The following is a 144,179-nucleotide window of genomic DNA, read 5'->3' on the forward strand; positions in this document are numbered from 1 at the left end:
TATTTACTTAAAACAACAGGAAACATGAATGAAAATGAATGAATAAAACCATCACAATAAATGAAAACGTATAGAAGTGAATCCCATACGGAAAAAAAACTTTATTCAAATGTATTTTTCTAACAAACCATCACATATTTACTGTCATCTCAACACAGCTGTGACAATTGTACAGCTTTATTTTGATGAATCAGCTTAGCACTTTGTGGTATATCCTGGGTCTGTCTGGGTGCTGAGGAACAGTCCTGTGTAACGTATCGAAATCACCCGATTGGCTGGTCTCCGGTCGATTGCTTTGCTTTCCCGTGGCATCATGGGAAAGCTGGGATTGAAGTGTCCATCCGATGCACGCTTCAGAATCTGGGCGGACTCAGTAGAGCAGAGGTCCCCAACCACCGGGTCGCGACCCAGTACTGGGTCGTGGACAAGTTGCCACCGGGTCGCAAGAACGTCCCGAAAAAATGTGTATAATAGCCACGTAATAGCTTAATCGGGTATTTTGTACTGTAAGAGCCGACGTCAAATAACATCAATCATTTCCACTTTTGAACAGCTCTCTCTCTTTTTCTCCGCCCTCTCTCTCTCTACCAGCGCATCAGCGATCACATTGCTGTCATTAGAGTTTGAGCATACAGTACTTCTAAAACACAATCAATCAAAGAATTGCGGAGGTATGACTTTATGAATCATTTGCAAATGTACGTCGCAATGATGTACATATGTGGAGATGTTCAAATGTGTGAAAGCGCAAATGACTGAAAAGTTATTATTTTATTCTTCTTTAAAACAACTTCAGAATTATCCATCGATCGTAGCACCATGATCAAAATAAACTATTAGGCTAATTATATTTTAACGGCTACACTTTTAACATAGGTTTGAAAGGAACCTATAAACTTGTCAATCATCATTAATCATGGTAAACGTGAGTCTCCGTGCCTCTGCGCCCAGCCGCAGATCTTCTGGCATCTCTCCTCCTTCACTGCATTTTTCTTCTCTTCTGTTACTTGGAATTGGGTCTCGAGTCTGACCAAGATTCGAGCTGCCTTCGAGAACAGCAAGCCAAGTTCGTGTAGGTTCCATTAATTATTAAGACTAAATGGGCAGCCAAACTAGTAAAAACAATGAAAGTAAAAAACAATCCGCCAAAATATGGTTTTACACGTCTTATACTATAGCCTAAATAAAGCAATTATACATTTTCCTAATGCATGGTGTTATCATTACTTCCGTTTGAAACGTAAATTTTCGAAAAGGAGGATTTTCAGCACGTTTGAACAGCAACTCTTTCTCGCCTACTGATTTTATGGATACTGAGGATTCGGACGTACTACTCTGTTCACGTGCTGTTTCCCCTACTACACTTTCAGTAAGTAGGCGGTTTCGGACGATACTTAAGTACACGTGCCTCTGAATCTCGCGAGAAATAGTCCAAAATCCCGCTAATTCTCGCCTACCCTTTTACGTATACTGAGGTTTCGGACATACTATTCGTTCGCCTACTGCTTTTTGCCTACTATATAGTACGGCAGTATGCGGTTTCGGATTCAGCCCAATAGTTCATCTTATCAATGCTTTATATATAGCTTCCCAATTATGCCCAGTGACCATTCTCATAAGGCTAATTACCTTTTTACACTTTGTTTCAATATATTCAGTATGTTATTTCCATGTTAGTCTGGCATCCAACCATATTCCTAGATACTTACATTTTTCACTTCTTTCAAGTTGCTGATTATAAAGCATAATAAAGTTTCAGGGACTTTTTTCCTAGTAAAATACACTACCTGAGACTTCCCAATCTATTCCCCACTGTTCAAGTACATGAATGTCTTTTTGAATCCCATTATTAACATACGAAATGTTACGTCCTCTTCTCCAAATGACAGCATCATCTGCATATAAAGTCCTTCTTTACTATTTCCCAGTTTTTCATATATGCCATTAAACATTATGTTAAACAAGATAGACTGATAACATTCCCCTGCGGAATTCCATTTTCAACAATAAACTCATCAGACACTGCATCACCCACTTTGACCCTAATGGAACATTGAGTGAGAAAGTCAAGTATGTTATCATACATTTTCCCATTAATTCCCAATTTTCCTAATTTAATCAACAGACTGTCATGAATAATGATGAGAGGAAGCAAAAGCAAGTTAGGATGTTTATTGAAAACACAGAAGGTTTTGAAATGATGACAGCTTGGTGGGTGACACAGGAAACTGAGGCGGCCAGCGTGAAGAAGTGATGAATCCGATGATGATAATATCCACGAGTAATCCAGAATACACGAACACGAGAGCAGGAACACACCAGACTGGAAACACACAGCACGAGACACCACCAAGTCCACAACGATCTGACAAAGGACACGGGAAACTGAGTGAGCATATATAGCCGAGTGAATGAGCTGCAGCTGGAGCGAGTAATGACAATCAGGTGCGCTGGAGGTAAGTGCCAAACACGCCCATACACCCACACACACAACACAGCCATGTGAATCAGGAAGGAAACAATGCATTTAAATACCGTGACAGTACCCCTCCCCCTAGGAACGCCGCCTGCCGTTCCCAGACTCCTTTACCTGTCGATTGAATTCGCCTAGAGTCCAGGATACGATTTACCGAATACGTGGTCACCCCATCTACGAGACGAGGCGGGGGGAACCGGGGCAGGCGGATTAAGGCGTGAAAAAAACACGGGTTTGATTTTAGAAACATGAAAGGCGGGATGTACTCTCCTGTACGCAGGAGGAAGACTAAGGCGGACGGTCACTGGGTTAATGATTTAAGTGACCTTGAACGGGCCAATGAATTTGGGGGCTAACTTATTAGATACGGATCGGAGAGGAATATTCTTAGTTGAAAGCCACACTCTTTGACCAACGACGTATTTCGGAGGCCTAGACTGGTGGCGATCGGCTTTGGCCTTGGTGCGCGCCCCCACCTGGAGTAAAGCCTCACGGGCTCTAGTCCAGGTGCGGTGACACCTCTGGACAAATGCGTGAGCAGAGGGGACCGTGACTTCGGACTCCAGACTGGAAAAAACAGGTGGTTGGTAACCTAAACTACACTGAAAAGGAGACAGGCCCGTAGCTGATACCGGTAAAGTATTGTGTGCGTACTCCACCATAGAGAGTTGTTGACTCCAGGAGGAAGGATTCTTGGAAACCAGACATCGCAACACTCTCTCCAGATCTTGGTTGGCTCTCTCGGTTTGACCATTGGTCTGGGGATGAAACCCAGAGGAAAGACTAACAGTCGCCCCTAGCAGTTTACAAAATTCTCGCCAAAATTTGGACACAAACTGGGACCCTCTGTCGGAAACCATGTCTGTCGGGAGGCCATGTAAGGGAAAGACGTGGTCTACGACAATCAACGCTGTCTCCTTGGCTGAAGGCAATTTGGGCAAGGGAATGAAATGCGTCGCCTTCGAGAATCGGTCCACCACGGTTAAAACTACCGTGTTGCCCTGGGAGGGCGGGAGGGCGGTAACAAAATCTAGAGCGATATGGGACCAGGGTCTCGAAGGGACAGGCAGCGGTTACCCCTTCTAGAGCCATCTTGACTCTCGATTCGACCTCCCATACGAGTGTGGAGACGACTAGACTCTCCAGTAAAATGCACTCGGGAGTAGACAGGCGTTCGGAACGATCAAAAATGCATACAAAGAATCGGGTTCGATGTTTTTGGAACCCAGACGATACGAGAGGGAAAAATCAAAACGACTGAAAAAAGTCCCCACCGAGCCTGCCTGGAGTTCAGTATTTTAGCAGTTCTAATATATTCTAAGTTCTTATGATCGGTCCAAACGATAAAAGGTACCCCGGACCCCTCTAACCAGTGGCCCCATTCTTCCAATGCTAATTTGACTGCCAGCAACTCTCTATTACCAATATCATAATTGCGTTCCGCGGGAGATAAACGATGAGACAAAAACGCGCAGGGGTGCATCTTGTCATCTGAGGTGGAGCGTTGGGATAGCACCGCACCTACCCCCACCTCTGACACATCAACCTCGACCACGAACTGACGTGAAGCATCAGGGGCAACAAGAATGGGGGCTGAAACGAAGCAACCTTTTAGTTTGGCAAACGCAGCCTCGGCTGCGTCTGACCAACTGAACGTGGTTCGTGGGGAGGTCAAGGCAGTCAGAGGTGCGGCTAGTTGGCTGAAATAGCGAATAAAACGCCTGTAAAAATTGGCGAACCCCAGAAACCTCTGCAGGGCCTTACGGGAATCTGGACGTGGCCAATTTACCACAGCCTTAACTCTTTCAGGATCCATACGGACCCCCTCAGTAGAGATGATGTACCCCAGAAATGGTATGGACTGTGCATGAAACGCGCATTTCTCCGCCTTGACAAAAAGCCCATTCTCTAGCAACCTCTGAAGCACTCGTCTGACGTGCTGCACATGTTCCTGGAGAGATGAAGAAAAAATCAATATGTCGTCCAGGTAGACATATATGAACTGGTCAACCATATCTCGCAGCACATCATTGACGAGTGCCTGGAAAACTGCTGGCGAATTGGATAGCCCGAAAGGCATCACCAAATATTCAAAATGGCCTCTAAGGGTGTTAAAAGCAGTTTTCCATTCATCCCCCTCCCTTATGCGGACCAAATGATAAGCATTACGTAAATCCAATTTTGTGAAAACCGATGCTCCCTGCAACCTCTTGAAAGCTGAAGACATCAACGGTAAAGGATATGTATTCTTAACCGTGATGTTGTTCAACCCTCGGTAATCAATACAAGATCGCAGAGTTCCATCCTTTTCCTCACAAAAAAGAACCCCGCCCCCGCTGGAGAAGAGGAAGGGCGGATGAACCCGTTTGCTAGAGAATCAGAAATGTATTTCTCCATAGCCTCCCTTTCGGGAATCGAAAGCGAATATACCTTGCCTTTAGGCGGAGACTTACCTGACATTAACTCTATAGCACAGTCATAGGGACGATGCAGAGGGAGAGAAGCAGCGCGAGACTTACTGAACACTTCCTTCAGGTCGTGGTACTCTTCGGGCACGTTAGATAAATCCACTGCCTCCTCCTGAAACACAGACAACGGCACAGACGAACAGGCAGAAACAAGACAAGACTCATGACACTTAACACTCCAACCACACACTGAGTTCATTTGCCAGTCCACTTTGGGGTTGTGTAGTTTTAGCCAGGGATGTCCAAGTACAACAGGTGCCAGGGGTGAGTTCAGGATGTAAAATGAGATGGTTTCAGTGTGGTTGCCAGACGTGATGAGTGTGATGTTGTCAGTGACAGAAACAATGGTGGGAAGATCTTGTCCGTTAAGTGCTTGAACTGAAATCTGATGTGAGAGGGGTTTGAGTGGAATCTTGTGTCTGACTGCAAATGAATAGTCCATAAAATTACCTTCCGCACCCGAATCCACCAGTGCCTGACAATCATGATGATGTACTGACCACCTCAGTCTCACCGGGAGGATCGTAGATGAGACCCCGCCCGATAGTAGCCTCAAACTTACTACCGGGCTGGGCCTTTTACTGGACAGTTGTATGCAAAAGGGCCGGACCCGCAACAATACAAACAAAGGCCCTGGGATCTCCGCCGTTCCTTCTCCTCCCGGGAGAGTCGGGCTCGACCCACCTGCAACCCATGCAGAAACATGTCGCACTGTGCCTCCTCATTCCACTGACACTCGGCTGCTAAAGTCCTGAACTCGATCGAATAGTCCGAGATCGACCTTTCTCCCTGCTTCAACTCCGCTAACAATTGAGCTGCCTCTCTGCCAGCGAGCGCTCGGTCGAAGACTCTTCATTTCAGCTGCGAGTGTCTGGAATGAGGCGCAGCATGGATCTTGATTCTCCCACACCGCCGTTCCCCAGAGCGCCGCCTTCCCCGTCAGGAGAGTTAGCACAAATGCTACCTTGGTCTGTTCACTGTGGAAGGTTCTAGGTTGTAAAGCAAAATGCATTGAGCAACGGGTTAGAAACGCTCTACAAAAATTCGGCTCACCCGAGTATGATTCCAGAACTGGGAGGCGGGGCTCCGAGTGAGTGACGTTTTCCGGTGGTGTGGGTTGAACGGGCGGTGTGGCGGCGCAGTGGGAACTCGTAGTTGTTGGAATTGTTGGGTGAGCTCCGACACCTGTGCCACCAACGCCAGAACAGCATGACCCGTCTCGCAGAGATTACGTTCCTGGGATTCGAGACGCCGGTTGCTGCTATTGAAAAACTCCGCCATGGATGTAATGGTCGAACTCGCTGCTTCCATGTTGCGGTCAGATCGTTCTGTCATGAAAAATGATGAGAGGAAGCAAAAGCAAGTTAGGATGTTTATTGAAAACACAGAAGGTTTTGAAATGATGACAGCTCGGCGGGTGACACAGGAAACTGAGGCGGCCAGCGTGAAGAAGTGATGAATCCGATGATGATAATATCCACGAGTAATCCAGAATACATTAACACGAGAGCAGGAACACACCAGACTGGAAACACACAGCACGAGACACCACCAAGTCCACAACGATCTGAAAAGGACACGGGAAATTGAGTGAGCATATATAGCCGAGTAAATGAGCTGCAGCTGGAGCGAGTAATGACAATCAGGTGCGCTGGAGGTAAGTGCCAAACACGCCCATACACCCACACACACACACACACACACACACACACACACAACACAGCCATGTGAATCAGGAAGGAAACAATGCATTCAAATACCGTGACACAGACCTTCTCTCCACATAGTATCATAGGCTTTCTCAATATCCAGGAAAACTGCCACCATTACTAATTTTATCATTAAAAACTTTTCAATATACTTTAACCAAAGCATCAGTTGTTGATTTGCACCTCCTGAATCCAGTTTGATACCCTTTAATTGGATTTATGTATTCTAGAAAATAATTCAAACGCCAGACCCTAATTATTCCATAGATTTTACAAATGTGAAGTGAGTGCAATTGGCCTATAGTTTCCTGGGTCACTAGTATCTTTACCTGGTTTAGAAATGGCAAGATCCTTGCCCATTTCCATATGCTTGGTAATAGGCCCTTTTCACAACTACGTCACTTAACTTCCGCTTTTCAGCGCAGCCGGGTAATGTAACTTCCGTGTTAGACGACATTGGGGGAGAGTCTACTAACAGCTCGAAATATCGACAATAAATGTAAGTTTATTCATGCTTATGTATTTATTATCGTGTTCTTGTGGTAACTGTATAAGTTATTTTGTAAGTTATCAATACATAACTACGTTTAACAGTTGGAAAAGTAGGTAAATGGGTAACGTTTGCAATAACAAGCAACACGGAAAAGTTATATGAATGCATCGTAACGTCTTAACATTACTTAACTCGTTGCCTTTTATATTGAAATGTGATTACTTTCTTTTTAAAATAATGTTGTTTATAATAGCTTGATAGATTCAGTCACTTAAAGTGCTACAACAATTCTAAGTTATATATTGATGCTATTGCCCTTACCTTTCTGTGTCCATCTGTAAACAGCAGCCCATCCTACAGTACACACGCATGTCCTAGTCATTAAGATGCTGTTGTAGTGTTCCTTAGATGCTATGTTCATTGTGTAAATGTTATGTCTTTATATTAAAAGATTAAAATAAGGTAAAATTTGAATTTGACAGAAGTTAAAATTACCTGGGTTGCATGCTAAAGGAAAAGGCGGAAAACATGTTAACTATGAACGCGAAATCGTAAAGTTTAAAATAATAATATTTACGTATTTACAGGTTAAATTGATTCTTTTAATAATGTTAATGACCATTTCAGCCGATGTGATTCATCATTACTTTCTTCCTGTCTCCATCTTTCAACAGTATCATAACACGCATGGCACAGTCATCATGTAAATGTTATTGTAGTGTTCCCTGTTGTTCAAACAACAAAAAGAAGTTTCCTTATCTGAGTTTCCACGACTTTCCAGTGGACGAAGAAATACGTTCCCGTTGGGTTAGGGCGATAAGAAGAGATGAGGGACTTGGTTTTAAAATACTTCGAGGGAGCACCTATGTATGTAGCCAACACTTTGCCCCAGAGGATACATACACAACACCCAGCAGTGGACAAACCAGGATAAAAAAGGGAGCAGTGCCATCTAGATTTCCCTGGAATGACTGGGGTAAAGGTATGACAGTATTAAGTTTGGTAGTACATTAACAAAAAATCATAAGTTATTACAATGTAAAATTGCCATGCTTTACAGTTAATTATGCTTGTATAAATAAAATACATGATAATAGTACTGAACCTGTTTTACAGCTTATTAGTCCATATAAAAAGAAATAATACATCATCCTGTTGCCATTCACATTGCAAATTATTATTGCATTTGTGGTGGTATTATACATTTTGTTTACTCTTTGAGGTTCTGATAATTGATTACCATATATTTAGAATTTTTTCATTTCATCTATTTATTTTTTTCAAGCAAATAGTATAACAATGGAATAATACTCAATAATAATAATAACTAGCACTTATGCTTGAAATGGAGTGGGGAGAAGTAAAACTTATTGAACCCCACCCCAGTCTATTAAAGAATTTATACAAACTATGAATGACATTCATGTGTGTCTATCTTTCACATCTTCAGGAAAAGGGTCACAAGCTCGGCAGTCAGTTTACCAGAGAGCAAGGAAACGTTTAAGGCCTGCTGTCCTTGATGAATCTCAGGAGATGCTTGTTCCAGGAGACATCACAGAGGAGGCCCTGCCTGTGGGTGGAGTGACAAAAGATCATGACTATGCCTACCATCCTTCTCCTGGTTAGTACTACAAAAAAACAGAGTAACAGGTTTTTCTTTGTGGCAATAATTTTTTTAACTATAGGGTTTGTAGGATTCAGAGCAGCTGTGCTTAATGTTAAAAGTTTTGATGCTTATTTATGAAAACCTCAAGTATTACTGGAAGCTCAATTACTCTGAACAGAACCCCAATATATGATGATGATTGAGAACAACTACAGATATTACATTGTAAACTTTTGCTTTCTTTTAAGGTAAACTGGATGGCGCTGCACAGAGAATCCAAGAGTTGGAGCTTCAGGTTTTGTCACTAGAGCTTGAAATCCAGCAGCTGACCTTTAAGAAGCAGCAGCCTCTGATTTTCAAGTTCTGCGTCACAGATGAGGACTTTCGTTACTACACTAGGTTCAGCTCAAAGGAGGTTTTCACTGTGTTTTGGGAGTCAGTTTACCCCTCTGCTTCACGCCTTTTGTACTGGTCCAAGGCACAACGAACAGCACAAGAGACACCTAGCCCTTAGCGAAAACTTCAGCTCATTGATGAACTGTTCATGTTTCTCTGTCGTGTTGCAGCCGGGCTTCAGGAGAAAACCTTGTCGTCCATCTTCGAGGTCACCTTGTCTACAGTTAGCCGCATCATCTTAACATGGACAAGCTACCTCTACCAGGTTCTTGGCTCGCTACCATTGTGGATGACAAGAGAGCAAGTGCAGGCCACAATGCCTGACAAGTTCAAGCTCTACTGCCCTCAGGTGAGAGTGATAATCGATTGCACCGAGATTCGTTGTGAAACAGCATCTTCTCTTTTGCTACAGTCAGAAACTTTTTCCAACTACAAAAATCACACCACCTTTAAAGGTCTAATTGGCATTGCACCATGTGGGGTTATCACATTTATATCAAAATTGTACACAGGCTCCATCTCGGATATTGAAATAACTCGGCAGTCACAGATCTTACAGTTACTTCAACCAGGAGATGGAGTAATGGCTGACAAGGGGTTCCAAATTGAGAAGATGCTGTCAGAGGTGGGGGCAACACTAATCATCCCTCCACTGAAGAAATCTAACCAGCTCAGCATGGAGGATACCCAGAAGACCCAGGCTATTGCCCGTCTTAGAATTTTAGTTGAGAGGGCCATACGTAGGGTGAAGGAGTATCATATTTGGGATGGACATGTTCCTCTTTCTATGGTAGGCTCAGTCAATCAGCTGTGGGCCATCTGTTGCATGTTGTGCAACTATCAGGGACCTCTTGATATCAAAGGGGACAAACCCATCTGAAAAGGTTCCTTTTCTAAAGGGATAGTTCACCCAGAATTGGCCAGAAATTAAAATTTTGTCATTTACTCACTCTCATGTTGTTACAAACCTGTATACATTTCTTTGTTCTGATGAACAAAAAGGGAGATATTTTAGAGAAATGTTTGTAGCCAAACTATTTGTGGACCCCATTTTTTTCCATAGCATTCTTTTTCCTACTATGGAAGTAAATGGGGTCTACAAACGGTTTGATTACAAACATTTCTGAAAATATCTTTGTCTCAGAACAAAGAATAGAGGTTTGCAACAACATGAGAGTGAGTAAATGACAGAACTATCGCTTTAAAGCAGTGTTCTTCACATCCAACCCTGGGGAGCTGTTGCCCTGCAGAGTTTAGCTTGATTAAGGTTGGAGCTAAACTTTGCAGAGCACCAGCTCTCCAGGGTTAGATGTGAAGAACACTGCTTTAAAGAGTTAGTATTTCACACTGTGCAGATGAACTGTATATACAAGGCCTGTGTATAATATTTTTACATTTGTTAATTTTGTATTACGTTAATCCTCAGAATATTTGTTGAATGTTTCAGTGTTTTCTAATAAACAATGTTGTGAGACATTATGTAAAAAGTTTATCCTGAGTAAAATGCTTTTCCCCTTACACATTAAAAGATCAAGAATATTTTTGAAACTTGACTTTAATTTAGACATTTGGTAATAGTCTATAAGTGAGGTAAAGAAACAAATCAAAAGCTTACACAGCAGCTAATATACAAACACAATATACAAACAACAACAGTAGTTACAGGTTACAGTAGTTTTATGCAACCATGGACCATAAGAGAAGCATATAGGCTTTTTTGTCAGTGGTCCCTATTTATATTTACCTAAAACGAAAAATTGTAAATTGAAAAAGTATTTACAACAGGAATCACAGATGTTTACATCTATTTACATTATTTACACACACTATTTACATATTTTTTACAAACTACTTACTTTTTAAAATTATGCCTCAACGTAATAATACATCCATGTAGATGCTGTAATAAAAATAATCCAGTTTATTTCGCAATGAGTTTATAACCTCCTCATCTCTAAAGATTCTTTCAACTGTAAAATCAGTGTTGGTATCTGTTATGAAATCACACCACATTAGTCCACTTAATGCCAGCTGGCCTTGAACCTGATAGTAGTACTTATGGTTTTTCTTAAGGCAGGCCTGGCCGTGAACTTTGAAGAGGTGTTTTACTTGAGAAACATTGTCAACATCGCAACTCTTTACCTCTGCCAATCCAAATGGCATTGTTTCTCTTGGGTCGAAGACTTTAGCATCAGGGCTAGCTGCAAGGTGAGGTGCATCTGGGTGGATGATTATTCCACACTGCATCACAGAGATATTACAATAATCTGAGTATTGCCTCAGTATTTCAGGTTCCAAGTCCAGCCCTCTTTTCATAGCAGCTGTTTGGGGACTTCCTCTAAGAATGCGAGCAGCTAAGGCTTTGGCAGTAGACTCCCCATGGACATGGTAGATTTCACCGAATCTACTGGCTGTCAGTCGGGGTTTCCGGACCTTGGTCCACAACTGGCATTCAGACTGCTTTCGGGTTTCTGCCTCAATAGCAGCAGAGATTTCCCTCGACACCTTAAGGCTTTCTAAGTGGCATTGTTGCTTATAGTTGGACTGAAAATTGTAATGAAATTTAAAATTGTAACCTTCAACAGGCAGTTGAGGAAATTCAGGGGCAAGAGCATGTTTTATAATGTCTCTACTGATTTCAACTTCCTCTCACTGTCACCTCATCAACAACTACATTTGAAACTATTCCAATGCAATGTTATTTAAAAGAGCAAAACATTAACCAGGAGCAAGTTACTGACGTTTACTTAACAATTAACAATCTTTAACTAACATCAGTGTAATGTAAACACGAGAGCAACAATAGTTTACGGGACGTACAAATAATAAGACAAAGCTAACGTTAGCCTCCGCAAACGTAAGCCAGGATGGACAATACAAAAATGCTTACCTATATAATCAAACAGGTACTGCTCAATAAAGAATTTGTATCCTTTATCAAGTTTAGAACGTGTCGTAAGTGAAAATATGTCTGCAAGTCGCTGCACATCATCCAAACGTATTTTTGGCAGGTGTAAAAGGGACTGAGTAAACTTCATCATAGTGTTCCACTGTACAGGCGGGCTGCTGGCGGAAGTAGAAATACCCTGCTTTGATTCAAGATGGCGGGTGAGTGACGTCATGTGAAAAGGAACTATTTACCATCATTCCATTTCACACACAGTTCTCTCCCTCTCCTCCATACATACGTACTCTGTTGAATAACAGGTGCATAGCGCCACTAACTGGGCAGGAGGTGTATTGCACTATACCACAGTTGCACTATAACAACATTGCTTAATATGTTGTATTTAAAAAAAATGGCCCTAGGCGAGACCTATTTTCATGGTCTCACCTAGGGCCTCGTAAACTCAAGGGCCGGCCCTGATTTTTGTCAGGACTTAGAGAGGGAGACTGAGACAGGAACCGACGCCCTAACAATTTTAACTAGATTTTTCACTGGTGACATAAACCAAATGTCCCCCCTGTTACAGGACATTCTCAGCTGTTTTAATAAGTGTTTAGAATAAATAGTTACTTTAATATTTAAATTTCCTAAGGGCTAACATGTCACTCAGTTTACCCTGCAAATGTATTTTTAAAAAGTATTAGTAAACAACAATTATCTTAAAGAACTAGCTAATTAAATTTTTGTCGCATTTGATTAAGTTTAAAAATGGTACTTAAATGCAGTTAAGTCCCATTTTTAAGTGACTTCATTTTGTCAATTAATTCCTTGCAAGTAACCACAAATACATGCATAATATTTGTATTAAATATTAAATTAATATAAAAAACTGCACATAGTAACAACAGGGTGGACATCACACCAGTGAACAACAAAACATTTCATTAAAGAAAGGCAACTCCTTTCCTCCACCCTCACTCCACCTGCAATAATAAACTGTACTGAAACCATGAAAATTGTTAAACTAATCTGCTTTGAATATATAAAATAAAAAATAAATAAATATCAATACAGTGTATACAGTACAATCATTACTACGTAAAACATTAACAGGGTGGACGATAACAGGAGTGACATTTTATGCTAAACTCAATTACTACTCATGTGGTAAACAACATGTTTATTAACAATATTTTTCAAAATTACAAAAAATTGTTTCCTCTAAAAATAAGCATAACAGTGTCACGACTGGGTTGGAGAGACAGGACGCAAATGCAAGGTTCCAAAATAAATAACATTTAATGATAAAACACGAGGGATAACACAGTGAACACAGGAACATCCAATACAGGGAACAGACGGGGTAGCAATGACAATGATCCGGCAATGAGTGTGACACAAACACTGGTATAAATACACAAAGACTAATGACACACAGGTGGAATGAATGATGTGATAATTAACAAGTGTCCAGGTGATGACAATATAGAAAAGACACAAAACATGACACGGATCACCGTGACATAACCCCTCCCTCTACGAGTGGCTACCAGACACTCACATAAACAAAAAAAACAAAAACAAAGTCTGGTAGCGAGAGTCCAAGGGAGGGGTGGAGGGCTTGGGGACCCTGGCGAAGCCGGCAGCCGCCGGGATGAGACCAACAGGAACGGTTGGCCGGACTGCGCCAGGAGAACCGGAGCGATCGCTTCGAGAACCGAGGCAGACGAATTACCCCCCTCCTGGGAATCGTCGACGATCAGCTGCCCCCGGAAGTCATCTCCCATCCCCTCGCAGAAACAGAGACCCTCTCTCGGTAGCCACCCCTGGGAAATGATCGGGCGTGGTCTGTTCCGGATCCCCCTGCGAGCAGGATGGTGGTCCTCCGAGGGACCGTCGACGACGACTCAACCGTTGGGGGACCGCCTGGGCCGATCCTCCTCCCGCATGCTCGCAGGAGCGAGCGATCGCTCACGGTGGTCCCCAAGAGACATCGGGGCTGATGGGGAATAACCCCGATGTCACTACTCCCCCTCGACGAAACTCCTGGGGGAGCCGCCCTCCGTGAACCTGCTGCGTCCAGTTTGGCCAGTTCATTCTGTCACGACTGGGTTGGAGAGACAGGACGCAAATGCAAGGTTCCAAAATAAATAACATTTAATGATCAAACACGAGGGATAACACAGTGAACACAGGAACATCCAATACAGGGAACAGACGGGGTAGCAATGACAATGATCCGGCAATGAGTGTGACACAAACACTGGTATAAATACACAAAGACTAATGACACACAGGTGGAATGAATGATGTGATAATTAACAAGTGTCCAGGTGATGACAATATAGAACAGACACAAAACATGACACGGATCACCGTGACATATGACAAACAGGGGGTGTGTGTTGAGCTTTACCACATCAGTAAACTATTCTAAATTGTTAAATAAAAAATAAAAGTTTAAAGTTAAAGCTGTAGTCTACGATGTTGAAAATCGGTCGAGAAAGCCTGAGACGGTTGGGAAGTTTTAAAAAACTCATCCCGCCCCTCCACACACACACACCCCTCCTCTCTGAGCTACCTGATCTGAAACGACCTGAACAACGACACTCAGTCAAGCTGTGATCACCGGTAGTAAACATCAGAACAAAGATTTACCGAGCAGTAAACACATAAAGCCTTGAAGGAATGAACACTTACAATTATGACTGATTGACGTAATTTACTTTCACAACAACATTTGGCATACGTTTCCCCTCCTGAGCCTCGTTTACCCTGGTCAAAAGTGCTACCTAGCGCACATTAATTGCACAATAATTATTAGTTAGTATTGCTAAGGTTTTGAGTAATTGTTATAGCAGCACACATCGCATCTTGTTCAAATTCCGATCGGCTCGAACAGAAACCCGCTAGGCCTATTGAAATATATTCAAGCAATTCAAGAAATATAATTACTTTGAGCTGTGATAGGCGATGCTAAACGGCTAACATTCCAATGCCGACCTGCAGCATAAGTATATTGTCAGACTGATAAAAAGATATTTATGTAACACCTCACACCATAAAAGTATAAATAAATTCTAACCTGCTCAACAAAAAGTCAGCCTTGTCAGCGTCGGTTTTCAGTCCCATTTCTCCCTGAAGCTTCCCCCAACATTCAATGGTGGACCCTATATTAATTAGACTTTGAGTCCAGCGTTTGAGTCTCCATTTTTATCTCTGCTCTTTCCTCTACAGACTTTCTCTTTAATTCAATTCAATTTTATTTATATAGCGCTTTTCACAATTTGGTAATTGTATCAAAGCAGCTTTACATAATAGATGTAGTGAAAAGCACAGAAAATCGACAGATAGCATAACATAATACACGATAGCACAAGCAGCTAAATTTGCTGCGGCTATAAATCAACATTATAAGCAAACGTATTACTAATGTAACGTATAGAAGTTAAGCCCAAAAAGGCTGCCTCCCCGGGTTGAAAAACCCCCTAGGAGAAAACCCCCCCGGAATTTTAGCCGGGGAAGTAAAAAAAGTCCTAGGAGGAAAAAACCCTTGGGATATATATATATATATATATATATACACATTGAAACGGAAGGAGATTAAGCGGAGATTAAGCGGGTTCTGCCGGTGGTCTTTGGTTAGGCATCAGCTGGACATCACGTTGAAGAACAGCCAGTAGATCAGAGGTGTGCCGACTTTCACATTTACCGGAACTGGATCTGGATCTGTTTGTCTTATTGTCCTCGGGATTGAGGACGAGACAGGGAGAGAGAAACAAAATCTTATTAGCGTAGGGGCCGTTCACATAAAAAGCAAGTGTCACACAGTAATGTGGTTTTAGTCAGCTCGGTTCCGGGCAGGCTAACTATTGCTGCTTAAGTGTATTACATATAGTTGATGATTTTAGAAACAGAAACAGAACTCGTTTGACTAAGGCCAGAGGCCCCACTGCTGTCGTTAATACTAACGTACAGTGGCAAACGGTTCTGTATGACATACTATTTTTAAGGCCATGGGAAAAATGCCAAAATTGCAAACGACCATATTTGGCAATTAAGACTCAATCGACAACCAATTCAAAGTTTCAGCATATTACTAAAGAGTATTAATGACATTTACCATGCTTTGGAGTGTTGACGAAAAAAAGGTTTTAATTTATTCATTAATTTATTTATTTATTAGGTTGTACAAGCTAGCTATTGGGAGATAAGTTCTATTGCTAAAACAAACTATGGGAATGCCTTGTTAAAGAGAAAAGTTTTAAGTCTAGATTTAAAGTTATCTACTGTCTCTGATTTTTGGACGTCGGTTGGTAAATCATTCCATAGCTTAGGGGCTAAGTAGGAAAAGGTTCTGCCACCTTTAGGCACTTTTGATATTTTAGGGATTATTAAGAGGCCAGAATTTTGTGACCGCAATGCACGTGATGGATTGTATTCTGATAATAATTCTCTAAGATATGAGGGTGCTAGGCCATTTAAGGCTTTGTAGGTGATTAGTAATATTTTAAATTGTATACGATATTTAACTGGTAGCCAGTGTAAAGATGCCAGAATTGGGCTTATGCGGTCATACTTCTTAGATCGGGTAAGAACTCTCGCAGAAGCGTTTTGAACTAGCTGAAGCTTGTTTACCTGATTTGCATGGCATCCTCCGAGTAACGAGTTACAATAGTCTATTCTAGAGGTCATAAAAGCATGGATAAGCTTCTCTGCATCTGATGCAGACAACATATGGCGTATTTTTGAGATATTTCTAAGGTGGAAGAATGCTGTGCGGCAGACATTGGAGATATGGTTGGAACTTTTCATATGTACTATTATTTGCTAAGAAATTTTTATGCATAAATCTTTATGCAGCTTGCTGCTGTCGGTTTGTTTTTTCTTCATTTGTGAGCTGTTGCTACTTTGCTAGCTACCATACACTGTTAGAAATTTCATGTCGCAGGAGGGGGGTGGGGTGCGATGGGGTGGAGACACGAGCGCCAGGTGGAGTTTCAAGTGGAGCAGGGGATTGGATGAGAGCAGTTGACCAATGTAAGCTGTCCGGCCGGACAGCTTAAATTGGTCAACTTCTCTGCAGCTGTACACCCAATAGAGTGAATGGATTTTTTTCATTCTTTTTTCTCTTCATATTGTTAGGATTTTACCGTAGAACCATAACCAGCATCTAAACGAGGTTATGAATAATGAACAATCTTTGAAATTGTAGACCATAGCTTTAAGAGCGATATCAACCTTGTTTCTAGATGATTTTCCTCTAAAATAGTAAGCTTCTTCCTGAAAGTCATGTGACTAGAGACGCAACCAGGGCTGCGTTCACAACGACAAAACGTTGCACTTTTATTAAACAGAAACAGTGATGCGTTGAACACCTTGTTGTGATGACGCAAGAGATGCAACTACCGCAGCTGAGAGGTCATGCTTTGTGTTATTTATCAAATGTTTATGGAGCCTGATGAAATTGTTATAAATATGTGTTTAATACTGTAAAATGCGCCCAATGTTACAGTCACTGCACTTGCCGTCCAGAATGAGAGAGAACATTCCAACTTACCCATTGTGTGAGCTGTTATTTACATGTTGCTGCTGATTGGACTGCAGTTCTGACAAACCAACCGAACAAGAGAAAACGTATCTCAAACCCTGTTGCACATCTGTGCACACCGTTTCCAGGAAACATGACTTTCAACCCGAAAACCGTAGCAAAACGTTGCCCACCTTTTTGTACTTGAACATGCCCCAGGGGTTGTGTTCAGGGGGATTTCCATAATAATAGCAGGGGGGACATTCATCTTAGATACACCACTTTATTTAACCTCCTAAGACCTGGATGTGCACATATGTGGACATCACATTTTTTTGTTGTTTGGACCTTAATTCTCTGTAACTGGAACCTGTTGTACACAAACATGGATAAATACGCTGCTTCATATTCTAAGAAAAATATTTGGTTATTATATTTATTACTGGTTCTTCCTAACCAGTGGCGGATGGTGACTTCTTCTTTTGAGGGCGCTCGATGCGAAGTTCGTCACAACATGTACACTCCCTGACAAAAGTCTTGTCACTTATCTATTTTGAAGAAACACCTGCTATTAACCTGACTTTTAATAAATCAATTGGTGTTAGAAATAGCTCATATGAAAAACTTAAACTCTCCCAAATGATGTTTAATGCACTGAAATAAATTAGTTTCACTGAAAAAAGATTTATCATTTAATCAAGAAAGATCAAATTTTGGCAAGACAAAAGTTTTCTGACCTATACAGAAAATGAGCAAATTTACTGCAAATACAAAAATATGTCAGCAAATTAAGAAGGGGTGGTGTGAGGTCCAAATTTAATATCTTGTATGACTTCAATGAGCTTGAATGACTGCATCCATGCAGTTTGGCAAGGATTTATACAATGTATTGATAAAGTCATCAGGAATATCAAAGAAAGCAGTCTTGCATGCCTCCCAGAGTTCATCAATATTCTTGGTTTTGGTTTAGTCTTGTTTCCTCTTTCATCCTACCCCACATATGCTCAATGATGTTCATGTCTGGTGACTGGGCTGGCCAATCCTGGAGCATCTTGATCTTCTTCACCTTGAGGAACTTTGATGTGGAGATGAAAGTATGCGACTGAGCACCATCCTGCTGCAGAATTTGGCCTCTTTTATGGTTGGGAATATAAGAGGAAGCTAAGATTTCTTGGTATTTTAGACTATTGATGTTACATTCCACCCTGCAGATCTCTCGCACAACCCCATACTGAATGTAACCAGAACATGATTTTTCCGCCACCAAACTTCACTGTTTTCTGGGTGAATCTCGGATCCATGTGGGCTCCAGTAGGTCTCCTGCAATATTTGAGGCGACTGTGGTGTAATTCAACAGAAGATTCATCTGAAAAATCTACTTCTGCTTTTCCAGCGTCCATCCTTTTAGCAGGCTGTGGCACATATATTTTAGCAGCACTTCAGGTCAATTTGTACACAAGCGACAAGACTTTTGTCAGGGAGTGTATGTGATGTGTGTTGTTTCTTTTTTTTTTAACTGTGTGTTCTGCACCTCGAGATCCTGTGTGCATCACGTGTTTTGTTAAAATAAGTGCCTGCTGCAGACGCATCTAAAGGGTTTATGATAAAAGAGACACTCACATTTGCCAGATACTTGCATAATCTCATGCAAAGTTTACTGTTAAGGGAGTGTCTTGCTTGTATTTTGTGAACGTGAGCGTCTTTTTTATCATAAACGGTTTTGACATGTGTGCAGCAGGCACTTATTTTGACAAAACACGTGATGCAAACAGGATCTCTCGACGCACAGAACACATATTTTGAAAAAAGGAACCACACACATGACACTCCAAACACTTATTTTGAGCAATCACGAGCCGCCACTGTTCCTTACCCCAAAATAGCTGGTAGAAATTTAAAAAAGAGACAAACCAAAACTCGGGTCTTAGGAGGTTAAAGATTTTAATAACTAAAAATACATTATGAATGTCAAAAAATTCCAATGGTGAGGAATATTATAAATATGGCTATACAACAAGAAATTATATTTGTAACAAAAATTAATTATACATGACTGGGGACATGGATGGCAGCCTACTTGCCCTAAATAATGAGTAATTATTTTAAATTTCATTTAATTCTAGGTACATGTCATTGTGTTCTATGGTGGAGGGGAGTTTATCATATAAGACAGGCTTTAAATTAAAAAGTAGGGGTCTGGCAGTTGCTTATAGCCTATATAGATGTACGGTCGGTATATATTAAAATAAAGAAAAACTAAAATTACTATAAAGTTTTACCAAGGAACTTGCCATCTTATACTGTATTTAATGATATGTTTATATCATTATTATAATTCTAATTTTCAATATGTCATTTTTTAATATGATTAATGTTACCAATTTTCCTTCGTTTTGACTCCCTGAGTTTTTGTTCCTCTTACAATGTTTGTGTCTTTTATTGCGCAGTATATGTTTGCTTGGTTAAAGTTTGACTAACGGAAGCTGGAAAGTTGTGTTTTGTTTTGTTTTAGGCAAAGGAAGCGGCAGTTTTTCACTTTCTTCTCTTGTTCCGGGTTTCCCGTGTTTGTTTTTTTTTCTGGGAAATAAAACATTCTACAACGCTGAAGGCTTCACTCATGAATATTAATTACATAAGCATGGTAATATTCCATCAACGTCAGTCACGTAACCTAATTAATATTTAAAAGATGAACGTTAACTGGAGCAGGATTCGTTTGTTCGTTAGATCACTTACGCCCACTTACTGATGTTAGCCAATCAGATAATGGCATAGAGCGAATGTCCCGTTATATGATAAATATTTATCAGTATGTGCCTTCGCTATAGTAGGAATTGTGAATCCGCTACTGAGGAGCTGGAGATGGGCAGACATACTGTTGTTTAAACCATGATCAGTTAGTAAACCATGTAACTTAAGTTATCGAGCTCATTAAAATGGCTAGAGACTTTACAACAACAAGTTTAAGCAATATTGATCTCGCCTCCTTACGAGTAAGTATTGTGTTTTTGTTCTTAACTGAAGTTTGTTTACGTTACATGTTTTCATCGTCAGCGATTGTTCGAGGATTCACACAAGTTACTTCCAAGAAATAATGTGTCTGTAACGATAACGTAAAAAAACTTTACATTTATAATAATTTTATCGCAGGATCAGTCTTTAAACACAACTGTCAAAGATTATTTAGTAACTTACCCGTTATTTTCAGCTTTTTGTTTGTTTTTTATTTTACTTTACTGTGTTTTTCTTTGCTTATTTACATTATCTTACATGATTATAAGAATCGAAATGTACACCGTTACAACTAATTACGTGTTTTATATGACTTGGGCTGCGTTTCACATTTTTGGAAATATTATGCATAACATGATGCATTTTTTGGGCGTGATATATGGATTATATTCAAAAGTGGTGTCAAATAAGTTGTGAGACACAGGCATGATGTTGCTTTTATCATACTATGTCATTTTGCCAAAGTTTGTACATCATGAATGACACGCGCGCGCGCGCACACACACACACAAAACCCACTATTGGCTCAGAGATGTTTTACAGTATTTCTATGTTATTTATTGTAGGATCCTGCAGGAATATTTGAGCTCATTGAGGTGGTTGGCAATGGGACGTATGGGCAAGTGTATAAGGTTTGTACTGGCGTCTCTCTTCATTCTATTTGACCGTGCATGGAACTGCAGCAAGCATAATGCAACAATTATTGTAAATGTGGCTCAAGCGATTGTGTCATTTGATTTTTTTGCTATTCCTGTGTTTCTAGTAGAACTTACATGTGTGGTTTTGCTCTTTGACACCCTTTGGGTGGAGCTCACTTCCTCATGAAGTTCAGGACATGTTTCACATCAACTCGAATGTTTTTGAAGAAGTGTGAATTAGGCCTCACTTAAACATACTGTGTGCTGTGTAATATGTTGACACATTCTCTGAGGTATTCAGACATATGTCTTTCATTCAGATCAGGGTGGATCTGTTGCATGTAGTTCAACAGAAGTCACTCGCACTGAATCAGCAATTCAAAACAATATTCCCATTGTGGATCATCTTGTGCAATACAAATCTGTGTGACTGTTTCTCACTGTTTTATTGCCCTTTCCAGCATTCCTCTGAAACCCACGTGCACTAATAGCAGCACATCGTGATAATATTTTTTACATTGTGCAAATGTCTTAAGGCATAGAAGATGCTTCAAAAAGAGTTTGTAAGATCGGATGTTTGTTAATTTTGTTTTGCCTTAGTGTGTCAGGAGGAAATATCAGATCACTGTGTGAGATCATACTGTCTGAAGTAAAGCTCATCTAATATGCCCTTTGCACAGTAATGTTTAATACACTTACAGGACACTTTATTAGGTACACCTGTTTAATTGCTTGGTAATATAAATTTCTTGAATTTTGCAACTCAATGCATCTATACGTGGTGAAGACGAGTTGCTGGAGTTCAAACTGAGCAAAGGAATGGGATTTAAGTGACTTTAAATGTGGCGTGGAGGTTGTTGTTGCCAGACAGGCTGTTCTGAGTATTTTAAAAACTACTGATCTACTGGGATTTTCATGCTCAACCATCTCTAGGGTTTACAGAGAATGGTCCGAATAAGATCATATCGCCTTTACTACCTTATCAATACGAGCCCGAATCTAATAAAGAAATGTAGATTAGCAAGGTGATCGATCGCCAGCGCGACTTGAGCAGAACGTAACAGATTGGTAAGGTAAGGATTACTTAAACATTAAAACCATGTCTGCATGATCGTAGAAACGACAAACAACAAGCACTACTCTGCATTGCACAATACTTGTGTTTGATTCTTGTGGCCAGTTGCTTAAACATACCCGTGACATTAAAGGGATAGTTCACCCAAAAATGAAAATTCTGTTATCATTTACTCACTCTCATGTTGTTACAAACCCGCATAAATTTCTTTGTTCTGATGAACACAAAGGAAGATATTTTGAGAAATGTTTGTAACTGAACCATTCGTGGACCCCATTCACTTTCATAGTAGGAAAAAATAATACTATGGAAGTAAATGGGGTCCACAAACGGTTTGGTTACAAACATTTCTCAAAATATCTCCCTTTGTGTTTATCAGAACAAAAAAATGTATGCGGGTTTGTTACAATTTGAGAGTGAGTAAATGATGACAGAATTTTCATTTTTGGGTGAACTATCCCTTTAAGACTGCGTCTTAAGAATGATTCTTACTAACAGAAATTAGTTAGGGCTAATCAGTCTTATTATTTGGATTTAAATTAGACCAATCTACCTTTCTATGTAACATACTTAAACAGTTATGATCGGTCTTGAAGAAAAAAATTCATGACTTAAGGCTGGGTCAGACGGTACGAATTTAAAATCGTCGGCCGATTTTCCAACCCTGAGAGACCCCACACACGGCGATAAAACATCGCGGGTCTAACAGTTTTGGTCGTACAGTTAGTGGTGCGCTCCCACATGGCAAAATCAACACATCACACACGAACCGATTTGGCTCCCGAGCAGTCCCAGGTCAGACGGGAAATCTCGCAAAATCTCTCGAGATCAAACGTGATTTTAGAGTAAACAATCATGGCGGACGAAGAGGATGCAGTGGCGATAGTTTGCAGTTTGTTTTTAACCGACAAAAAAACGTTCTCAAAAGAAGAGGCGATGGTCAAAGAAGCGGAGACAAGACAACGGGAGCATGGACTATACTTGCTACATCATGATATGGATGTGAGTTGTTGTGACCCGTAATTTTGTTTACATGACACCGGTACATCCTCGCTTCCTCGTCACCTCGCTTTCTGATTGGCTACACGTCACAGTCCACAGGCTGCATGCTCGTTTGTCCCCGGGAGACACCACACACGAGAAGAAATCTGGCCAAAAAAATCTAACATGTTGGATATCCCCGATTTGAGATCGGAGCGGTCACGAGGTGCTTCCGAGTAGACGAGAGCAGTCTAAACACACCACACACGGCAAGAATATCTTATCAGTTTATTTTACGATTATCGGAGCATCCTTAAGATTGTCGGAAGGGATGAATTGGGGCTAAAATTGGCCTAATTATCCTGCCGTGTGAACCAGCCATTACTTTTAAGACTAGTTCTTAAGTTTTATGCAACCGGCCACTGGTTTAGTCAGTAGTAAAGTCTTTAAATATGAAAACATAGAAGCGGGCAGGATTAGGATAATGTCTGTCTTGTCCACGTCAACAGGCCCAGGATTAAACTGTTGCATGCAATCTGTGTAGTCATGTGCAGTGTTTCCTCTAGGATTTTTTCCAGCTGTGGCGGCAGGGGGCGCCCATGATGATTATAAATGTACATTATTTTTTTTATGTAGAATATAGGCTACAGTAAACTAACATGTATTTTTTTTATCATTTTCATGCTGTCATTTACTTTTCCTTATATTTATAGCATATTGCTTTTCTATGTTTGATCTAAACTGTATTTTCTTAAAAAATATGTTTTATAGCTTCATACGGATCTTTCATTGTAGTTTTAATGTAGTGTGCAAGTTCGTGCTCATGTTTAGCGTTACAGAGCTGTTGCAAAGTCACGCACAGTCCTGTTTGATAATCCGCACCGCTGTGATTGACATAACACCTGACCCGACATCAGCAGCAATTTATTCCAGCATTTCACACCCGGCCTGTTTGACATAAAGAGCCCGACCCGGTCACACCGCAAAATGCGCAGCTATAAACCTTTAACGTTCTTCAGACAGATCTTAAACACAAATAAGCACAGGGCCATTTAAAAACTGCTACCTATCGGAATCGAGTCGAATTTTGGTCTTGGATGTTAGACCTGCAGTTTAGCCTACTCTTGCTTATTGAGTCCCGACCTGCATCTACAACGCAAATGACACGTTAATATTATTACACCCGTTACATCAAATATTATGCGGTTCACCCGTGGGTACCCTGATCCCGCTGTCTGAAAACAGATGAAAGAGTCTGTAATAAAAAAGTTTTTATTACCAACGTCCGTCTCTTCCACGGGAATAATGTAAGTTTCCTTCCAAACAGATTCGACTATTAATGTCTTGCAGTCGCATTTAAGTAGTATTCAGTATTTAGCCTTTTGTTTTTAGACAAATATCTTATAATTTAATGTGAAACTTTGTGAGTGTCGATCTAAAGCACAGACGACTGACTGACAGCTGAGCGGTCAGCAGCGCGCTGCGTTTATAGCCTATATTCTGAATAACTAATGGCCTGATAAGTTGATAATATGAGTACAGTGATTCCAAATGAATGTCCAAAAAACTTGTAATATGTTAAATCGAAAGTTTCATCATGTATTTTCTCGCAGCCCAGCGCTGCGTCCGTGTATATGCGCATGTGAAAAGCATACGCGTGATGACCTTGCAACTTAAATTACCCTTAATTTATTGCCATACAGATAAAAGTAAAATAACATTCGAAACTAAAAATTGTTTTTTTTGTGTGTGTAAACTCACAATAAGGAAAAAACCTTGTGCTTATTTAAAATCATTAAAAACATGACGTGCTTTCTGCTGCTTTGGTTTAACAGCGCGTCACAAAAAAAGAACAGCAACTCAAATACTTTTTTAATTGTCAATCTGATAATTATAACATATTTCGTGTAGGCTTATTTATTTTATTATTATTTCTCAAAACAGAGACGTAGCCTAATCATCATCTGTTGATTTAAATCTATTTGTGCATGAAACTAAACCCATGGGGGAAATGATGATATTTTAGGAGATTTATTTATTATAAATGAGTGAACAACGCGAATCCAGAAAGGAATTTATTTATTTAAAACAGCCAGTCTGGCAGGGCGGACAGCTTTTTATTTTGCGAGCTGCCGCCGTGGTTTTTGTCTAGAAGGGATACAGAAAATGCCGAAAAGTTTAGAATTAGATTTGGAGGTAGGATTTTTAGGATGAAAACAGCGGCTCTGGCTAAATGAGATACAAATACATCCTACAATCCTGTGAAATTTTGTGTTTAGAGTTGGGTTTGGTTGAAGGATTAGGATAAAACAGTGCTCATCCAGCGAGATTTTGGTTGCTGTATCCCTTCTATCCACAACCGCAGGCGTGGCGGGGATGTTTTAGGCGTGGCGGCCCGCCACGGTTGAATGTATAGACCAATTTCGTGTTTGCAAACAGAGATGACGTTTTTTGTGGGCGGAGCCAAACTGGTTGCAGAAAGTGACTGCTCCGCAGTAGGGTTGTGAAGTGTTTTAGCATTAAACCGTGATTTTTATGGATCCGGTGTTCTGTCGAAGTCTGATTCCTTTATGTTTCCCTTTAGTGCAATGTTTCTTATAGCGTTTTAATCACATTACGTTTATTTTTTTAGATAGATAAAAAGTTTAAATGGCTTGGCTTCTGATATGCATGTATGTAATGTATATGTATTGTTCTTTTTTGCTAAATCAAATATTTTTACAGTCTGAATCGCTAAAGTACATGTAAAAGCAATACTATCATGTATTATATATAATACCGTTTATTAAATATTTCATAATTTTCCTGTTTTTTATTATTTCTTCCTTAATAAATTATAATTGTAACATGATAAAAGCGCTATAAGAAACACATGGAGGGAACAGACTTCGACAGAACACCGGACATCTTCTCTACTTATTTTCTATTCTAATTATTAAAATATTTCCAGATGATTTCCTTGCTCCATTCTGTCCGTTTAAGGGCTTATTGTAATCATAAACACCTACGTTTATCTTCAAATGATGTCTTTGACGATGGTATTCTATAAAAATGAAAGCCATCTTTTTTGGCATTCTTATTCTGACACTTAACAGCACAACCGGACATTTTCCAGTGAGTTATCTTGCTCTTTTCACTCGTGTCTAATTCATTTCCACTGTTTTTCTGCAACCGCATTGCGCGCGCAGCTTGCAGTGACGTAACTGTGACGTCTACTCTAAATTGGTCTATATAGCGGAAACACTGATGTGTGTGCTGTAGTCCAAGAGAAGAGATTATATTGGAGGTGATAACTCACATCATTGTAGACTTTGGGATTTGTAACTTTGCAAATCGTAAGCATGTAATACACACTTACACACCAAAGGAAATGAAAAATCATGAAATGAAAATAGAGGCTCTTTAACAAATGAAATAAGACTAAATAAAAAAAAAAACATTTACAGTATGTTTTAGTTATTTAGCAGTTTTTTTATCCAAAAAGCTTACAAATGAGGAACATCACAAGCTAACTAATGCATGCCGTACTGCAATTGCAAGTCATATTATGCATCAGACAGTTTAATGACAGATTTAGAAACATGCAAGGATGTCTTAAAATAAGTTTAAATAAAAAACTTGACTTCCTCTTTTGTGGGTTCCTCAAACTTTGTCCCTGAAATCAAGTGAACATTCGGTTCAGCGTTTTATACAATTTATTTAAGCGTAGATTTGTGATTTGTTTTCAGCTGTCATTTCTTCTGCAGTTTTCTTTTAGCAGCACTTCCTGTTTATGGTCTAGCGTCTAATACAATGTGGCGCTTCACAGGCATCCTGGAGATCATGAGGAAATCCCCTTAGACAGAAATATCATCTGAAACTCAGTTTATATCTTTACCTCAAATAATGTTTTTTTTCCTCCATTTAATCTGTACTTTGCTTAGCTTTGTACTTGAAATTTTTAAGTTGACACACATTGTATACATTACCTGTGTACATTACTAATTTCTGAGCCTCTTGCAGTTTGAAAAGATTATTGTTTTCAGTAGGATTTTCAGAACACTCCAAACATAAAGTCATGCTATTGGCTGAACCAGTGTTGTTGTATCTGGCTGGTTGGGTCACACGGCAAAAAGAGCCACCATAGCTATGTTTACACGTAACCAAATAATCTAAGTAATAAGTGTCATGGCTTTATCGATCTGATTGAGGTCAACTGGATTGTTCAATTCAATTCAATTTTATTTATATAGCGCTTTTCACAATTGTTAATTGTTGCAAAGCAGCTTTACATGAGTAGATGTAGAGGAGAACACTGAAAATCAATAGATAGGATAAGAAGTAGAATATAGCGGCTAAGGATAAACCGTGTAAGCGAGCGTATTAATAATGTAACGTATACAGTAAAGTGCTAAGTTAAGCCAAAGTTGGCTGACTAAAAAACCCCCTTAGGAGAAAACCCGGTGGGAAAAACTTCTAGAAGGACAAAAAACCCTAGGGAGAAATTAATATATATTTATATATATATAGACACGGTAGGGATAGGAAGCGGGTAAGCGGATTAAACTGCATTGGCTGGGCATCACGTTGAAGGACAGCCAGTAGATCAGTGGTGCGATGACCTTCACAGCTACAGGAACTGGGTCTGTTTGTCTCATTGTCCTCGGGGTCGAGGACGAGACAGGGAGACAAAAACAGAATTCTATAAGCGTAGGGGCCGTTCGTATGTAATGCAAGTGTCATACTGGATTACATTGTAATCGGTCAAACTGGATTAAAAATCGTGGTGTAGACCAATCTGTGATCTAATCATCAAGAGAAAAATGTAAATACATAAATCGCATTTTGTATCAGTCAGATCCAAAAATAACTTGTGCAAATGCACAGTGAAATTGTGCCCATGTTCACATCATATATTTACTTCTTTTTTACGTATTTATGATACTCATAGTCATCGCAAAAACATGTAATGGCAAGCAGGGTTTTTTTCTGGTTTAAAATGAGGTGAATGTGGTGCTATCCTAATGCACACATGAATGTGTACCGTGGCTCATCAACACACTTTACAAACAACTTATTTGTAGTGTTTTAATAATTAAATGATTAAAGAAAATAAGAAAAAATTATGAAAAACTTTTTTATTTTATAAAACATGAAATTAATTACATACAACATAGCAAAGTATTTACAGTTAAACAGCAAAGTAAAATCAAATTAAATATATCATAAGCTTTTTATTTACAGTTCATTGTGTTTTTTTGTTGTTGCAGAAAGTGCCACAACAGTGAAAGTGTGAGGGAAACATACTTACCTGTGCAGTAATATTAAAAATTGAGGATTAAGATATTGGATTGAATCAAATTATTGACATAATAATCATAATTGAATCGAATTGTGAGACCAGTGACGTTTCATGCTACTATCATTGCTTTTATATGAATGCATCACCTCATGCCAGTCAAAAGTGAATGATGTTGTGGATAATTACCTAAGATTAACTTGTAATATGTTGAAAAGTTTGTCAATAATTTGTATTATTTGTGCTAAGTCTTATTAAATGCGGAGAAATGCTACTTCACATCCTTCATAATGCGTTTCACTTACTAACGGATTGTGTGCAACAGTTTACTTCCTGGGCCTGTTGACGTGGACACGACGGTTACTATCATAATTCTGCCTGTTTCTATGTTTTCAGATTTAAAGAATTTACTACTGATTAAACCAGGACTCAAACAGGAGTTTTGTGCAGTGCAGAGTAGCGCTTGTTGTTTGTTGTTTCTACAAACAAGTTTAGTAGCCTTACCTTTCCAATCTGTTACATTCTACTCAAGCTGCGCTGGTAAACTTGATTGATCATCTTGGTCATCTGCATTTTCTGGATCAGATTTGGCTCTCATTGATAAGGTAGTAAAGATGATATCAACTCCTGTCAACATCGCATTAGGAGCTGATCTTCCAAACATGGTAAGAAGCGTCATATTTTCGGCTGATCTCCGAGGTATTCAGGCCAATCACACAGTGCAGGTTAGCTGGCCAATCAGAGGACACTGCACTTTTCAGAACGATGAGCTTTGTAAAAAATCAACACATTTGATGATATTAATCAGCCTAGATACACAACATAAATATATATTAGACAACGTGAATCTACACAAAATGCAAGGCCTAAACTATGTACTGGACAGAAAGTTTAACTCTAGTTATGGATGCGCACCATGACCATAACAGCATCTTAAAGTCTTTTAAATTAATTTTCACGATTATCTGTCTCGTGTCATCCTCTTATCTTTTCTCAGTCAAGATGTTATGTTCGTATGGCTCTCTGGTATCTCTTGACATTTGATGTTTAAATATGTGATGATATTGCATTAAACTTGTGACGGCGCTGTACATTTTGCACGTCTTGGCAGTTGTCAAACTTATATGCAGGAAAAGCCCAGCTAATAGAGAAAAGTTCTAAGAATGTTCCCAGAAAGTTCCCAACGTTTCCAAAAACGTTCTGCCAACATAAAAAGTGTCCAGTTTTCTTGATTTCCTAAGAATATTTCTTGGTTGTCTTAACGTTAGAGGAATGTTACATTCTACTTTTTTTCAAACGTTATGACGACTGTCATGTTTTAATGTTTAATTAATGGGAAGACATTGGCAACACCCATCATTACGGAAATGGAGGAACACGCTGCACATTTTGCATTGATCCTTTGCTCTTATATAACTATTTAAACCGAAAACAATAATTGATCAGGACAATGTGCAGTTGATTTTTTAACTAATAAATAATACTAAGCATTCAACAGCAAACAGATTTTGTGTAAAGCTTTAAAGAGGAAAAAAATAATTTGTGCATTTTTACATAAAAATTAAAGATCACTATATTGCTAAAGATGTATTGTTATGACTGTGGGAAAAATGTGGTAATTGTTGAGACAAACACTAGGACCACATCAAACACAAAGTGCAAAAAAATCTGTTCAAACAGTGACATTTGACAGTGAGAAGACATAGAGCTATGGAGAAGAAATGTGTGATGTGGTGTGAGCTTGTGTGACATATATAAAGCATTTCTATAAAAAGATAAATCGCTGTTCACTTGTATCTCTGTAGGACTAGGGCTGTAACAATTGATTTATTTGTATCAATTGAGGTTTTATTTAAATGTTTTCATTGGTGTTGCTCATTTATAAATAATGATAATGGGGAAATAATAATAGTGGCGTAGCGCAGTGCTGTGTTCTCACCCTTTAAAGAAATCATGCCCGCTACCCTCCAGTTTACCCTTAAGTCATGCTTTTTTAACACATGGTCATCATAATTTGTACCGAAAACCCTTATCGTCAGGAGATCAAATAGAATTTTAGCCTATTCACCTTATTCCGCCACGCCCCTTTTCAATTCTTCGCTTTTCCGCATTTTGTCAACCGACTTCCGCTGCTAATATGGCACAGTGTATTCGGTAGCTAGTTTGGTGGCTAGACGATTGTTTGTAGTTTACTATAACTTTAGCGAAACGACAAATATCGCAACTGCTGTAAATGTTTTAAATTAGGAGCACGGAGAAAACTTCATACGACGCTCGGATAGTCTTATAATGTCCCATCAATCGTCTCGTGGTTAGACGATATGAAGCAGCCGCTATTTAATTACCTCGTCCTGTCAGAAGGAGCAGCATTGAAAATGATTAAAGTACTTAGCCTACTAATATTTACACAGTGATTTCGTCTTTTTTAAAGCAAATGTGCAGCTTAGCCAGTCCAATAACTATTTCGTTTTAATGTGGTAATGTACCATGATAGAATTCATTTTCAAACTTGCCAACACTTATTCCTTCAAATCAGGAGACTTAAATCCTTTTAAGTGGAATCTACAAAGCTTACATATGGTTTAAGAAATTCCTTACAGATAATAACTGATCACACTGTAAAGGTTTATATAACTGCATGACAGGTAACATCTGATCACATTGTAAAGATTTAATATAACTGCACAATATCTGATCACATTGTAAATGTTTAATATAACTGCATGACAGGTAACATCTGATCACATTGTAAAGATTTAATATCACTGCACAATATCTGATCACATTGTAAATGTTTAATATAACTGCACAATATCTGATCACATTGTAAATGTTTAATATAACTGCATGACAGGTAATATCTGATCACATTGTAAATGTTTAATATAACTGCACAACATCTGATCACATATGAATGTTTAATGTAACTTTACAACAGGTAAAATCAGGTCACATTGTAAAGGTTTATAAAAATAACTATGGGCTAAGAAACAACTAACTGTTCAGCAAGACCACCCTGCAATGAATTAAGACGCAGCTTTATCAGAGTCATCAGGAGCTGATCCCAAGCGTTTATCTGGAAGCTGTTGGTGTATTTACTGGTGACGTGCTTAGCAACTGTGTAATGCATGCAATATCAACCCTGTGTAAAGCTGACAAAGATGGTTGTTTCTCAGCAGAGATATGTACATTTGTGCCAGCTCAACACATTGAAGCAGTTTCTCGGACAGGGTTTACAGGACCAGGCCTTAATTATATTAGGACATTTTAGTTTTTACAAACAAACCACATCTTGTGACAATGGCACTCATATGTGTTGAGGTATGTCAGTAACAAGGTGTTTTTAAATTATCGTAGCTCAAAAAAGCATTTTAGCCTGGGACCAGCATAAGCCCTGTCCGGGAAACCGCAAGGTTGTTTTCCCATATCAGATGTAGGTTGCCTCAGGTTGAGTTGTGATTTTAAAGTGTAGTTGTGTTCAGAGACGGATTGATCCTCCCATTGTGTTTCTGCATCACAGTTTAGGAACATGTTGATTGTATATCATCCTCACAGTTGTCCGCTGCATCACTAAACATCAATGCATCTGTGAAAATAATATCACCATAAACATTTTATGTAAGTATTTAAAAGAAACTTGCGTCATGAGAATTAATTTATAAATGACTTAAACAGAACAGTGTGTGAGAGAGAGATGCATTAAAAAGAGACAGTAACATTATACACACAACCTCTAACTTCAGTGTTAAATAATATGTCGTTTAATAGGTCATTATCATCAACATCTGAATGAGAAATAAACTGAACTCCTAGCATCTGAAATCTCGGTAACTTGTATGAATCACGTGAGCTACAGTACTGTAAGAATGTAATGTACTATAATATATTGTTGTCTTGTCTTAAATATAAAAATATAGGTGGGCAATGAAAATCATTCAAAATAATTGCATTTTACTGATCTTAAGTTTATTCGTAGAACGGGCATCACAAATCTAACGTTAGGCGAAAGAGCACATTTAGCTGAGATAGCTTACCTGAAACTGACCACCTTTTCAACACCCAGCATGGCTTCAAGTTACCGGAACATCGTAGTCAAACCATTACTTGGGATTAGGGTGTTCCTCAGTCGGCTTCCCGTCCGTTAAAATTGGTAAGAAACAAACATAAAGGCGCTTGAGTGAGCTTTTTAAGTTTAACGCGTCGCCTTCAGCCACTGCCTCAGCTGCTCATCATATGCAGCCGGAAGTACGTTGACAAAATGAGCGCAATGGCGCCGCCCTTGTTGTCGTGGAAAATAAGGTGAATATGAGCAGTTTTATTTCTTAGGGCAAAAATGGGTTGCATGACAAAAAAAAAGGAAGAATATGTTTCTTCCTCCATGACATAAACTTTTCGTTAAAAAGTGTCCAGTAACTGGAAAATGATCAGTGCAACACCACACACGCAGTTTACTGAAACTGGCAGTGTTATTTCTCAATGAATGTGACTGTGCTTGAGAAACTGGAGTGTGAACACAAGTCATGTGTCAGATAAACAAGTATGAGTTTGAAATATGAGTCATAGCTATTGTGCCTTCCAGTCATGCTACCAAAATGTATCTCATTCTCAGTTCTGCCTGTCGGGCTGTCTTGCGAAGGAAAAATATTTGAATGCTTTGCATTCTCTCACAGATTTGGTGTAATCGGGCTTCGGTTATTGAAATTGCGCTTGAATGCGTGCTTGCTTTTTACTCACAGAATGTGTAAGTACTGATTTGTACTGCAATGTCGCCTTGTCAGTCATTACTATCCACACGTAACAAGTGAAATGTCCTTACTATATAGCTGAGGGTAACTCAAATATTATTGTCAAGGATTGCTATGACAAAATACAGCTCCAGCATTACAAGTATGGATTGAGCATTTCTGTACTCACAAGCTGTGTACAGAAGAACACTCTGAAGCTTGCATACAAAGAGTTGCATTTCCGACAATGCACACACAAAATTCTGTTCTCTCTTGTATCTTTATCTGACACATACATGTATTCTTGTAAAAACAATTATTTATATCTTGAAGTAAACATACTTTTGATCGATCTTGTTTTGTTTTTGATCTATTAAAGGTGCGATGAATAGTCAATTTTGATTGTTTTATACTGTTTCTACTGTGTCTACTTATGACATTCGCATGGTTTTAACATTAAAAAACATCAAAAGAAATAAGTAATATAGGCTATTACTTATGTTCTTCATTCTACACTAATGCTTAGGCTGAGGAGAATGCACTCCACTCGGTGGTTATCCGGTTAGAACAGACGGATCTTAATTTGGATCTGAAGAATATCTGACAGAAAATCTAATGTTTTACAAATAACGTTAACTGACTTGATACTTTATTGCTGACAGTGCAAAGTTACAATCTTATTTAACAACACTTCACAAAGACAGAGCTATTCCCTTCTGTTTGCTGGTAAGCAGCCATCTGCAGATACCGTATCAGGATCATTCTCCACAGAGCACAGCATATAATAAATGTTCTCCTTTTTGATTCGTTCTCTGTGTCTGTCTCGTTTAGCTCTGTCTGTATTTACAAAATAAAGTAGGCTATATATCAGGAAGCTAACAAAGCTCTTATGATGCAGTGATGCAGAGCATGTCTAAATAGCATGTGAGCCGGGGACAAAAACAAACAGCTCGGCGTTAAAACTCAAAGGGGTGGTTTCCCGGACAGGGATTATCTTAAGCCTGGACTAGAACTTAGTTTCATAAGGAAATATAACTAGTTTTAACAAACATGCCTTACTAAAACCATTACTTGTGTGCATTTTGAGGCAAAACAAAGGGCACTAATGTATTTTAAGAAAGGTCAGTGCAAGTTGTTTTCAGTTTGGACAGCTCTTACATTTATTTTTGTCTACGACTAGTCTAATCCCTGTCCGGGACACCGCCCCTGAATATCTAAATTAGTCTGTGATCTAAATTGCCAAAACAATCGGAAATACATACAAATAAATTTTCATGCATATTTTACCTGAACATTTGGAGTACAGGTGAAGTGAAAAAGCATTAAATAAGCAGAAGCCTTAAACCTTTGGTGGCACATTAAAAAACAAACATCCACATAGCATTTTTTATAAACAGGGTAAGGGGCTTCAAATTTCTGTTATGCACTTGAGTTATTCAGCCATTGCCAATCATAACGCACTGGATAGCTGGTCAATGGGAGCAATAAAAACTTGATTTTCACCACAGGGTGTCTTTAAGAAATGCAATAGTCTGTTTTAAGCAGACAAATAAACTGGATCAGTTTTATGCATGGTTTCAATACTACAGTATGTTTTATAGTATCAGGCTCTTTAATCTGACATGTTCACAAGTGGAATTTCTCATTGATGGCCTTGTGTTTGACAGGGTCGGCATGTGAAAACAGGACAGCTGGCAGCAATCAAGGTCATGGACGTGACAGAGGTAAATCATTTTTCTTTAGCCCTAAGAAACCAGTCTATGTGATACATAGCATATGATCTACACCGCACGCAGTAGATGTGAAGAAGTCAGGTGTGAACACAATGAGTCTTCATTTAAAGTTAGTGCTTTCAGGAGTCCACTGATTCACAGTCACCCAGAGGTGGGAGTAAGTCACACATGTGCAAGTCACAAGTAAGTCTCAAGTCTTAATTTTCAAGTCTCAAGCAAGTCCGAGTCATTTTTTGTGAGAGTCGAGTCAAGTCAAGTCACTGCTTTATGTCAAGCAATTCAAGTCAAGTCGTAGCTTGAGTGCGCACCTGCAACGACTGTATAATGGCTGAATATTCTAAAATAAGCAATAAAAACCTTTATTAAATAAATGTGTGAATTTATCAGAAAACATTTTTTTCTTGTCACTGTTTTAGTATTATAAGTTATGTTTTATGTTAATATTATTCTGTTTATGTTGCGTATATTTCTAAGGTTGATTAATTTGATATACTGTTGAATAGTTAAATCTACATCAAAGTGTCATATATTTTTTTAAATACATTTATATTTTTCTGATTCCATATTTATTTTAATAAGTCAGAAACGTCTCCACTGTGTCCTGCTGACAGGCGCGGTGGGCGCGTGCAGCAGGTGACGCCAATTATGGGTCCTCCGAAGGTTAGACAGTCTCATTTCAGTTATCTCTTCGCGAACTTCTGAGGCTGCCACCTTGAAAGACATAGTGCTCACCTTTCAAGGTCGTATGCGTAGAAGGTCGCAGCCCTTGAATTGGGACACAGCTACTGTTACACATGTGTTTCTCTTTTAGTGGTTTACTTTCTCTTAAGACCTAAATGGCCATATTTATGAGGATACTTGCAAAGGTGGGAATTTTGATGCATATGTGTATATAGGGCCAATAAGCGGCAAACAATACTCACAAGCTTAATGAGCAGCGGATGCGCGACTTGCACGCTCCTCTTACACAGAAACAGCATGCGGTGCTTAAATGTGTGAACAAATGTTAGGTTTTCGTGACCATGCATGCGCACAGCAAGTGACGTAAGCGCTTAACCTCGACAGAGACTATAGTCCAAAATCTCTGCTGGTTGACACATTTCTACCAGTTTATCATACCTACCGGTAGAATACATGAATTTTTTTCTCAATAACATTTGAGTGCCTTGGATTATTGGATTATTTTTATCAACTTTGTAACGAGTGGAGTAGTGCTACACCTTTAAGAACGATGTGGCCCCTTTAAGAGCAATGTGCCTTTGCTTTGTTGTTGTGTATGTGAAGTAAATGTGCGCATGCGGTAAGGGTGAACGCTTCAGTTTTATAACACATGTATGTGGAAGTCTGATGCTACGACAGTTGTTCCTTTTACTTTTATTTTTGCTCATGCCAAATGAGTGTTTTGTTTAGTAACCTGTCTTATGGAGGTTTTACCTGTGTACGGAGAAATAAACCGGTTTCTTTGAGTGACGCGTTTGTGAGTTCTCCGTCATTGTTGCGGGCATAATATCGAACAGCTATCCTTAATCTCCATAAACATGTTACAACTTCTAACATGGCTAAGACGTTAGCTGAAAACAATGGAACAGACTTTGTTACTTACAGTGTTTTGTGTGATTTGTAGTGTCGAAGAAATTCGACGTGGTGCTGGTTGTATCGGATATATTGCACGCTCTCCCTCTGCTTGCCTGCTGCGTCACGTGGTTAGATAACGCTCTTGCGTGCATTCAAAAACAGATTTTTGTTTTGTAAAAAAACAAGTTATTTCGAGTCATGTAACTCAAGTCCGAGTCAAGTCTCGAGTCATAAATGTCAAGTCAAAGTCAAGTCGAGTCTTTTTTTAATATTTGTCAAGCAAGTCTCAAATTTGCGACTTAAGTCTGACTCGAGTCAAGTCATATGACTCGAGTCCCCCATCTCTGCAGTCACCTATGTGTGATCATATTGGGTTAAATGAATAAATACTTTGTCTAGGGCTGCACAATTAATCTTATTTTTATCATGATAACGATATGTGCGGCCCACGATTAGTTAAAGACAATCGTCGCGATTAATGTGTAAAGACCAAGCACAAAGCAGATGGTCTAGAATCAAGCAACGTGTTTGCTTGATTTGGGCGAGTCAGAGTATACGGAGTGGATATTTGCAAGCGCGGTCTGTGTTATGATAGAATTAAGTTGGCATCACGAGATTTACAGTCATTCACCTTGAACGAACATAATGGCAGAGCAAGAAGAAAGTGCAGAAATAGCCTAGGTACGTTAGTTCCCGAAAAGGGTCTTATACTCCATTGTTTGGATATTTCGGATTTAAGGAAAGTGATGTTGATTAGGTAAGTTATGAGTCTTTTGTTTCCTCCAAACGTGAAATATCAAGTTTTTTAAAACCTGAAGACACAAGCTGCAACCATAAAAAACCCAATCATCCACGACATATAGCAGCATATATATATATTTATAGTAGGGATGTCCCGATCAGGTTTTTTTGCTCTCGAGTCCGAGTCATTTGATTTTGAGTATCTGCCGATACCGAGTCCCGATCCGATACTTCTATAATACATAAAAAAAAGAATAAAGAAGAGCGAAAAAACAGATCCAGGATGTCCCTTATGTCATGCTGCACACGTTGCTGTTTCTGTGTAGAGTCAAAAGGGTCTAACACTGTGCCAGTGCATAACTATAGATGTGTTAAAAAAAATTGAATATAGTATATATGTTCAGGGGTTAAATTGGGATTTGTTTTGTGGGGATGCTCTGTTAGGAGGGAAGGTTCGAGGGGTAACATGTTTTATCCTGATGACAGCAAAGCCACTGGTGTGTTTCAATGACATTTTGGACCTCTGATATGATTTTATAACTTTCAGCTTTAAAGCTGTGCCACAGGTTGACCCAGACTTTAAAACCTGAACTTTAAATTATGTTAAATCTATGAGTCTATATACATTTGTTGCAAATGTCATTATGCACTATTGATCAAACTTTGAAGGAAGTTATAAGACTCAACCTCCTTGACTAATTCTAGGCATAAGATAGACTACCTAAAAAGACTCAATTAACAAGAAAAACAACATACTGATTCAGCAATAGGGTATGTCTAATAAATTAGCCATAGAGTTTCCCTAAGCTGGTCAGCTGTTAGTTAAACAATCAGTTAGGTCGTAATTGATTTGTATAATCAAAATACATAATTTGATTAAACTATGCAGTAAGCTGTATCCAGTTATCTAGTTAACATATTGTAATAAGATGATTGACATAGCTATACATACTTTAATACTTTGTTTCTAGACCTCTATTATGTTTTTTCGACATGTTCACCATTCTTACCTCTCTCTCTCTGCGTACTGATGTAGATTAACTGAGCACATAGTGACAAAAACGATCGACGCGCCGTTTAAATGAGCGGGAAAAACACAGTTTTGTCGTAGATGCACCGCATGCACGAGTGTTTGAAGCCTATGAATGGAAACACGTCATTATTCGCGTCAGTTCACACGCACCAGCGCAGCGCGTACACTGGCGCGGAGCAGAGCGAGACCTTCAGTCTGTTCGGACGGCCCTGGCCCAATTTAAACCCTGCATATGTATCCGAGTCCTGATTGGAAGGTAACGTCCGATTCCGATCGAGTCTGAAACCAAGTGATCGGGGCCGATTTCCGATCACGTGATCGGATCGGGACATCCCTAATTTATAGAGCCCTGCATTTCAGCCATTTTACGCCCCTCTGGCTTTTTTAGGCTTCATCTTATTATATTTTTCAATTTAATTAAAAGAAACGTTGAGCCATTAATGATTGTAAAAGAAAGACGTTTAACCTATCGCATGAGTCCGCTACGCGCACACACATACATTCACCTGTTGCAAAGGTGTTTAGCGTCTCCGCCCGCAGCACCGGGGGAAAATATATAAATAGAGGACTGGATTAAAACCTTAAATACTGCGCATAATCTATGCACACAGCATCCAAGACACAATCTATAAAAGACTTCTTCCTGTAGTCATGTAAGAATGCTGTGTCATTTTTTTCTTGTTTGAGATTAGACTTTTTTTAGTTTAACTGTTTGATACACGAATAGCCATGTTCTGTGTTAAAGCATTACATTTTAATTAATGCATAGCGTATGTGTAAGGTAATGCAACCTGCATGTTTATTTCTTTTCATGTTTATTTCGTTTTATTTTGATTGTATAGCCCTTTTCGTTATTTTTCTGCACTCCGTCGCGACAGCGAGCAGCAGAGCAACCTGCCTCCGCTTTTTAAAAATAGTGTGTGTTGATAATAAACATTTAAACAAACATTGTTATATGCTGAAAATATATATTTTATATAAATGTTATTTTAGGCAAGTGAAGTGTTAATTTGAGAGGCTCAATTGATCAAATATGTCATTAACTTGCAGTCGGCTGCTAACCCCTTGCCTCAATTTAACAAACACAAAATGCTCTAAAATGTATACGAAATAAAAGATATTTAATTATTTTGACAGTTAAAACAAAACTGAACTGCTTTAATTGCTGTGAGAGTATCAGCTAAAATTGAATCTGTGTAAGGAGTTATTTTTGCTATTTCTTCGGATTTCTTTTGCAAAATCTATGCAGAATTTTGTGGAATGATTTAAAATGTTTTAAAAAGAGAATGGGAGCTGTAAATATTACAAAACAATAAAATATTTTATAATATATAGAATATATATATAGCCTAATATTATATACATGGCTGTAAAGTGTAATAAAAATACTGAAGTGAATAGAAGTTCCTCACTTAGAGAATGATCGTGATTTCTAATCGTGATCAAAAGTTTGAGCAAAACAATCGTGAGTGATCATCATTTTTCCTGGAATCGTGCAGCCCTAAGTCTTTGTCATTATTATTCAACCTTGTGTGGTTTGAACCCCCAATGTCTTTCTTTGTTTTTTAGAATCCAAACACAGATTTTGTGATATTTTGGGTTTTCATGTTAATATGGTAATGGATGGCGACTACATTTTCAAAACTTCAAAAGGGCCCAAAAGTGTTAAACAAATAACTCTACTTAACTGGTGTCACATATTTTAAGTGTCTTCAAGGCATACAAAAGCTTTGGTAAAAGACAATTTAAAATATAATCCATTATTTGAGGAAAGTCTTGACCTGAGTCTGTCTTTCATTGCACAGTCTGAACTTATTTAACACTTTTGGGTTCTTTTGAAGCTTCGAAGAGTTATCTGGTTACTATGGGAGTGAATGGTAACTGGACAATGGCCATTGTAACTGTAACCAGAAAACCCAGAGCAACACTTTTAAAAAAATCTGCAGTTGGGTTCTAAAAAACATAGAAAGATTTTGGAGTTCAAACAACATGGGTGAGCAAATGGTGTATTCATACCTATCTTGTTTTGCTCGACTGAATTGAACTTGAGTTCATTTCCCCCGTTGGTGTGGATCTTTTGGGCAGGTGTGAAATACAGCAATCGCACTTGAGTGCGGACCAAACAACCATACCAAGACCCAGCTGAAGAGGTGGTCTCGATTCGGTTCCAAACAAACTCTGGTATGTTTCGTTGAAGGTGTGAACATAACCCAACTTCGATCTGACCCAATTATAGAAAGCACTGCATCTTTTTGAGGTAAACGGCCTCAGGTGCATAGGCACCAATTTCTGTTTCTACTGGTGGGGGTGCTCTGCACAACTTCACGCAGCGCTTAGGTTGCTAAAAAAATTACACCACAAAAAATGTTCATGATTACCATATTTTTGCATAATCCATTGAATGGATGACCTTAGCACACTTGTGGTTTTTGTTTACAAATTTTGGTTCACTTGCAAATAGCTCAGTGTGAAAGCCACTACACAAATTTGATTTTGTTCTATCAGCTACTAAAGCAATATGTATAAACATATGTGCATCATATGATTTAATGTCATCTAAAACATTTTGTAATTAGGATTTTGCAAAGATGAAGATGTGCTGGAAGACGATTCTTCAGAGCTTAAGGTCAAACCACGTCTCATTTTGCAATGGTTAGAAAATGTTGCAAACATAACTCTTTCCCATAAAAGCACATTTCCCCTAGAAAGCCGCAGTGCTTTTTGCAGTTGAGTTGTATAGAGGTTGGGCCATGTTCACACCTTAAACGAAGCATACCAGAGTTTGTTTGGTCCGCACCTGAGTGCGATTGCTGTATTCACATCTGCCCAAAAGATCCGCACCAACGGTGGAAACAAACTTGAGTTTGATTCAATCGAACCCATCAAGACAGGTATGAATACTAGGGATGCACCGAATCCAGATTGTTTGGGTTCGAAACCGAATACCGAATCCTACTCGCATCCTTAATCCATTAAAGCGACACTGTGTACTTTTTTGAGTTAATTCTTAGCAAAACCCAATGTTTTCTTTCAAAAGTATGTGCTCATTCATGTGTAATTACTTCCACCCACTTATCAAAGTATTCTCGTATGTGTAGAATCTGCTATTTAAATTACATACGTTCGAGTCGCTCGACTGGCTGAATCCATGTTGTGCCTCCATCTTTGAAATACATTTGCCGACGAGGGACATTCCTGAAATTCAAGCTCCGCCTTTCGCGCTTTCAGACTACACTCACGCTTGTCGCTAGCTGAAGCCTCCCGAGGTTGCATGTGTAGGCGGTATACGTCCCATTTATGTAATCTGAGGTACTGAGATAAATGTTTTACATTTTTTCTGACCTCTAGCACAATCACACGGTGACAGCCCTATTTTTAGCCTTTCGTTGATAAAACTAACGCAGCTGATCTACGCGTCTTTCATTTCATTTTACAAGGATGTGAAAGTTGAGCGATCTTATTTCACCAATATCAGAGAAAGCTCTTACATATACACAGACATGTAACATGTTTACTTAAAACATAAGCACTGGACTCTGACATAATATTAGTTTGTGTCCATTTAAACCCATCATTACTCCCGCTCACAATTAAATGACAGGAGAGGGACTCGTCCACAGACTATCCCCTCAGTAATCTGGAGAGAAGCGGTCAAAAATGGACAAAAAGAGACGGATTTAAACACCAAGTGTAAAAGTGATGTGTCTCTCTCGTCCACTTGTGATCCGATTGACGAAAACATCTTAACATCTTAATACCAAGTGTAACAGCCCCTGGAATATTTTTCCTCGCGTCAATATAAAAGGAGTGTCTAAGCTACGTTGATGGTTGCTTTTTGTATGTGATTTTAAGCGGACATATCATGAAAATCAGACTTTTTCCATGTTTAAAGCAACACTATGCAGTTTCCATGTAAAAATGACTTACAGCTCCCCATGTGGTTGAAAAGCGCAACAGTGCCTGGTATCAGACACTCTTCTGCAGGCAGGGGGAGGGGTGGGGCTGTGTTTCCTTCCCTCCACCGCCACTTTCAGAGTGTGCTTGTAGCAGCTAGGAGGCTGCTCAGGTTGCAGCAACAGTACAATTTGTCCAGTTAAAAGTTGTTCTATCACTGAAATAATTGTATTATTTAAAGACATTATTTAAAAGTAAAAAAACTTCATAGTGTTGCTTTAACATAAATCTGTGTGCTTTGACGGATCACAGGCAAAGGACATTGCAAATTTTTTATTTGCTTTGTAGCTACTGGAAGCCATGTTAACCTTGGCATGGCACGGTCACGGTGCGAGTTAAAACGCGTTCCGAATGGAGGGGGCTAGAAAGTAATATTCAGTTGGTTGTCATTAGGGCTGGGCGATATGACCCAAAAAATTATCGAGAATTTTTTTCCATATCAGTCGATATCGATAATTATCATGATAAATAACAAATCTTTACTCCTGTCAAATTTAAAGGCAGATTTTTGCTCCTGGATGAAAATGATAAAAACCAGACAGTTAATAATGGTTTTAAACTACTTTTTATTCAGAACATGACAAATACAAATACTAAAATCTTGTATTAAATGTAAATCTATTTGTTATGAAATCAACACTTCTGACACAAAAGCAGCAGACTACTGTCACTTTAAGACCCAAGATAGACTGCTTTAAGTTTCAATATACTGAGTAACAGCTGTTTATGTTCACTTAAACAAGAAAGAAAACTTAGTTCAGTGATCACGCGTGTGTTATACACATACGAGCTATACACGCTGATAAATGGATGTCAAGAGTGTCACGTTGCTGTGGGAGCGCACATACGCAAACACTATATTCACTGCAGTGGTGGATCTGCTGCTTTTCCTCAGTTTCCTGAATTTGTGAATGTCCTGTAAATATACTTTTAAAGCTGTGCGTGCGCAAGGCGGACGCTGAATGTACAGTATACTGCACCTATTGTGTCTGCTGTGTTTGACGATCCCTGTTTGCGCGTCCAACATTACACACAAGAAAATGTTTCCGCGCATTTGGATTCCGTGATTCCGTCCGCGTTATCCGCATCGCGAAAATCATAGGTCTCTACTAATAAATGAATAACTTGCCTCATCTTCCACTCCTTCAGGTCAAACTGACACTGTGATTGTAAACCAAGAGCGCGTGCCGCATCCGGACGTGCTCGCGCAACATTACGCACAGTGCGTAAACATTATCGATCACTTATCGAACTGTCCTTATCGTTTTATCGAAAAAGTTTATATCGGTAAAATTATCGTTATCGAATTATCGCCCAGCACTAGTTGTCATATAGAATTTCACTGCTAGATGGGAGTAGACCCTACACTGTAAAACACATTAATGATGTAAACAACGTCCACAGCGGTGTATTTTTCATTCTATTTGTTTTTAACTGTAAAAAAGGGATAGGCAACATTATGCCAGGATGACAAGTGGGAAAAACTTTTTTGACAATTACCATAAGCCTATGCATAATGAAAGCGATGCGGTGTGATGCGCTAGTTTTTTCCAGGTGCGTCCACGAAATGTGAACCGCCCCTAAGGCTCACCGAAAAAAATGGCACCCGATGTGTGTAATCAACGGCCGTGTGACGTCGACCAGCTTAGCGCAAGCCTAGGGTTCGGTTCAGTGGAAAAAAATCTAAGATTCCTGGATTTGGTGCATTCCTCAAATACACCTTAAATCATTCTCTGTGTGGATTCTGAATTTGACCTCCAAATACACGTTAGTCAGTTTATCTAAAGCTTTTCCGGGTACGGCACGGGACCCAGGTTTTTTGGTAGGCCGTGAAAGGAACAGTGGCAAGCTCCTTCCCTCCGTAGTGCTAGGGTTTTCTCCTTGGGCAAGAGAGAACAACCCTTTAGCCACCCTTACTAGGGTTACAGTTATTTTTAATTACAATTATATTCATATATTTTCGTGTGCAACTATTACATCATCACCCTGAAAGAATTTGGAAATAAACACATCATAAATATCCCAAATGGGACAACTCGTTTGCCGTGAGTTGCGACCCGTGTCGGTTGAGGAAGAGATCCTGGTCCCTGAGAAATGTGGTTTACTGAGGTTTCCATTATTTCAACACGGTACTTTGGCTCCTACTTCACCTAGACGGGAGGTTGGAATGGCTCGATCCAATCAATCGGCTGGTCAAGACATGCCCTGGGAAATACATTTTTTTACAAAATATATCCCCAGAAGGCGTTGGCTTAGGGTCAATCAAGCGATTTGACCAAATGATAGCTTACTTTGCTTGAGTATACCATTTTTATATCCCTGATGCATAATCTGCTGGAGATCCGCGGCAATGTGCATCCCTTTTTTTGGGCTCTGAGGTGGGTGGGGAGTAGAGATGATGAAACTTAAAAATTTAAATATGGCTACAAAACACAACTTAAAAAAACTTTTTTTGGAACCTGATACGGATGCAGCAGACAGAGGTTTTACTCTGTCGAGTAATGATGATTGGCCAAAGTTTATTACTACTGAATCTGTCTCTTCAGATCTCCCAATCACCAAGCTATCACCTTTTGCCATACAAAAGGGTATTGCAGGAATAGCAGGAACTGTTAAAGAAGTGAAAAAATTACGTCCGGGACAAATTTTTGTTGAATGCTGTAAAAAGGCAAATGCTGAAAACCTGTTACATGCTAATATGCTGGCAGGAGTTCAGATAAAGGCATCACCTCACCCAACTTTGAACTATAGTAAAGGGATAATTCGTACTAGAGAACTGGATAAAGTAGATGAAGAAGAAATAACAGATGAACTCAAAACTCAAGGAGTAACAAATCTGAAACAAATAATAATCAAAAGAGAAGAAAGAATAATTAAAACTAATACATACATCATCACTTTTATTAAACCACTTCTTCCAGAAAGAATTCAGATTGAGTATCTAAGTGTTCCCGTAGACCTATATATGCACCTAATCCTCTGAGATGTTTCAATTGTCAAAAGTATGGACATGGATTTAATAGTTGCAAAAACAGACATATCTGTTGTAACTGTGGAGAAGAAGGTCATGACAAGGGGAGTTGTGAGAAACCAACAAAATGTTGCAACTGCTCAGGTGATCATTCGGCTGCATCAAAACAGTGCCCCATGTGGATCAAAGAAAAGGAAATGCAAAAAATCAGATGTACAAAGAAGATCAGTTATATCAAAGCAAAGAAACAAGTGACTACGATACCTATTTTTACTCTGAATAAAACCTTTGCTTCTGCTACAAGTAAATCTGTGAGGTCAGTAGATTGCCAGACAGACATCACTTGGATGTACAAAGATAAACCTCATGACACGCACCTCAGTCAAATTTCAGAAACTGGAAATCAGAGGACAAGTAAATGCAACAAGAAATCAAACTCTCAATCTAAAGCATCTCAAGAAGAAACATCAAAGACAAGACAAATAAAAGATGTGGAAACGAAAGAGAGTAAACATTATAGTAGAAGCCCATCTCCAAAAGGAAGAGTTAAGACAAATGTTCCTGTTCTTCCTAACAGGTAATGAAAGAATCTGTTATCCAATGGAATTGTCGTGGTATCAGGGCAAATTTCACAGAATTACAGCGTTTAACTACAACTTTTGACTCCCTTGCAATATGCCTTCAGAAAATACAACTCTCAACTGATTGTAAATTTTCTTTAAAAAAATTTACAATATTTGCCACCTTTGGTCCCAGTGACAAACGAGCTTCTGGTGGTACAGCAATATTAGTAAGAAATAACGTAATCCATAGTCCCATCAGTATTAATAGTAGATTACAAGTGACAGCAGTACGACTAACTCTGCAGAAAACCATTACAATATGCTCCATTTATATTCATCCAGACTTAAATTTGACACACACAGACCTAGATGATCTTGTAAATCAACTTCCATCTACTTTTATTCTCATGGGAGATTTTAATAGTCATAACATACTGTGGGGCAGTGATCATTGTAATACAAAAGGAAAGAAGATTAAAGACTTCATTAATAATAATACCTTATGTTTTTCATATAATGGGTCAAATACTTATTTACATCCAGGGCATGGAACTTATTCTGCTATCGATCTAACAATATGCCAACCAGAAGTTTTTTTAGATTTATCATGGAAAGTATTGGATGACCTTTGCGGAAGTGACCATTTTCCAATAATAGTTACTATTAAAGGAAAAGAAGAAGAAGCAAAAACACAAAGATGGAAAATGAAAAAGCTAACTGGTATCAATTTCAAACTCTTATGTTATGGGAGATTTGCAAATTTTGTGGAGGACAGCTCAGACGCCTTGGAAAATTTTACAGAAATGCTAATGTCTATTGCAAATTATACAGTCCCAAAAACATCATTAAACAAAAAATCTAAACAACTCCCATGGTTTAATGATAAATGTAAAGAGGTTATCAAAGAAAGGAAAAAGGTTGAAAGATTTTTCTATAAACATCAATCAACTGAAAATCTTATTAAACTCAAGATTGCTAGAGCAAAAGCAAGAAGAACCGTCAATGAAGTTAAGAAGGAAAGCTGGAGAAGTTTTGTTGCCAGTATATCACCTAGTACTCCATCAACCAAAATCTGGAATCTGATACGGAAAATGAAGGGTGAAACCATTGGTTCGCAAATACAACACATCAAGCAACATGATTTACTCTTGACTTCAAAACAAGATATTGCAAATATTCTAGCAAGAACATTTGAGAAGAATTCATCTTTTGAGAACTGTTCTCATGCTTTTAGAACATTCCAAATACAAGAAGAGAAAGAGAAAATAAATTTTAGTTCAAATAATTTAGAGCCATACAATCAGGATTTTTCACTGGAAGAACTACAACGAGCAATTAGGAAATCCCATGATCCAGCGGATGGACCAGATAAAGTTCATTACTAATTTATAAAGAACTCTCCTCACCTCTTTATGAAGAAGTTTCTGGGAACTTTTAACTCTATTTGGATATCAGGAAATATCCCATCTTCTTGGCTTGAAGCTAAAATTATTCCTTTCCCAATACCAGGAAAAGACCATAGTGATCCTTTAAATTATGGACCTATACTGCCCTACAAAGCCAAAGCGCAGTAACCACACATTTGGTCAAAAATGAGTCAAGGGTTGAAATGGGCTTTGCGAGATCTGTTGTGTCTTGTGAGAAAGTCTCCTAGTTCAATTTTGTCGCATTTCAGAGAAACGTGTGTGCCAAAATTACAGTAACATGTTTGACTGGCTGGTGTAAAAAACTTTAAGGGCATTTTTCTCGGTTTCATTGTTTGTAATGCACTTAGCCTTTGTAGGGCAGTATAGCTGTAACCAGTTGTTTATGTAAAACTATGGAGAGGATGGTAAATGATCGTCTAGTCTGGTTTCTGGAATCCAAACAACTTATAAGTAAGGCTCATTGTGGTTTTAGGCAAGGTCGAAGCACAACAGATCACCTTGTCAGTCTTGAAAGCTGTATGCGTGATGCTTTTATTAAAAAAAGAACATGCTGTAGCTGTTTTTGTACTTGGATAAAGCCTATGATACCACCTGGAAGCATGGAATCTTAAAAGATCTGTATCGACTTAATTTTAGAATCTTTATTGGAAGATTTCTCTCGAATCGAATTTTTAGAGTTAAGGTAGACAATATTGTGTCCGACCCGCATAAACAAGAACTTGGAGTACCTCAAGGTAGTAACTCTATCAGTAACACTCTTTAGTATTAAAATTGACAGTATTGCTCAAGTTATTAGTTCTGATGTTCTTTGTAGTTTATATGGAGATGATATCTGCATTTGTTATAAGAGCAAGCATATTAACATTATTGAATGGAAAATCCAACTAAAAATAAATAAAATGCTCTCATGGTCAGTACGAAATGGCTTTAAATTTTTACAAACAAAAACTGTCTGTATGCATTTTTGTCAACTTCGTTCATTACACAATGAACCAGAATTATTTTTGGATGGAACTCCCATTAAAGTTGAAAAGGAGACTAAATTCCTTGGCATAGTTTTTGACAATAAGCTGTCCTTTATTCCACATATTAAAATGCTTAAAAAGAAGTGTTCCAAAGACATGAACATTTTAAAGGTTTTGTCCAAAACTAAATGTGGAGCAGATATGACATCACTTATGAACTTGTATAGAACACTGATCTGATCAAAGTTGGACTATGGAAGTATTGTTTATGGATCTGCCAGGAAACCATACATACAATCCTTGGATACTATACATAATCAAGGCATACGACTAGCTTTGGGAGCTTATAGAACATCACCAATTCAAAGTCTATATGTAGAAGCTAATGAACCTTCCTTGGGAAACAGACGATTAAAGTTGGCCTTACAATATGCAATTAAATTAAAAACAAATAAAGGAAACCCAGCACATCCAGCAGTTTTTTCAACCCAGTATTCAGTAATGTATGAAAGAAAACCAAATCATATCCGTCCATTTGGTCTAGGAATAAAACCTCAACTGGAAAATCTCAAATTAGATTTAAACATCCTGGAACAAACCCACTTTTGCAAAATTCCTCCTTGGGATATCAAAAAACCCTTTATTTTGTGGGATTTATCAAAGAATCAAAAATCTGAAACCCACCCAAATTATTATCAGCTACAATTTTTAGAAATAAGAGCTATTTATCCCCAGTATACTCCAATATACACAGATGGATCCAAATCTGGAAACCAGGTAGCGACAGCTTTGGCTATGAATGAAGTACATAAAGGAATACGTATTCCAGATCAAAGTTCAATCTTCACAGCAGAAGCAAATGCTTTATTGTTGGCATTAAACTTTTTTGAAACATCTTCACAGAAGAAATTCTTAATAGTGACTGACTCAAAATCATGCCTGGATTCACTGTAAAATATGAAAACTGATCATCCAACAATAGTCAAGATCTTTATTAAATTATCAATGCTGAAATCAAAGGCTTTTAACATCTACTTTTGCTGGGTACCTGGACACTCAGGAAATGCTGGAAATGAGAAAGCGGACAATGCAGCAAAAGAAGCACTATCCACAGAATCAATAAAGTGTTCTATAGCTTTTACAGACTTAAAACAAACAATAAATGAATGCATCAGAAATAAATGGCAATCAGAATGGGATCAATGTCTAAATAATAAGTTGCATGAAATAAATTCTGATGTGAGGAAAAAACATAATTCCTGTTTTGATGAACGATGGAATCAAGTTATATATACAAGATGTAGAATAGGACATTCAAAAATGACACACCAATTTTTACTCTCAGGAGAAAACCATCCAAAATGTTCATCTTGTCAAAATCCATTGTCCATTAAACATATCCTTGTAGACCAGGGGTCTCAAACTCAAATTGGCTTGGGGCCATTTCTGAGATTGACATTTTATCGGAGGGCCGCAGAGCTATTTTAAGGTTAAAAAGTACAATATTTCTGTAAATAGACAGTTAAAATTCTATTATTTAATGTATACTAAAAGCAGTGGTTTTATCTTTTAAATATACATTATGTAAATCATTTCTTAACCTTCTCTTTAATAACTAAGGCCTATTAAAACCTTGCACTAAACTAACAAATAACATTTCTGTATACATTTATAAACTAATATAAAAAATTACCATCAGTAAGTGTTTGTGTTTTGATTTATTTTGGATTGTTTACAGTCATAGTATTGACTTTATTATGCTCCATCTTTGTTATTCCACAGTTTTAATGAATTTGCTATTATATGTGGAAAAATATGAATAAGTGAAAGTGATCCTTAAACTTCTGAATGGGTAGAAGTCAATGTTACATAAGCTAGTTAAACAGAAAAACATTATAATACTGCTAGGTGTAATTGCATAGCAAGCTACATAATAATATATTATACCTCATTATATATAGCAGTATACATACTTTTATCCTCTGTATGTTTCTCCTCATCTTTCCTCTTTTAACCTGGGCACTTTGATGGCAATTTTCCTTATCTGTAGTTTATGTGTTGCATTACATCTACGGCTCTCCCTCATATTATGCGGTGTCTCCATTAGAAGCTGTGACTTGTTGATGAGAGTCCCACCGCAGCTTTTCTCTGAGTAACAGCTGATATTCACCCGGAAGTAACAAATCTTCTCTGGACAAACACTACAAGGTCCTGACCAGATTAACTGATCGCCTGGTGACAATGATATGATTGACGCGAGGTCCAGATGAGGAATTAAAGTCCGATCACGCATTCCGTTATCCTCGCAATCACAGAGCGCGCGCGGCTCATGGCTGCGTAGCAACGCGTGACGTCACGCCACGGAGCGCAACTTCCGCTCCCGAGCACTTTAGAAAGTAAGAAATGCTTTGACTCGTTTTAACGCGCATTGTTAGACGCGAAATGTGAACGAACACTTAAACGTTTAAATTAAAAATGTGAATAAAAATCTTTCTGCGGGCCAGATTGTGTTATATTGTTGAAAGGTGCCGCGGGCCGTAGAAGGGGGGAGGGTGGGCCGCAAATGGCCCGCGGGCCGGGAGTTTGAGACCACTGTTTTAGACTGTATTACATTTACCCCTGTGATAAACCGTTTTTACTCTGTTGATAGTTTTGAAATGGTTTTTAATCAGGTGAGCCCAAGCATGGTTTTAAGATTTCTAGAGGATATAAATTTGAAACATCTTTTTTAATCTTCCTTTGTTTTAATTATACTTTATTCTCGCCATGAATATAGCCTTTGAAGCTGGTATGGCGTTAAAAAAGAAAGAAAGAAAGAATCTAAAGCTTTTAGAAAAAAGGCTTACAGTATCAGTGAAATGGTTTATAAATTCATTTCCGATATTTAGGAAAACAGAATGCCTGATTGGATTTAAATTTGTACCTTGCGTCAAATCATAGCATTGTCACCATGCGATCAATTAATCTGGTTGGGACTTTGGAGTGTTTGCCCAGAAAAGAACTGTCACCACTGATCTATATAAATGACTGGATTGCGCATGATGTCACAATTTTGAAAGCACTGCACTGCCATATTGTTATGACCCAAACATTCTATTAAATTAATAGGACGTATCAGATTTTAATGATTACACAGTACCTTACCAGTCTCCGTTTTAATATCTGAAGTCTCCCTGTGCATTATTATAACGCAAATGTCCTATACATGGTTATGTTTTGAAAGTTGTACATTTTACTTTGTAAACATTTATCTTCATTACAGTATCAGATCAGCAGACAGAATGCAGCATATTTATTAAGAATCACAAACGTGTTCATTTTGAAATCTAAATAAATAATTATGCTTTAAGTATTGTATGTGCATGCAATACTTTGCTGTTTTTGTAATTATTATGTTATACAGAATTGTTTTTGTTCGTATAGTAAAATACGTAAAATGTTAATGGCATGTATTTTGAAACTGTTAAGATACGTTTTAAACTGGTTAAACTAACATTTGATTCAGCAATATAAAAACAACATCCAATGTCGATGCCGCTGTGCTTATAAAAAACATAGAACTTAAGTTTTCGTTACTTTACAGCTTAAACTAATTCAGAGAAATAACGCTGACTGTGTATTCTCTTAATGTCATAAAACTTTATTTACACATGTGTCATTACAACATAATGCAGCAGACACACAACTTTTTCTATTAAATCTCTTATCCTGCCCGATTAAAACAATTAAAGTAACAATTCATTTACTTACACATATCTTAAAAATTAATCTGATACACTGTAAACCGGGTGAATTTAGATCATGATTTTGTAAGTAAGTCAATGATGCCAAGATGACGGCTCAAACTCTGCCGGTGGCTTCACCTCACGCTGTTACGTTAAGCGTTCTATGCACAATCCAGTCATTTATCAGTGACTGTCACTCAGAAGTACGAGAAGGAGGTGCGGGGTTAGTTTGCATCAATTCACAGCTTCCAATGGTGACACCATATAGGAAGAAAGGATTTCATTAAGGAAATTTTTAACTTCAAAACTGCATTTAGAGTCAGGCGACACTACTTCTGTCATCAGTTTCACTTTGCAAGCTCAAGCCTTTTCACACATTCACTGTATGATATAACAAAATAAACAGGCTAGTTTTTTTTTTACATTTTAAATAATTTACGAAAAATACAAGATCTCAACATTTGTTGTCATTGACAATTTATTTAGCCTTTATTATAAATGTATGAAGTTTAAAGGAGAAAGGGCAACACTTCATGAATTAAAACGTGAAACAGCACGGTCTGCGTTTGGCTTGTCAGTAAAAGAGGAAGGACAACGCTTAATGATTTAAAACGTGAACAGCACGGTCTGCGTTTGGCTTGTCAGTAGACAATTTATTTAGTCTTTATTATACATGTATTGTTGTTTTCTTTGCTTCTATTAATGTAAAGCTGCTTTGAAACAATCACCAATTGTGAAAAGCGCTATATAAATAAAATTGAATTGAAAAATTGAATTGAATTGTATGAAGTTTAAAGGATGAAGGACAACGCTTCTTTTTTTTTTTTTTTTTTTTTTTTTTTTTTCTTTCTTTTTATTGAGCGAACAGAAAGGGAAAAAGTAAACAACATCTCCATTCACAAATACAATGTATCCCTTTACCACTCCCCTCCTCTTATTTTTAACTTTTAAACATATATGCATATGTACATGGACACATATACATAGAAAAAAAAAAACACTGATAAGAAAGTCGGCAAAAATATTTGAATATAAACAAAGTATCGTGTATTAAACAAAGAACAACCCCCCACCCAATCCCTGGCTCAGCTCACCTCGACCAACACACATATTACTGGTAATTAATGCAATACAAACAGTAAAAGAATAACAGGCACACATTTAATTGGGTAGTGACACTAAATTAGTGAAATAGGAAATAAAAGATTGCCATTTATGGAAAAATTTGACTGTACATCCTCTCATCGTGTATTTAATTTTCTCAAGTTTTAAAAAATACATGACGTCTCTGAGCCAACGGGAGATAGAAGGATATTTAACAGATTTCCAATGTAATAATAATAAGCGTCTTGCTAGTAAGGATGTGAAAGCTATGATGTCCTTTTGTTTAGGATTAAGTACAAGTGAGGGGTCAGGAATCCCAAATATAGCAATCAGAGGGCAAGGCTGAAGATTTACCCCAAGAACAGAGGACATAATATTAAAATAACCCACCCAGAAATCCTTCAAGTCAGGACAAAAAAAAAACATGTGGCTAAGATGACAAGGAGAACCATGACATTTATCACATTTATCTTCCACTTCCGGATATATTTCAGACAGTCTAAGCTTAGAAAAATGTACCCTATGTAAGACCTTAAATTGAATAAGTCCAAGACGAGCACAAGAGGTGGTAGAATGTATCCTTTCTATGGCCTGCTCCCAGGACTCATCATATATTTGTATTCCCAATTCCCTTTCCCAAGTACACTTAAGTTTGTCATTTGAGTAATCGCTAAGAGCTAAGATAATGTCATACAACTTTGAAATGATTCCTCTGTGATGAGGGACAAATGAAAGCATGGCTTCCCACTGATGTTTTAGAGGCAAAGAGGGGAAATTAGGGAAACACTTAGCCACAAAGCTACGAGTTTGGAAGTAGCGGAACATATGAGTAATAGGTAGTTCGTAGCGAGATGACAAATTGGTAAAACTATCAAATACACCATCTACATATAAATCTCTAAATTGTGTAATACCCTTGTCATACCACTGTGAAAAAGTTGAGTCCAAAAGTGAAGGAGGAAATAAATGGTTCTTATACACAGGGCCCAATGAAGATGCATTTACAAATTTAAAGTGTCGTCTAAATTGATACCAGATTTTGATTGTGTTAAGAACTACTTGATTATCAGTATATAGAGAAGGTTTAGGTATAGGTAAAGAGGAATAGAGTAGAGCAGGTATAGAAGATCCCCTACAAGATGATATTTCCAATTTACACCAAGAGGATCCAGGGGATTTTAACCAGTAGCAAAGTTTGTGGATGTGAGCCGCCCAATAGTAGGTTAAAAAATTAGGTAATGCAAGTCCTCCACTAAATCTGCATCTCTGCAGTAGAGTTTTACGAACTCTAGGTGTTTTCCCACCCCAAATAAAAGAACAAATTATCTTATCAAGCGAGTCGAAAAAACTTTTTGGTAGAAATAGAGGAATTGACTGAAATAAAAAAAGAAATTTTGGTAAAATATTCATTTTAACAACATTGATCTTCCCAATTAATGAAAGAGGGAGGTTACCCCACCTTTGAATATCGGATGTAATCTTTGAGATAAGGGGAGTAAAATTTGCAGATGCAAGACTGGATAAAGAACGAGTCACGTTAACACCTAGGTATGTGAACCCTGATGGACTCAAACGAAATGGGAAATCTGATTGTTGCATAAGACATGCTGCAGTATTAATGGGAAAACACTCACTTTTCCCCAAATTTAATTTATAACCTGAAAAAGAACTGAAGTTCTCCAGAATACTTAAAACAGCAGGGATAGAAATTATAGGATCAGTTACATACAATAACAAATCATCGGCGTACAAAGATAATTTATATTCAGTTCCATTACGGGTGATTCCTTTGAAAAAAGGGGAAGATCTTAAAGTAATAGACAGAGGCTCAATAGCAATAGCAAAGAGCAAAGGTGATAAAGGGCAACCTTGGCGAGTTCCCCGTCCAAGGGCAAAATAATCAGAATAAACATCATTCGTATGAACACTGGCCTTAGGGGAAGAATAAAGGAGGCGAATCCAAGAAATAAATTTTTCACCAAATCCAAATTTTTTTAAAACTGCAAATAAGTACTCCCACTCTACCCTATCAAACGCCTTTTCTGCATCTAAAGAGATCACAAGCTCGGGAAGTTTAGCTGAGTGTTTTGAGTAAATTATATTTAGAAGTGTACGGGTATTAAAAAACAATTGACGTCCCTTTATAAAACCATTTTGCTCTTCAGATATAATATGAGGAAGCACATTCTCTAAACGGGACGCAATTACTTTAGCCAATACCTTAACGTCGACATTAAGCAAAGACAATGGTCTGTAAGACCCACAGGAGGTCGAATCTTTGTCCTTTTTAAGAAGGAGAGCGATAGTGGCTTGTGTCAAGGTTGGTGGTAATGCACCACTTTCCAGGGATTCATTGAAGACAGATAAAAGTAACGGTGCCAGTTTGGCAATAAATTTTTTAAAAAATTCTATCGGAAACCCATCGGGACCTGGGGCTTTTTTAGATTGCATAGCATTAATTGCATTTAATATTTCTTCAAGAGAGAGTGGAGAGTCCATTTGCGTGGCAGTATTAGTATCAATGACAGGATTCGAAAGATTCTGAAGAAATGTATTCATTTTAGTATTATCTGTAGGAAATTCAGATTTATATAATAAAGAGTAAAATGATTTAAAAGTAGCATTAATTTCCAAGGGATCTGTAGTAATAGGATCATTAGTGTTTTTAATAGCAGGTATCAGACGGGAAGTAGCCTGTCGACGTAACTGATGTGCCAGTAAACGACTAGCCTTGTCGCCATGTTCGTAGTATGAGCCACGGCTACATAGTAGCAAGCGCTCTGCCTCTTTAGTTGAAATGAGATCGAATTCTGCTTGCAAATCAAGGCGCTGCTTAAGTAGTTCCGGAGAAGGGTTCAGTGCATATCTTTGATCAAGGTTACTAATTAAAGATGTAAGTGCATTAAGCCTGGCATTAATCTTTTTATTGGTAAGAGCAGAGTAAGAAATAATTTGACCTCTCAGGTAACATTTAAGTGTCTCCCATAACAATGAATATGAAGAAGAGTCATTGTGATTGAAAAATAAGAACTCCTCAATAGAATTTGAAATGAATTCACAGAATTCATTGTCTGCCAGAAGGAGAGAGTTAAATCTCCAAAGGGGTGGGCTACGCTTATAGGTAGAAAGTTGAATATCTAATAATAAAGGTGAATGGTCGGATATAACAATACCTAAATAGTCTGAAAAATTAACGCATGGATTAAGTGTACTGTCAATAAAAAAGTAATCAATCCTAGAATATGAATGGTGTACCTGGGAAAAGAAAGAAAATTTTTTAACAGAGGGGTTACGAGATCTCCATGGATCAATAAGACCATTCTGTTTCATAAAATCCAAGAATATTTTAGACATAGCAGATTGAGTCAGATTTCGAGGATTAGACCGGTCTAAGATTGGGTCAAGAACACAATTTAGATCCCCACCGAGGATCAGCAGATGTGTATTCAAGAAGGGGATGTTACTCAGCAATCTATTAGCGAATTCAACATCATCGAAGTTTGGGGCATATACATTTACCAACAGAACCTTTTTTTGCATCAGGGTACCAGCAACCATGAGATATCTGCCATTCCTATCAGCAATAACATCGGTAGATGAAAACTGAACTCTTTTGTTTATTAAAATGGCGACTCCCCTAGCTTTAGAATTAAAGTTTGAATGGAATACTTGACCAACCCAAGGGCAATGTAACCTACAATGATCTTTGACACGGAGGTGAGTCTCCTGCAAAAATACTAAATCAGAGTTTAAACGTTTCAAGTGAGTAAAAACCTTAGATCTCTTAACAGGATTACCCATACCTCTGATATTCCAACTGATGAATCTGAGTGGTGTGCCTGACCCAGCAATGCTGGGATCTATATTGCCATTAACCATTTGAATAAAACACTTTTTTTTTTTTGAAAATGGTCAAATAGAGCCGAGGTGGGACACCCTCCCCTCCCAACAAACCCCTTAACATAAATACACCCAAAGTCCCCATATAACCAAAGAACAAAGGAGACAGCAGTGTTTCCCACATAAACAAAAAGTTGTTCAAAATAGCTTTGAACAACCCGGAGACCATGCAGAACAAACACAAGAAGGAAAAAGAGAAAGGAAAAAAAAACTCTTGCCGATCTGGACACTAAGCATATGCGCGTGAATACAATAAAACACATGAAAATAAAGATGTAACAATTAACAATAGGCACTCAGACCTGTGCAAATAGATGCAGAAAACATAAAATGAGGTAGTCCGGATTAGACCTGCTATAACCAAGCAATGGTGAAACCTATTAAGCCTGAAGCAAAAGGAAAAAAAAGTGCAGCAGGCCAGAAAACCGCTTAATACTGAACAAATAAAGAACTAAGTGAATTTACAACCTCTATAATAAAAGACAGATCCGAAAAGCTATCGAGGCTCAACCAGGAACCAAAGTTTTAACAAAATCACTGGCTTCCTCCGCAGAAACGAAGTCCTTCTCAACCCCGTTGTAAGTGATGCGAAGTCGCGCTGGATAAAACAGACCGTATCGAACACCGTCAATGCTCCGGAGTTGGCGTCTGACCTCGTTAAACGCAGCCCGAGCCCGAGCTATCTTGGCAGTGAGGTCAGGGAACAGTGAGATGTTCATACCTCTGACTTTAATCTGTCGGAGCTCTCTAGCGCGGCGCAAAATGTCAACACAGTCACTGTGATAATGAAATCTGCACACAATGACTCGTGGACGATCACCGGGCTTGGGTTTGGGTTGGAGGGTCCGGTGGGACCGGTCCAAAAGCGGCTCCTTTTCCAGAGTGAACGCTTCCTTCAGTAAGGCGGCTACAGCAGCAGTAGTACAGGTGTCAGGACCCTCGGGTACTCCCACTATCCTAATGTTATTACGCCGTGATCTGGACTCCAAGTCTTCACATTTATTTTCCAACCTGGCTACGTTAGCTGTGAGGCGCTCGATAGTAGTTTTCATCCCGGCGATGTCATCGGAGCATTCGGTGAGTGCGTGCTCCATCTCACCGACCGTACCTTTTAGCTTGGACATGGTAGCATCGGTAGCTGCTTTATCATTCGCCAGCTGAGATTTCACCGCTTGCAGGTCGTGCTTAATAGTAGGCAAAACATCGCCGAGTGTATCCTGAAGCTCCTTTTTAAAAATATCGGCAATATCTTTCCTCACCGAGGCCAACAACTCAAGCTTGAGTGCAGCGATATCCAGGTTAGCGTGCGTCGGGGCGGCCTCGACCTCAGAGGCAACAGATGACCCACTTGAGGGTGTGGTCGCAATTTGAGTACTGGGCCGCAGTTGTGTCTGAATAGTTTTACGAGTTTTAGAGTTCTTTCCAGCCATCTTACGCAGTTGGAGTTAGACTTCTAAGCAAAGAAAAAAAATACTGCGGAGTAAGATTATACAAAATATGTCGCAAAAGCGCAAATAATTACGATATTAACCGAAATCGGCAAGAGCTTCCAAACTCACGTCCTACTCCATTAAAGCTCCGCAGCGCCCCCCAGGACAACGCTTCTTAACGTTATTAAAACATGTTATTGTTAAATTAAAATGTGAACAGCACGGTCTGTGTTCTGCTTGTCAGTAGCGCTGTAGTACGGGATTGCGGTTACCAGAGCAGTGTTTGGGGCCTACCATGGGCCCCAAACACTGCTTTGCATTGAGGGAGTTTCAAGCCTTTGAACATCTAATATGTTGATGATGAATTTTATGTTATTCAAAGGTTCAAGGTTCAGTGATAAAATGTTTTTGTTCTAATAGACATTATTCAAGATAAAAAAATACCACTAAGAAATGAGAGACCAACAGATCTAAGGGTGTATAGTCCACGTTTAATGCCCTTATGGTTTTCTAGAATGTATTCTTTTTTGTGTTACTTAAAAAATATATCCCACGATACAATTATATTAATGTGCAAATAGCATTGAATGTTTGCTTTATGTTAAATGTCTAGTGCTTCTTTAAGAGAGACCTTTATTTAAAATTCTTTCTTTTTTTTCAATGTGTTTCATAGGAGGAAGAAGATGAAATCAAACTGGAGATAAATATGTTAAAAACTCATTCCCATCACAGGAACATCGCTACATATTATGGTGCTTTTGTTAAGAAGAGTCCTGCGGGTCAGGATGACCAGCTTTGGGTGAGTACCACTAAACCCAAATAAACATCAGTGTGACTTCCTGTGGAAACACACACACTACACTACACTGAATCTAGTTTGTTTATTTGTGAGGTCTTAAAATATCCAGACATTAAACATTTGACTAATTTTGTGGAATCACACAAGAGAATTTCATGTTCTAACATTTTGTGGCTAGATGAGATCTTAACATAACATAGTATAAAATAATATCATTCTCCAGTATTTGTTGCTTGTGTAAAACTTGGTGTCGCTTTAACTTGTAAACTGTGTTATGGAAATAAACCATCAATTTACAAATACCCATAGGGCACTTGCTCATTACAGAAGATTTCAATGAAGTTTGATGTGAGCATGTTGCTAAACTAATAAATGTAAATGTAATAAATGTATGAAGCTACTCAGAGAAATGATGACATGTCTACAATATATGGACCACAAGTTAATAAATAAATACTTCATATATGTTTGGCATGCCCTTTGTACGAGATGACATGTAAGTTTGTAATGACCCATCAGCTGGTAATGGAGTACTGTGGTGCGGGTTCAGTCACGGATCTGCTGAAGAAGACCAAAGGAAACTGTCTAAAAGAGGACTGGATTGCTTACATATGCCGGGAGGTGCTCAGGGTGAGTTATACCCTATGCACCACCATTTTATACGTCACTTTTGAACATCATGCAACATCAATGAGATCACAAAAGAAATATCAGCTTGGCTTGAAAAGAAAGTATGTGCTTTCACTCTCGCGGCACTGCGGTGTCATATGACAATGTCTGTGAATGTTGCAAAGTATGTTGTGGTATTTAAGAGAAGTAGCCTGTACAAATCTTGCTAAAAGACAGTTAGGGCTGATTACGATGTTGTTGTGTTGGGTTGTAGATCATATCTGTGTCCATATAGTTTGTACTGACTGATATGCATGCTCTTCTCAGGGTCTGTTACACCTGCATTCACATCATGTGATTCATCGAGACATTAAAGGACAAAATGTGCTGCTGACAGAAAACGCTGAAATTAAACTCGGTAAGATATGTAAAACAGCACACAGTATGTAAGCAGCTCTTAGGTTTAAAGGGGTCATGAACTGTGTTTTCCTGAAGTGTCTCACAAGCACCACTAATGGAAGCATATAAATGAATAACTGACATCACAATCCTACTGTTTTTACAATCTTATCATGATTATAAACAGCTACTCCTTCAGATCCATTTGAGTCGCTCCTGTGACTGAACTTCAGTGGGATTTTTTTAAAACAATTTATACTGTATAATAGGTTAGGCTTTATTCGGTGTTATCCAGTTAGCATATTGTAATGAGATGAGTGCCATGGCTAGATACATACTTGTATCCGTACGGCCCAATTTAAACATGGAGAACAGCCATTTTACCTTGGCGAACAACTGCATAATTCCTTCCTTATGGATAAGGAGTGCATTTTAAGCTTTGAAACCTGCAGGATGTAATAATGATACCAAGCCCTCTTACATGTCAAGGGGAATTTGATTCCTCAGTTCATGACCCCTTTAAGTGCTAAATAATGACACAGTACTCAATGATACACTGATGTTTTTTAACGTTGTTTTAAACGGTGTCCTGTGATGCCAGTGGATTTTGGTGTCAGTGCTCAGTTAGACAGGACGATTGGACGAAGAAACACATTTATTGGGACACCATATTGGATGGCACCAGAAGTGATTGCATGTGATGAGAACCCAGACTCCACATATGACTACAGGGTAAGCAGAAAGACCACCGTCACATATTTCCTGGTTGAAGCTTTTCATCCTAATTACACACTGTTACTGGAATTATGAGATGACAATCTGTGATGTTCTGCTCAGCGAGCTTCACTTCCTTCCTCTTGAAATGATCAGTTTTTATGGCAACACTATATAGCTTTATACTGTAGCACTAGATGCCTTAGGATCTCTACCTGGTATATTTTAGATTTTTTTATTGTTTTTTTTTAATTGGTTTTTTAATAGTTTGTCTTTATAGCTGCAGTCTGTAACTCCGGCCTCTCTATCACCATCTCTGATTAAATAAAAAAATAGCAGTTATTTGTGGAGTAATGTTCTGTGTGTGCATTGTGCCTTGCCCCCGCTACTCTGCGCGGATAAATCTGATGTCTGTGATCACTGCATCAGAGCAGATCTATCTGTAGATCAGAACAACCTAGTACATACGCATCTGAAAACGACTGACCGAAACCCATATTAGTTATCTATTTTCTCCTTGATATCAGTTGTCGCTTGTATCACTTCACTTGCCCCTTATTGATTGTTTCAGAGTGACGTATGGTCTTTGGGCATCACAGCTTTGGAGATGGCTGAGGGAGCACCACGTGAGTTTGCAGCATTCATACACACATTCAAAATCTTGACAAAACCGCTGAATACCAGCCAATAGTTACATCTGTTTCCCACAAAACTTTCTTTAGCATTGTGTGACATGCATCCCATGAGAGCGCTCTTTCTGATTCCTCGAAACCCTCCTCCCAAACTGAAGTCTAAGAAATGGTAAGACTGCTGTTAGTTTATTATTATAGTATATTACTATAGAAGTATGACAGGTGTTAGCTGGAACATCTCAGATATAATTTGCAATAAACATCTGAGCTTAATACTTTAGTATGTATAGGCAGCATGTTGTTATTTCAGAAATAAGCCCCGACAGTGTGATCAGGACCTGACGTGAAGCGGGGGGTCTTGTATCACCCTGAAGGGGCTTATTTCACATTATTACACGGCTCTCTGGAATGCTTGATTCTGATTGGTCAGTTGAGACATTTGCAGGTTCGTTCTTTTCAAATAATAACCGCTCCAAAGTAATAACGCATAGCCGGTACTACTTGTACGATTTAAATCGCTCCGTGCCAATAAAGATTACTGTTTGGCGCCATCTTGTGACAAACACTGGACAACCACAAAATTTTATTAATTTTAACATGTACGGAAAAAACAAAACATTTAAACAGTGGATAGAAGAACGAACAATGACAAGACACAGAGAGTGTACTGAGACTGAACTTGACAAAATAGAGCATGACAGCTACGAAGCCAACACACAAAAAAATACAGAATGGGCATTAAAACTTTTCAAAGACTGGCTAAAAGAGAAAAAATGGAGACAGACAAGTATGAAGCAGAGGATCTTAATAAGGTATTACGATCATTTTATGCATCTGTGCAAAGTTTCGCGGAAGGATAAAAATGTTAATTTAAAACAAATATGCCAATAAAATGTTTCAAATTTATATTCATGTCCAGTTTTTTTCTTATGTGGCAAGTAGCCGTGTAATAAGCGGGATAATGTAGACGCAGCCGGTAGTTATCGGGAAATAAGCCCCTTCAGTGTGATACAAGACCCTCCGCTTCGCGTCGGGTCCTGATCACACTGTCGGGGCTTATTTCCCGATAACTACCGGCTGCCTCTACATTATCCCTTACATAACAACCTGATGCCTGTACATTATCCCACTTGTTTACCTCATAAGTAAGGTACGGAGAATTAAATATTGATTTGAAATATTTTATTTGCTCATTTTTAATCAATGTAGACCTTATGATAGAAAAATCATGACCATGAACAAAAATGTGTTTCAATGTGTAATATGCATGAAAGCTCAAATAAAAACAACAAACCGATACGTGTGGTTGCTAAGGGTGTTGCTAAGGGCGCAGTGATAAACAGAACCATTGGGTGAAGCAGTCATAACCGTGTTTTATTGTGAATAAAGCACACCTATTGACCAATCAGAATCAAGGATTGGAACTAACCGTTTTATAAAATGTCATATATGTTATTAAAAGACATATTTATATTAGATTTTTGTGTAATATTAAACTGTACCTGTCAAAATTATTTGCTGCTGTGTTATTCTTTTTGTGCGGTTGTTATCTTGTAATAACATTCCTTGTAATGTCGCGACTGGCCAATCAGAATTTTAGAGTGCCGTGTACTAAATTATTTTAAACATTACACGGTTTGACTCAAATAAGTATTGTTTACTTTATGTAAGCTGTTGTTGTTTATATCTGCCTGGCTTTTAAAAAACGTAATGACAAACGCAAATGCAGTAAAGACTTTTGTTGCTTCCTCAGGTCTAAAAAGTTTCTGACGTTTGTGGAAAGTTGTCTTGTGAAGAACTACCAGCACAGGTCTTCAACAGAGACCCTCTTACGCCATTCATTTATTAAAGATCTTCCCAATGAACGGCAAGTACGCATAACTCTGAAAGATCACCTGGACAGAACCAGAAAAAGGAGACGAGAGAAAGGTGCGAAACTATTGCTTATATAAACATATGAAGAGCTCACAAGCAAAATCCGCTAAGCACCACCTCATTCAAAATGAGATAATGATATTGACCAAATGCCCTCGGCACGTATAATAAGTTTATTAAATAGTTACGTTTCAAATCCGCCGAATTCCGACCTCAATCTATTTAAAAATACAGTTTTGTTTGCAGAATCCGTTAAACACCACATCAAGTCCTCTTAAAGGTACAGTAGGTAGGATTTACCCCCATCTAGTGGTGAAATTGTATTTTACATTCAAACGAATAGTGCTCTCTAGCGCCTCACTTTTCCAAATGCGTGTTGCAACTACGGTAGCCTTTATGTATTCACTGATCTCCTTGTCCGTTTCAGCTGGTTCATGTGTTCTGACTGAAAACCATTTGTGAAAACGCGTTGGTAGGCTAGTGCTTTTTGTCCCTCTCTGCTGTTATAGTTTATGGAAGCCTCCTTGGACTTACCCGTTGAATGTAAGTAAAGAGAAGAAATTCTAAGCTAACAAAGAAAAATCAGATCAATGGCAGAGGTCATTCGACACCAATGAGGACATATTTATGAATAAAGGCATTGATTTTGATTAATAAAACACTTAAAATCCTACTTACAGTCCCTTTAAGTCCACCAAAAACAAACTGGATGAACAACAGAGCACGTACGTCGGATGTCAAATGATAGGGAGGAGGGTAAGAGAGGGTATGATTGGGAAATGACCGTCTATCAGATTTAAATTTGGTTCCCTTGTGTTCAACTTGATTACAACACAAATTTGACAGCCACAAACTGTGGTTTAGTTTCTTCATGTTTACATTTTGAATTTGGACTCATCGTTTGCAATGTTTCTAGTTTGTAGTGTTTCTAGTAGTAATTTTGCAACCGTTTACTATGTGTTGCATGCACTTTAGACAGTCAAATTGCAATGTAATTACTGACTAATTACTGCTAATGTGAACCTCTAAAACCTTTTATGTCTATCATATTAGTGCCACTGTAGTCCCAGCACACAGTGTTGCAAAGTGACCTTTTCTGTGCCATTAAAATAAAATTACTGAACTTAACGTAAGAGCCTGATAAAAAAGCTTATTTACAGACACACTTAAAGGGTTTTGCATCTGAACTCTTCATATCATGACAAAGTTGGTGCTGTAGTATGCAAACATGTACTGTATTAACATGATTAAAATGTTTTTGTTGTTATTGTGAAGGAAACAACATACCACCTACAGTACATGTGGTTGTCTTGTGGTTAAAGATCTCTCCAGTACCTGTTTTAGAATTTTTTCCATTCTAACAGATTAAGGGTGGTTTCATATTAGGTTCAATCGCCTGGTCCAAACCCGTGTTCGATTTCTCCCCCTCCCTCTTTTCCCGCTGCTCTCTGTTTACATTATATTTTATTTTGAACCATGGTACACTTGCGTGATTGAGCCGCAGCCGTTTTACTGATGGTGCTATGCAGTGGCTATGAAACAAAATGGACAGAGTTGTTTGTATCCTCATTGTTCTTTATTTAAAACCTTTAATTTTGTTATCAGAGAATAAATACAGAAACCCACTTGCATCTGTCTGCTGCAAAAGTACTTAAATTGTGCAAAAGAAACTGGGCTGGCCATCAATTACCCAATTTCATTGTGTCTTGTCTTTTAGGGCGTTTTCACATTAGCACTTTTGGTGCGCACCCGGGTTCGATTGACATCAGAGTTCGGTTCATTTGGATGATGTGAACGCTGTCTTCCGAACTCGGGTGCGCACCCGCGAAACGTACTCGAGTCTGCTTAAAAAGGGTGGTCTGGGGTCCGGTTCATGTGAACTCCAGATCGGTTCGCTGCTAATGTGAGCGCAATCATACCAAATCGCGGAAGTGAACCACTGTTAATTACGTATTATATGGAATGCCCCACAAAAACAGACGTGTGTGTTTGTGTGCGTGCACTTACCTTGACAACAAAATGCATAGAATGCTTGCTTGACTTTTGTTCTTATTTTTTAAACCTTTGGTTTTGTTTTCAAAGAAATAATACAGAAACGCACTTGCGTCTGTCTGCCCCAAACATACTAAAGTCGTTTCGATGACAACGGTCTGTCCGCCGACGTAAATTTTTGCGGAGGCATTCAGAAATCATCTCTCTGCTTGGAGTTCGTCAATCACGCTTGTCGTCTTTTCGTTTACAGCGGTTGCCAAGCAACATGAGAGCGCGCCGGCTGCAGCTTGATGATGCAAGCGTACCGCGGTTCGGATGCAAAAATAATATGTGAACACAGTCCATGGGGGGCATGGGGAGGGGGAAGCAATCGAACTCGGGTTCGGACCAGGCAATCGCACCAAATGTGAAACCGTCCTTAATCAGGTGCTCTTTAAATTTTGATTTTTTTACTGCTTGTCTAAGCATGAAATTGTTTGAATTTTGTTTGTGATCATCCTTAACAGAGGGATTGGAATATGAATACAGTGGAAGTGAAGATGAAGATGATGGTATGAATGAGGATGAAGGTGAACCCAGGTATGTGTTAATCTATACTTTTACGTTTTTCTCTATTATTAAGTAATAACAAAATTTTAAGGAAACAAATGTTTATCAATTTTTTTAAGTAAAATAATATGTCATTCTTTTGGGTAGCTCAGTAAAGTAAGCTAAATAAAGAGGTCGTAGCTGTGCTTTAGCATTATGACTAAACTAAGGTTATTGTGCTATTTACATCAAACAACTGTTTGTAGTTATGATATACTGTCCTGTGTTACTGACTCTCGAGTGTCCGGCTCTCTGATATTTTGAATGTTATTTGAGTGCATTGATGCATACGAGTCATACGGCCTGGGTAAAATGCCCTGTTAATGGTCTCAACATGGCAGATGGCATAAAAACCTAGACATATCTCTCTTTAAAGTGTGTGCCGTTTGCCCTCAGCTCTCTTGTGAATCTTCCTGGCGAGTCTACATTAAGACGAGAGTTTCTTCGTCTGCAGCAAGAGACAAACTCGCAAACACAACTGCTCCAACAACAACTACACAATCAAGACAACTACAAGAGACAACTGCTTGCAGACCGACAAAAGAGAATTGAGCAACAACTGGAGGAAAGGCGACGCCTTGAAGACGTATGAATCTTTTTTTTAGGAATTTAGTATACTTTTAGAAAGGATACACTATAAATGGTAAACTTTGTTTTCACAGCTTTACCTAAAGGTTTATGCTCATTTCAAGTCCATATGTATCTGCTACTATGTTTGTACTTCTGGAATAGTAAAGGAAAAGTAGCTTACAGTACATGAAAAATAATACTGTGTGAATTCAGTTTATAAAACCCCAAATCCAATATTAATTTGTTTCTGTTTTGGTCTCCGCATCATTTTCATACCTCTGTTTAGGTTATTAATCTTTTTTTTTACTTTGGATGTATCCAATGTTTAGACTCGTACTGTGTTGTGTGTTTGTGTAGAAACAGGCTAGGCTGCTACACGAGAAAGGACTCCAGTGGCCAGAACTTCAGGAGATGATATGGCAAGAGGTAAATCACTTCACCTAATAATAAGGTTACAATGAATGAATCTCTTTGAAACTGTTCTGTACAGCATTGTAGGTAGCTGTCCTTTATCTACATTTTTAATTCATTCTTGCATTATCATTGAATGTATGTACTTGCGGGTCTTGGGAAATGTGTGTGTGTGTGTGTGTGTTCACATGGAAATGCGTGAAAGTGTTTTCCTCAAACAGAATGTAACTTAAATGCAATGGTAAATGTCAGGTTTGTTCTAAGTTATGTTTTCTAAATAAAATCATCCCACATAATGTAAAGAACTTTGAGATTGAATAACGACATGTCAATATTGAAATCACAGTGAAATTAATTTTAAAAATTAGAATTTGATTATGAGACTTAAGACTTTTCACAGCCAGGGTCACATAATAACATTATAACAACCACGCTTTTGTGAAGTGCAGGTAATTGACAGGATTATTTAATGAAAGTTTAGATCAATTAGTTCTTGAGAGTTCTCAGCATTCTTCATTTCAATATATTGTATAAGATTTTTATTCAATACTTGCCATTTGACTTCAGTCTCTTCTACAGCATGCAGTAGCTTAGCATTCACTTGTTTGGTTTAGACAAATATGCATGCATAATATGAATATCAAAGAAAATGAAAGTGTTTATGTTCAGGAAAAATTCTCCCTGGCCTACCTAAATGAAATATATTGAGTATTTAAATGTTTATATCAGTTCCAGTGTTTTTATATTCTCATTGAATTATAGCCCAAAGATGGTGAACATCATAGGACTGATAGACAAGAGCATAAGAGCCCAAGAGTCACATCCAACTGTCCCACAAGACCACATGAAGGGGTAAACACACAAACACCCAAAATCTGAAACATGATGACTTTGCTGTGTTTCTTCAGTAGACATCGTATTAACACTGATATTTTATTGAATCTCTTGCATTTAGGTGGCAGGTGTGTTGGAATCCCTGGACAACCTTCATCTCAATCTGAATCATTTAGCTGCCAGGATTCCTCAGTCCCGCTTGGGATCAGGGAGCAACTCTAGCCCCTGTACACCAGCACTCCAGAGAGCAGCCAAGCAGCCGGTACAACATCACATCATAAAAGATTATTAACAAATCTTGTCACCTGCTCTTCGTGTAATTTCAAATGATAAATAAATAGACTTACCTTTTCTCACCCTCAAGCCATCATAAGGGTATTTGACATTTTTCTTTCAGCCTAACATAGTGTGAGTTATATTAAATAATGTTCTTCACAGCTTTATAATGGCATTGGATCATGTCTCATCTTAAAGCCCCAAAAAGCAAATCCATCCATGAAAACATATTATTACAGTTATTAAATGTCTTCTGAGTCAAGCGATGGGCTTTTGTAACATTGGGGCAGATGTGCAGCATTCTGGTTGAAATATAATTTGTTTCTTGCAAAAACCCATCAGTTCCTTCAAAAGAAGAAAGTTATGTACCTAGGATGGCTTGAGAGTGAGTAAAATATGACAAATTTTCATTTTTGGGTGAACTGTTCTTTTACTAAGTGTATGCACTTTAATAAATAGAAAATATAAATGTATGATCATCTTTTTTTATTAAACAATAATAAAAAGTCTGATCTTTCAGAATATGAGCCTGTGCTCCAGTGGAGAGATTCATCACAGCAGCTCTCTGTCTGATGTTTCCACGACTCCTGTCTCCCCAATACTAGATGATGTCTTCTTTAACCCTGCTGAGCAGCCACCCAAGGTTTGTATTCTTCAGATTGCTACAGGTCTCTTATATACAAAATGTACAGTATGTTTGGTTAAAAGAGAAAGACACAATATATTGACTAGTGCTGCTCGAAGAGAGCAAGAAACAAGAGTTTTGAAAGTGCCATAGTGTTTACACTGTTGAGTGAAATCAGCTTATCAATGTCTTATAGTGGACTCTGCATATTATGCTGTAATACGAGAAAATATTTAAACAAAATGATATTGTAACGACGAGCTGTGAACAAAAGACAAAGAAATAGGATCACAATGCAAGATGCTTCAATAAATCCATACAAGTAAAATCCAGGGAGACACGTGCAATCTAACAGCGAACAATTACTAACGAAAGACACAGGAAACACTGGGGTTATACAGCCAGGATTATCGGGGGGAAACAAGACACATGTGCCAACAATAAGAGTAGCCCAAAAGAACTACAATGCAAAAGGAAGGACGAGACAAACGTTGGCCACTTTGGTCAGCTGCTGCGATAGGTCAGTGGCACAGCTTAGAATCTTGATTGTTAAGACCTAGAAAATGATTATTTTTATATGTCACGATCATGATCGTACATGCTTGTCATCTATTGATTTGTCATCATCCCAACGCGTGGTCTAGTTATTTCTTTATGGACTATGGATGAAAAAAACAGACATTAGCCAAAGCAGAGCTGGTGGTTAGGGTGACCAGTTTAGAGCAGAGGTCAGAACAGAACTGGAGACCAGGGAACTGCAGCCCAAGGTGGTGCTGACAGTGGAGAGGGAGACCAGAACAACGGGACACAAGGATGCCATTTTGGTCATGGCAGCGAACTCAGGGAAAGCTATTTATTTTGAGTTGTTTGTGATGCGATGACACACTGCCGTATTATATTGGTTTGTCAATATATCGCTTATGCCACTAAGACATTCACATAACTCTGCAGTGCGCAACAGAAAGTTTTTACTAAGGCAGATAAAGTTGAATGACTGCCGCGCAACTGACGTCTTGCCATTTGAACCACGCTTTTGGGCAATTTGCGCTCACACTTTCTGTTTCACCTCCGAGCCCAAGTGAACCAAGCCCACGACTGCAAGCAGGCCAGGGTGCAATTAACCAAACTGCGTCTGAGCACAGTACGGAGCGATCACACTAGTTCAAAGGTCCCCAACCACCGGGCCGCGACCCAGTACTGGGTCGTGGACAAGTTGCCACCGGGTCGCAAGAACGTCCCGAAAAAATGTGTATAATAGCCACGTAATAGCTTAATCGGGTATTTTGTACTGTAAGAGCCGACTTCAAATAACATCAATCATTTCCACTTTTGAACAGAGCTCTCTCTCTTTTTCTCCACCTCTCTCTCTCTACCAACGCATCAGCGATCACATTGCTGTCATTAGAGTTTGAGCATACAGTACTTCTAAAACACAATCGATCAAAGAATTGCGGAGGTATGACTTTATGAATCATTTGCAAATGTATGTCGCAATGATGTACATATGCAGAGACGTTCAAATGTGTGACAGCGCAAATGACTGAAAAGAAATTATTTTATTCTTCTTTAAAACAACTTCAGAATTATCCATCGATCGTAGCACCATGATCAAAATAAACTATTAGGCTAATAATATTTTAACGGCTACACTTTTAATGTAGGTTTGAAAGGAACCTAAACTTGTCAATCATCATTAATCATGGTAAACGTGAGTCTCCGTGCCTCTGCGCCCAGCCGCAATTATTCTGGCATCTCTCCTCCTTCACTGCATTTTTCTTCTCTTCTGTTACTTGGAATTGGGTCTCGAGCCCGACCAAGATTCGAGCTGCCTTCGAGAACAGCAAGCCAAGTTCGTTTAGGTTCCATTAATTATTAAGACTAAATGGGCAGGCAAACTAAGTAAAAACTAAGTAAAAATCAATCCGCCAAAATATGGTTTTACACGTCTAAAGAAAATATACTATAGCCTAAATAAAGCAATTATTAATTTTCCTAATGCATGGTTGTTATCTTTACTTCCATTTAAAACTTAAATTTCGAAAATGAAGATTTTCAGCACGTTTGAACAGCAACTCAGCGACCCCCAATCTCACCCCCCGGTCCGCGAACTTTTTTTAAAGCTGAAACCGGTCCGTGGTTGAAAAAATGTTGGGGACCCCTGCACTAGTTCGACGAACTAGACTTTGGGGCAGGTGCGGATAGTGAGGGTGCACCCTAAGGAGACCATCTTCTTCCAGCCAAAACCAGGTCCTCAAAAGTCTCTTGGCCATTGTTGACTGGGACACCAACTCCCAAAACTCTATAGAAACGTTGAGGGCAGAACGACAGCCATGATAGAGCAAACGAAGCTGCTTGCTGGATCCATTTTGTCAGTAATTCTGTAATGCTATGGTGTAAAACAAAGGGCAAGGAAACAGGATCCAAATGCAAGATGCCTTAATAAATCCAAACAGGTAAAATCCAGGGAGTCAAGAGAAACTAAGACACATACAATTATATTTAACAGTAAACCAATCACCAACCAACAAAACACTGGGGTTTATATACCCGGACTGATACCCGGTGTGTCGACTTAATGAAACACTGCGCAGATCGACAAATGCCTAACAAATACAATACATCCTGGTTAAAAAATTTGAACGCTGCAGCCACCTCACAATCATGTGCCATCAAAATACTGCAAGAGCAAAACAAGATCAGTCGCCTGAGGGGCCGATCACACAAAACGCGTTTATGGTAGTTGCAGGCACCTTTTTTAATGATTTTCTATGGGCAGTGTGCGTTATGCATGCTGTTTATGCACGCCAAACGCCTGGGGTTGTTGGCCGCCCTCCGTAGCATGCATTTTTGAAGGTGAGCTCATAGCGGAAAAGCGCCTGATGTCATACACGTTTATCCATTGTCCAATCGAATTAGGGGAGAGGCGGGCCTTCTGTTGTGGTGACGGAAGTTGCTTGGAACAACCGGACTTCAGTCACTCACTGTCTCCTGCGTGTTTGTGCACCTCTCACCCTCGATCAAGGTCAGAGCAAAAGCCCACTTTTTAAAGTTTGTGTTCGTATGACAGTTAATAGCAAAAGAGCGTTCATGCTTCAATATTTGATTGACAGGACTAGCGATATAAAAAGTCGCGTCACACTGCTTTTTTAAAAGTGACCAAAAAAGGCAGTGTGCTTGCGCCTTGCCTTTCTAAGCATTTAAAACGCATTTGTTGTGTTTGCCCCCTTAGTCAGGTGCTGTAGTCGTCACAAAAGGGCTGTGAAAGCCTTGATGACAACACATTTATTCCTACTGTCCAGCTCCCTGAGAATAACCATGATGTGTTATGCTTGTTTATTCTGAGACATTCAGTTCCACTTACACAAATTTGTGTTTTTGTACATTAATCATCAAAATAACTTTTTTATTATTAAGGTAGTAAGAAATATTTCACATTGTGCTCTAGGTGGCAGCTGTTAAATTTGTGGTCAAAACAGCTTCCTCTCCCAAAGGGAGATGTCTTCCTTCCTTCCTTCCTTCCTTCCTTTAATATGACAGATGCATAACACACAGAAATGTGGTCAACAGGTTGCGGCTAAGAAAATTCATTAAACAGGGTTCCCGCGGGGTCTTAAAAAGTCTTAAAAAGTCTAAAATTCAGAAAGTTACATTTAAGGCCATAAAAAGTCTTAAAAACTGCCAGATTTTCATCCTAGGTTTTAAATTTAATTAACCCAAGTCTTAAATTTCTTACCTCCGTTTATTCCCGAAAAGCACAAAAAACAAAATAGTAATTGAAAATGCTATTATAATCCACGCAATTCATGCCATAAGTTATATATCAGGTGTTGTGGTCTGACTGTATATTGTGGGTTTGGCGAGAAATAAACCTTAAATGCAGTTTTGTATAAGCAAAAATGTTTCTGTGTTAATTTAACCAACTAGCCCGTGGCTTACTTGAGCATTTGCCAGGTTCTGAAACAGAGGACCCAGAAGCGAAAAAATCAAAACTGCTTTATTGAAAATCAACTTAAACAGTCAGGCCGTCGAGTCCCGAGCCACCAACAACGAGTCAGCTTTAGTGTTACACAGTTTTCACTTAGGAAGCGTTTGTTTACCTCACTGATGACAATCTTGATGACATATGCAGCCTACAAATGCAACCTCTGGAGGCTACAGCCTTCAGATTTAGAAACGGCCTTGTTAGCAACACACAACAAACCACGAACAGCCTTTTAATGGTAAATATCATTTTCATTTAATTATTGTGTAATTAGAGAGGCGAATAAATGCGATGGCGGTATAGTGCATATTTATGCATATATGGGTGGTCAAAGTGTAAAACATGTTAACAAGGCACATATCAGCAGCTGACCAAACTGATCTTCCCATATTAGTGGATTTTATTTGTCAAAAAACAAACAAATTATATAATAAAGATAAAAAATATAATGTTTTGAGAATTTCTGAGATCATTTTGTCGCGTTGGTCTTAAATTTCACTCATAATGGTCTTAAAAAGGTCTTTAAAAGTCTTAAATTTGACTTAGTGAAACCTGCAGCAACCCTGATTAAAATGTTGCAATAAATGTGTTTGCTAAATGACTTAAATATAAAAGTGGAAACTATAAAATGTAAAAATTATATAGGAATACAAAATATAAAGCAGAAGTGTTTTGTAATATTTGTTTTAAGATCCCTGAGCGAACCACTTCAAAGTATTCCAGAGATCTTATGAACCATCACAGATTTGGATCCAAGTAAGTGTTACACTGATGCTATTTGAACTACTTGTAATGAACATTTTATCCTTCACTGATGACCATCTGTTTCTCTCTCTCTCTTCTTTTATCATGAATTAGTGGAGGCTGTCAGTCTCCTCTGGACAACATATTTTACTCCAGCAGCTCAGCTAGCAGTCAGTCGGGTATACGTGTGTAACTGTACTTCTGCATTTATCATGCCCCTGGATATTGGTGTGGCAGTTTCTGAGATTCTTGCTTTTGCAGGTCACCAGAGGATGGACAGCCCACCTCAACAAAACAGAAACATTGTAACATCACCACTAAACCAGGTATGTGTGAATGTACCAGAGCTTGCACTCATTAATTCTACTTGTATTATTCTTAGACACACAAAAAGTAATACTCATATTTTAGTTTAGGTTATATGTTGTGCGGCCTGATACAACAGTTATTTTGGACAGGTATTACATGGAGCAGGCATCAATAGTGCACAATCATCACAGCCATACTGGCCATAGATTGTTTGTTTATTCCATTTGATTATTTGTTTTATATTTAACTAAAAGTGTTGATGAGTAAAATATGTGTTTACCTGAGGGGTTAATTAAACAAATTTTGTCTTCAGGGTTTGGGAATGAAGTCGCTCTTAAGCCCATTAGTGAAGTTAGCAGAGTACTCTTCCTCCAGTGATGATGAGGATGAGAAGACAAGGTAATGTTATCCTGACAGTTTCATTTCTTATCCGTCAAAGCCTCTCAGGCTTTTATATGACATTTGTATGCATGTTCAGTTTACTCATTTTTAAACAATGCACATTAAAGTGCCCGTATTATGAAAAACTCACTTTTTCTGGGTTTTGGGGTGTTATTTTGTGTCTCTGATGCTCCCACACGCATACAAACTTGGAAAAAAATCCATCCATGCTGTTTTGAGTGAGATACGGGTTTCTGAATGTCCTCTGCCTTGAGTCTCAGATTGCGCCAGTTAAAACTCAGCTCCGTTGTGACGTAACAAAAAGTTTCGTCACATTCAGTTTGAATTTTCCCGCCCACCACCCCACTCGCAGGTCTCCACCCACCAGGTAGCTAGAGAGCATAGAGCAGTCACTTGAATGAGACCCTCTGTGCTGTTATCATGTCTCACGGAAATAACAGCGCTATTTGGATATTATGGATTATACTCCCACCTACTTTTAAAAACAAAGTTTTAACTCGTGGTTATTGGAACCCGGAGTAATCTTATATACAGTGTGTTACGACGCAAACAGTCCTCAGATTGTAGGCGATAAGAACTTCATGCGAAATCTGATGTAAACAACAGACTATGTATCTATATTTCACGGAATATAAGCATTTGTGGACAAAAATGGTAATTGGATGTATTTTATTGGACTTTCATGGATCATTCACACATCTGAAACAGACTGGATTCGATTCGCGATCGCGTTGTTTCATCAAGGTAAGAAGTCACGTTGTATTTTGCATGTTGTCATCTTCTGTCACAAAATACTACATTTATGATGCTAGAGCTAAAAGCTTTTTGCCAAACTAACCGAGACCGTACGCCCCGGCTTTTCTGACGAGGCGAGCCTCTAATAACTTTACGGTCCCCCTAGATATATAAGTTACACGGTCCGGACCTCCCGCTAGCTTCTAGCAATTAGCACGCGGTCCACAAGCAGTATACATCCCCCGCCGGGTCTTAATTTCTGTAATTTGCGAAAATAATGCGTTTGAAAATATTTTATAATTGGAATATGTTAGCATTGTCCTGGGAAAACGAGTTTATTGTTGTGACTGCTAACGTAACATCACAATTTACTCTGGAATCATTGTGTGTCATGAGTTTCTTCTCCTGTAGTGTACTTATTAGTGAAACTTTTCTGCATGATTTGTCTGTTGGCAACATAAACTGTTAATAATAATAATATATAAAATAATAACACAGTATGGTCTGTACTGCTCACGATACCACTGATCATGCGCACGGGCACATGACGTTAGTAGTGGGGCGTGATCAAAGGAGCAGCAGCTCATAAATATGTTAGACTAGCTCAAAACGGCACAATCTGAACTGCCCTGAAAAAGAGGCTACTAGAGATGGGTAACAATCTTTTCCTACAAGCTATTTCGAGCAAACAACTTTTGAAACATGCTTTATGGAACTCATACACCTATATAACTTGTGGAAAAGCAGTCATAAGATGGGCACTTTAACACATTAAAGGCACAATATGTAGTTTCTGCTGCTAGAGGGCTCTAAACAACAACAACGGCTACAGCTTAATAATGCTGTTAAAGAGTGTGGAATGATGGAAGTTGTAGTTTTCACCCACTGCCAATTGCTAATAAAACTGCTAATTCTCTGGATTTAAACATTGTTGAAAGCATTTTGGAAAATGTCAGCACACAGCTTATATATATATATATATATATATATATATATATATATATATATATATATATATATATATATATATATATATATATATATATATATATATATATATATATATATATATATATATATATATATATATAATATCTGCTGGTACTTTTGGGATTTTTTTAATGCCAAATTTTCTTCAGACCACATGTGGAATATGGCATAATGTTTTGTTTATTGCTTTAGCAACATTAAAGTTATGCTAAAATAATCAACTGTGGCAAAACCTTATAAACAGTTATTAAACAGCCCTTTTAATTCTGACTAGTCAGGTGTGGGACTGAGTGATGAAATGATATTGTATTTTTACAAATGTTGTAGCTCTCTGGTTTAATAAATACTGACTCTCCAACTCATTGTTCATCATACAATTCATTGTTAGATGCCGTGAGATTTGTTGAAGATCAATGTAAGAGCTTACACAAAGGGAAAAACCAAGCAAACACTTAAATAAGTAAACCTTGAAATAAACATATGTCAAAACCAAAATACAAACAAGCGACAATAACTTAAAAATACCCAAATAACAAGTAAATACTTATATTATTATGAAAAAAATAAAATAAAAATAAGAACAGGTAACAAGAAGTCACAATATACCTTGTTCTCCATTTAAACAAGGAACTAAGTCCTTGCAAGCCGTAAACCTTCAAGGCCACAACCATGTGCGTCTGGGTCTCGTTTCATTCTGAATTGTTTAGCGCGTACTCGTGCTATATTTGCTCATGACAATACATTTCAAAATAAAAGCCTTCCGCTACCATGACAAAAATTCAATTGAATTTTAAATGATCAATGGAAAGTTGTAGATGTCAGGATTAACTGTAAACAAAGAAGACAAAAAAAAATAAAGACTAGAACTCAAGAACACAACTACATACTCACTTTGCCGCTGTCCAGGGACTACAGATGAAAATTAGCTTGAAGCTATTTCTGGTCTGTGCAACACATTTGTTGTGCAACGTCCTTGTCAAATAAACAATAAATAAATACAAATAAACATGGCAACAGTTTAACAAGTCAAACTGATGCTTTGTGAAAACAAGAACTGAAAGTAACTGAAGAAAATAATTGCTAGTTATACACAAGGTGATGGAAAAACTAAACAAGAAACAGGTAAATGAGATTAGTATCTGTGGATCAGATCAAATGATTGAGGTGTAGCTGGAAAAACAGAAAGCCAATGTGAGGCGGGGGTCACTGGTGAATCCATTGTGGGACAAGGCAAGGGGAATCAGAGGGACAATAGACCCTGGATAGAGCTGAAGGGATGGAAGACCACAGTGGAGCCGAGGGATGAACCCGAGTCAATGAACCTGGAGGTCACTGTGGTTCTGGTGAGCTAGAAGAGCATGGTTGAAATTATGAAGCAAAGAGCCAGATCCTTTGAAGTAACAAGAGAAGCAGTAGGACTGGGCAGAACCAAAGGGTAAAAGGGTCAGATCCTGTAGCAGATCTGTTGAAGTGGGTATAAAGGTGGGGAATCGCTGTATGCCCTAAAAAGGGCATGCAAGTGCTAGGTCTCTATTCTCTATTAGATTATACGTTGCCTTGTCAACCCTCAACTATCCCACTAAAGCTGAGAATACATGCAGTCACTTTAAAAAAAGGCCATACCATAATCTGTGATTCTTATAGCGCTAATGTGTACATCGTATGATTTAAATGATAATGAAAAGAGGCAGATGGATAGCTCACTATCTCCAAGATTTTGAACATGTTGGGTTTGCTCATGCCACTGATTCAAAAGTTCAGATTTGGATTCCCTTGGGCGGTCTGAGACTGAATTTCTGTCATTCTGCCAATGCTCTAATAGTGCCAAACCACATTCGCTTTTACAGATGGTTTAAATCCAAGAATGGAGCTTTCCTTGTAAGTCACAGAAGGAAAACCATACCTGTAACTTTCAATACCTAAAGAATGTTATACAGAGACCATCTACAGAACCATCTTTTAATAAGTGGAACCTCAGAACCACTTATCAAGGGCCTTGTGGCAGAGACAGTTGCTACATTGATGTAATCAATCAGTGAACATTACTCTGGATTAGAGGTCTTCTCGGGTCCAAAGAAAAGTACCTGACCCAAAATGACCGAATCACTTTTTACCCGAACCTAAGGTGCACAAATTATTAAAAAAAAAAGAAAGACCTGACCCGAGACAAGCCCAAGAATATTAGACCCGAGTCCGAAATCTTTTATTTTATGTTATATTCATAACCATTAACTAGTTTTTGTTTGTTTGTTCAAGGTATCCATTGAGCAATGGGAGAAATGTGTTGTCCAGAGGACAGTCTAATGAAATTGTTCTTCAACCTCAACACAACCTGAAACAGCAGCAGGTAGACGCATAATCAAAAAAATCCTACATTAGGCCTGTATCTAAGGAGTATATATTAGTACCTCAACAACACATATTGGTATATACATTGCTGTACCTAAATGGTACATATTAGGTCTTTTTAAAGGGTACTGGGAAAAAAAATTCTGTTTTAGAGGAATTAACTTCATAATCATAGAAATTTGTGATTTATCTCTACTGTTCTCCTATAGTTTAACACTGGAAAAGGCATCTGAAAAAATGCTGTGCATGTTCTGCAATGTGACTGTTGCAGATGCGTGCATTGAGATGTTGATGCTGAAACAATATAATGTGCAGCCCTATTGTACATTGTTTTTTTGTTTTTTTTGTTTTTTGTGCTAATTTTGAAACAAACTGAAATGAAGAAGCACATCAAGATGTTTTTATTTCAATTCAAATTGATTTCTTTAGGGTCATGACAGTTGTGCATTGTGGCAAAGCAGCTTTACAGTTAAATACAGAATTGTACAAGGTGTATATTAGTGATACAAACTGTAAAAATATCTGCAACACAGTTATCGGATTGGTATATTTATTTTCTTGTAAAGCTGTTTTGAAACAATGCAACATTGTAAAAGATGGTATTTCTAGATGAACAGTTTTCCAGAGATATTGTGTAAGCTGGGATTTTTATTTCAGTGGAGATTTTCATGTTTCTCCAGCAGAGTGCAGCAAAGCAGACAAATAATGTCCATCAGAGAGCAGTTGGGTTACAATCGCATGATAACTGCCATCTGCCAGACCTCCTGCACAAGAGTCCCAAACATGAGCTCTCCTACCACCAACTAACCACGCAAAATTCATTTGATGTATGGACACAACTTAATTTTTTCTTACTGTTTTTGTCTTACACAGGTTAACCATCAAGATTAACAGTTAAGAAGTGTTTTATTATTTGTGACCCAACTAAAGTCATTTTCTGGTGTTTGACAGTGTTTTGTACATAAAATCATCCTACATAATGTAACGAAGATTCTGTGAAAAAATGATCTCTATAGCTTTAATATTGATTGAGTAAGATCATGTCAGAGATTAAAATCAAAACTTTGATGCTCCAAATTTCATCATTAGATTATAAGACTTTAGACTGAACTTTATAGGCAGGATCACATTTTTACTAGAAAACAATGTTTAATTTCAAAAGCACTGCATTCATTTTGCACAGGCGGCTTTCAAACTGATATAACAAACAAAACAAATCGGATGGAAAAAGTATTTGGAAACTTTTGCCAAAATGCTGTTACATTTTTAACAGAAAATATATAAAAGCATTCATTTAATAGACAAATATGAAAAGCAAAGTTTTTATAAAAAAGTGAGACAAAGTCCACTTAGTGGCTGGGGAGACGTACAATGTCATTTATTTGTGGAGTAGTTGTATGAAAGTCTACACGTTTATTGTAGTTTTTTTAACAATTTAATAATAATGTAATGAGCACTTTTACACATATTGAACAGGTTTACTGAATGCTTTAGTGTCATTGCATGTTTGTGCTTGCAATTATGTTTTTGCAGAAATTATTAAATAAGCAGGCAGGTAAAAGCACGTCATCATCATCCTCATTCTCTCCATTTATTGACCCTCGTTTGCTGCAGATCTCACCGCCTCAGAGTCCTGCAGCACACAGCCAACGTAAGACAACATCTGACACTTACTATAACCGTACTAATTTACACAACTTCACTCATAAATACATCTGTGTTTGTGTGTATGCCTCAGTGAATGGCAGAAGAGAGATGCATAGGAAAGGCTCAGTGGTGAACGTCAATCCCACCAACATCCGACCACAGAGTGATGCGCCAGAGATTCGTAAATACAAAAAGAAGTTCAACGCTGAAGTTCTCTGTGCTAGTCTATGGGGTAAGACTCATATATTACATTACAGATTAAAAGTGAATAGTATTATGCAGTTAATTAGATAACAGTTAGAGTGGCATTCACAGAGTGTATATATATATATTGATACCAGAGAGTTTCACTGTCAGAAAGATTCAGCAAATTAAAATGTGTAATGTGGCAAGAGAAAGACAGGTTCCTCATCTAGTGTGTTTTAATTGTTTCATGGGGGGGGGGATGATCTCTATGCACTCAAGGAGCGTCAAACCAGCGTCTTTTTCCTTCTCAAAATTTTTTTTGCACCCTCAGATTCCAGATTTTCTAATAGTTGTATATCAGCCAAATATTATCCTATATTGTTCTATATTTTTCAGAATTTTTTAAAAGAACCGCCCATCCACTTTTAAAAAAAATGCACATGAGCAACACTCTGCCTGCTCCCGAGAGGGAACGTCTATTAACGTGTGCACGAGAGAGAGCATGCATGTGCCTAGTTCTTCTCTTCGCTCTGTTTACAAGTTGCTGCCGGCACGGCTCATACATTGAAATGTTTACAGCGTCTGCGTGGTTCGTGACTTGTGCCAGGGCTAGCATCACTAATCATAGCGTACATCATTTCAAATGGATTTCTCCAAATAGCATCACAAACTGTACCTGTCGAGTAGAAACTTCGCTACTGAGCCATCAGTGGGAAGCCCAACCTGTGTGAAATATTCTCCCAAAAACACTCTGGTCTTGTTTCTTTCTTCAGAGGCCGTTCTCTTCTTGTCATAAAATTAGTTTCTCTTGCGACCTTTAGACATTTTGAAAAAAATACGTTGAGAACGTGAGCTTCAATGAATGGCTGAAACCATAGCCCACCACACATATACACCAGAAAGTGCGCATGTGCAGAAAGCGAACCTAGGGAAGAGCACGTACAACGGCCTTATGTAAACATATCATCAGAATGATTGACAACTAGGATGACCAATAGTCTTGATGATCCACCCGGAAAAAGAAAATTTTCCGCTACACCTTTAATATAATTGAGTTTGTTACTGGATTATTTTTTGGTTCTAGAAAGTTTTTTACCCACTGTCCTAGCTACATAAAACAAGAATTGCGTCGTCTTTGTTTGTTTGGCTCTCTTCCGGCTAACATAGGAGTGACGTGCTCACATTTGGGAGAACTAAAGTATGGCTTCATCAACCGGATATATTTACATATGTCCAGTTTCGTTCGAATGCGTCCCAGACCACCTCCTGAAGATTGAAATCCGTCTCAAAAACGTTTCGGGGACTTTTGACAATCAGATAGCTATCCGATCAGAGAAAATGCATGAAGTGACCAGTTGAAAAAGGCTCAAAAGGTTGACTATTATGACTGGTTTTGTAGTCCAGGTCACATGTAAGATGATTTATGCTCTCCTCATAATACTTCTACTTTATAACATACCTTTATAGGGTAATAGTTAAATAAAAATGTTTTGCTCTGTCTTGTACAAGTCTGTTACAAACCTCTAGTGCAGGTGTGGGAAAACTTTATTACTCGAGGGCCATATCAGGTGCTGACATTATGTGGCTGCACTGACCTGCTAATTTTTTACTTTTTCATGACAGTGCAACATCAATCCTGGCAACATATTGTTTGTTTTGCATCAAATGAGTCAATCTGGACCAAAATCCTAACTCAAAGCAATATTTAATATAAACTGCTTTGCCGTAAAAGTGCCCGGCAGGATGAATAATGTGGATATGGATCATGGGTCGTTGTTTGCCCACCCATGCTCTAGAGTCACACTAGTTTGTGTGTGTGTGTGTGTGTGTGTGTGTGTGTGTGTGTGTGTGTGTGTGTGTGTGTGTGTGTGTGTGTGTGTGTGTGTGTGTGTGTGTGTGTACTGTAGGTGTAAATCTGTTGGTGGGCACAGAGAATGGTCTGTGGCTGCTGGACCGCAGTGGTCAGGGGAAAGTTTACTCTCTCATCAACCGCAGACGCTTCCAGCAAATGGATGTACTGGAAGGACTTAATGTTCTCATCACCATCTCAGGTACATGCAACACTTTCATGAACAAAAGAAAAAAATATATAAAAAATTGCTTTTCAAGTCTGATATTCTGATTGGATGTATCTTAAACTTTAATGTTAACTATAACGATAACTACATTAGTGTCCTTACTATCGGACAATAACGAAAATGTTATATTAACTCACTTGTGCGCCACAGTATTCATGCAAATCATTTACCTTTAATGGCATTAATACATTTTTTGCATTTTATGTGTCATTGGGCATGTAAATACAATATGCTGTTCTTGTTGCATTTACAGTGGCTATAACCAGCAGATGTCCTCAGCACGCTGCGTTTCATGTATTCAATAGTGAATCTAGTCTGTGTAATCTATCATCTTATCTATTGCTATAGTCAATGTAGTAGAATAAAAAACATTACGTAGTCAAGTTCACTGCAGCAGGGCTAGATACCTGAGGTAATTTAAATGTTACACGTTTAGCAGCCTGATATAGCTTAAACCAGGGATTCCCAAAGTGTGGTACGCGCACCCCCAGGGGTACGCGAGCTGCCACCAGGGGGTGCGCGAGAGGAAAAATGTAATGGCGGTCTGTTTCTTTAAGTGGGATTTTTCCATACAATAAATAAATAAAAAAATGAACAGTAAACATTTCCTTTGTAATCGCTTTTTTTTAAATAAAAAACTATAATTTATTAGTTTTTGATAGAAACGTAGAAGACAGCTGCTGTCTTTTTCTACGCACTGCTCTTCTGTTATGCACTGCAGCCGCTATATGCGTGCCAACTCGTTTCATTCATTCCATATATATTATAAATATGCTTAACTGACTGAAATCAGGGAAACTGTCATGTGGGACGTCTTATGATAAAGTTGTTAGTCACGAAGGAGGAGAGGGACCAAGAGAGAGAGACTTTTTTATGGCAAAAATAGAAATAATGAAATGTGACGAGACATGGGCACAGGATACGCGAGCAATGTGTTTTCATGCATGGTAAAGAGACCGCCAATGAATTATATAATAAAATACATAAATACTTACTGTAGAGAACTTATTAAAAGCTTTCATTTAATTTTGTCTGAAACTTGAGCTGTTATAATGAATCTGCAATCTATTATATACCTTTTGTGCGAACAGTAAAGGCTTTCGTTAATGTATTTGATGGGTCTGCACATGACGCACTGGTAAACATGAGGAAACCTCTCATATGTCATCTATTAGCTGACGGCAGTAAGTGCACGTTTTTTACCATAGTATACTTGAATGGCATCTAAATATCACAGTGGTTAAACGCATACACGGGGGCGCGCATCATCTACGCTGAACGTAGTTTCAGATGGTGCAATAGGCGTAAATATTTTTCACAATGTCACTATTACACCCAACTTTTTAACGTCCGGCTAGTGCAACCGGCCCTTGGTTATTTGCGCATGATTAAACATGAGTATTTATGGTGAGAAAATAAAGCTTTTTTGGATTTTTTTTTAAATGGGGATTGGGGGTGCGCCAACCCGGTTGGGACATAGAAGGGGGTGCGCAGGAAAAAAAGTTTGGGAACCCCTGGCTTAAACACTCCCCAGACATGCCAAGTGTAAAACCAGTTGTTTTACAGATATCCATTTTTTCTAAACCATTTTTGAAAGATGGATTCATTTTATCATACAGGGTTTCCTCTCCACAGTGTCGTCTGTCATTTTAAATGTGCAAGCAGTTTAAATTTACATAAATCTGATCACTCCGAAAGTGATCCCAGCGATAGTGTTCATTGTATCTTTATTGTTATAGTTGTGTTGTTGGAAAACTAATTGCTTGGTGGAAAAGTTGCTTATTTTGTATTATTAAATCAGTTTCTGTGTTGTTTTACCGAGGGAAGCCTTGGTTAAACTACCTTAACAAATGTCAGTTTGCTTTGTCATTTTGTTAAAGTATGTAACTGATATGAAACTCATATATTTATAATTTCCTATGGAAAGGTAAGAAAAACAAGCTGAGGCTTTACTACCTGTCCTGGTTAAGAAACAAGATCTTGCACAATGATCCAGAAGTAGAGAAGAAGCAGGGCTGGACCTCAGTGGGAGAATTAGAGGCCTGTGTCAGCTATAAAGTAGGTGAGTGAATGACAATATTTTAAATATATGACTTTATTTTAGTGGACTTCTCCAAAAATCCCAGAAAATCACAATAACAGCCTTACACAAAGCCCATGTATAAATGTTCCCATGGCACAATTAGAAGAGCATGACAGTAGCAACACCAAGGTCATGGGTTCAATCTTAGGGAACACACAAAATGATAAACATTGTGTTTTTATCTGGTGATCGACATTTCATTCAAATGTTTTTGCATGATTTCAGTTCGCTATGAAAAGATTAAGTTCCTTGTAATTGCCCTGAGGAATGCTGTGGAGATCTACGCATGGGCTCCCAAGCCATATCACAAGTTTATGGCTTTTAAGGTACAGTAAGTCTCATATATTAGAAAAGATGTCAAATAATTATTCAATACAGGCAATAAAGTTACTAATAATTTGTCAGTGTCCCATTTAACCTGTATTTACTCTATATCTCATTAAACATTTTCGGATTATATTTCAATCTGAAATAAAATAATAAAACCTTGATTACAAAGACAATTTTTTAATGATTTTTATTTTAAGTTGAATGGTTAACCATTTGATATAATAAATGATATTTAAAAAGTTATCCAGTCAGACATTTCTAATTCCCCCCTGTCTTTTTGATTTACATTTAGACATTTTCCTTTAAACTGAAATAGCGTAATGATAGTAATTGGGTTTGTTCCCATAAATGGGTCACTTCAAAATATGTGTCCTACTTCACTGTTGTCCTGAGAGACTTACTCCATTTCTGAAATGAACTTCTGCCATCTAAATTTAAAATGCTTTATTCATGTTGTCTACTCCGTGTTAAATCAATGTCTTAACTGCTTTCCCAGTTATGTTGTTGTATTTTTCAGACTCGCAAAAGGCTATCATATTTATGCTGTTTATATTTTATGAATAATAATAATAATTTCTTCTGTACTGGGCAGTCGTTTACGTCCCTGCCTCAGAAGCCTCTCTCGGTTGACCTGACAGTGGAGAATGGACAGAGGTTAAAGGTCATCTACGGATCTCACTCTGGTTTTCATGCCATTGATGTGGATTCAGGCACACCGTTCGATCTGTACCTGCCTAGTCATGTGAGTGTACCAACAAGCACACATTATAAGGAGTAAGGTTAAAGTCATTATGAAAACAGTGGTTCTGCATGGCTATTGACTCAAGCATCTAAAGACCGCTAAAGGAATTTGGAAGTGAAACTTTCTTACTGCAGTTTAGTAAGGGGCTTTTGTATTGCTTACCTAAACAAGGTAAAATGGGTAATAATTATTGCAAAGGCATCAAAACTAATTATGTTGTAATGAAAAATGTTTAAAACATTGATCTCTATAAAGTGAAGCTTCAGATTTTACTCAGTGCTGCTTGTTCAGTGAGCATCGTAAGATGATTTAGAGTTCGAGAAATTTTAAACCCATTTAATTATTTTCCACTGGTTATTTTCCGATTATTTTCTATTGAGACATTTGAGTTGTATTTTAAAGTCAGATGTATTAATTTGGGTGTTTTTTGCAGAGTCACCGGCTTCTTTTACAATATTTGCCCTTTTAGGTGCTTTGTTGCCATTTGAATCCAGTTTTACTTGGGGTCACCCATTTAATAGAAGAATATTCTCTTTCTTATATAACATTGGCTTTGTGCTTTGCAATTTTGCAAAGTGTTTACCTTTTCTTTCGTTTGCAATATATGTGAAGTGGAGGAAAGCACAATAAGTGTTTTTTCACTAAGCATTATGGATAGATGCATTTTATTTTTGCATTAAGCATTGTGTTGCATTGTTAAGGGATTGCAAAGTATTTTATCGGATTAATACATAAGAATGTGTAGATGCAGCAGGTCACCTAGGTAATTTTTGCGTATTATTTTATAATTAATTAATTATTTATGGCAGTTGGCCATACTACTGATTGCCGTACTGTTTTTCCCATGTTATTGAGCAGGTAGGTGGGCATGTATTTAGTTTCAAATTTAATCTGTCATCTAATTACACAGGATTCTGATATACTAGTTCTTAATGGTCAATTACTATATTTTAACAATTCAGTAGTTTACTTAATCACCACTAAACTGTTTAATTAGTAGATAGTGAAACTATCTTCTGGAATCTATGAGCATGTTGGAATTTTGAGTATACATGAATACCAGTGAATGGACGCTCCAGTGAGGAGTCTGAATGAATGAGGAGAATGAGAAGAGGAGAATGAATGAAGGAGCTCCAGTGAGGAGTTTGAACAGTTCTTTTCGATTATCAATTTTTTTTTTTAAGGAACAGGTTGCTAAGCCATTTTTAGACTAGACTTTTATGAAATATAATATTTGACCTTGAACCCGGAGATGCCCTGCCATGTTAGTCGTTCTGCCAGTGGAAAAATATGGTAAACGCACATACCTGATAAAACCAAACTTCCTGTCAGATGAACATTACTGTCAGTACTTTGCACCTTAAAAACACGCTTTTATTACCGTCAGATGAGATTTTGAAACTATACCCCAATAAGTCATGTTTAAATGCTGTTCCCTTTCAATACGGTTCACTTCGCATTGCGTCAGTTAGCTGACGCTATGGGGGAAACTCCTGTTTACTCTGCGATTGAAGCCTATTGGTTAACGTCTGTACAAAGTACAGACCAATGACGCTTGAACCCGCGCGCGGGATGCACACGTCCTTATATAAGCGTGGGTCAAGCGTCAAGTGCTCATTAATTTTCTCCTTCAGCACAAACCTCTCGCTGCTCCGAAGAAGACGAAGCCTTACCTCGCCGTCGATACAAGCCCTGCAGCGGAGTCCAGGCCTAGCGTCTTCCCCTGCCGTTTTCCGGCTGAGAACCGAAGATAGCCTCGGTGAGCCTCTCTGCTATGAATTCCCGACCGCGTCACCGATCTGGCACCTCCCACGCCGGGACCGCGCTTATATGCATCGGTTGTCCTATCCATGTTTCGTGCTCCCCTGCTATTCCTCTCTCGCTGGGATGAACACGTGTCGAGCCATGAGACTAGATGGATGCATAGACAAGCACACACGGGCTAACCCCCCTGTGTTCTGTCACAACGCAACCGTTCACGCTTTACATTCACAGAGTCCCTCGCTCCTCTCACATTCAGTGGCGAGATCTCTGGCACATTCATCTGGTGATACCGTTCATACGACCCATGGCTGTTCTATCTGTGTTGCTGCTGCCCTCCGCCGTTCCTCTCTTGTTGAGATGAACAAGCGGGGGAACCGTAGAACTAAAATAGATGCATACGTGCATTCGTGCTCTACGCTCGCGGAGTCCATCGCTCCTTTCTCCGCAGTGGTGAGGTCTCTTAACGGCTTCTAAGAGTTAGCTTGCGGTCTTACGGCTCGCTGCCTCTAAATGCAGCTGTCTAGTGTTCAATGATTACAGAGCTTCATGCCCCTCCCCTCCTGGAGCGGTGTGATCTCATTTGTCAGCTCGATAAGGCGGACACGCCTCTATTGGATCGCTCAAAACACTTATTATAAGAGCTTAAATGGCCTGAGTCTGTCTCAATTCTGGAGATCTCACTATTCGTCTGCCCGGTCATTTTCTCTCTGGTTCAGACGGAATCAGAGGCAGAACGAATTTGTTTATAATATACTGAGGCCCGAATACCTCCCTTTATTCAGTCCCGTCCTATATCAGTGTGCTGAATATTGGTACATTCTTATATATATACCCGGTTTTTCTGCCCTTTTAATAAACGGCACAACCGCAGGCCTCATGGCAGACTTCCTCTCTGTGATGGGTCCAGTCTGACATTAAACCACCTAGACATACTGCTCTGCTCCGTGAGCCGTTCTGGTCACCGTCACTACTGAGGCTCGTGCACCTGAACGGCCGAGCTCTGGTCTTCACAGCACAGCTGCGTCGACAGAGAACGAACTGTCTGGGAGAGGAGGGGTTAAGTCGCGCCTCGGCTGGACTGCCCTGAAATGTTTTCTGTGTGCTGTTTATCCAAAAAATACTGTGTAATACTGTCGGCTATGCGACCTCACTATAGTGGCGAACGGTATTGAATTCCTCTAAGAGCAATTTCCGTGCTTACTATCCTGTGTATTGATACCCCACGGCTGTACGGTGTCTCTAAACACTTTTCGTCTTACCGACACACCGCACACACGGCCCGCCGTCCATAATTGTATCGACGCTTGCCAAAAAAAAAAAACGGTTTGGCCATATACTGTGTATTGACACCCCACGGTTGTACGGTGTCTCTAACACCTTTCTGCCAAATTCGCTCGCAGCCCACCTCAGTTTCTCCGCTACGATACTGACGGCTCAAATGAGCATGGTCTTACGGCTGTTATTTTCTCTTCCTAGAGAGACGGCAGCCTCAGACTTTTTAATGACTCCAAGCGTTTGAATTGCGCCCTCTCCGGACGGCCACTCAAAGGCTGACAGCCAAGCGGTTTATGACGTTTTCCGGCCATATAGCTGATTTATATCAGCGGATCCGAAGACGCTCACACCTCCGCTCCAATACTCTGAGATATTAAGGGTAATATCAACCTCAAGTGAGCTTGCTACCCACCACAATAACTTTCGTTTATGACGCTCGGAAAGCGAGCGCAACGCGCGCCCACTGTCAGAAGCGCGGCATCTCGTTTAAGACGGGCTCACGTACCCCTCTAACGAGCCCCAGAAAGCTGAATATCGTGGCATTCTGTTCATAAGTCCACTTCAGTTTGACTAAGCAAAGGTCCCGCCCCGAGCTAACGGCCGGGAAGCTTATGCTTTAAGTTACACACGGCTGCATGAAGTGCCATCATTACGAGCTCGCCCAGCATCTGCTGTGGGTTGAACACGCTTTACGACGGCAATCAGCCTTCGGCGCGTGGGACGCCCGTTTGTCTCATATCAATCACCTTGGTCTATTAAGGGGATGATTTTAGCACTGCAGCACTCTCGACCGTGTTATTGTGATAATGCGGTCGGGCAAACTACGGTGGTGTCATTATTCACCGAACCAGACTGAGATCTTGCCCCTGTACAAGCTGACGAGTCATCTCCTTTATAAACTCATTGCATCGCTTTATAAGCTATGTTCAATCAGAGTGATACGCATCTCATGCTTAAACTACCAAGATGCAGACATATTAACCCGTTACGATGGGCGTGCAGAGATTGCATCGGTGGGACACGACCTACATTACGTGCCTTATGACACGTTGACACGAGCTGCTAGGACCCCTTTGCGAGGCGTCCTTATGCAAAGTCTGATCTATTCTGTCTAGTGACAGCTAAAAGTCTAAACCCCCCTGGAATCATGGGTGGAACACTTTTCTCCTCACTACAGAGGCTCGTGCACGACGGCTCTCTCCCCTAACTATATCTATGTGGCGGTGATAACAGCGAACCACGCTTTTACGACCGACCATTCATTTAATTCACAAGCATCTCTCAGATGCGGACGGCGGCGGTAACAGCGAACCATGCTTTTACGGCTGGCCATTCACTTTATTCATAAGCCTGTCATTTCTTAAGATGCGGACGGTGCCCAAGGCACATCGCTCTGGAACTGTCCAAGGTCCTGTATGACAGATACGTCTAACGTACATCAGACGATCAGCTGTTCATCTGCGTCACAGATCACTCACTAGAGCACCTGTCAATACAGGTTATTTATGGAACGTTGACGTTATCACCTCCCGTGACAATGATGCTCACTCGTGGTTAGTCTATTCCATGTATGGATTAGCTCCTCGGGCATGGTCTTAGAGGTTTCTCATTTGACATTTGTGACACGGCCGGCTGGTCCCCGCCGTCCACGTTGTCAGTTTACAGCTTCGACATCCCTGCTTCGCGCACTACTGAGGTTTTTTGCATTTAAGGTGCGCCTGTTAGCTCACCTGTATGCACGATATGGTTTTAATTATATGCATCCACCGTGCGCTTAGAGAAGCTCACATATGCACGCTATAACATTTCGGTATACACTAAGATGCGCTTGGAAAAGCTCACCTGTATGCTGTGTTATGCTCTGTGACACATACATTGTTGTTAATCTGTGTAAGTTCACGGTGCATTGGGTGCACTGATTTATCTATACGTTTCACGGTGCACTGAAGGGTTCACCCGTGTGCGCACAATTTATTATCAGAACACATGACGGCGCGCTCGAGAATCTTGCCGGCCTGTGCATTATAACACTCTGATTCATCTATATGCATTCATGATGTACTCAAGTGTTCACCTGTGCCCGTGCAATTTATAGTCAATACACATTTACGGCGCGCTTGGAAAGCCCACCGATCTGTGCACTATAATACTACCTATATGCATCCCGATGCGCTCGAGGGTGCACCTGGGTTCACACTATTGTGGTATCTGTATAATCCCATGCTACGAACCGTTCTGCCGCATATTATAGTCAGATCGGCCGTTCGTGAGCTTCGCAGATCACTCACTACGTATGCCTGTTGCTAACAGTGGTTATTTAGATGGATCGTTGAAGCCATCGCACTGGCTAACGCCCCTCTATGAGCTATGTCCTATATGTTAGAGCCCACTCTGTGCGAGTTTGGCTTCATCATGGACTTGGTCTACAGGGGTATCAATATTTGATATCTGCTACGCGGCCGGCTGGTCTTCGCCGTCTACGTTTGTAAGATTGTACAGCTTAGACGTCCCTGCCCTACGAGCGCAGGTTCTCTCGGCTCAATTATGCACGCTCATGCGTTTTATGTGTACACCACGGTGCGCTCAGCGAGCTCACCAACGTGACTCTTAATTTACTTATCTCGCACACCCGCGGCGCGCTCGGTATCTCGCCGTCTTGTGCTGTGTTATGTGCTCCCGGTGCGTTTAAAACCCCACCGTATGCGCGTCTACATTTTATATGGTGCTTACACTTTTGCTTTAAAGCTGTGAATATGCTGGATATAGGGCCACATACAGTGTCTCTCCGGTAAGGCACTTCAGTACGTTGTGTATGCACGGCGTGATGGGATTACGTTCCCCCATAGCGTCAGCTAACTGACGCAATGCGAAGTGAACCGTATTGAAAGGGATAACGGGAACGAAGCATTGCGTCTCTTGCCGTGCTACAAACGTCTACGCAGCGAGTGTTATTCGGCTGCGCGCTTCAGTCGAATAATAATGAGCTCTTGACGCTTGACTGTACTTTGTACAGACGTTAACCAATAGGCTTCAATCGCGGAGTAAACAGGAGTTTCCCCCATAGCGTCAGCTAACTGACGCAATGCTTCGTTCTCGTTATTTCAGGGAACCGGGGTTACGTGAGTAACCTAAGCGTTTTCATAACTCTTAAAGGGATAGTTCACTTTAAATTAAAAATTCTTTCATCATTTACTCATCCTCATGTTGTTCTAAATCTGTATGAATTTCTTTTTTCTGATGAACACAAAAGAAGATATTTTGAGAAATGATGGTAAACACACAGCAGATAGTGACCATTGACTTCCATAGTAGGAAAAAATATTTTGGAAGTATTGTGATAAATGACTAAGAAAATATTTTGATAAACGATGGTAAGCACAAAGTTGACGGTACCCATTAAATTCCATCATTTTTTTTATTCCTACTATGGAAGTCTATGGTCACTTACTGCTGTGTGTTTACCATCATTTCGCAAAATATCTTCTTTTGTGTTCATCAGAAAAAAGAAATTTGTACAGGCTAAGAACAACATGAGGATGAGTAAATGATGACAGAATTTTCATTTTAAAGTGAACTATCCCTTTAAGCAACTGCAGGGCTCAACATAAAGGACTGCCCGGTGGCCCGGGGCAAGCGTGAGAGACGTTCGGGCCAGTAAAAAGTAGTGTCACTTGCCCGTCTGTTGTACATGTATACAATTATATTTGACTTTTGAATTATTATTTTTAAATCTGTGTCATTTTTTTATTGGGGCCAGTGAAAATTTTGGCAGGGCAAGTGAAAACCTGAACCCCTGGCCTGACGGGGCCAGTATAAAAAATTATTTGTGTTGACCCCTGAACTGAAATAAGTTGTTGTGAAATGGATCTCAGTTCAGAGAAATGACCGGTCCTGGCACAGACACCGCAAGAGTTGCAACTACGGTAGCTGAGAGGCCATTCTTTGTGTTCTTTTTTAAATGTTTCCGGAGCCTGATGAAATCGTTATAAATGTGTCTTTAATACTGTATGTGTGTTTAATACTGTTTAATACTCGATGTTACAGTCACTGCCCTTGCCATCCAGAATGAAAGATAACATTCCAACTTGAACCCATTGTGCAAGCTGTCTCTTTAGTACCACACGGTTTATTTACATGTTATGCTGCACCGTTTTGAACTTGAACGTGCCCCAGCTCGTGTGGTGTTTCCTGCATCTGCCATGCTATCTTTTAACTGGCTGTAGCTTGCTAAGTTAGAGGAGGTTGACTCGCAGCACTCAGCGTGTGTTTTTTCTGCATGGCAAGGCGACCGGACGTGACATGGTGGCGTGGCAGCATTGACGATTACATTTTTTAATTCGAAGTTCAAGGTTGTTCCTTAATTTGGATCAATTTAAAATCAAAATCGTGACACCCTTAATCTCCACTGTTTATTGTTTGTTATGAAAGTTTGCCTAATTCTTGAAAGTGCGTACCCATAGTTTCAAGTGTATATTTGCTTCATCAACAACAGCTACACAGAATGATCTGGTTCTGAAATGGGTTTAACCCTACAGAACTCACTCGTCAAATTTGGCCAATGTTAATTGATGCTAAGAGAAGGGTTCTTGGGTTCTCCAGGGTTAAGATTATGTCTTTTTGTCATTTTGGTAATTTTCCACGTATTTTCCTTAAAGTACAGAAAATGAGGCAAAAACAAGACATCAACTATTTTTAAATACGATCAAAGCATTATGAAGTGAGTTACATTCTTCAGTTAAACAGCTTTTATAATATGCACATAATAAAGAAGATCATATAATGTGTGAGCCATGTTGTGATGAGGTCTGTAATGAGAGCTGTATCTCACAACGCTACTGGCAGCTCCACACACCCACACAGCATCTTCTCAGGAGATCCATCACAGAGGGGAAGAGCAATGACTGTAGTGTTCACCCACGGTAGTGCCATCTCCTTATACCACCGGCCCACACTCCACTGAGCTGTCCCACATAGTTTCAGGCTAGTTCAGTGTGTGCTAGTTTCCCATACTGATCTCGAGTCCAAAAATAACTCTTCCACTATGCTCCAAAGCATACGCCCATTGAAATGACCTGTTATTTGACAGTTTTTTTTTTATATTGCTGGCAATAGATAAATGTGGTGTGAAACAGCGATGTGAAGCAGAACTGGTGACTGTGCGGCACTTGATCATGTAGCTTTACTCGTGTGTTTATCTTCCAACTCGTTCCATCATATTCTCTCACTCACTCTTTCTGTCATTTTTTTGCTCATTCACTTACACACATGCACAGATTACATCTAATGCACCTGCGTTTGATTTTTGTCATCTGTCATGCACACTTATCAGTGAAGTGTTTCCCACACACTTCTCGGGGTGTTCATCTGTCTCACTCACTGTTGGCGTGGTGTTTGCACGGTTGGTGCTGATGAGAATCCCGCGGCAGAGGATAAAGATCGCTCTGCGACTCTGGATGCCTGTGTTAATGCTCAGAATTGTGGTGGCTCTACAGAGGGATAACAGCAAAGTGTGTGTGAATTTTTCTCTAAGTCAGGCAAGTACAGCTGTGTGTGTGTGTGTCTGTGTGTATTAATAACATAGACCGTAATACAAACAGTTGTATTCAGAATTTCCATTACAATGCTTTGTTGGTATGATCCTAGTAGGTAAGCAAACTATTGAACTTTCTGTATTAATTATATGTGACCCCGCCTGTGAACTCGGCTAAAATCGCATAATCAAATTATGAGATTTAGAGCGTCAAAGTAGTCATGACCATTAAATGACAATTGTGTAATTAGTGTTGATTACTGTAAATGATAAGCCTTCAAGATACAATGTCTGATACGACGTCTGTGTATTCAGTTTAGACACAAACAGCTAATGATTCATGTATTGAATCTCTTTTTGTCATTAGAAAGTGAAAACAGAACATAATATCAAATCGCACAACGACAGTCAGATCAGTGCCAGACACGGCATGAACATTGTGATTTTAGTGGCATCCACACAATTTAAGGAACACAGCTTATCTGTTTTATAGCTCAACTTCTGGAAAGATAGCCATCCTTGCTTGCTCTGTGCTCATGCAGAGGTCTCTTGAAGCCTGCGCATAAAGCAGTGCCACCAAGTAAAGCAAGCACTTCTCACACATAATGCTGTTAATTTTAAAGTTTTCTAAACATTGATACAAAAGCGAGTTTTGTCTCAGCCTGTTTAGTGACGCATGTAGAGCTGGAGCGATGTAGCTTGACTCGTTGTTTGCTCAGAGTACACACATCACTGATCAGAAAGATGAGAAAGAGACTCACCATTAAAGGTGCAAAGAAAGTAAAGAGAGACAAGACCTCCTCAAACAGACTCTATGATCATCAACTCATTGCACTTGTCATATTTATAATCTCCATATCTATTGACATCATACACAGGTATTTTCCCTGTCTGATTTGTGCAAAAATTTCTATTTATTGTAAGAAATTAAAGCCCTACATTTTTATGCAAAACTGGGCTTTGCTTATGAATGGTGCCTCAATTTGTGCTACTACAGAAAATTATTTGATGGTGTATAGTTTACTTCCATGTTGAAATAAACAATAGAAGCCATAACAGAAATTTGATTAAAATACCTATAGGAACCATTAGCTTTCACCATTTAAAGCAATACAAAATTATTTTTTGTATTGTTTTTGTACATATTCCAGTAAAATGTTATGTTCCCACCAGTAGAACCTAAATATACCCATAGAGACCCTTATAGTTCCCATTACACCCAGTAAAATTCCCATTGAAACCATTAAAGCTAATAGAATTTCTTTGAGGATTTCTATAGACTTTTCACCAAGTGGATAATTAAAACAGGTGAAAATCTATTAAAAAAAGGAATCTGATCCATATCAACAGAGAGTTGTTTTAACAAATCTTAGCCACCTCATGACATACACTAAATATCACACAGCACCACAAAACTGTAATCTAATAGCAATGAACTAAAATCTTTATAACCTCGTAGCAAAAAACCCAACCACAGCATTCCAGCTTGTGGTGGTGAGTTTAGCATATCCAGGGAATGCTTACATCTTGAAATGAATATGAATATGAGTGTGCGTGTGTGTGTGTTTCAGATCCAGGGTTTGATTCGGCCTCATGCCATCATCATACTCCCCAGCAGCAGCGGGATGGAGCTGTTGCTGTGTTACGAGGACGAGGGCGTCTTTATTGACACCTATGGCCGCATCACCAAGGAAACAGTGCTGCAGTGGGGGGAGATGCCCGCCTCTGTCGGTGAGTTTCATATCACACTACTGCAGATTATATTAGTTAAGACATCCATGTTTCAAAAAGAATATACAACACTTACAAGATGAGAAGGACAATAAAAGTGATTTAATGAGAAATACACATTAGATGGGGAGATAAACAAATAAAATGTAAAATTTTTCAGTAAAACAGCTTGTAAATCGGAGAGATGTGTTGATGATGTGTGTTAGTGCTGGTAAAAGGTAAAATGGATTGTAGGAGGTGAAAGTAAATTGAAGGTACAGTAACAGACTGACTGATGAAGAGCAGAAGTCTGTGAGACTTCAGTGTCTGTGAATGAAGAGAAATAGTAAGGTAAGGTTTTGGATGTAAATGATCTGTGTTGCGAGGTTTGATGATTGTAGTTTTCTTCATGAAAGTCATCTGCAGGGGTAGAAGTAGGAGTTGGAGGAGTACAGAGCGGGAGGTGAATGTCTTAATGAGTTTTCGAGGGTCTTACATGTCTGCTGCTGATTTTCTTGTTACAAAGATGACAATGATTCTCTATAGTTCATGCTGATGAACTTTTGTTTAAGTATTTTTAGATACTCTTTCAATGCGTTTGGGATTTAAGTAGTATTGTTTATGGTACATTTTATTTTAACCAAGGATGGCACTTATCTTTATTAGATTTGATGGTTAAGTAAGAAGTAACAGGCCATTGAATTATTGTGCATTATTTTCAAATAATTCAAATGACTGCAGTCAATTATTCTGCTTTTTCCACGGTTCGGTTACCACAGACATTGCTGAGACATTGCTCTGGTGGTTATTTTAAGACATTTGACCAGTCAGGGGTGCATTTATTGAAAAATAATGCGCATCTATGGAACATTTCTCAACCAATCAGAGTAAGGCATTCAACAGCCCGTGGTATAAACCTTATGTGTCTATAGACCCCTTCAAGGTTTGTAAACATTAAATGACTATTGGGTGCTCGCGCAGCATGGGGTCAAACTGTTCATACCATTTAGGCTTTCTAGTTTAATCTAACAGGGCTGATATGTGATGACTTACCTGAAATGAAGTGAGCACTACAAACACAAGCCTCTTTGATCTTTGCATTGTCCCAGTCTGCACGTTGGATTGCTTGCAGTCACAGATGTTGTATTTTTTGAGATTCTGCAGCAATCATGAAAAACTTAACGGCAGACCTGGTGCGATTTTTCAAAGCCCACGACGCAAGTAGGCATTTTTGGCGATCCGGAATAATACGCAACTCAATCTGTTGTAATGACTTTTCTGACCCCGACATGTGACGTGAACTGTGAAGGGGTCTATATTTCAATATAGAAATGGTTTGCTCTCAGCATGGATGATGTAACACCTCTGTTGTGATCCATGTGTTGAAGTCAATAAATGCTCATCTGTCAGTGTGTAAAGTCAGCTACACAATTCACATACAGCTCCTTTCACATATACATTCTTTACTGGGGAGCAAAAGCCATTGAACTGAGAGCTGCCAAAACAGGGAACCTACCCACTAAACGCTGGACATCGCATAGACTTGCAGATCATGTCTATATTGGGTCCGTCGGTCCATGACCAATTCTGGACATCTATTCGATGTCCAAACTAGGTCCACTATTTGGATGTCATATTTACGGTCAACATTTGACCTGAGAACTGGGTAAGTTTTTTTGGACGTAATTTGGAGCTCTATGTATATATTACATGATTAGGCCTATGTGTTTATTTACAAATATCAGCATTGTTGGATCAACATGATTAATACATATGAATAGCCTATATTATTTATACAGTATTTTTTATCACAAACAAATTCATCTAAATTTACAATTTGTAATTAGTTTGTTATGTTAAAAGTCTGGTGGTTAGAGAGACTTGTTGTAAACCAGAGGTTGCTGGTTCGATTCCCACAGCTGGCAGGAAGTGACTGAAGTGTTTCAGTGTTGCAGTGATAGTTGCCCAGTATTTGTCTCTGTGTGTGTTCATGACTTGCAGTGGATGGGTGAAATGCAGAGACAATTATGTCTCTCACTTTATACCCTTACATGGAGGTCCCACACGCATTCATTTTTTAGATGGGCAGTAGCGTTACAAAACAACACCTTCGATGGACCGAATTTGGACGTCCAAAAATTACATGAAAAAGACGTCACAAAAAAGCTCAGAAACTAAATATTTTGTTTTTATGCTAATTATTAACTAGTGTGTGTGTCCACACCATGTCCTGATTCCGAGAAAGGAAGGCTAATCTCTGAATGAAGTAAATTATTTACATTGTAACTCCAGCTGTTTTAATATTTTTTGTAAAGTTTATTTATATTCCAGTGTTGTATTTCAGCCTATCTTCAGTCAAATCAAGTGATGGGCTGGGGAGAGAAAGCCATTGAACTGAGAGCTGCCAAAACAGGGAACCTAGAAGGAGTCTTCATGCACAAAAAAGCTCAGAAACTCAAGTTCCTGTGTGAGAGGAATGACAAAGTAAGATTTATATTGTCCATATTTTTGTATTTTATTTAACCACAATTCATAATTGTAATAGTGTGTGTTTATTTATATAGTGTGTGTGTGCGTGTATGTGTGTGTGTGTGTGTGTGTGTGTGTGTGTGTGTGTGTGTGTGTGTGTGTGTGTATATATATTCCTTGGTCTTGGGTCGGTCCATCCAGCTGCCCTAAGACATCACAAATTGTCCAACTTGTTTGTTTGTTTTGTTTTTAGTTTTTTTTTTTTGTAGGGAAAATTTTTGATGGGGGGGTGGCGCTAATTTGTAAATTCATATGTGCATTAGCGCTGGGCCCGAATATTTGAATAGTCATTCGGTGGGGTGACATCCGATGTAAAATTTTGTGTGTTCGTAATTACTGTGCTAATAATTCCTGGTATGGGAATTATTTGTTTGTTAAAAAAATGTTAGGCTACTTAGGCTACTAAGTGTTGCTGTGTTTTGTATCACTAGTGCAGTGTGTTTTCTGAGCATTGCTGTCTCGTGCTGTTCTTTAGTTTATTAAAATAGTTTATTCTGAATGTGTTTTTTTGATGGTGAACCGTCACTGTACTGAATGTGGTTGCATTGGCATTATACAAGGTAAGCAGCTGCATGATTTTATACTGAAACTTGTGTGTTTCTCCTGCAGGTCTTTTTTGCTTCTGTCCAGTCTGGTGGATGTAGTCAAATATACTTCATGACATTAGGACAGAACTCACTCTTCAACTGGTGATCTTTTGAATTCCAAACAGTTTAACTGGGTAAATGTAACCAAATTACTCCTTAGAAATCCCATACTGAAGACATTTCCCATCATTTCTGTATTCACTTGTAATTCTGTATCCACTTTTTATACAGTATATGTGTATATGTGTATATATATATATATATGTATAAGTATTATAATATGATATAAAACATGACAAATAAATGATGTTAGTTCAAATATAAACATACATATATAAATCTATATAAAATTAGTTCTGTCTGGCAGTGTCCATTTGTTTTTGTTTTTTTTTCTTTCAAAAACTGACTGTTATTTTATCACAATACCTTATTTTATCACATAATAACAACAACCATGGCTGGTACACGGTTTGGTGTGAAAGAAATTCTTACAGCAGTTAAGTAGGTTAATAACTTTCTTACAGTGTGTAATATTGTGCAATTAATTACATTTTTTTGTAAGTTAACACCAACACAGTACTACACAGTACTAAAATGATATTAAGAAGCATAGCTATAAACATTTAGCTTTATTTTCTTAGGTTTGAAATAAACAGCTGATCTTTCATTGTTTCTTTGTAATAGCTCTTCTAATCAAATCAAATCTAATAATAAAACAGTTGGCAGGACCATAATTATGATCAAAGTTATTAAATAAACAGACATTTTATTTTGAACATAGATATGTTTGGTGGGTCTGAACTTTACCATGTTTTAATTTCTGGTGGTATTTTTCAGCATGAGAAAGAACAATTTCCATCTGTTTATGTCTATGATCATCTGTTCATCCTATGATATGAATGTCATCAGTAGTCACATCATTAAAACAGTGATTCATGGATGAGTGTTTCTGCCAAATTGAAAAGGACATATTTTCTAAGAAATGTAAAAGGTTTATGTAGAAATAAATTATGTAATCAGACATAAATGGATTTCCATATTTATATATTACTGCATTTATGTACTGTGGTAATATGGGGAAGTGTCTTTATACAATACTTCAAGTATAGCTGTCAGTCTGTTGGTATGGTTGAATGAAGCCTTTTGAAGCTTTAAGGCTTTGAAAATCTTTTTTCTCAAACCTTTTTTTAAACTCTAGAAAGTAGCAGAATTGAAAGGTCAATTTGTTAAAAACGCAGCACCATGGGTACTGAGGTTGAAACCATCAGCACAATGGATGCAGAAAGCAACAAGGACAAATAGACTATGCATGTGCTACTGAAGAGCACTGTGATGTCAGGAAATGGCCCACTTATTCATAACTAATTTCCTGCCCAACATTTATTGAAAACCTCGGAATATTCTAGGTGTAAGAATGGCATACAGTCATTTTAATTAAAGTCTGTGTGAAGTGAGAATGTCAATATCTGTCAAATGTTCTGATTAGAAAAGTTGTACACTTCCACATTAACAAACCATGGAAACAAAATACAATGAAGTCAAGTTTGGCTATTGGTGGAGTCATTTTAAATTATGAATGCAGATTTTAAACAAAACCAATTACTTCTCATGTATATGGATACTTTATCTACCTATATAATGTTAGGAGTATTGATAAAGACGTTAAGAGTACTGACTGTTGTTTTTAGAACAGGGCAAGAAGATTTCAACATAAATGTGTGCACTGAACTAGATTTAAATGTATGTTATTTAAACAAGTCTTTATCTGAGGATTTCTGGTTCCCAGAATGCTTTGCATGAGGCTGCTATTTTTGTTTTATTCTGTAAAGAAAGACAAAGACTTCTTATTGTTTAATGTTTATTTAACTTTGAACAATTTATTGTTTATTGCCAATTTGCTGCATAACTACAGCACTACTTATGATCTTAACCTGGTGTTTGGATATCTGGGTTAGTAATATTGTAAAAATTTGCTGTAAAGGCTAAAACATAACTTATGCATGTAAGAATGTATATTAAAAAGCCCTTAAACAATGAAAGACACTCTCATTATAAATCTGCTCTTTTTAATTGAGGAATTTTTAAAGTTCAGAAACAGTTTTCCATAAGACACCATCATGTTAAAAATAATTACAAACACAGTCTCCAAAACACATCAATTATAAGAAATAATGCATTGAATTAAAATTAAATGTGCATAAATTATCGAATAAATTGTGAATCTCATTAATAAAGTTGTTTAAGAGAATTATGCAAAATAAGAGTTTTCAAATGCTAAGAATTTAAATGTAAAGTGCTGTCAGAATATTGTAAGCATTGTTTTAAAGGATGAACCCTCAAATACATGATAATATAAATAATTTTAAGCAGCACTAGAGAGAACAAAAGAACCTGAATTAAAACAAATATGCCAAACCAATGCTATCTCATGGCAATTTGTACATATTTACGAGGTGCCTAATTTACCACATTTGTAAATTTCTTGCTTTTTGTCCATTTGACTTAGTATTGGGGTTTCGCTATTGTTTTTTTCTAGATAATCATATGTTTTTGTACAATTCACTTCATACTAATTTATACTAATTAGCCAACTCATAAAATATATACAAATTCTCGTGAGATCAGGCTGGCCAAACACAAGCCACTCAAACGTTTGTGTTAAATTTTGAAATTTGGTTCCTTAGTCAGATGGAACAAGTTGACTTGACTTAAAAAACATCCAAATGGCTTTTAATGACAGCAGGAATCCTGGTGGTGGCGTAAGGCTATCAAACGTTTCTCTGTAAACATACTGAACTGTTTAAACACAGCCTGATTGATAAAATAAGAGTTTAGCACAACTACACTTTTTTGTTATATTTATTCTGATAAACACATACAGGCAAATGATAATGTAATTATATTTTGTGTAAAGGCCTGCTTTTGAGACCATTTTAATTTTTTTTGAATGGACATTTCCTTCTCCCAATGTTTTGGGCTTTTGAGCTTTTATGTAATTCCATTACTGGAATGAGATATTCTAATGAAATTAACCATACTGTAGTACTTAACCATCAGAAAAGAATTTTGTAGATGAACAAAATACAGTCACGTGAAAATAATATTACATTTGAGAGAACGTATGATTTTTGAGGTGTATGCTTAAGTTTTCTAAAAACTGTAATACCTTTAATAATGTTTAAAATTATATTTTCTTAAGAATGCATAATCATAAGAGGCACAAAGGTCTGATGTAGTTTTAAATTTGCTGAAATAAGTAGAGTCAACACGTATCTCATACTTGGAAATCCACTTAAAGTGCTTTATGTACAAATGCTCAGAAATACCAGGATGAAAGATATGCAGATATGAGAAGCAAATATAATATTCAATCATATTATGGGACAGACATCTAAAATGCAGAACTTGGCCCTGCAGGTGGGACACGGTACCCTGCTGCTCAGCCACGTCTCTGGCTGCTGCTGGTCCTGTCGACTAGCAAACCATTTACCCATACACGTAAGACACCACATGGGACGACAGTAACACTGCTGGCATTCACTGTCTTCCTGGCACAGTCGTACAAGTTTGACATTGGCATTGACTTGCATACATCCAATACATGCCTCAAGTTCCTACGATAAGACAGAAAATGATCAGGTGAGTCATAAGGACCCAGTCCAGTCACATGTTCATTATTTTGTTGTTTATATTTAATTTGTTTATATAATTACTGCCAGCTTTAGCAATATAAACACGTATATAAAATACAATGGGTTTACCTGTCCACTTGGGCAGCTGTAAACATCATTCATCATCACATACGTCTTAAAGGTCTCCAGAAACAGCTCACTCATTGTCAGATGGATGACTACATTGGCAGCATTCCTGATTGGTGCATGCAGCTTTTCTTGTAGCTCAACATATTCAGTAGATTTCAACCTGGAAGGGAAAGTACAGTAAATATTCTGTATCACGCAAGGACATTTAATGAGATGATATGAATTTACCTGATGTCAAAAGACTTGACTCTGGGATTGATACTGGCAACGGTGATGGTGACAATCTGCACAGGTGTGTTTAAATCAGGTGACAGGCTGTGATGTTTGGAATCTGTCACAGTCAAATGACAGTCCTGATGCAAAGCGACATGCAAGTGGTATGTTGAGACCTTCATCACCCAGGTATCGGTGACGATCACTCTTGCGCTAGGGGAACCTGAAGCAAATTTGTCAATGCGGCGAAATTCGATGTTAATGGAAGAAGCCACGGCCCTCCAGCTAGAATGTGGTAAGGCATGCACGCTCAGAGCTTTGCATATCGGATGATTGGCCCAGCCGTGTCTGGACCAATAGAAAGCCAGTGCACAACTCAAAAGCTGAATGGCCAATGAAACGCTCAAGTAGATTTGCCATCCTTGACTTGCAAGGTGGATGTATAAAAGATTTTGTTCGGGAGCAGCGAAACACATTCCTATGTAGTAACCTGCAACACATGATCAAAACAACAATTAGTGACAAATGTTAAGATAAACAAATTATATATACTAGTCAACATTTGAAGTGGATCAAAAACGTTTATCAAAGTTGTCCTAAGACAAGAACGGGTATTGGTTTTAAGACAACTTTTAGGAAAGGTCTTGATCCACTTCAAATGTTGACTAATGTATCTGTATGTAAATAATATATTTTTGGGGGGTTATGCATTTGACACTTTTAAAGGCATGTAATCCTCTAACTCCATTACACTCCAAGAGTTTATGTCAAAATGATGTCACTTTGGGCACTTGAGTTAAATGGATTTAAAGGGATACAGTATTCATGTTACTTATGTAAAGAACCTAAAATGGCTTGTGTCATAGAGGAATCTCCTATTTGGAGTAATTTGCATTTTGATTGACATCTCTAAGACATAAGCTCTTGGAGTTAATGGATTTAGAGTATTACATGTATTTAAAATGTTAAACTTAATGAAAAGTGTCAAATGCATATTTCCTCAATAGAGTCATGCTATGAATGTATTTTTATTTATTTATTTTTGAACATTTATGTGTTGATATGTTATCATAAAATCATTTGGTTAAATTGTTTAATAATAATAATAATAAAAATTCTTTGATTTTAAGCTTTGTGCTATGAAGATAAGCTTTTTAATGTATATTTATGCTTGTTTGGGCTCAACACGTGGAATGCACAGAGAGTTTAATGGGTTTGAATATCAACTTTACCGCAGTTGGCCATTCGAAATCACATGAATACAGAAAATGCATTGATAAATAATATGTATATTAAAAACCAATGTAATGTCATACCTAGAGGCAGGAAGCAATGCACGAGCAGGGTTAGTGTTGTTCTTTTAATGTGGTGTTGAATGAAGCAGATGTCTTCACTGCCCAGCCATCCCGCAAACATATGCTGCACAGTAAAACCTGCCGAACGAAACTCATTGGGTGTAAATATAAAGCAGAGAGTGAATACTGCATAAGCCAGACTGAATGTAGTGTCCGGCCTGTCCATGTTTACATCACAGCACAACAAATGTGAAGCCAGCCGCTGACATTTTCAAACGCAAAAACACAGGAACTCTACGTTAGATATACTCGACTAGTTTACACTTTTAACAAAAACATAAGTTTATTTGTAGTTAAAATGTGCTCGTAAATACATTTTAAAGCGGACTAACAAGCAAAAGCAAAGAATATGTTATAGCATGTCGCCAAATCCGTAACTGAAATCGTGATTCGTGGCGTTTAAACATTTCAAAATAAAAGCCACAGCAGCCAGTATGGGTCTGTTGATGGCCGTTTCTCAATCAGGCTGCATAGTGCCTACGTTAAGCCTGGTTTATTTAAGTTAACTGAGCACTTCATTCGCCAGTCATAAGCATGTTGCAACAATTTACGATTAACTAAGAATAAAAGTCTACTTTTTAATTGTTAATATTTTGAAATAAGACAGGCTTGATGACGTATGCAGCCTAGAAATGCGACCTCCGGAGGCAGCAGCGGATTTGAACTGTAATAGATTTCAAAATGAATAAACATATTTGTAAATATCTATATTCAATTAAAAAGTATACGTTTTGAAAAGTTAATTCAGTCAAATGTTATCAAATAAAAAAATACTTAAAAATATTTTAATAAATATTATTTCTAAAAGGTAGCGTAAACTACCAAGTGTGCTTATCGTCCTGCTGTTTCATATATTATCTTTCTGTTCTTCCCAATTTTTACTGGAAATGTTGTCCACTTTATTATTGTTACACACAAACAAATTATACATTATTTTATGTATATTTCATTAATGTTTGGATCACTTAAAAATGCTGCATGATTTTCATGATAAATCGTAGGTCATATGAATGCAATAAACCGATTGCCATAATCCTATTACTTACGAAAAAGCAAAAAGAGCCCTGAACACTGATTGACAGGCTGTCCATCCAATGATGTTGTAACCCTCAACAACATAACCAATGAGAGTGAGACATTCGAACGCCTGGAGACGGGACCCGGTCTTCTGATTGGCTGTGCTCTGTAGGGGCGGTGTGTAGCGCTTTGAGCGTCTTTGTCGTCCGTTTACTGGAGTCTGGAATCCGACAGCTATAATAATCAGAATGATGTCTACTGTAAACACTTTATTCTGAATAGACACTGTTAGTTAATAATTATATATTTTGTTTATTCGTGTAAGAAAGCAGTTGTGGGTTATATAAAATCAGAGAGAGATGTCGAACAATCGAACAATCAGACACTTCTGGAACGAGAAGGAGACAGATTTCCTGTTGCAGACATTAAAAGAGATGAATATTGATCGATATAAAGACGGGCGCAAGAACCGCAACAGTCTCATCTTCAGAAAGGTTTGCGCTAAACATAAAGCAGCAGGATACAGACGCTCGTGTGATCAGGTGAAACACCGCTGGAAAACACTCAAGTCCATTTACTATAAGGCTAAAAGACAAAATGTTACTAGTTCTGACGCCTTTAAGCATTTTGATACGATGGAAGAAATATTTGGACATAGACCTTTGGTTGTGTCAAAACAGACTAGAGCTGACATCGACTCTAAAGATGAATCTCCTTTGTCAGAAAGCAAGTCTTTTACTTTTGAAGGTGATGAATGTGATGAAGGTGAGTTTTATTTCCTTTAAAGTTATTTTATGTTCAAGTACTAGAAAAAGAAAGCTGTGATATTGCTGAATATAATATTATAAAATTAACTTATGTTACTGTGACCGTTTATTAATGTTAATTAATTGTGTTTATAGTTTTTTTTTTCATTATGTTATTGCTTTTTAATGTAGCCATTTTGTACATTTAGTTAAACACCTTGATTTAAATATCTTTCTATTTTGGACTAAACTTTGTACTTTTAAATAGGTGAATTTTATTGTTACATGCATACATCATCCTTTATTAGAGTTGCCATGACCCCACTTTACAGTGCACTGACTGAAGATGCTGCAAAAAAGCTTCTTATTACATAGACCATGTTGTTTAAATATGTACCATGCCTTAAATAAAGTAAACATTTAGTAGTAGCTTTATGAGTTTTAATCTTGTTTCTTTTACAGAAAATGATGTGGAAAGTGGAAATCAAGAAATCCAGACATTGAAAATTGAGAACGATCCTCTCAGCCTCACTCAACCATCACTTGAGAACATTGACCCTGTAGAAAGCTCAGCATCCACCCAGCCATCCATTTCTATAGAGATTACAAACTGTACACAACCATCCACTTCCCAGCAGACACCTGTTCAAGGTTTGATTTGTTTGTTCTCATTTGTTGAACAGGCTTGAACAGAACTGTCTTACTTTCTTTCTGGAGATCTTATTTTATATAGTACTATGTACTGTATTATACTGTGATATTGTGTCCATTTTTTGCAGCATCATCAAAAAGAAAAAAAAAAACTTAAAAAAGCTAAGTATGCTTATCAAGTACTAAGTACTGTAATATAAACATATAGATCAAGTGGAACATAGCCATTTATCTTATGTGAGCTTTACATCTGTGGTTACGTGACTAACACACCAGGCAACTGTGTAGCAATAAACAGTCATGGGAGATCAGGAAAATCTAGAAAATTAAAAAAATGGTTCATTTCAGACATGCAAAAGAGTCAAAGACATTTTTAGATTATTATTTTTTTTCTAGTTTTGCTCTGCTGTAAATTTTTCTTATCATTAGCCACTTTTGCACTATTGGGCCTGTGCGAGCCAGGGCTTCAAACGGGCCTCACGGAACCAATAGCCTCCGACCTCCAGCTGCGTAGCCAAAATCAAGACGCGTTTGCATTGTCAGGCCAATAGCGCAATTTAATTATTAAAACCTTTGAACCCTAACAAGACCCTTAGGGTCAATCTTAACACCAAGCCACATTTCTTTAGTTTAAAAACATAGTTCCCTTAGTTCCCAGATTTTGTGGATTTTCCAGATTTTCTGTCAAGATTCATATAAAAAAGAACTGGGCTTGATTCGGTCGTTCTAAAGAGGTGTAAACAATTTTACTTAAATAGTCCCTGCATGTGGGGGTAAAAAATGACCCCAATTGAAAATAAATGGGAAATGCAAAAAATTTTATTTTTATTTGTCAAAAAAATTCAATGCATCCAGAATAAACTGTAAATTTCAACACAGAAAAGTAGGCCTGGTACTAGAGCACAAATGCAATATAGAAAAGACATGCTCAATCACACACACACAAAGGTATGACTGCCACAGAGAGCATTTCTTACAGAAAAAATAGCCACAGATGCAAAATTGGTGGGCTCACACAGGTGCGTGCACATACACGTTTACACATACACACGCGTGCACACAAACAAGCTCACACACACACACACACAGTCACAGTCAAACTTACACACACATAAAGACACAGACACACACAGAGACACACACACTTATATTCATTCAAATTTCTGTGGCATTTTGTAAAAACAGACATGTCACAATGCATCAAAAAAATCTACTATTTGAAATAATATTTATTTTAAATGTCCTTTCTAATGTTTATATAAACATAAATTCACAAAATGTATCAATAAAGTAGTGATTTGAGTAGTTGGCCACATCCAGTGAAATGAATGGGTCTCTGTGGGCCTCTGCTTGTCAAAATGATTTATTTTCTAAACTATAATTCTTTTATGTTTTTTTCCTAAACACCTGATGGCTGAATTTAACACATATCATCAAGATCAATATTTAAAAACAATTTAAATCAAATCTAGTTCATAATTTATGTGAATTTTTTTACCCCAGCGGAACTATAACGTAGGAAAATCAAGTCTTATGAGGGTTAATTATAGTTTTTATAATAAAGTACTCAATGTAAAGTTAATTTTTTATAGGATCAGCTATGTCTGGCTCTCTTTCAAGGTTTTTTTTCTCCCAAGGACTTTTCTCCCACAGGGTGTTTCTCCTAGGAGGTTTTTTTTTCAACTCCTTGGAAGTCAGCTGACTTAAGCTTAACTTCAAACTATGTTACATTACTGTTTTCCCTTGTTTTTATTAATGTAAAGCTGCTTTGGAACAATTAAAGATTTGTGAAAAGCGCTATATAAAAAATTTTGAATTGATTGTGCACTTCTACAATGGAATCTTAAAATTCAAAAGATAAATATGAGTCTGATGCATGCTAATTAAACAATATTATATTACTGTATTACGGTCTAATAATATATCTTTTCTGTTTTGTTCTGCCTTCTATGTTTCAGATGTGTTTAAATGCAAAAGCCCTTGTTGCACTTCATTGCATGCACAGTATCAAAGCTTCATTGAAAGAATGCAACAGACACAAAACCTGTGGCTGGAGCGGCAGCAAGAACAGAGTCATGCCCGAGAGGAGAGACTCATCGCTAGAGTGCTTGCTGAACACACCCGCTCTATGGAGGCTTTAGTCAACCAGTTATTTGCAGGATTAAGAAGCCTCCTGCCCCATTCGAATCTACAGGCAAGTCCCACACCTATGCCTACACCACCAGATATCTTCAATACGTAACCTCATCATGTCAACAACAGTGCAGAGAACTGGCAACCAGCACACAACCCAACATCAAGCATTCCTTCTCAGGCTGAAGACAATTGACTTCACAAGATATCAGAGAGTGTAAAACATCCTGTTATGGAGCAATAAAGGACCTCATTAACATAATTTCACTGTGATTGTTAAGTTGTTCAAGATTCATGTCATGATCAGTTCTTTAAACTGGTTGTTGTTGTTCCAGCCTTTACATTAGGTGTATTACAGAAAGCAGGGTTACATTTTTGTTACATTATCCAGTGAGGTTGTAGGTTAAAAGCAGTCTGGAGTTCAGTCAATCTTAAGGTTTATGTGTGAGGAGTCATTTTTGACAAGGCTCTGAATCCCAGAGTCACCAAAGAAATGCATATCATACTTCTGTTACACCAGTGGTTCTCAAACTTTTTCAGCGTGCGGCCCCCCTTGTGTACAGTGCATTCTTTTAACGTGAGCGTATCTTTCGTCATAAACCCCTTTGAAGCGTTTGCAGCAGGCACATAATATGTGAAATGACGTGTAATGCATATAGGTTCACGTGATGCGCTGTGAACACATATTTTCATATGACAGGCAAAATACATGTTTTGACAAGCTTTGCATCATGCACCCTCCAAAAAGAAGTCACTGGCCGCCACTGCTGCAGTTGCTTATGATTTTGAAAGGTTTAGAAATGATAAAAAACACCATTGAGGGGAATAACAGCGTTGCTAATCAAACAAATGACTGTTTCCCGTTACTGACAATAAAATGCTGTGCGTTTCTATAATTGACTATAATTGTATTTTCTCCAGTGTGTGTTTGGGGCTTGGGGACGCATAACTGATCATGATTGGCTAAATTCCCATTGTTAGCCAACCAGATGTTCATGTACAGTCCGAGCATTTTCGCCAACTTGGGGACTTTGTCTCTAGATTTAGCAACTATCTAGACATTTTTAGCGACTTTATTTCAAGAAAGCAACTAGGACAAATCCTATCAACTTTTTCTGGCATGGTTGGAGAGTTTTGGACACTGACATGAAAGCACGTATTGTTCTCTCTTTTCAATGAGCAGCGGGTGCTGCTGCTGTGAGCCCCATCTCTGTCCCAAAGCACTCACAGGCAGCCCAGTCCTCCTCACACAGTCGCACACACTGGCATCGACAGAGCGATGGCAAGTACAACAAGCTCAAAGATAGCAGTCGCAAACACTGGATGTAAAATAAGCACTACTTTTCCATCGTCGGGGTGAAAGGCAAGAATGTTTAATGTAACGTGTTAGACGTGTAATTAGTTACTTTTATAATGATGTAACTCAGTTACACAAGTCTGCTGTTAGCAATTATAACACTAGCATATAGTTTTTATGTTTAAAGCTGCAATAAATAAATGATTTTTAAGTATAGTAGGCTGTCCTATATGTACACTTATCCTTGCATGTGCAATTCTGTCTGTATTTTTTTTTCTCCTCTCCGAATTGCCCTTAAGACATTTTAAGTTTATTCTCCCCCATACTGTTAGGTGAAATGTATGCCCATAAATAATGTACCTTTGAATTTGGCTGCTTAGTTAACTCTGCTTATTTTTTGAACACTCCATGTGACCTTTGTTTTAATAAACATACCAAGCAGCAATTTTAGCAGCTTTATTTTATTTGAGCAAATTACTTAAAGGGATAGTTCACCCAAAAATGTCAACATGACTTAAGTGGTATTTTACTAGAAAAGGGGTCCAGTTCCTGCTACTGTTCTGCTCCAACACCAGTCAAACACAACTCAACCAGCTAATCAAGTTGTTCGGAGTTACATGCAGGTTGTCGTGGATTTTTTTCAGGAGAATCAGAGGCGGTTGAGATGTAAAATTCTCTTCAAAGTATTTTATTTAAGAATTGTGTCAGACAGCTTGAAACACAATACTGGTCATAGGGTGTATACACCTGCATTGGTAAAATGATGATCACAATGACTATGACAATGACCCCGTTCTGAGTTTTTCAGTGATTTAAATAGTGCCCCCGTTTTAGTAGCCCTCCCATTCGAACAATCTGTTTGTACTGTGCCTGTATCTTTGCAACCTTTAAGTTGCTACACAAAAAGACAGCCATTGCTGGTAATACACAATGCCTTTGTTTTCTAATGCGTCATAAAGCTATCTTGCTATTCTTACCAAGGTCACACGTCCCCCATCCCGGCCTAGCTGTGGAAAAACACTGTCATGTGCAAGCATCAGAGAGACAACTTAATTCATTTAGACCTCAACCATAAAACACATTAAAAGTATACTTTATATAAAACATTTATACTAAGCTTAAGATAAAACACTCAAAATTTCTCCACCATAAGGTGTGTTAGAGCAAGGTTAGAACTGAAATATGCAGAAAGGTAACTCTCCAGGACCAGGGTTGGAGATCCCTGCACTAGAAATGTAAGGTGATACGTGGACCATGTTGGTGCTGTGCTTTTACACCTGTTTAGACTCACAGCTGAAGTATTGTATATTGACTATTTTTGTAAAAGGATTAGCAGGAGCTTATCTTACTCTTAACATGTTTCAGTTGTATTAAGGAATAAAAGAAAGTCTTTAGTTCAGTTGTTGCACAATTGTTATGTACCTTGCTAAAGGGCACCTCAGTTGCTACGTGCCAGCCTTCGGGTTACAAACCCGACTCTTTAACCATTAGACCACGGCTGCATATTTTTTAAGCAGGCTGGGGCCTAACCCACTGGGCTTCAACACCAGACGATTATGCACGATTCAGAAAGTTTAGATCCATTAAGATGCCTTAGTTCTGACATAAAATGTCATCTCCATAAACACAAGAATATAATTCTAAAGGGAAGGTGTACATTCAAAAAAGAGAAGAAAAATAAGGCAGCTATATAAAGTTCTCCAAAGGTTCTTAAAGATGCCATTGAATGTAAAACTGTATTTACTTATGCATGAATAGTAAGAGTTCTGTACATGGTAATGGCATATAACAGCCCTTATCATTATACGGTAAAAAGAAATCCTAGGGTTGTAAATGGATGATCGGAGGAAGTCGGGCCGACTACCAAAACACACTTGTAGCCAATCAGCAGTAAGGGCCGTGTCTACTAACCAACATCGTTGCCTGGGTTGCGTATGTGTGGGGCAGGTCTATCAAAGAGAAGGTCCAGATTCTACTGGGGCAGGGTTTGTTTAGGTGATTAAAATGTCAACGGAGATCTTTGACCCTGCCTTTAATAAAGTTACACATCTTCTATGTAGATATCAGAGAACAATTCAACATACTTTATCAATGCTTTTTGGCACCTTTAAAAGAAACATTGCCTTTTCACCATATACAGTATGTTGACCTCGTCACGTTTGTCTCTAAAAGAGATGAGGAGGATGACAGGTAACATTTAACAAAGAACTTTAATAAACATATGAACAGGATGACAGACAAATATCGTAAAATTACCGATAACTGACCATCCCAGGTGAAAGACTGTACATATTAATCTTTAGTACTTCTTAAAATAATCTTAAAAACATCTAAGGGTGTTTTCACACACAGTTCATTTTAAAAGAACCAAACCCAGTTCACTTAGGGTCTATTCACACCTGCCTTGTTTGGTTCGATTGAATCAAACTCAAGTTCGTTTCCCCTCTTGGTGCGGACCTTTTGGGCAGGTGTGAATACAGCAATCGAACTCTGGTGCGGACCAAACAACCGCACCGAGACCCAGCTGAAGAGGTGGTCTCGGTCCGGTTCCAAACGAACTCTGGTACGGTTCGTTTAAGGTGTGAACATGTACCGACCTCGATGCGCACCAAATGTATGATATTATTGTTATTCTGCTAGTGTGAGACGCGCTATCAAGCAGTTTGTTGTGCTTATACTGTACGGCAATGATTTTAAATACCTTTGTTGTAATAGCAGAATATTATGCATACAAACAGCGCATCTAAATCCGCGTAATTTAACTTTTACGCGATCACGGAACAAAACGCAAAATCAAAAGAAATGTCTTGCCAACCTGCATTATTTATTTCATGGCAAAATAATAGCAGTAATTTAAAATGTCTTATTATATTTTTTATAAAATGATCTAATATTCTTTGATACAGAGTTAGACAACTTGGTAAACATTTCTGGCTTTATTTTACTTCAATCTTTCTCCAGCACCCCATCACCAGCAACAACGAGCCCCACAAACAACAGTCAATCAAAATCTCCTGTGCACATATTACTACATTTTTATTTTATTTTAAAGTTTTTAATTGTTATCTAGTATAATGAAATGTTTTCATGAGGATACATACGTGAAAGGTCTGTGTGAGCTGTGTGTCGCACCTGCTGTCTCACATAAATGACAAAAACTGGGTGAAGCAATAATGCATTTCAATTTACTGTTTTTTAGTCCTTATATTAAGTTGTTGGAAACTTGGGACACAAAAGAAAGGCATCTGTCCACTACCATCTCATCTCAGGACTGAAATAATTGTGTTTGAACAATCTGAATAGCTATATTTGTATGAATAATGAAAGCCGCGTATACAGCGCATCTCTCTATCTGTGCGGCGAAAAAGCCTGATAAATTTTTACCTGATACATCTTCTGCACAGCGCAACTGTCAGAACATGCTGTCTATGCTGTCTTTGCAAAATATATATAATATATAATATCGTTTAGATGACATTAAATTGTGTGCTTCTCAATATAGTGTCGGCATTTTGGTTTACCTGCTGATAATACCAAATCAATAACAGAACAAATATTGCATTATGAATTATCTCCATTATTTTGCTCTTCCTGCTTTCCCCCACCTGATAATTTATGTCCAATGAATGAATGACCTTAATACACATGTGGTTCTGTTTACAAATTTTGGTTCACTTGCAAAAAGGGCAGTGTGAATGCGAACCGCACCAAAAAATAAAAAACATTTGGTCCGGACCAAAGCAAGTGACCTAGCGTACTTTCCTGGTATGAATACACCCTTAAAGTGAACCAGAAAAGGACCTAGCCGAATGACCTCAGTCCTTTTAGTGTTCACAATATAGTGGATTCAAAAGAGGACCCAGTTTTTTTTTAGTCCTCTTCAGAACTGAAGTGATCTCAGACCCTTTCTTCTTCACATCCAGACGTGGTCTGAGTTCGGTTCACTTTTGGGTCCTTTTAGGGGGGTCTGAGATCGCTTGGTTTGTTCACATATACACCCTAAACTGCTCCGAGAGCGTTTGGGGGGCTCAACGAACTAGGTGTGAAAACACCCTAAAATGAAATGAAGGACAACTATAGCAGATAACGACATGGATTTCCATTGATTTCTTGATTTGTTGCAAGGTGAGAAGCTTTAATATACATACCTGGAATAGTTTAGCCATCGTTGCATTTCTGTTTTAGCTCAACTGCATAAAAATCCTTCTTTGGCATATTTTGTTAAAAAACATTGGAGTGTTTAACCGCTAGCGTTTCTAGTTTATGTTAATTATCTTATACGGGCTACGTTAATTAAAACAGCTTAAGGGCTGACTTTGCGTTAGAATCATAACACAAAACAGGGAACGTAAATCACCTTGTGTTTTTAAACTGGGGTGAACAGAGCGAAGACTTTACAGTGGAAAGAAAACTGCATTGTATTGCTTCACCGTCACATTGTGTAAACTGCATTTATAGTAAGGAAGTGCACATATGCAGATATCATAGCAAATAGCAGTAAATACACACACCTTGCTCTCCTGTGAAGTTCACTCGCATTGTGAGACCATGGATTGAAGACGGCGCTAAAACGCAGAGTAAAGACGGGGCGGAGTTTGGAGGTCTCAGCTTAAGGGTTGTGTGTGCAGCACTGTCCTTGGCTGGGGCCCCAAAAGTTCATGGGCCCTTAGAATCGTCCTAACTTGTCATATTTCTGTGCCATCAATGCTTCTGTCATAAGGTGTGTAAACACAAAACACAGATCATTAACTCATGGGCCAGCTGATCATTTGTCAAGCAGGGCACCAGCAAAGTTTCCCTGCACTGGAAGTCTTTAAAGGCTTTCTGGTAATAATTAAGATTTCACGAGTTCGCATTAACATGTAATCGATAGGGAATGAGATAAAGCATATTTGGCGTGCTGTCCGAGGAGAGGGCTCCGAGCTCTGAATTTTTAGCCCGAACCCAGAGTACTCCCCAAAAATGCCACATAAATGACGGACAGCAGCCAGAAAAACACATCCCCAAAAAGTGTAAGCGTAAAGACCTTTGGAAAGCGGTGGGAAAAAAAAATAGTGGTTTGACTGGGAGGGCTCTCGCGGCATCCGACGGGGGCATTGTCTGAGATGCTCGCAGCATCGGACGGGAAAGCCCCGCCAGCAGTCAAACGGGGAGCGCATTTGCAAACTAGAACAATGTGCGGTATTAAACGAGTTAAGGCAAATTCACTGGGAGGCCGCTGCAGTGTCCAACGAGAGCTTTGGTTAAGATGTTGGCAGCGAATCAAACAAGACGTCTCCACATGCAGTGGGGAAATGCTGGTGAGGACGGTGAGAAATTTAATAAGTAAAACAAACAACATTTGAATAAGGCGTTTGACTGGGAGACCCTCGCAGCATCAAACTGGGGCTTTGGCTGAGGTGCTCACAGCATCGGACGGGTAGGTCCTGCTAGCAGTCAAACAGGAATGCTCGACGATAAAAAAATGTAAATAAGCAAAATTAAGCGTCCAACCTGGAGGACCCTCGCAGCATCCGATGGGTAGGTCCCGCCTGTAGTAAAACGGAAATGCTAGAGTATAGATTTAAAAAGCAAAAAGTTTGGTGTCCGACCGGGAGGACCCTCGCAGCGCCCGAAGGGAGCTTTAACGGAGACGCTCGCGGCATCGGACGGGTAGGTCCCGCCTGCAGTCAAACAGGAAGGCTCTAGAATAGGGTTTAAAAGAGCACAAATTTGGTGTCCGACCAGGAGGACCCTCGCATCATCCAAAGGGAGCTTTTGCAAAGATGCTCACAGCATTGGATGGGTAGGTCCTGTTGCAGTCTAATAAAAATATAAAGGTAAGAAAATGAGTGATGGGGCTCAACCAGCGATTCGAAGAGGCGAAACTTAAAACGGAAGAAAATTCCGCACTGCCTACAAACGGGGAGCCCATACAGCAACGTGCACGGTAGAGGGCAACCGTGTGTGAAAAAATGCTGGGAAAAGATGTATACGAATACTGTACATACAGTATAGTCTCACGAATATAAATGTCACAGGTCGGAGCGGACCCGAGATAGCTAAAGGGATAGCCCTTCCTAGTTTCCACCTCGAGGAGGTTCCCAAAGCCACCCCAATGACCAGACACACAAGGTGAGAATAAAATTAAAATAAACTTTATTTAAATTATTTAAAATATAAGTAGGGGAGGGGAAAGGGGAGCTTAAAATAACGGCCTCTTCTGGCCTCCAGGCACGTTTAAGGAGAGAGGAGGGGACGGGGCCTTTTTGGGGGTTCCTGCTATCCGTGACGCCCTCCGTATCCTGGAGGCAGAACTTCAGGGGAGTATGATCCAGCTACCGCCTGCAACACAGAATAGTTATTTGGTAATTCACTTCAATTTGTTTCTCTCTCTTTCTCCTTACAGCCAGCTGTTAGCGGTGGGTACAGCGAGTTCTCTTCGGGGACCGGGTCGTCATTCTCCTCCTTTAAAGGGCTCTAGCGGTAACACAGGAACGCACTTCACCTTTTGCTGGGTTTTTGCTGACTTTCAGGTAACTGTCGCAGTGGATACTGTAAGTACTCTTCAGGGAAACTGTTTCGTCGTTCTCCTCTTTTAGAGGGCTCAGGCTGTAACATAAGATCACACTTCACCTTTAACTGTAATTTTCGTTCTTACTTTCAAGTGACTGGCAGCAGTGGAAACGGTAAGTACTCTTCAGGGAAACTGGTTCGTCGTTCTCCTCTCTTAGAGGGCTCAGAATGTAACATAAGATCACACTTCACCTTTAACTGTGATTTTTGTTCTTACTTTCAGATGACTGGTAGCATTTATGCGTGGAAACTCTGGACAGGGGCTCACCTTTGAAGAGGCTCCGTGACAGGTAATTAATAGCTTCAGCAGTGTGATAGCTTTACCCACATGTACATCAACATTCAGAATTTTACTCACAGATAGTCTCAATATCCTGTACCCTCTCTCCACTGTCACGTTGTCGAACCCGGGACCCTGCAGTGTCTCACTGGTTCCCCAAAACTATATCACTACACGGGGTGATATGAACAGGCACTTCACTCGCCACGCCGCATCTTCCTCGTTCTAACTCCGCCAACTCTGACCTATGATGGTTCCTGACAACAGGTACACAGCACTTCACTGCAATACAATCATGTGTGCACACTCACTCTGTAAAACCCAGACTCACCCACAACACACTTCGGTGAACATTAAAGCCAGGCCAGGGTCTTCCTGGAGCCGGTCAAAGAATCTGCGGGGCGTTACCGTGAAGGAAGCCAGAGGTTGAACTGCAGCCGTAGCGATATCCTTTTCTCCTAATGCTATTTAGTCCTCGGCTCACCCACCACACAACTCTGCAATGGGGCCGCTGCTACCGTTGCTGTGGACTCACACACACGTTAATCCTGATATCTTCAATATACACACGTCATTATTAGGGGTGACCCCGAATAGTCGAAGATTCGATGCATCGATAGGATAAGCCTGATTCGACTACCAATCTCACAGTCGAATCGTCGCAGATGTGTTACGAAATGAGGATCATTCAATTTTGGCCGTGGGTGCACACATTATCTGATCTCACATATAACATCTTTCTCACAATATATTAATATACTGCATATTATGATAATGCTGCAAATAATATGTGAAGTAGCAGCTTTCAATAAATATTTTTAAAATGCTTTAATAAATCCAACAACCCCTGTGACTGGGCTACACGTCCATAAGAGGTCTCTATCTTAATAAAGCCTTGCCTCTTTGTTTCGACATTTAAAAGACAAAGCTGGCAAATTAAACTATGACTTTCGTTCTTTTAATAATTTCTATATTTTATTTTATTTATAAATCACTTTGGGTTATCTGATTTAACTATTTGGCTTGTGTTTTGTTTCCGTGCACTTGAGGCATTTTGCATATTTGTTCTGCACTTTGTTACTTTTGACCTTATTTTATTAACAAAATTGTATTTATTATAAACGTAAATTCTGATCTAAAGCTTTTCGTTGTATCGATGTTGCGGTATTGCGTGCTGGCCATGCTTGCGCATGTAATTTAGCCGAACAGGCTAGGTGCTCTGCGTCTCATATTTAGGAGTTCATCAAACTAAACTTTAAAAAACGGATGTCTTTCGACGCGTATAAGTTTTTAAAATGTATTGAAAACAGAGTGGTTATCTTCAAAAGTCAAAAGTTAAACTACAAAACAGGTAAGCCGTTTTTTTTTTCGGTGATGAAACGGAAACTAGTATCTGCACCGAACCTATTTCTGCCTGACACGAATGTCTTTCTTGTGATTTAATATTATTGTCGGTCGGTGTTCACTTTCAAATGATAGCAAAGAGATTCCTGAAATAAATAATATCATCCGGTCTTTCTATATCTAAAGTGAATACAGAGATGATCAAAGTCAAAGCAAGCAAGCAGGTATTTCTGTGCTAAATAATAACGCATAGTGTCTATATCATTAATTTCAGTGTTTTTCTTGTTATAAATTAACGTTTTGTATATATGGTTATATACAACGAATTGTATATAAAGATTAGTTTTTATCATTTACAGTCACAATCACAAATTATTTGTCATTTCTCATTTGTCGGGTTTTTTTGGTCATGACTGCTTTGACGCGCTAAATCTCCAAATTAAATAAAAACACTTAATTGTAGCCCGAGTTTCCAAAGCAGGAACACCTTTGTTATTTTTTTAGGTTTATTTATCAAAATTATTTTTGTGTGATGGTCTGTAGATCGTGGCTTTAAAATGTTATGAGGAATAATTAAACAAATGTTGCCTTACATTTTACCTTAAAAAAAAAAAAAAAAAAAAAAAAAAATATATATATATATATATATATATATATATATAAATGCATCGTCAGTTTTGTCTTCTTTTATTACTTGAAAGACAGTTTTGGTCACTTTATCAGAAAGTTGTTTATGTGTGCTGCTTGTGAAAGAAAATAAAAGTTACCTGGCCCCTTCCCAACCCATGCACACAAACATAGATGATTCGACTATCGGTCGACTATGGAAAGATTCGACAATTCTGATTCGAATATGTAAATCCTTAGTCGAGGACACCCCTAGTCATTATACACCTTCTATACTCACGAAGAACGATCACACTTTCTCTCTTCGACCCTTCAGCTCCCCCACTGGTCGATTCCTTTTCCGTGCGATACAGAATCCAGATCGCTGTCATCCAACGGCTATATTACATGCAACTGTAAACAGGTGAGTCAACATTCCAACCATAACAGAGGTTTGTAAATCGTACTCAGCCAAACCAACGACCTTTAGTCTTCGTCTCCAAAATATCCACTTCACTGCTCCAGAATACGTCCCGCTACCAGGATGCACAGCCCAGCTACACAGCCACAACACACGGCAAAAACTCAGCACCAACCTTCGTTTTCCACGTCCTTTTTGTACTCCTCCTATGCCTTTCATCCTCCAATCACCGATCGCCGCGTTCGTTTATCACACCTGCATCTTGTTTACTTGATTTCTGCTCACGGAGTCTTTCCGGAAGTTCCGGTGTTCTCGTCTTGCTCTCCGTGCGGGAACACTTCCGGGCGGAACAAAACCTTCGGAATTTTGGTTCCGCCCCATGAAATCGTCACCGTGTGACATAAACGCACACAGATAAATATACATATAATATTTATTTTAATGAATGTGCAGGTGAAGCAAACAAAACAAACTAGGGGTACATGAGCTTTTCTGATATCCAAGTGGTTGAATGTAATGTAGGATTTGAACGATTCTGACAACCAGCGACTGAGGGCATAAGTTTGTTGATTAGGGAGGCCTTTTGGAGCGGCAGTGGTTGCGGCACTGATGCGGAATGAATTGGCTGAATGACAATTGAATTGCTGGGATATCAGACTGGATTAAAACGGAACCAAAATCTCATAGCCAATTGAATTTGGTTGTCGATGAAAAGAGGATCGAAACAAGTTTTGACCAGGATCGTCTGTACTGCAGGTAATTTAGTAGCGATTGGATGGGGTTCGGTAAACTGAAAATAGACAAAGTGTCCCTTAAATTGGAAAGTCTTACTTTGTTTGAAGAAAAACGAGATTGTATCAAGGTTTTAGAACTTTTTAAATCAGAAATTGTAGGGTAGATGATTGGACTGAAATTTAAGATGACTGCAAATCCTGAACAGCGAAAAAACCAAAAAGCAAAAACACAAAATGAACACTCCGTCCAGCGTACGGGCAGTATCATGGATGGAGTGGTAGCCGAGCCGAAAGGTGGAAAGGCACCTAGATTTTAAGTCAATTGTAATGGGGTGTCTGGAGTATGGGCGAGTGGGCTTATTTCTAAACATAGTTTTGATAAGTGGTGAGAGTTTTAGAGTTGTTTATAGCCGATGAAGGCTTGCCAAAAATTAGTTTATAAAAATTAATGCCACTTAGGTAGCCTGAATGACTTAACTGTGTTGAATAAATGAGATGCCTAACCAAGAAAAATCTGGAAACGGACCTGGAATGCCCATGGCATCGGACAGGTAGGTCCCATATGCAGTCGAAACAGGAGTGCATAAATAAAGAGGTGTGAATTTTTTAGGAGCAAAACTGGGCATCGAATTTAGGTGTTTGACAGGTAGGACCCTCGCAGCGTCTGCGGGAGCTTTAGCTGGGACGCTCACAGCACCAGACGGGTAGGTCCCATATGGGTAGGTCCCCACCTGCGGTTGAACAAGGCTCACCCAGCACTTTGAAGGGGTAAGACGGTTAAACAAAAGAAAAGGAAACTTTGCATAGTTTCTGATTGGGAAAACGTGCAGTAATGCAAATAGCAGAGATTAAAAGAAAACTATCGTTATTAAATGACTGTGAAATTATGAGGTTTAGACCAGCAGCAAAAGCTGATAGAAATTTACGTGAAATAAGAGCTGATATGCAAGCGATGAGCAATTGGAAAAAACACGATTGAATTGGCATGTACCTACTGCCGCCTTGATCACCACCAATGTAACATGAGAATGTGGTAACAGCGGGAATGCTCAGGTGTTGGAAACGAGCAAATTAATTAGCTTCAGGTGTGGTTTCCTTAGAGATAAAAAGAATAGTTCATGGTTAAATGATTTACAGTTGAATAATACCTTTGGAGGATAGGGCAAATGTCTCTGAGTATACAGTTAAATCGAGATTTTTCCTGCGGCTTAAGGTAAAACGGTTTTGTATGATGAATTACTAGGGATGGACTTGCATCCAGTTCTGATGCCGGCGGGCTAACTACCGATGATGGAAAAAAAATTAATACGATTTTGCTGCCTGGCACATGTGTGGCAGTTCAATTTGATTTCGAAGACCATCGTAAAAAGCATAGCGAGGGGGCGCAGTGTTTCGTTGACAATTTTAGCAAATTTTAGCGTTTTCATTTTATTTAGAATGCTACCAGAGCAGCATGTAGGACAGAACAAAATTTAGATGAGAGAAGTTTACACTTAAAACAAACTGGCTAAGGAGATTAAATGCGACAACGCTATATATGACCGAAATATAGCCTAAACCCAAAAACCCAAAGGAGGGATGAGTCCCATGATTTGCACTCAGCGATGCCAAAATGCCAGGATCTTTAAAACTTTTTGAACTGTGGGGAGATCTGCTGGAATAGCATCGGGTGATTAGATTGAGATTTTTTTTTCAGCAAATAGAGGAATTGCATAGTTACATAAATCCAAAAACCCAACACAAAACAAAATTTTGCGACTGATTTTCCCCACAAGAAGTTAAATAAACACCATGCGGAATTGAATGCGGTAGCCTACGCCAGCGGGCTTTAAATAAATGCTGCGTATCAGGGTATTAATGTCAATTTTCTCAGGTCTATACCTAGCAGGTTTATATTTTATTTTACGGGCTGGTTAGAAAAATACAAAAAACGCTTAAACGAAGATTAGGAGATTACCTGGTGCAGCATATGTTTTAAACAGCTCGAGATGTTTCAATAAAATATTATTTAAACAGATTGGAATAAAATATTTTGAGTATGCAGGGATCCTGGGACGGAATCAAGCAATAATTAATATCAGACATCATTTAAATAGTAAAATCATCATCATTGCTCCACCACCGACTAGAAAGAACGAATCGACTGGCAGGCGACGAATATTCTGCGTTAGATTTTGAAATAAATAAATAACCCCCTAACGTGAAGGAAACGAGCGCTGCTGCAGGTGCTGAAAAAAAACCTGGTAGTGCTCTATCCATCAGGGTATGACACGAACAAGGAACAGCTTTTAAAGTCGGCGGCAAGAGATAGAGCTAGTTAGTGCATTAGGGAACAAACACAGTCCTGCTGAAGGACAGACGAGCCGACACTTTAAAGCCGGGCAAATGTGAGATCGCACGACTCAAATAATTACAGAACTGACTGACAGTTTATGATTTAAATTTAAGATTCGGGCAGGTGGTGATAGTGCAAAAAAGTTTGCCGCTGTGATAAAAGTGTGAGCGGTTGCTTATTAGGTTTGCAAATAGGGGGAAAAGCAGAGCAAATTTCTTCTGTATAGTGACTAAATCAATACAAAACTCATCAAATCGAAGGATGAAACTACAATACTTTTTAAGAGTAAAATGGAAAGAAAAATCATCACGGTCTACATCGAGATTGAGAAGTCCGAGTTGCTGGGAAAATACCGATAAATGCGTAGCATATATTATATCGATTCAAACCGATGACTGTTTGAGTCCCTGTGTTTATGATCAGTGCGTTTAAAAACGATTGCATGGGGAGCAACATGATCTCACAAAGTTCCGTGGGATAGTCACGGAATTTTTTGCTCATTTTTCCGTGGCATTCTCACGGATCTCCGCATATTTCCGTGGCCCTGCCACGGACTTTCTTTTCCGTGGCATTCTCACGGATTGGTTACTCAACTGCTTTTTCCTATTTTCAAACCATTGTCGCTTCGGTTTAGGGTTAGATTTGGTGTTTGCATTAGTTTGTCACTTTAAGTATTGGTTTATACTATTTTTTCTGATGTATTCTTTTATATTTTCTAAACTTTAATCAATTGTTGCCTGGCGTTGGGGTTAGAGTTGGGTTTGGGTAGGGATGTCATTTTATGTAAATCTAACCCTAAACCGAAGCGACAATGGTAAGAAAATAGGACAAAACAGTTGAGTTACCAATCCGTGAGAATGCCACGGAAAAGAAAGTCCGTGGCAGGGCCACGGAAATATGCGGAGATCCGTGAGAATGCCACGGAAAAATGAGCAAAAAATTCTGTGACTATGCCACGGAAATTCATGAGATCAGGTTGTGGGGAGGTACTGAATGAATAAGGATCGAAATTAAAAAATACAGGAGGAAAATGGGGCTAATTGGTCTGCGGAGGCAATCTCATGCTATATTTGCTGATATTAGAAGAGGTTGAAGTGAAGACAGTGGAATATGAGATATAATAGCGTCAGGGCTTGAGCCGCTAGCGGAGGCAGCCTCACGCTAGGAAGCACCTGAAGTTAACATCCAAGGATAGACAATACAGATGAGGAAAACGGATTGCGACGCTGGTGGATATAACAGAAATATTTGGCAAAAAAATGGAAGCAGGAGCCACTGTTATGCGGGCGAGCGAACTGGTTGAAACCGGCGCTCTAGGACGCGGCCCGGACCTGCCGAGCGCCTGCCACCAGTGGTGAGAGGCCTTAGGAAAAACCCGGTACTCGGCGGAATAGGGTGAAGGCTGCAGGACGCGAAATTTAGGCCCAGTGGCCTTGCTTGCTAGACGAGAGGCTCAATGGGAAATGGTTAGTAGACTGAAAAGAGACATTTGTCATAGCGTTAAACCTGTGCGAAAGATGTAGTTCAATAGTGAGCGTTTCAAAGCTTTTATCAGTCCCTGTTTAATGATTCGGCTCGATTGGGCCGGATAGGAACTGAGGCGAAAAATGGCGGATGTCTCGAAGGCGGGGGCGAGAGTAGGATTCGGCGTCCTGGCGTGAAGTGGAAAATGTCGATTAATATCCCAAAAGTCTCAGGTAGAGAGAGATTAATTCTTGCTGGGGAAGCAGTGGCGGGCTAGAGAAGCGTGTCGTCGCACAACGCTCGAAACCGGACGTGACGAGACATGGGCGGGGCCACATGCTGCAAAAAATCTGTCAAGGGACAGAGGTGAGGGACTGCCATTTATAGGCACCTCTTTGCACTGATTGGTTGGATCACATGACCATGCTCCTGCCGAACTTAGTTAAATAAACTTCATTAAATGTAAAAAAGCCCTGTCTTTAATGAACAGTTTGTTTTGTGAGATGCACTGTAAGTTGGAAAGAAAAAGAACTATAAAGATTATAAAATCATGTAAATATAATTCTTTAACTTAGAAAGTGTAGCTAGTAACATTTTGAAATGCTTTAAACCAGGGGTGTTAAACATGCAGCCCGCAAAGGTGTCCAATCCGGCCCGCATGATGATTTATACAGTTTTATTAAATATTAAATACATATTTTAAAAACCCTTTCAGGCGGGGGTCTGGTTTGTTTTTAATATGAGAGACTTGCGGAACCAGCAAAACGCGGAACAGACTAAACACGGTGCCCAAAAATCTTGCCGTTTTATTGTTACCGCTCCGCTAAAGATCAACTGATTCCGGTAATCCACTTAGTGTTTTCTCTCTGTGTCCTCTCTCTGCCTGAAGGAGCGAAGACGACAGTTTCCAAAGTTCGTTGCATTAACAGGTAGATTCATTACATTATATAAGTTGTTAAACCGCAGAATTGGTAATTTGTAAGTTTGTTTATGTATTTCTTCTGGTAATGATTTGCTGTCGGTGTTCTTAAAGTGCTAACAACTTAGCAAGCAAACAACAACAAAATATCCACATTCTTAGTATTAAAGTTACAATGCTTGTCTAATGGATTTAATGTTCCCGATCAGATCTAAGTTAATATAAACACTAAATTTGCTGTTGTTGGCACACTTTGTAGACAAAAAATAAAAAAAACACCAATGCCCTCACAAAATAACGTCAGAGAACGGAAAGGAAGGCTGCTAAAGGCAGTTCAACATTGCAAACATGGATTCAGAGCTCCATCAAGCCAGCAGGTAAATCATATTGAATATTTAGCAGATTGTCACACTTTAATTCTTGTTATTATATTTCCCATTATAATCACATGTCTAAGTTGATGCTAGTAATATAACACATAATATTTATAATACTTTATTAAAACCATAAGTACCACCCCCCTTAGTGCCATTTTTGGTTTGGGCCACTGCCCCATCTAGCATTTTCATTTTCTAAATGACTGTTCTCATTACAAATATATTCCAAAGTGAATGGTTTATAAATAATTTTGGCATTAAGGCAAAAGAAGTTAAATTAAAGCTTTTCAACCTAAGGCCAGTGGATTTTGCACAGATGTAAATTTGTGTGTATTATGAAATGTAGTTTTCACAGAGCTGTGTGTTTCTCTAGTTTTCTTGCTAAACAAATTAATTAATTTGTTTGTTTAGTTAATTTTAATACAATTATCAGCACACTAAGGTTTAAAAAAAATTATCTGGCCCGCACTTCGTGGGATTATTTTCCATCCGGCCCTCAGCCTAAAATGAGTTTGACACCCCTGCTTTAAACCATTAGATGTTATGAAAAATCAGTTATGCATCTCCACCACTAGATGTCATTACAGTGCTTTTCATTAGTCTTAAATCTCTTATTGAAGTTTTTACAGCAAAATGAACTTTCCTAAACCCTTTGCCCATTTACTTGCAAATTTAAACACAGAACCAACATTTCAAACTATATTCTTGAAACCTCTTGACTCCTCTGACAAAATCAAACAATTGCCTCAAAGTAATTTTACATACGCTTTAAAATCATATAACCAGTCAAGGGAATATGTAAATAATAAAGGAGCCTTTGTTAAACTGTAAATTAAAAAATTAAAAACACAGTCGGTAAAAACATTACAAGGACTTCATTTGACGCTGCATCAAAATATGTAGCATGCAGCCCTATACAAAACACTACAGTGACTTTGTTAGATGCTGAATCAAAAACCAAGAGCACAGCTGATAAACAAAACACTACAGAGATTTTGTTAGACGCTGCATCAAAAACCAAGAGCACAGCCGATAAACAAAACACTACAGAGATTTTGTTAGACGCTGCATAAAAAACCAAGAGCACAGCCGATGTATGAAACACTACGGAGACTTTGTAGATGCTGCATCAAAAATCAAGAGCACAGCTGATGTACAAAACACTACAGTGATTTTGTTAGACGCTGCATCAAAAACCAAGAGCACAGCCAATAAACAAAACACTACAGAGATTTTGTTAGACGCTGCATCAGAAACCAAGGGCACAGCTAGTGTACAAAACAATACAGAGAATTTGTTAGACGCTGCATAAAAAAGAGCACAGAGCACAGCCGATAAACAAAACACTACAGAGATTTTGTTAGACACAGCATCAAAAACCAAGAGAACAGCTGATGTACAAAAAACTCTACAGAGACTCTGTTAGACGCTGCATCAAAAACCAAGAGCACAGCCAATATACAAAACACTACAGAGATTTTGTTAGACGCTGCATCAAAAACCAAGAGCACAGCCGATAAACAAAACACTACAGTGACTTTGTTAGACGCTGCATCTAAAACCAAGAGCACAGTTGATAAACGAAACACTACAGTGACTTTGTTAGACGCTGCATCTAAAACCAAGAGCACAGTTGATAAACGAAACACTACAGAGACTTTGTTAGACGCTGCATCAAAAACCAAGAGCACAGCCGATGTACAAAACACTACAGATATTTTGTTAGACGCTGCATCAAAAACCAAGAGCACAGCCGATGAACAAAACACTACAGAGATTTTGTTAGACGCTGCATCAAAAACCAAGAGCACAGCCAATATACAAAACACTACAGAGATTTTGTTAGACGCTGCATCAAAAACCAAGAGCACAGCCAATATACAAAACACTACAGAGATTTTGTTAGACGCTGCATCAAAAACCAAGAGCACAGCCAATATACAAAACACTACAGAGATTTTGTTAGACGCTGCATCAAAAACCAAGAGCACAGCCGATGTACAAAACACTACAGAGATTTTGTTAGACGCTGCATCAAAAACCAAGAGCACAGCCAATATACAAAACACTACAGAGATTTTGTTAGACGCTGCATCAAAAACCAAGAGCACAGCCGATGTACAAAACACTACAGAGATTTTGTTAGACGCTGCATCAAAAACCAAGAGCACAGCCAATATACAAAACACTACAGAGATTTTGTTAGACGCTGCATCAAAAACCAAGAGCACAGCCGATAAACGAAACACTACAGAGACTTTGTTAGACGCTGCATCAAAAACCAAGAGCACAGCCGATGTACAAAACACTACAGAGATTTTGTTAGACGCTGCATCAAAAACCAAGAGCACAGCCGATGAACAAAACACTACATTGACTTTGTTCGATGCCGCATCAAAAACCAAGAGCACAGCCGATGTACAAAACACTACAGAGACTTTGTTAGACGCTGCATCAAAAACCAAGAGCACAGCCGATGTACAAAACTATGGGAAGCCGAACTCCTCAAAAGAAGGACGAAACTGCGCCACTCGATTGATCCGCGCTGCGCGGACCAATTATATGCGCGGCCCAATGGACAGAGCCGCGCGACTATCTGGATAGCGCAGAGATGAGTTGTTTACTTGCGCCACCTGATGGATAGCGCAGCGCTGACCAGTTTCATCAGAGCAGCGCGACCCACTGGGAAGCGCAGCGCGACTCTGATGGAATAGACTCGATTTACCCACAATTCTCTGCTAGTGGGACAAAACAGTGTTAGTGCTGTCAAAACATTATTAAATATTAAAGTTAAAAAAATAAAAGTGTCATTATTCGACTGTTTATTTATTGGCAGGCAACTTGTGCGAATTCCACTGCCTCTCTCAAGCAACTTAAACCATTTTGCAAGATGTAAACAACGCGGGTCCAGAAACACTTCCTGTTTCAGTTTGTAACTGTTTTCTATATTTCACATATATCTTAAAGATGTTAGTTTAACTTTTTGATTTAGTTCTATATGTTCTTTTGGTTGTTGTATTTTATCCCAACGTGTTAAAAAACTGAAACACGAAAAGCTTCGACCAGCTTGTTTACGACTTGCAAAATGGTCTATATAGCAGTGCTTGGTTATTGGGAACAGTTGAGATATTAACAAATACAGCTTATGTCACTTTATCAGTGCGGGACTAACAAACCAAAGTAACTTGCAAACCCACATTTCCTGATATGTCAAGAAATGCAGCTGGCACTACCAGAAAAATATATGCAAAACAATTGCATAATGCTATAATGTCATTATTAAATCATTAAAAATTATTACAAAATTTAAATAATAAAATAAATGCAACTGCAATGCATAAAGTATACAAATGACGAAGCAAAGCAGCATCAGAAGTGTGTTTAAACGGACGTGACTCAGAACACCATATAAGATATTATAAATATAAAACGAGCACTCAAGGTAGATAAAAAAAATCGTTGATCATTGCCCTTCATATTGTAATCATTTTTATTAATGTCAAATAACAGAATAGTAAAATTCGTGCATATCTTTAACACAAAATAAAAAAAATAATAATAAACAGAGATAATTTACGTCAGACGTGTGGTCACCTCTATTAAATTAACTGCCAAGAGGAAGAAGTTGTTATTTATGGTTACCCGATTATACCAATCAAGCTGATAAGTGTTTAGATGCTGTTTTAACTTATGCATTAGTAAATTAAGTTGTCTTGTGGCAAAATAAACAAAATGGTTATTTAAACTGGAAATAAATTGTATACTAACAGAGAATTGTGGGTAAATCGAGTCTATTCCATCAGAGTCGCGCTGCGCTTCCCAGTGGGTCGCGCTGCTCTGATGAAACTGGTCAGCGCTGCGCTATCCATAGGGTGGCGCAAGTAAACAACTCATCTCTGCGCTATCCAGATAGTCGCGCGGCTCTGTCCATTGGGCCGCGCATATAATTGATCCGCGCAGCGCGGATCACTCGAGTGGCGCAGTTTCGTCCTTCTTTTGAGGAGTTCGGCTTCCCATACAAAACACTACAGAGATTTTGTTAGACGCTGCATCAAAAACCAAGAGCACAGCCGATGAACAAAACACTACATTGACTTTGTTCGATGCCGCATCAAAATCCAAGAGCACAGCTGATGTACAAAACAATACAGTGACTTTGTTTGACGCTGCATCTAAAACCAAGAGCACAGCCGATGTACAAAACACTACAGTGACTTTGTTAGACGCCGCATCAAAAACCAAGAGTACAGCCGATGTACAAAACACTACAGTGACTTTGTTTGACGCCGCATCAAAAACCAAGAGCACAGCTGATGTACAAAACACTACAGTGACTTTGTTAGACGCCGCATCAAAAACCAAGAGCACAGCTGATGTACAAAACACTACAGTGACTTTGTTTGACGCTGCATCAAAAACCAAGAGCACAGCCGATGAACAAAACACTACATTGACTTTGTTAGACGCCGCATCAAAAACCAAGAGCACAGTTGATGTACAAAACACTACAGTGACTTTGTTTGACGCTGCATCTGAAACCAAGAGCACAGCCGATGTACAAGACACTACAAAGACTTTGTTAGACGCTGCATCAAAAACCAAGAGCACAGCCAATATACAAAACACTACAGAGATTTTGTTAGACGCTGCATCAAAAACCAAGAGCACAGCCGATGTACAAAACACTACAGAGATTTTGTTAGACGCTGCATCAAAAACCAAGAGCACAGCCAATATACAAAACACTACAGAGATTTTGTTAGACGCTGCATCAAAAACCAAGAGCACAGCCGATGTACAAAACACTACAGAGATTTTGTTAGACGCTGCATCAAAAACCAAGAGCACAGCCAATATACAAAACACTACAGAGATTTTGTTAGACGCTGCATCAAAAACCAAGAGCACAGCCGATGTACAAAACACTACAGAGATTTTGTTAGACGCTGCATCAAAAACCAAGAGCACAGCCAATATACAAAACACTACAGAGATTTTGTTAGACGCTGCATCAAAAACCAAGAGCACAGCCGATAAACGAAACACTACAGAGACTTTGTTAGACGCTGCATCAAAAACCAAGAGCACAGCCGATGTACAAAACACTACAGAGATTTTGTTAGACGCTGCATCAAAAACCAAGAGCACAGCCGATGAACAAAACACTACATTGACTTTGTTCGATGCCGCATCAAAAACCAAGAGCACAGCTGATGTACAAAACACTACAGTGACTTTGTTTGACGCTGCATCTAAAACCAAGAGCACAGCCGATGTACAAAACACTACAGTGACTTTGTTTGACGCCGCATCAAAAACCAAGAGCACAGCCAATATACAAAACACTACAGAGATTTTGTTAGACGCTGCATCAAAAACCAAGAGCACAGCCGATAAACGAAACACTACAGAGACTTTGTTAGACGCTGCATCAAAAACCAAGAGCACAGCCGATGTACAAAACACTACAGAGATTTTGTTAGACGCTGCATCAAAAACCAAGAGCACAGCCGATGAACAAAACACTACATTGACTTTGTTCGATGCCGCATCAAAAACCAAGAGCACAGCTGATGTACAAAACACTACAGTGACTTTGTTTGACGCTGCATCTAAAACCAAGAGCACAGCCGATGTACAAAACACTACAGTGACTTTGTTAGACGCCGCATCAAAAACCAAGAGCACAGCTGATGTACAAAACACTACAGTGACTTTGTTAGACGCTGCATCAAAAACCAAGAGCACAGCCGATGTACAAAACACTACAGAGATTTTGTTAGACGCTGCATCAAAAACCAAGAGCACAGCCGATGAACAAAACACTACATTGACTTTGTTCGATGCCGCATCAAAAACCAAGAGCACAGCCGATGTACAAAACACTACAGAGATTTTGTTAGACGCTGCATCAAAAACCAAGAGCACAGCCGATGAACAAAACACTACATTGACTTTGTTCGATGCCGCATCAAAAACCAAGAGCACAGCTGATGTACAAAACACTACAGAGACTTTGTTAGACGCTGCATCAAAAACCAAGAGCACAGCCGATGTACAAAACACTACAGAGATTTTGTTAGACGCTGCATCAAAAACCAAGAGCACAGCCGATGAACAAAACACTACATTGACTTTGTTCGATGCCGCATCAAAAACCAAGAGCACAGCTGATGTACAAAACACTACAGAGATTTTGTTAGACGCTGCATCAAAAACCAAGAGCACAGCCGATGTACAAAACACTACAGAGATTTTGTTAGACGCTGCATCAAAAACCAAGAGCACAGCCGATGAACAAAACACTACAGAGATTTTGTTAGACGCTGCATCAAAAACCAAGAGCACAGCCGATGAACAAAACACTACAGTGACTTTGTTAGACGCTGCATCAAAAACCAAGAGCACAGCCGATGTACAAAACACTACAGAGATTTTGTTAGACGCTGCATCAAAAACCAAGAGCACAGCCGATGAACAAAACACTACATTGACTTTGTTCGATGCCGCATCAAAAACCAAGAGCACAGCTGATGTACAAAACACTACAGAGACTTTGTTAGACGCTGCATCAAAAACCAAGAGCACAGCCGATGTACAAAACACTACAGAGATTTTGTTAGACGCTGCATCAAAAACCAAGAGCACAGCCGATGAACAAAACACTACATTGACTTTGTTCGATGCCGCATCAAAATCCAAGAGCACAGCTGATGTACAAAACACTACAGTGACTTTGTTTGACGCTGCATCTAAAACCAAGAGCACAGCCGATGTACAAAACACTACAGTGACTTTGTTAGACGCCGCATCAAAAACCAAGAGTACAGCCGATGTACAAAACACTACAGTGACTTTGTTAGACGCCGCATCAAAAACCAAGAGCACAGCTGATGTACAAAACACTACAGTGACTTTGTTTGACGCTGCATCAAAAACCAAGAGCACAGCCGATGAACAAAACACTACATTGACTTTGTTAGACGCCGCATCAAAAACCAAGAGCACAGTTGATGTACAAAACACTACAGTGACTTTGTTTGACGCCGCATCAAAAACCAAGAGCACAGCTGATGTACAAAACACTACAGTGACTTTGTTAGACGCCGCATCAAAAACCAAGAGCACAGCTGATGTACAAAACACTACAGTGACTTTGTTTGACGCTGCATCAAAATCCAAGAGCACAGCTGATGTACAAAACACTACAGTGACTTTGTTTGACGCTGCATCTAAAACCAAGAGCACAGCCGATGTACAAAACACTACAGAGACTTTGTTAGACGCTGCATCAAAAACCAAGAGCACAGCCGATGTACAAAACACTACAGAGATTTTGTTAGACGCTGCATCAAAAACCAAGAGCACAGCCGATGAACAAAACACTACATTGACTTTGTTCGATGCCGCATCAAAAACCAAGAGCACAGCCGATGTACAAAACACTACAGAGACTTTGTTAGACGCTGCATCAAAAACCAAGAGCACAGCCGATGTACAAAACACTACAGAGATTTTGTTAGACGCTGCATCAAAAACCAAGAGCACAGCCGATGCACAAAACACTACAGAGATTTTGTTAGACGCTGCATCAAAAACCAAGAGCACAGCCGATGAACAAAACACTACATTGACTTTGTTCGATGCCGCATCAAAATCCAAGAGCACAGCTGATGTACAAAACACTACAGTGACTTTGTTTGACGCTGCATCTAAAACCAAGAGCACAGCCGATGTACAAAACACTACAGTGACTTTGTTAGACGCCGCATCAAAAACCAAGAGTACAGCCGATGTACAAAACACTACAGTGACTTTGTTTGACGCCGCATCAAAAACCAAGAGCACAGCTGATGTACAAAACACTACAGTGACTTTGTTAGACGCCGCATCAAAAACCAAGAGCACAGCTGATGTACAAAACACTACAGTGACTTTGTTTGACGCTGCATCAAAAACCAAGAGCACAGCCGATGAACAAAACATTACATTGACTTTGTTAGACGCCGCATCAAAAACCAAGAGCACAGTTGATGTACAAAACACTACAGTGACTTTGTTAGACGCCGCATCAAAAACCAAGAGTACAGCCGATGTACAAAACACTACAGTGACTTTGTTAGACGCCGCATCAAAAACCAAGAGCACAGCTGATGTACAAAACACTACAGTGACTTTGTTAGACGCCGCATCAAAAACCAAGAGCACAGCTGATGTACAAAACACTACAGTGACTTTGTTTGACGCTGCATCAAAATCCAAGAGCACAGCTGATGTACAAAACACTACAGTGACTTTGTTTGACGCTGCATCTAAAACCAAGAGCACAGCCGATGTACAAAACACTACAGAGACTTTGTTAGACGCTGCATCAAAAACCAAGAGCACAGCCGATGTACAAAACACTACAGAGATTTTGTTAGACGCTGCATCAAAAACCAAGAGCACAGCCGATGAACAAAACACTACATTGACTTTGTTCGATGCCGCATCAAAAACCAAGAGCACAGCCGATGTACAAAACACTACAGAGACTTTGTTAGACGCTGCATCAAAAACCAAGAGCACAGCCGATGTACAAAACACTACAGAGATTTTGTTAGACGCTGCATCAAAAACCAAGAGCACAGCCGATGCACAAAACACTACAGAGATTTTGTTAGACGCTGCATCAAAAACCAAGAGCACAGCCGATGAACAAAACACTACATTGACTTTGTTCGATGCCGCATCAAAATCCAAGAGCACAGCTGATGTACAAAACACTACAGTGACTTTGTTTGACGCTGCATCTAAAACCAAGAGCACAGCCGATGTACAAAACACTACAGTGACTTTGTTAGACGCCGCATCAAAAACCAAGAGTACAGCCGATGTACAAAACACTACAGTGACTTTGTTTGACGCCGCATCAAAAACCAAGAGCACAGCTGATGTACAAAACACTACAGTGACTTTGTTAGACGCCGCATCAAAAACCAAGAGCACAGCTGATGTACAAAACACTACAGTGACTTTGTTTGACGCTGCATCAAAAACCAAGAGCACAGCCGATGAACAAAACATTACATTGACTTTGTTAGACGCCGCATCAAAAACCAAGAGCACAGTTGATGTACAAAACACTACAGTGACTTTGTTAGACGCCGCATCAAAAACCAAGAGTACAGCCGATGTACAAAACACTACAGTGACTTTGTTAGACGCCGCATCAAAAACCAAGAGCACAGCTGATGTACAAAACACTACAGTGACTTTGTTTGACGCCGCATCAAAAACCAAGAGCACAGCTGATGTACAAAACACTACAGTGACTTTGTTTGACGCTGCATCAAAAACCAAGAGCACAGCCGATGAACAAAACACTACATTGACTTTGTTAGACGCCGCATCAAAAACCAAGAGCACAGTTGATGTACAAAACACTACAGTGACTTTGTTTGACGCCGCATCAAAAACCAAGAGCACAGCTGATGTACAAAACACTACAGTGACTTTGTTAGACGCCGCATCAAAAACCAAGAGCACAGCTGATGTACAAACACTACAGTGACTTTGTTTGACGCTGCATCAAAAACCAAGAGCACAGCCGATGAACAAAACACTACATTGACTTTGTTAGACGCCGCATCAAAAACCAAGAGCACAGTTGATGTACAAAACACTACAGTGACTTTGTTTGACGCCGCATCAAAAACCAAGAGCACAGCTGACGTACAAAACACTACAGTGACTTTGTTAGACGCTGCATCAAAAACCAAGAGCACAGCTGATGTACAAAACACTACAGTGACTTTGTTTGACGCTGCATCAAAAACCAAGAGCACAGCCGATGAACAAAACACTACAGTGACTTTGTTAGACGCCGCATCAAAAACCAAGAGCACAGCTGATGTACAAAACACTACAGTGACTTTGTTTGACGCTGCATCAAAAACCAAGAGCACAGCCGATGAACAAAACACTACATTGACTTTGTTAGACGCCGCATCAAAAACCAAGAGCACAGTTGATGTACAAAACACTACAGTGACTTTGTTTGACGCCGCATCAAAAACCAAGAGCACAGTTGATGTACAAAACACTACAGTGACTTTGTTTGACGCTGCATCTGAAACCAAGAGCACAGCCGATGTACAAGACACTACAAAGACTTTGATAGACGCTGCTTAAAAAACCAAGAGCACAGCCAATGTACAAAACACTACAAAGACTTTGATAGACGCTGCTTAAAAAAACAAGAGCACAGCTGATGTACAAAAACTACAGTGACTTTGTTCGATGTCGCATCAAAATCCAAGAGCACAGTTGATGTACAAAACACTACAGTGACTTTGTTTGACGCTGCATCTGAAACCAAGAGCACAGCCGATGTACAAGACACTACAAAGACTTTGATAGACGCTGCTTAAAAAACCAAGAGCACAGCCAATGTACAAAACACTACAAAGACTTTGATAGACGCTGCTTAAAAAACCAAGAGCACAGCCAATATACAAAACACTACAGAGACTTTGTTAGAGGCTGCATCAAAAACCAAGAGCAACTTGATCACTTTATTATACATATAGTGCACTGAATGCTCTTTTCAGCAGTATTTAAACCACAGGAAAGAAACTACTAATCTCTACAATGGTATCTTTAAAAAAGGATCTTTAATAACTCTGTGGACCTTGTTCCGAGTCCAAAATTCTTATTATGACTTAATATAAATTATTCCAATTTTTAATGGTCTGTCATGGACCCAGTACCACATATTTAATACAGTTTGAAAGCTTAAAATATCTACTTTCTGCAGATATCCATCACTTTGACATATATTTTATTGTAAGAAAGTTATTAACACTTAATTTACACTATCAACCCCCCACCCCCAATTTTTTATATGATTTAATATTCACATATTTCATGTATTTCAGGTATGACAAACATGGGCAAGTCTTATATCAAATGAAAGCGCTTACTCTCGGGAATAATACATTATTTTTGTTCCATTATCATCACATATCCAACAATCATTGAATGAAAAATAAGGTAAAAAATTGTCTTTTGTAAACGTATTTGAAACTTGAGCGTGAACTGCCTCAGATAGCACAGATGCTTCACCATCTTATATCTTAGGTCCTACTCTAAAAAAATTAGGCCATTCACAGCATTGTCTTTGTTTGTGTGCATGAAAAATCCCTTGCTATTTATTATATGTGCAAAACAAAACAAAGTATTTTTATATGAAAAATGTATTTTCACACCCTTCAATAAAATGAGAATTACTTTTGAATGCGACATGCTAAAGAGATCTTTTTTTTTTGGGTGTTTACTGTCTGCTGCTGCTAACAACCAGAACTGTCTGCAGTCTGCTAGAGCACACAGAACCAGAGTTATACACTATCAAAGACAGTATTTACAACATAAAAAAGACAATTTGGTGTTTCATCATATGAAAAACAACATAAATAACAATATTTGTCACAAACAGCAGCTTTTTATGTAACTTCAAATGGTTTTCTGTAAAATTATATAAAGATATTGCATTTATTCCACTGTATGTGGTTATGGGAACACTTCAAATATTTTTAGGCAGAAATTGAATACAAAAAGGGAATTATTATTCCCCTTCAGTTGGAATAAAATAACTTTTGCATAGATTATGATAGAGAAAAAATTCTTTTTTTTTCTCTGTAAGCTGACATTGGCTGGAATCAAACATTATGTCTGCATGATGATCCAGTCAAAGGACTTCATTCTCATTACAGGCAATGTTGTCTTCTTGCCTCGTCAAGCAAATAAACCCTCTGGATCCAGCCATGACTTTACATGATCTACTGTACAGTACTCTACTGTATGTCACCACAGGCCAGCTCACTGTGTGCTCCTATTCCTTATCTCTGTCTGTACTCTTTCTCCTCCACCATCTCTCAAACATACTCTTCCTCCTCTTTTTGTCAGATTGTTTCCATCTATTGTTGGTATAAACACATTACACTTGTGTCACCTGTACGGTCTATATTGTGTACAGTTGGTTTAATGGCATCATTAGAAATATGTGTGAATGTTGTTGTAGTCGTGTTTAACTTTTGCGGGCCTGTGTTGACTGTTTTGCAGAGTGGATGAGATTTGCAAAAACTGTTTAACTGCCAAGTTTTGTTGAAGGTTATATATTATTTATCTGTGCAAAACTAAAAGACCTCAATGTTAATTTTAAATGTATAACAATAAACAGTCTGGTGCCTGAAGTCTGGACTTTTGAAACATTTTCAGTGTGTGAGAATACAATGAATTACCTCACTGGAGATCACAACAACACTGACAGCTGGAAATATTTACTTGTGAGTGCTTGTGGAGGGCTGGCGTCAGGCAGGGCACATCCAGTGCCAGAGGAATGTAATATCAGAGGCAAGCAGCAGGTCGCTGGATTACTGGCATCTTGCCCAGGAACAAACGGGCGCCCTTATGTTTGGAAAAAAAGAAGAGCGGTGTTTAAGCATGTCTGTTCTTTCTGTAGAGAAACATTTTGGCCTTAATGTCATTTTAATGTGTTTAATTTGAATGTGTTTCCTATCATAACTGATTTGCTTGCATTAGTCCAGGATGTTTTTTTTTTTTTTTTCATTTAAATGCCCATTCTTTTACCTCTTCAGAAGTGTCACATATTCATTGAGGTGTGGGTGAACTTTCCTTGAAAGCCATTTGCATGGGAAAAATATCATTTTGATACAGCCTTGTGAGATACTCAGAAATATGAGATCTCTATATGAGTTTCTATATTTTAGACTGTATTCAGATTTGGCAAGATACCAAAGTCTCTAGATTTTAACATAAACTTTGTCATCTGAAACAAAGTTAATAATCAGGATATTATGTTTCCTGACCTATAAAAGGGAAACTTTTTTCAGTTTTTGTCTATGGAAAATTAATCAGTGATCAGACCTTCCAAAGTCATAGTTGCTACCAAGCACATAAACGGCAAAAATAATACATACTGTATATGTGTTTGGAAGGTCTGATTTTATATATATATATATATATGTGCCAGAAGTCTCTGGAAAGTCATCTTCTTCTAAGAAATTGGTAAAATATGTTGTATTTAACAATCGTTCATGACAGTCATGTCATATGTAATTATTACACAAGGTTTTGTAGGGCTGATAAAAGGTCAAAGGGAACACTCTCCCGTGTACAGGGTTCACACCTTGGGGCTTGGTCCCCAAAACACTTCTAGAGAACCAAAAGGTTTTATGGAATACAGTGGCTTTCCCACTGAGTTTACATTTGGTTTTCAAGGATTACATTCTCATGCAGATTGCAGATCCACACCCGTATGTATGTCTCTTTCTCTCCCTCATTTCCCTTCACTCTTCTATCACAGGACATTTAAAAGCTCACCTATAAACTGCATAAAAATGCCAAATTCTATATGGACAAGGAATCTAGACATGTTTGGTATCATTTGATATGTCTCAGTGCTATTGGTATAATAGTAAAGTGTAATGATAAATTATGCAAACTTCACTCAATGTTGGGACACATCTCCCACTGTAGGGAGACCCGGGTTCGAATCCACTGTAACACACCATTGTGTCCCTGAGCAAGACACTTAACCCCTAGTTGCTCCAGAGGCGTGTGACCGCCGACATATACAGTATAGCAATTGCAATTGTAAGTCACTTTGGATAAAAGCGTCAGCTTAATAAATAAGTAAAGTAAAGAATAAGTATTCAAATCTTGTCATTGGTCCACAAAACATTTTGCCAATACCGCTGTGGGGTGTAAATGTGTGCAGCAATGTTCTTTTTAGTAAGCAGTGGCTTCCTTCCTGCTGTGGATACCCTGCTTGTTCAGTGTTTTACATATTGTAGACTCATGAACAGAGATATTAGCACGTTCCAATGATCCCTTTAAATCTTGGCTGTCATTCAAGGTTGTTTCTTAACCTCATTGATGAGTCTTCCTTGTGCTATTGGTGTCATTGTGACTGGGAGCCCACTTCTTGGTAGAGTAGCAACAGTCCCAAATATTTTTTTCTAACTGTAGGCTGGTGAATTTCTAAAGTCTTTGAAATGACTTCTTGATTGTAGCTCCTCTAAAGGCTCTTTTTGGTAAGGCAGGGATAACATAAGCATATTCTTCTTGTACAGAGCAAACTCCAAACGTTTGAGAGGTTTTATCTTAACAAGACTCCAGGTGTACTAAATCCTGACTCCAATTAGCTTTTTGGAGGTCACGAACTCAAGGGTTCACATACTTTTTCCACAAGCACTATGAGGTTTTTGGGTTGTTTGCAATAAAGACATGAAAGATAAAAAAAATTCAGCTAAATTATACTAGTCAATTACCTCTGGCAATGACCAAAACTGTCGAGTTTGTAACCGCGAGATCCGCATATATGGTCGATGTGAGACTCTGACTGACATGGGGATACAGAAGAACGAGCTCAATTATAAACAAAGAGTTATAGCAGAGTAATCAAACATTTGTCCAAATTCCATGTCTATTGAAGGTAACATTTCATTAAATTCATATTATAACCAGTGAGATTTTATCTTTGGTGTCAAATAAAATTACCAAAGTGTTATGTAACTCTAACCGTCAACAGTATGTGCTGGAAAAGTCAGAACGCCATTACAGTTTGGTTGCAGATTTACTTAACCAAATCAATCATGTGAACAGCCTTAAATATGCGGGCTCAGGATATTTCCATGTAAATTATTTCATTAACATTTGAGTAAGAATCAGGAGACTGAAGAAGGTTGCAGATAAAACAGAATCGGAATAGATTTAGTTGTACAACTAGCTTGGTCTTATAGTAGGAACACACCAAACCAACACCACTAAAGTAGCTCAGATTGTGAGATCTGCTCACATTGCACAAATTTTGGCGAAGTCTGGGTGCAAATTTGCCCTGAACACACCAAATGGATGGGAGCACGCTTCAGATGAGCATTCTGTGTTTCCTCTCGACTTTGTCATTTGCCTTTTTGCACTTCAGTTTTTTTTCTTGTGCACTAGTTGGCAAAGTGAGAAAGATCTGTCTCTCAGACAAGCGTCACAGCTGATTCAACATGCTAAATCGGAAGTCCCACTTCTGTCATTTCTTCAGTGTGAGAGAGAGGAATGTTAGTTGTTGTCTAATGGCCATTAACTCAGTAGGAAACTGCTGAAGCTGTAAACACTACTGTTTTAAAAGACCCGCACTGATTTTCTCTGAAACTCAGATGTCAATATAAGTTCAGCTTACAACTAAAAATTTGTAAAATCTTTAAATATGCCCGTTTCTGGATACCCTGAATCAAGAAAGCTGAAATATATCTAGAAGGACATAGTTTCCAAATAAGGTTGTTCTTTTTAACTTGTGATGTGTGATACTGTATGCTGATGGGTCATTTCTAATGTGTCTTCACATAGCTCAAAGCAACTACAGTTAGCAGACATCAGCAAAAATGTCCAACATATGCTCATGTAAAGCATCTCACTCAGTACCAGTAAAGTCCACGACTCTTCAGACCTCCAGAAGACTAAAAGAAAAGATCTACCAGCCTCAGTGCTCTGAACGTAACCCAGGCACATATTAGGATTTTGTGATTATGGTTGCCAAAAAACAGCTGTGTCCCATACTGGTCACGCCAAGCTGGCTTACATCATTTATCTGCTTACCCGCAAGGCTCTTGCCAGGCCACAGCTGCAGAATCACAACCAACACTTTATTCAGAAGAACTTAAGAATCACCCATAGTCCATACTTCAAGAGAGTCTCATTGGCACATTTAAACCTAGATTTAATAGACATAATTTAATAAATGTTTCATGTCATTTGAGCTTTAAACACGTCTCAAACATGACTTTTCTTCTCTTCTAAAATTCCTGAGGAGAAACAACAAAAGACACAAATGATATAACACCTGACATACAGTGAGAGATCAGAGATATTAGATGAATATGGATACTGTAAATCAGATTATTCAGATTAGGGGCCAGATTTACAAAATAGGTAAGTGGTAATAAATATGGGAGTGGTAATATCTGCAGGTTATTTACTTAAAAGGTGATATTAAAGGTATAGCGGAAGATTTTCTTTTTCCGGGTGGATCTTCTAGACTATTGGTCATCCCAGTTGTCAATCATTCCAGTGAAATGTTTACGTAAGGCCGTCGTACGTGCTCGTCCCTAGGTTCGCTTTCTGCGCACGTTCAGGTGAATATGTGTGGTGGGCTATGGTTCAAAATATGCCAGTTCTATTGGTTTGTTTCAAGATACAATTCAATTCAATTCAATTCAATTTTATTTATATAGCGCTTTTCACAATTGGTGATTGTTTCAAAGCAGCTTTACATTAATAGAAGCAGTGGAAAGCATAGAAAAAACGACAGATAGCACAACATAATACACGATAGCACAAGCAGCTAAATTTGCTGTGGCTATGAATCATCATTATAAGCGTGCGTATTGCTAATGTAACGTAAACAAGAGGGTGCTAAATTAAGCCCAAAAAGGCTGCCTCCCCGGGTTGAAAAACCCCATGGAGAAAAAAACCCAGGCTTAGCCGGGGAAGTAAAAAAAGTCCTAGGAGGGAAAAACCCTTGGGAGATATATTTATATATACATTGAAACGATTAAGGAGATTAGACGGAGGTTAAGCGGGTTCTGCCGGTGGTCGTTGGTCAGGCATCAGCTGAGCATCAGTTTGAAGGTCAGCCGGTGGATCAGAGGTGTGCCGACTTTCACATTTACCGGAACTGGGTCTGTTTGTCTCATTGTCTTCGGGGTCGAGGATGAGACATGAAGAAAGAAAAACAAAACCCTATTAGCGTAGGGGCCATTCATATGTATACACATGTACATATACACAAACATATATATATATATATATATATATATATATATATATATATATATATATATATATATATATATACACACACATACACACACACACATGTACATATAGGTATTGAAGATACAACGTCACCCCAGTGACAGACTCTGCATAGTTTGGTTTAGGGAGAACAAGAAAAATGCACGGGAAGGCGAATGTTTTTGGAGATGGATGCAGTGATACCCATTTAAGGACTGAAGTCCCGCCCCTGACTAGTGGGCTTAACACCACAAATCTATACCCACCGAGCTTCATTGAAATCCGGACGAGCAAGGGAGTAAAGGGGAGACGGGGACGAGACTGCGCCTGCCATCTCCCTGATGCCTGTCTGGGCTTCACAGTACTCCCTTACTCGACTCCTTCCTCCTCAGAAACCTCAGGAGGAGGGCTGAGCAAGTGATAACATAATGCCATACATACCTTTCAATCACTCCTCTGCGCTTGGCAATTAATGGCCCGATTCGGGGTTTTATTGGTCTAGTTTTGAAGTTTTGGCCTTGTATTGTGGTTTGTATGTGCACAGAGTAGCGTTTCTTTTCCTTATATGTAGCCTTTTCTATTTTATACATGACATTTGTTTTTGAAAGTTTATGCCCAACCCATGGTTTGCTGCACATATGTAAACGGGTAAGGAGAGATTAAACATATTTCTTAAGAATATTAATAGCATTTACCATGCTTTGAAGTGTTGACGAAAATGAGGATTTAGTTTATTTATTTATTAGGTTGTACAAGCTATCTATTGTGAGATGAGTACCATTACTAAAACAAATTATGTGAATGCCTTGTTAAAGAGAAAAGTTTTAAGTCTAGATTTAAAGGTATCTACTGTGTCTGATTCTCGGACAATGGTTGGTAAATCATTCCATAGCTTAGGGGCTAAGTAGGAAAAGGATCTTCCACCTTTAGACACTTTTGATATTTTAGGGATAACCAGGGCCGGTTCTAGATATTTGGAGGCCCTAGGCAATATTTATGTTGGAGGCCCTATACACCCCTCTAATTTTCAGAATAATATGAGAACGTGTTTTTCTACCTCGTAAGAAATCATTTAAGCCCTACAGTTATTAAACATGTTTTTCCCCATTACTTTTCCTTTTTATGTTTTATCAACAAATTGATTAATTTTATGTTAAAATTTAATTAGAAATTATGCAAAAACCACATGTATTAAACATTTTAAAGCAGTCAAATTTATTAAAAACACCACCTTTTTGGGATAACACAGGATAACAGTTTTGCTTTCTCCAAAGAGTAAAATTTAAAAGACAACAGTACATTGCAAAAACCCTAACCGTAAAAAACTACAGGTCAACACCTCCTAGAAAACTTTTATTGTTTTTTATTTTAGCTGGGTATAAAAAAAATGTCCCTCTTACTGAACCAATATACAGTATAAAGTTATCTATCAGACTATGTATATATTCATAGATTGCAATACCTTTTTATAGGCTACCTTAAATATCCATACAAATCAGCTGCCACTAGAAGTTAAACATACAAACTACTTTCATGATTTCACAACTAAAATAAAGTGTAGAGGACTTACATGATATACAGACAGTTTACTTTAGGTAACGCCAGTTTTGTTTGCTGTTTGAATTTAAATACCACCATTTTTAACTTGACTATTTTGATAGTCAGCTCCCAATGCAATGCTATTGTGCACACGCATTCAAAGTGTCTAAACAGAGTCAGCAACACTCAAGATTGATCTGTCCTGAAATTACATTGATACACAGAACAAAGCCAAGTTTATTTTTAAAAAGCATTATTTCAAAATACCTGCATCATGTACTGCACTTTGCATGACGCTTTTGCGAAGCAGGAAACAAAAGACGTGAAAGCCGCTTTCAGTCACTTAAAGTCGGTCAGCTGCAGCGATTTGAATGCTGTTTATCTAGGCTTCTTTAACTTCACGAGTCATCTGCCTGCGGTTCTTGCGGCGTCAGCGCCGCATAAAGTTGAACTCACCTTAAAACTTTATTTAATGCTGTCAGTAGTGATTGTCGAACTAGCGCACATGGACTTAGCAGTTATGGAGGCCCCCCTTCCAAGTTTGAGGCCCTAGGCATTTGCCTACTTTGCCTATAGGTAGCGCCGGCCCTGGGGATAACTAAGAGACCAGAATTTTGCGAACACAGTGCATGTGATGGATTGTATTCTGATAGTAATTCTCTAAGATATGAGGGTGCTAGGCCATTTAAGGCTTTGAAGGTGATAAGTGATATTTTAAATTGTATGTGATATTTAACTGGTAGCCAGTGTAAAGATGCCAGAATTGGACTTATGTGGTCATACTTCTTAGGGCGAGTAAGGACCCTTGCAGAAGCATTTTGAACTAGCTGAAGCTTGTTTACCTGATTTGCATGCCATCCCCCGAGTAGTGAGTTACAATAGTCTATTCTAGAG

The 144,179-nt window shown here is 38.7% G+C and overlaps 4 protein-coding genes across 9 annotated transcripts; 3 read left to right on the forward strand and 1 right to left on the reverse strand.

Moving 5' to 3' along the window:
- The first annotated feature begins 7,833 nt into the window (after positions 1–7,833).
- LOC141280913 (uncharacterized) lies at positions 7,834–9,266 on the forward strand. The gene is made up of 3 exons (XM_073812227.1): positions 7,834–8,128; positions 8,597–8,767; positions 9,001–9,266. The coding sequence occupies exons 1-3, from the start codon at positions 7,834–7,836 to the stop codon at positions 9,264–9,266; spliced, it is 732 nt and encodes a 243-aa protein (XP_073668328.1).
- An 11,141-nt stretch (positions 9,267–20,407) lies between these two features.
- Positions 20,408–99,043, forward strand: LOC135757468 (mitogen-activated protein kinase kinase kinase kinase 4). Of its 6 annotated transcripts, none has more exons than XM_065272008.2 (31): positions 20,408–20,558; positions 21,144–21,209; positions 34,941–34,997; positions 59,068–59,193; positions 59,713–59,823; positions 60,130–60,220; positions 60,803–60,933; positions 61,487–61,541; positions 61,638–61,716; positions 63,301–63,476; positions 65,921–65,993; positions 66,399–66,588; positions 66,930–66,998; positions 67,746–67,835; positions 67,939–68,079; positions 68,614–68,736; positions 73,392–73,456; positions 73,559–73,629; positions 73,706–73,770; positions 74,067–74,152; positions 78,137–78,227; positions 78,910–79,056; positions 79,763–79,880; positions 79,968–80,108; positions 81,970–82,113; positions 84,068–84,202; positions 84,449–84,549; positions 85,146–85,295; positions 95,436–95,595; positions 97,919–98,058; positions 98,713–99,043. In XM_065272008.2, exons 1-31 carry the CDS (start codon positions 20,502–20,504, stop codon positions 98,794–98,796), a joined length of 3,333 nt encoding a protein of 1,110 aa, XP_065128080.1. In that variant the 5' UTR covers positions 20,408–20,501; the 3' UTR covers positions 98,797–99,043. The 6 variants fall into 6 exon arrangements, with proteins under 6 accessions (XP_065128080.1, XP_065128083.1, XP_065128081.1 ...); XM_065272011.2 differs by having other exon boundaries at positions 79,844–79,880; XM_065272009.2 differs by having other exon boundaries at positions 78,913–79,056.
- A 1,074-nt stretch (positions 99,044–100,117) lies between these two features.
- tmem129 (transmembrane protein 129, E3 ubiquitin protein ligase) lies at positions 100,118–104,440 on the reverse strand. The gene is made up of 4 exons (XM_065253839.2): positions 103,981–104,440; positions 102,680–103,154; positions 102,452–102,611; positions 100,118–102,304 (listed from the first exon to the last, which is right to left on the reverse strand). Exons 1-4 carry the CDS (start codon positions 104,183–104,185, stop codon positions 102,062–102,064), a joined length of 1,083 nt encoding a protein of 360 aa, XP_065109911.1. The 5' UTR covers positions 104,186–104,440; the 3' UTR covers positions 100,118–102,061.
- Positions 104,441–105,100: 660 nt separating this feature from the next.
- LOC135735365 (uncharacterized) lies at positions 105,101–110,300 on the forward strand. The gene is made up of 3 exons (XM_065253838.2): positions 105,101–105,801; positions 106,245–106,433; positions 108,392–110,300. The coding sequence occupies exons 1-3, from the start codon at positions 105,396–105,398 to the stop codon at positions 108,673–108,675; spliced, it is 879 nt and encodes a 292-aa protein (XP_065109910.2). The 5' UTR covers positions 105,101–105,395; the 3' UTR covers positions 108,676–110,300.
- The last annotated feature ends 33,879 nt before the right edge of the window (positions 110,301–144,179 follow it).

Source organism: Paramisgurnus dabryanus, chromosome 16 (assembly GCF_030506205.2).
Source record: "Paramisgurnus dabryanus chromosome 16, PD_genome_1.1, whole genome shotgun sequence".
Taxonomy (NCBI): domain Eukaryota; kingdom Metazoa; phylum Chordata; class Actinopteri; order Cypriniformes; family Cobitidae; genus Paramisgurnus; species Paramisgurnus dabryanus.

Bases quoted from the DNA above. Each gene is read 5' to 3' on its own strand.
- LOC135735365 (XM_065253838.2), top strand. From the start codon at position 105,396: ATGTCGAACAATCGAACAATCAGACACTTCTGGAACGAGAAGGAGACA. The intron at 105,802-106,244 runs GTGAGTTTTATT...TTTCTTTTACAG, and splicing joins AGGTGATGAATGTGATGAAG to AAAATGATGTGGAAAGTGGA. The intron at 106,434-108,391 runs GTTTGATTTGTT...TCTATGTTTCAG, and splicing joins CCAGCAGACACCTGTTCAAG to ATGTGTTTAAATGCAAAAGC.
- LOC141280913 (XM_073812227.1), top strand. From the start codon at position 7,834: ATGGCACAGTCATCATGTAAATGTTATTGTAGTGTTCCCTGTTGTTCA. The intron at 8,129-8,596 runs GTATGACAGTAT...TCACATCTTCAG, and splicing joins CTGGAATGACTGGGGTAAAG to GAAAAGGGTCACAAGCTCGG. The intron at 8,768-9,000 runs GTTAGTACTACA...CTTTCTTTTAAG, and splicing joins TGCCTACCATCCTTCTCCTG to GTAAACTGGATGGCGCTGCA.
- tmem129 (XM_065253839.2), bottom strand. From the start codon at position 104,185: ATGGACAGGCCGGACACTACATTCAGTCTGGCTTATGCAGTATTCACT. The intron at 103,155-103,980 runs GTATGACATTAC...CATGTGTTGCAG, and splicing joins GCATTGCTTCCTGCCTCTAG to GTTACTACATAGGAATGTGT. The intron at 102,305-102,451 runs GTAAACCCATTG...GTCTTATCGTAG, and splicing joins ACAGCTGCCCAAGTGGACAG to GAACTTGAGGCATGTATTGG.
- LOC135757468 (XM_065272008.2), top strand. From the start codon at position 20,502: ATGGCTAGAGACTTTACAACAACAAGTTTAAGCAATATTGATCTCGCC. The intron at 66,589-66,929 runs GTATGAATCTTT...GTGTTTGTGTAG, and splicing joins AAAGGCGACGCCTTGAAGAC to AAACAGGCTAGGCTGCTACA. The intron at 78,228-78,909 runs GTAGACGCATAA...ATGTTTCTCCAG, and splicing joins ACAACCTGAAACAGCAGCAG to CAGAGTGCAGCAAAGCAGAC.